The sequence below is a fragment of the Lemur catta genome, chromosome 16, assembly GCF_020740605.2.
Source record: "Lemur catta isolate mLemCat1 chromosome 16, mLemCat1.pri, whole genome shotgun sequence".
Lineage (NCBI taxonomy): Eukaryota > Metazoa > Chordata > Mammalia > Primates > Lemuridae > Lemur > Lemur catta.
The window spans coordinates 3,235,607-3,362,046 of NC_059143.1; the positions used below are offsets into that span (position 1 = coordinate 3,235,607).

A 126,440-nucleotide genomic window follows, 5' to 3' on the forward strand; every position below is an offset into this window, starting at 1 on the left:
AATTATCTTGATTGACTTTGAAATGTTGAACTGCCTTAACCAGTAATGACCGGTAACGCTGGGTGCTTTGCATGTGCCTACTGGCATTTGTGTATCTTCTTTTGAGAAGTGACTGCTCAACTCTCTTGTCCACCTTTTACTTGGGTTTTTCATCTTTGTATTGTTAATTGGTAGGAATTCCCTAAATATTCCTTTTTCAGATATATTTTCTGTAAGTATTTCCTTATTTGTAGCTTAACTATTCAATTTCTTAAGATTATAATTTGATAAACAGAACATTTCTAAATTTAATGAAATCCAATTTTCAATTTTTTTGTTTTATGGTTACTACTTTCTGTGTAATATCTAAGAAATCTTTGTCCACCCTAAGTTGCAAAGATAGTCTATTGTTGGGTTGGATGAGGTGGCTCATGGCTGTAATCCCATCACTTTGGGATGCTGAGGTGGGAGGATCACTTGAAGCCAGGAGTTGGAGACCAGCCTGGGCAATATAGCAAGACCCCCATCTCTACAAAAAATTAAAAATTTAGCCAGGCATGGTGATGCACACCTGTAGCACCAGCTACTCAGGAGGCTGAGGCAGTGAGCTCTGATCTCACTACTGTACTCCAGCCTGGGCAACAGAGCAAGATTCTGTCTCTGAAAAAAAAAGAAAAAATTAGATAGAAGCTTTCTGGTTCTGGCTCTTCTGTGGAGGTCTATGATCCCTATTGACTAATTTTTGTAGGTACTGTGAGACAGGACCAAAGCTCACTTTTTCCTCTGTGAATATCTAGTTGTTCCAGCCCACTTGTTACAAATACTTTCCTTCCCCCATCACCCACTGGATTGTCTTGACCCCTCAGTCAGTACTACTTTTCTTTTTAGAACTCTTTGTAATTATGTCTATATATTTACACAGAAGCAACCGAAGAGCATTCTGAGCTAATTTTTGAGAGACAACTAATCAATATTTTGTGTGGGTAATACACACATGTAGTTTAAATTAAAAGGTACAAAATTCAAAAGGTACAAAAGGTTACAGAAAAAATTTCAATTTCTTTTCCATCTCTGTCGATCAATCTCCAGAGCCAACTACTGAGACAAACACTGTTAGCAGTTTTCTGAACAACTTAAAAAGCCAGTTTCTACATAAGCCCATGCTGAGATTCTATTTGCGGCCTGTGAGTGTGGGAGTGTGTGTGTGTTACATGTGTGCATGTGTGTGTGTCAAAGCTATAAAGTACAGGTTAGGTATTGCAAACAGTTCCAGCACATTCTCAGGGATTCACCTGAGACATTCAAAGCAATGCCTAAGAATTTTTTACAGGGAAGAAACAGTACGCTTTCCTCTTTCTTTTTTTTTTCTTTTGTCTTTCTATTTTTGGCAATATTTGTGGACCAATCTATTGATTTCCACATACCAAATGAGTGTCAGAACTTGCAAATTTAATAGAAAAAAGTGGAGAAGTTCAGCAGACAATAATTAAGATATTTCTTTAGAAAGCAAAAATGTTGTGTGCAGTATGTCCACAGTGAATATAATCTGTAGACAACTTTTATTAGTGGGTTTTTAAATTTCTTCTCTTCTTTAAGCAATTATCATCTTTTCACGTGATCCTAGAGATTCCATCAGTTCGGACTGGCTTTAATCATAAAGTGGAAAGGTAGCAAGCGCCTGTCTCTAGGCCAACCCTGGGTGTCATATAATAATACTGAAGGAGAGAAAGCTCCGGCTGCATTAACACAATTTCTTTTTTTATGAAAGGTTCCCTTTTTCTGAATTTTGGCCACTGAATCCAGATACACCATTTAATGAACATGCTTACTAATTCATACAGTGTAACAGCTTGAAACACAAGCTTCATTTATTGCTCTAACACAAATCCCCTTGAAATGTTAAAACTTCCCCCCTTTCCAAACAAGCACTCTTTGTTCTGGCCCTGAGGCTGCAGAGTGTAAGGCCCCACACTGAACAATTTCAATGACCCCTGTGTAATCCTCTCCCTTAATTAACTACCTGAGGTTCTGAGTTGTTTCCCAGAAAAGGTGGGTTTTCCGCAAGACAAAGGAGCTGAGATTCTGAAGGCCCCTGGGCAGATGTTTTGACGCCAAGATTCCCCATCCCTCAAACCAGCCCCCAACGCACGGTAGCCCCTGTTAGTTACACCACGACCGGCCCCAAGGCACGTGGCCCGTCTTTTCAAAGCCCAGGAGCTCCGCTGCGGGGAGAGTGCTTGAGGCAGCTTCGCCCAGCAAGACGTGTGTGGAAGAAATCCTGGTCTCAGTGGGATCCTTGAGCTACGAGCAACCGGACTTGGGCTGAAACCCCCTTGCCGTTTTGACCAGCGTGCGGCCTGCCCCGCCTAGGCAGGAAGGGCCCGTCCTAGGAGCACCCGCCCCCGGCGACGCGCTTTGCTGGGCACCCTCGGCAGGCGCCTTCCTCCCGGTGGCCTCTCAGACCCCGAGGGCAGCACACTCAGCAGGCTTCCCACCCGGGCCAGCGCCGCCCGACGGCGACAGACAAGGGACATTTCCACCGGGGAGGGCAGAGGCGCCGGCGCAAGCCCCTTCCCGCCCATTCTGCGGGGACCCACGGGGCGGGGGTGGGAGGGTGGGGGGGGCGGCAAACACACAAATGGTGTCGCTGGTGGCCAGGATAGATTTTCTGGGGTGCGATTGATTACTAGATCAGAGGCGGTGATCATGTCCTCGTGTGTGTGATACCCACTTACCGGATGACTTTGCAAGAGGTGGCCAGTTCATGCTCCCGGCAGTAAGTGCGGGCCCCTGCTCTGCGGCGCCCTTGCCGGGATTGATGGGCTCTTTTCAAAAATCTTTACTAAAGTGTAGGCAAAAGGTGGCATCCAGGGACTGTTCTATTTTCCTTGATCATTTGTGAGCTTGGACATTTTCTCAGGGTAGTTTCTCACGAGCCACTCGTTCTTCCACTTTTCAGGACTATTTTTATATTCTTTGAAAAAGTAAGTTTTTAAATAAGTTTTGAAGGAAAGCCTAAACAGCAGCTATTAAATTATCATTAGTGTGATGGTAATTTAGTAGAAAAGGGGAAGGAGGGTACTGCAGAGAGGTGGGTCAGCCTCGCTCCATGGTCAGCACAGCCGAGGTTCCACGGGCAGAGAGGCTGCTTAGGTGCCACCAAACCTGCGTACCTGGGAGGAATAGGGATCTACATGGGATCTATTACAATTTTAGAGCACACATACCCTGTAGAACAGGACTGAAACAATATTTTAGTTAATTCTGTGATGGCTTGCTTAACTTATAGCTAACAGCCAGAGTCCGCTTTTGTATACAAGGCTTGCTTGCTTAATTTATAGCTAATAGCCAAAGTCCGCTTTTGTATACAAGGCCTGCTTGCTTAACTTATAGCTAACAGCCAAAGTCCGCTTTTGTATACAAGGCTTGCTTGCTTAACGCTTGGTTGCGATAAAGAGCTAAAAAAAAATATATATATATATATATATATATATATATATATATATAAAAGACCTGTACTGCCGCTGCGCGGGGTCCCTGCCCATAGAAAGAGACCACTGCGTTGGTGCTCGGGGCTTGGACCCTAGTTCGAACTAGTCAATAAACTCCTTTGCCTTTTACAGCCTCAGTGACTCTGTCATTCTGTTCCCGGGGCCGAGGGAATCTGGCTCTAACATTTTGGGGGCTCGTCCGGGATCCCAAATCCCCCGGAACAGAATCCGGATCCGAGGAGGAGTTGGAACTCTTGAAATCCGTACGGTGTAGGTGATTGGGCCCTGGAAAGAGACCGGCAGAAGACTTAGGCGGACGCGCTGGTGGGTCGCTGGTCGGGAGTGACAGGAGACATCCGTCACCCCCACGGTTGGTTTTGCTTTTTTTTTTTTTGGTTTCCAGTCAGTGGGAGGCACTCCCGAGAGGGGAGATAAGTCCGGGGCCACTCGGTAGTCAGTGGGAGGCACTCCCGAGAGGGGGATAAGTCCGGGGCCACTTGATAGAAACGGTGTTTGGAAAGGCGAAACCAGGTGGATCCCTTTGACGAGGAATCCAAACGGTAGCCGGCTAAGTTGTGTGTTGCGGGAGGCACCCCCGAGCGGGAATAAGTCCGGGGCCGCTGTTTGTCATTCTGTCTTTGTTTGTTCCCCCGTTGTCGTTACTTTGTCGTCTCGTCTGTGTTTTTCGCTTCTATGAAGCGCCTGGTCTTGGAAGGTGCAGTGTTCTGGGTGCAGCTCTTCCTCCTCTGTTCACTAGCCCTGGTGTTTGGTGTCGGTCTATACACTGTAGCACCCCAGTCTTGGAGTACTCCACAGAAGTGTGCATTTACATTCTTCTGCTGGGTCGTAGTGGGAGTCCTAGCCTGGCTCTGGATCGACCCTCCCTTCTAAGAGGTAAAGTCTGTCTGTCTGACTGAGTGAATGAAGTGTGACTGTATGAGGTTCCACGGCTACGGCTACGGAATCTGAGTGGGTCCTAACCTGCGTTTCTGTGGCGACGTCGTACGGCATAACGGTGATTCACTCCCCTAAAAAGGAGTGACCGGGCCCGGGCTCTATACGGGCACACCTTAGCCAAGACGCGCCTAAGTTCCCGCGAGGGACGCAGCCAGGCGGACACCTGAAAGAACTCCCTCCCCTGATACCCTTGTGAGCATGGGGCAGACTCAGACAACGCCTCTATCTATCCTCATTGATCATTTCAAAAATGTTAAGGAAAGGGCACACAGTCTTTCCTTGGATATAAAGAAAAATAAATTTATCACTTTGTGTGAGGCAGAGTGGCCAGCCTTCGGGGTAGGATGGCCACAGGAAGGAACATTTGATGCTGAGCTTATTGAAAAAATAAAAGGGATAGTCTTTGGTCATCACGGTCATCTGGACCAAGCCCCCTATATTATAGTCTGGCAAGACTTGGTCCAGGATCCGCCACCTTGGCTAAGGGCCCTCCTGCCAGCATCAAGGAAGAAGACACAAGCCCTAGTTACCAAAGAGATAAAGAAGAGTGGGATGCAGGATCCTCAGCCCACAGGGTCACCTGTGCTGCCAGACTCTAATCTATATCCAGATTTAATAGACCTAGAGTGGCATACACCCCCACCTTATGATCCCAGGGTGGCCCAGGGGGCCCAGGCGGCTCCTGCGGCTCCCGCGGCCCAGGGGAAGACAGGGCCTCCGACGGGGGGGCCGGCGTACGGCACTAGACAACGGACTGGACAAACTCCAGATCTTGAACCAGTGAGGGCGCTTCCCTTAAGGGCCATGGGACCCCCGGGAGGGGATGGGGAGCAGGCACATCAGTACTGGCCCTTCTCCACCAGTGATCTTTATAATTGGAAATCTCAAAATGCAAATTTCTCTGATAATCCGAGAGATCTAATTAACCTTTTAGATTCTGTCCTTTTCACTCATCAGCCCACATGGGACGACTGCCAACAGTTACTTAAGGTTCTCTTTACCACGGAGGAGAGGGAGCGAATCCAGGGGGAGGCTCGAAAGTTAGTTCCTGGAGAGGACGGCAGGCCTACTGTCAACCCTCGGGTGATCGACCAGACCTTTCCCCTTGAACGGCCGCCCTGGGACTACAATGAGGCTGAAGGTAGGGAGCGTCTCCGGGTCTACCGCCAGACTCTGATGGCCGGTCTCCGGGCGGCGGCACGGAAGCCGACCAATTTGGCTAAGGTAGGGGATGTTCGGCAGGGGCCCGAGGAGAGTCCAGCGACTTATCTAGAAAGGATTATAGAGGCTTTCAGACAGTACACTCCCATAGATCCTACTGCAGAAGAGAGCAAGGCGGCAATAATGATGGCTTTTGTTAACCAGGCAGCCCCGGACATTAGGCGTAAAGTGCAAAAAATAAAAAGGCTGAGTGAGAAAACTTTGAAAGACCTGCTGGAAGTGGCGAAAAAAGTCTATAACTATAGGGAGACGCCGGAAGAAAAGTTAGAAAGAATGAGACAGGAAGATAGGAAGTTCCAGGCGGGTGAGGCACGTAAGGCAAATAAGGAGATGGCTAAGATCCTACTTGCAGCCATGGGAAGGGGACAGTCAGGGGCAGATGGCAAAGAACGACCCTGGAGGGAAAGACTAGGCAAGGATCAGTGCGCCCACTGCAAGGAGCATGGACATTGGGCTAGAGAATGTCCCAAGAAAAAGGGGGGCCCAGGGAGGAGAGCATCGCCTAAGAGAGTCTTACTAGCAGGGCAAGGAGAAGATAATGAATAGGGAAGACCGGGTTCGGTGCCCCTCCCCGAGCCCAGGGTAACTTTGCAAGTGGAGGGGAACCCAGTTAGCTTCCTGGTGGACACAGGGGCAGAATACTCAGTGATTACCAAAACTACTAGAAAACTATCCAATAAGACTAGCTGGGTACAGGGGGCGACTGGAACTAAGCCCTACCAATGGACCACTCAACGAAAGTTAGATTTGAGCTCGGGGCAAGTGAGTCATGCTTTTATGGTCATTCCAGAATGCCCCACCCCATTATTAGGAAGGGACATACTCACAAAATTAAAGGCCCGTATCTACTTTGAAGAAGAAGGAATAATAATAACTGATAATAAAGGCAATCTTATCAGTAGCCCCCGGGTTACTCAAATCTTGACCTTGGCTCAGGCAGATGAGTACCGACTGTATCAGCCCATGAAGATCAATCAGGAAGGGGAAATGAGCTACTGGCTTCACGAGTTTCCTGAAGCCTGGGCTGAGACAGGGGGAGCAGGATGGGCAAAGCATCGGCTGCCTCTCTATATTGAACTGAAACCAGGAGCTGAACCAGCCCGGGTCAGGCAATATCCTATGCCCCAGGAGGCCAAGACTGGCATAACGCCCCACATTCGAAGGCTTCTAGATGCTGGAATCCTCCGAAAGTGCCAGTCAGCTTGGAACACTCCGTTGTTGCCAGTGAGGAAACCGGGTGGGTAAGATTATCGGCCTGTGCAGGACCTCAGGGAGGTCAACGCGCGGGTCCTAGACATCCACCCTACGGTTCCCAACCCTTATCCTTATACCCTGCTAAGCACCCTTCCCCTGACACAAACCTGGTACACTGTCCTGGATTTAAAGGACGCTTTCTTCAGTTTGGCAGTAGCCCCGCGCAGCCAGGAAATATTTGCCTTTGAATGGCAAGATAAGGAGAGGGGAATTCAGGGGCAACTGACCTGGACAAGGCTGCCTCAAGGGTTTAAGAACTCACCCACCTTGTTCAATGAGGCCCTTCATGATGATTTGGGTGAATACCGTGCCAACCACCCAAAAGTGACTTTGCTGCAGTATGTAGATGATCTGCTACTAGCTGCCCCAACCCCACAGACCTGCTTGGAGGGCACTAAGGACCTGCTTAGGGTGCTAGGTGAACAGGGATACCAGGCCAGTGCTAAAAAGGCCCAGATCTGCAAAGAAGTCACTTATCTAAGATATAAAATAAAAGGAGGTCAGCGATGGCTGACTGAGGCAATGAAACAGACTGTGTTAGGGATTCCCACCCCAACTTCATGTCAAGAAGTGCGAGAATTCCTGGGGTCAGTAGGGTACTGCCGTCTCTGGATCCCAGGTTTTGCAGAAAAAGCTCGGCCCTTATATGAAGGCTGTAAAGTGGGCCAAAAATGGGAATGGACTATGCAAATGAAAGACGCCTTCCGGGCCCTAAAAAAAGCTATGTTAGAGGCCCCGGCCTTGGCGCTCCCTGACCTCACAAAGGAGTTCCACCTGTTTATAGATGAGAGAAAGGGAATAGCCAAGGGGGTGCTTACACAGACATTAGGACCTTGGAAACGGCCAGTAGCGTACCTGTCCAAAAAGCTAGACCCGGTGGCAGCAGGGTGGCCCGCGTGCCTGCGAATCATTGCAGCTACTGCTTTGCTGGTCAAAGACGCCGACAAGCTCACCCTGGGCCAGCGTCTGCACATCACCACCCCTCACGCCATAGAGGGGATCTTGAAGCAGCCGCCGGGATGATGGATCACAAACGCGAGGCTGACTCACTACCAGGGGCTTCTGTTAGACGCCCCTCGCATCGGATTCCGGACTCCTGCCATCCTGAACCCAGCCACGCTTCTGCCAGATCCGGTGCCAACAATGCCTGAACACAGCTGCCTTGAGATCCTGGCTGAGACCCAGACGGCCCGGAGTGATCTGCGAGACCGCCCCCTCGCAAACAGCGACCTGACCTGGTTCACGGATGGGAGCAGCTTCGTCCGGGACGGACACAGGTATGCAGGGGCGGCCATAGTAGATGAGCAAGGCAGGCTTATCTGGGCCACACGCCTTCCACAGGGGACCTCGGCCCAGAAGGCTGAACTGGTTGCATTGACAGAAGCCCTTCGTCGGGCCCAGGGGAAGAGGCTGACAGTGTATACTGACAGCCGCTATGCCTTCAGGACAGTGCATATACACGGAGCCCTCTATAGGGAAAGGGGCTTCATTACAGCTGAAGGCAAGGAAATTAAGCACAAATCGGAGATACTCCAATTACTGGAAGCCATCCTGCTACCCAAGGCAGTGGCTGTAGTCCATACCCCGGGGCACCAGAGGGGGGACTCCCTTGAGACCAGGGGCAACCGGGCCGCGGACATTGAGGCAAAAAGGGCTGCAGAGGGGCCGGTACTAACCGATGTTTTGCATCTGAGCTTGCCGCCCCCTGGGATGGGAAAGATGCCCCCCCAACCGGACTATTCCAGCACGGACATAAGGTGGGCCACAAAAAAGCTACAGGCGATGCCGAACAAGGACGGCTGGTTCCAAGACGGAGGACATCGCCTGATAGTCCCTGAGGCCTTAGGGAATCACCTACTAGGGCACTTGCACCAGACAACGCATCTTGGCAAAAAAGAAGATGTTACAGCTGCTGGCCACGGCACGACTCAGATTCAAATCACAAGAGAAGACGGCAAAGGACATTGTAAAAAAACTGCCATGTCTGCCAGGTTATGCAGCCGGGGAAGGTCAGAGGGACCCATACAGGTACCAGGAAACGGGGGAGGCAACCTGGGTTGTTTTGGGAAATAGATTTTACAGAGATAAGACCAGGAAAATATGGGTACAAATACTTACTGGTCATGGTAGATACCTTCTCAGGGTGGATAAAAGCCTTTCCTACTAAAGGAGAAACTGCTTTAATAGTGGCAAAAAAAAAATATTAAAAGAAATAGTTCCCAGGTATGGGCTGCCAGAGAGCATAGGGTCTGACAATGGACCAGCCTTCACAAGTCAAGTTAAGTCAAGTTAGTCAGGGACTAGCCCGGGCACTGGGGACAGATTAGAAATTACGTTGTGCATATAATCCCCAGAGCTCAGGGCAGGTAGAAAAAATGAACAGAACCCTGAAGGAGACTTTGACTAAATTGGTCCTAGAGACTGGCGGAGACTGGGTGACCCTCCTTCCCTTCGCCCTGTTCCGAGCACGGAACACCCCCTATCATTTAGGCCTAACCCCCTTTGAGATTGTGTATGGTGCTCCTCCACCAGTAGTGCCAAAAATAACTTTTGGGGCTGCGCCTAAAGCCCCAAAAGAGGTGCTACAGGCTATACAGGCTCTACAGTGAGTCCAGGGCCAGATTTGGCCTGCGCTCCGAGCTTTTTACCAGACAACCCAAGAGGGGAAGAGAAAAGATACTGGGCACCTTTACCAGCCGGAAGACTGGATATGGGTAAAAAGGCATAATAACAAAACCCTAGAGCCCAGGTAAAAGGGACCTTTTCAGATTATTCTTGTCACCCCCACTGCCCTAAAGGTTGATGGTGTGGCAACCTGGATACACCACTCTCACGTGAGACCTGCCAGCGAGGGTGAACAAGAGCAGCAGCAAGATCAGTGGAGGGCCTCAGCAGATCCAAAAAATCCCCTGAAGACCAGACTGACTCGTGTGGCCCAGTGATAGAAGTGCCTGGAACAAAGATGCTTGTGGTGACTGTTATAGTTGTGACTCTTGTGGGAACGCTAGTGACTGATCCAAATCCCCACGTGCCTTATAACCTCACCTGGGAAATCACTAACTTGGAAACCCATGAAGTTTATAATAGGACTTCAGGGACGACCCCACTAAACACTTGGTGGCTGGACCTATATTTCAACTTAGAACAATTACCGGGCATTGATGTGGACTATAACCCTGCAAAGCACAACAGGTGGATAGAAGGAACCGCGGGGGGCGGGGCGGGGATGGTGTGGCGCCAAGATGGCGAATTTACTCAACGCCAGGCCCGGATAGAGTTAAGTAGAAATGGGTTTTTTTATATGTCCAGGATTTAGAACAGGGGAAATGAGACGCACATGCGGGGGAATTGAGTCCCTCTACTGTGCATCCTGGAGATGTGTGACCACCAATGATAGAGAGTGGAAATGGCAGGTCCAATCTCTTCTCATTGAAATGTCTTTTGTCTGGCCGTGCTCACGAACCAGGTATGCCTCTGACTGTAACTTAGTACGTGTGAGGTTTACGGAGGAAGGAAAGAAGGACAGACGGTGGGTCACGGGATTATATTGGGGATTCACCCTCTATGATCACAGCAAAGGGGGGCGAGGCACTGTAATACAAATTAAGCTGCGGGTTTCTCCCATCCAAGGCGCTGTAGGGCCCAATAGGGTGCTGACAGAAAAACAGTATACCCAGTGCCCGACAACCCAGAAACCCACCAGCACTCCACTTATACCTTCAGAGGCAACTCAGGTGGCCCCCAGAACACAGGCTCCGGTAGCAAAGAACCTTCTATGGAAAGTGCAAGAGCCACAGGACCCTTTATGGAAAATGCTGATCGCGGCATATGGGGCTTTAAATCGCTCCGACCCCAATGCTACGGCAGCTTGCTGGTTATGCTATGATATTAGACCCCCTTTCTATGAAACAGTTAGATTAACTACTCCCTTCAACTACTCAGAGGAAGAAGCCCCTGGATCTTGCATATGGGACCACAAGGGCCCCGGGCTAACACTTCAGGTAGTTGCCAAGAGTGGAATCTGTATAGGAAAGGTAACCCCCACTCATACACAGTTCTGTGCCAAAATCCACCCTTTGATAAACCGGACTATAAAGACAAAATGGATCGTTCCAGCACTCAATGGGTGGTGGCTCTGTTCTGAAGTAGGCCTGACTCCATGTCTTAGCCTGTCTGTGTTTAATGAGTCTAAGGAATTCTGTGTCCAGGTGTTAGTATTCCCTAAGGTTATTTACCATCAAGAAGATATAATATACGATGCATGGACAAAGGGCACAGGCAGAGCCAGGTTAGCTAGAAAAAGGAAAGAGCCCCTTACAGCAATAACCGTGGCTACCCTTTTTGGCCTGGGTGTAATAGGAGCAGGGACAGGCATCTCAGCCTTAGCCATGCAACATAGAGAATTTGACCATCTAAGGGCTGCCATAGATAAAAACATAACCAAAATTGAAAAATCCATCTCCCTTTTAAAAAAGTCCCTAAGCTCACTGTCTGAGGTGGTGCTGCAAAACCGGAGGGGACTGGACCTTGTATTCCTCCAACAGGGAGGGCTATGTGCGGCCCTTGGAAAAGAGTGCTGCTTTTACGCTGACCACACTGGAGTAGTTAGAGATACTATGGCTAAAGTCAGAGAGGGACTAACAAAGCGAAAGCGTGAGCGTGAACAAAGAGAAGGATGGTTTGAGTCATGGTTCAATAGCTCCCCTTGGCTAACTACTTTGCTTTCCACTATACTAGGACCCCTAATTATAATCCTGCTCATTCTCACTCTCGGGCCATGTATCCTAAATAGGCTGGTTGCCTTTGTAAAAGAACGGGTTAACACTGTACAATTAATGGTTTTGCGACAGCAGTACCAGAGCTTAGAAATGAAAGACATAAGAGGCCCATAAACCAAATACGAGCAGGAGTGCTCGTATAAACAAAGAAAAGGGGGGAAAATGTAGAACAGGACTGAAACAATATTTTAGTTAATTCTGTGATGGCTTGCTTAACTTATAGCTAACAGCCAGAGTCCGCTTTTGTATACAAGGCTTGCTTGCTTAACTTATAGCTAACAGCCAAAGTCTGCTTTTGTATACAAGGCTTGCTTGCTTAATTTATAGCTAATAGCCAAAGTCCGCTTTTGTATACAAGGCCTGCTTGCTTAACTTATAGCTAACAGCCAAAGTCCGCTTTTGTATACAAGGCTTGCTTGCTTAACGCTTGGTTGCGATAAAGAGCTAAAAAAAAAAATATATATATATATAAAAGACCTGTACTGCCGCTGCGCGGGGTCCCTGCCCATAGAAAGAGACCACTGCATTGGTGCTCGGGGCTTGGATCCTAGTTCGAACTAGTCAATAAACTCCTTTGCCTTTTACAGCCTCAGTGACTCTGTCATTCTGTTCCTGGGGCCGAGGGAATCTGGCTCTAACAACCCTACGGTCTAGCAATTCCACTTGCTGGTATCATCCCCCAGCGGAGCGCCCGTGCAGACGGGGTGCGCCCCGAGAGCGCTCGGTGCAGCCCTGTTGATGCTGCCCCACGGGAAACAGCGCCCCGGCAGCGAGAGGGCAGATGCTAGGTATGACCTGTTGCACACGTGCTGTGAAATGTTTTGCTGCAGGTAAAAAGGCAGAGGTAGATCAGTACGGACTGAGATAGGAAAAGCTACATATTGTTGAATAAACAAGCAAGCTGCAGAACATTGCATATGAGACGACTATGTAGACAAACCACATAAAATAATGCCGCATGTAATGTGTGAATATACACAAACAGGGAAAGGCAGGGAAGGATTCAGAGTAGCTGAGGACGCGGGCAGGAAAGGGGCCAGAATTGGTGACAGAGGTCCAAGAAGATTTCACCATAGCCATGTTTTAATAAAAACACTTAATAATGACACAGTATTTATGCATTACTTATAGAGTTAAAATTTTATTAAAATATTTTTAGAAGATCAGGACACTTTATTTTTTCTTTTGAGACAGAGTCTCACTCTTGCTGAGACTGAAGTGCCGTAATATCATCATAGCTCACAGCAACCTCCAACCTCCAAGTAATCCTCCTGCCTCTGCCTCCCAAGTAGCTGGGACTCCGGCCTCGCCCAGCTAATTTTTTTCTATTTTTAGTAGAGATGGGCACTCACTCTTGCTCACGCTGGTCTCAAACTCTTGACTTCAAAAGGTCCATATGCCTCAGCCTCACAGAGTGCTAGGATTACAGGCATGAGCCAAGGACACTTTTTATGAAAAGTGCAGTGCTGGTGTCTACAGACATGTTGTTGTTGACCCTGGCACACTCGTTGCAGAAAGCAGAGTTCTGCTTTGCCCTTCTGCCCAGTTGGGAAGGGCCTGGAGTCAGCCCCCAAACAGACTTCTTTGGGCACATTCTTTGGAGAGGAAAATTCAAATTGAAGTCAGCAGAAAAGAACATCACCTTTGTTCATATATTTGGAAGGAAAATAAACACCCAAGCCCAGCAATGGCAACAACCAAAACAAGTGTCAGGCACCAAAAGTGGGGACATTGGCCAGCTTATTAATAGCACAAAGCACTCACTGAAGAGTCAGCTACAGCTGCCTGTGTAGACCATACCTCCCAGCTGAGCAGGTTTCCCAGCCCAGGCACATGGGACCCCACAGAATGTTAGCAAAATGTTGGTGGGTTATATGAGTCTTTGGAGAGAGGCGCTATAGCTCAAATCAGATATTTAAGGGATCTCAAATCTCCCAAAATTAAGAACCACTGCATGCGGGTCCCATTAAATATCATAGGCATGTAATAGTGCAACACTGAGTTTTGGCCGGGCGCGGTGGCTCACGCCTGTAATCCCAGCATTCTGGGAGGCCGACGAGGGCGGATTGTTTGAGCTCAGGAGTTTGAGACCAGCCTGAGCAAGAGCGAGACCCTGTCTCTACTAAAAATAGAAAGAAATTATATGGACAACTAAAAATATGTACAGAAAAAATTAGCAGGGCATGGTGGCGCATGCCTGTAGTCCCAGCTACTCGGGAGGCTGAGGCAGGAGGATCGCTTAAGCCCAGGAGTTTGAGGTTGCTGTGAGCTAGGCTGACGCCACAGCACTCTAGCCAGGGTGACAGATACAAACAAACAAACAAAAAACTGAGTTTTTAATGTAGGTGATGCAAGAAATCATAAAAGTCTTAATTTTCCTTTCAGAATGAAAAGGCACTTTTGCTTTGAATCTGCATGAAGAGTCAATTGTCTAGACCGAGGCCCTCGCACAAGTTCCCTGACCGCAGCCTTGCTCCCACGCTCACGCCCGGGGTTCACACGTTCAGCCAGGCAACCCCAACGACAGGGGAGTTTCCAACTCCTGTTCAGGATGTACCGCCGCTACCCTCACGCAGACTAGAGGGCTTGCCCAGGCTCTCGTCCCTGTCAGGTGGCAGCTGCACTCAAGTCCAGCTGTCCGTTCACACGACGTCCCCTTCTACGGTTATTCCGTGCGTGGAACCGAGGCTTGGGATTGGAATAGCAAGACCATGTCCTGACCTCCTGCATAATCCCTGCCATCCCACTGGGGTGCACCAGCCCTGGCCATGAGGTGTGAACTGACTAAGGCCCCATCTGCAGCCCTGGCCCTTCTGACTACAAACACACCCACTAGAGTCTCACAATTTCTTTCCTAATTGCCATACCTGACCTCATCGGTTAACGGACATCGTAGTCAACCACAATCAATGCTCCTCAATTTTGTGAAAACTCACCTCAAATTTTTGCTGTTACCAACTCATGACCAAGGCATAGTTGTGTAGTAGGTTTGTAACTTTAAGGCACTAGAACCTGTTAGGTCCGGAACTGAGAGAGAGACACATGAAACCTCGTGTGTAGCAAAATGCTGTTTTATTTTGAGCATCTGGGTGCAGATGGGTAGAGGCCAAAGAGCGTCCACCCCGAGGAAGGGGAAAGCCTTGGGTGTTATAGAGGGTTTCTCTGGGGGGAGTGAGCAACACCTGCAGAGATGGAGGAGAGGGTAGCTTCGTCCCTATCAGGGGGATAAGAATGCCAGGGTCTGCAGCTGTCTGTGGTTGAAGTTAGATTTATGATCCTCGACTCTCCAGACTCCTGCAGCTTTTGTTTTACAGGCTTTATGATATTTTTCAGGCTCCCACCTGGAAAAACCCAACAGAACCTAAACCTGCACTGTTGGAATTGCAGATGCCCTGGCCACACCTCCTGGCCAAGCTCCAAATCCTGCCTTCCACGCCTGCTCTGGGGAGATGAACTTTTTCCATGTCACCCACATTCTGGAGACTTGAAAAGCCTTCCCTCATTTAGATGTGCCCATGTCCCCATGGTCCCGCTGTCCAAGAGGAAGCAGCACACATGTGCACCAGAAGACATGTACAAAAATGCTCATTGCAGCCTTACCTTATTCTTACCAGCCAAATAGCGATCAACTGTGAAATGGATAAATGAATTTGATACATTACATAACGGAATCCTACTTGACAACAAAGATGAGCAAACTAATAATATATGTAACAATATGAATAAATTTCACAGGCACCTGAGGAACAAATAAAGCCAGACACAAAAGAGAATATCCTGTAAGGTTCAATTTATGGAAGTTTAAGGATATGCCAAATGAATGACTTCTGCCAAATGACCGCAGTCAAATTGTGTTATTCCAGGGCAGGGTGGGGGGTACTGCCTAGAAGGGGCAAGAGGAGTCTGCTGGGTGTTGCAAATATTCTTTGTCTTGATCTGAGCAGTTTATACACAAAAATTCTATGAGTTGTACACAGAAGATCTGTGCATTTTACCATATGCACATTATTCTGCAATATAATTATTCTTAATTTTCTTAAAAGCCCACCATTAACAAAACCAACTGGATCCAAAAGGCAGGGAGTAGTCCCTGGGGACAGCCTCCTGGAGCACAGGGTTGGGCAGAGAAGGGCAGAGAATGGGCTGGGTTGGAAAATAATTAACATGATGCTCAGAAAGTGTTTGCTGAGTGGGGTGGCAATCATTTACATCCTAGTATGAATAAACTTACAGAATTTTTTTCCAACAGCAAGATTTTCTGGGAGGCGATATGCAATATGCTCTTTGGGAAAGAGCAGAACAAACTGAAAGGAATTCTTTGCCTTACTGACAATTCTGCTGAACATGTTTTGGTTATGTGCTCAACAGTATTTGAATTATTAATGATTTCTTTCCCCAGCTTGATTTCCTTATCAATTCCACAAGACCTAACGTTTGTTAGTGCTTGACTGTCTACGGTATATTCAAAAATATTATCTCACTTAACCCTCATTGCAACCTATTCAAGGTTGGTAAAAAATACATATCATCAGGGATTATTTATTAGAAATGAAAAAATTCAAGTTTAAAAAAGAAAAGAAAACTTTACCACAGTCACAGGACTTGAAAGTAGCAAGATCCTGGTTCAGATTCAGAGTACATTGTTTTATCCACACTGTTACAAAAAATTATGGAAATTGGCTTAAGCATCTGTGTTCTTCATGACATGTTCCCATAAGTGAATCAATTTCCACTTCAGGTACTCACTCTTGGCTAGGGGTTGAGGCTGGACTGTCCATCACTGTCTTTGTTGTCATCTGGATCACTCACACTCACACTGGAGAACTGTGCTTGGCGTTGGGCCAGGCCAGCCCTTCTCTTCCAGGATCTGAGTCCCACACACAGTATGAGACAGAGAGCCTGTTGCCTGTTACAGATGAGGATCTGAAGCTTGGACAGGTAAGTGACTTGTCTGAGGCCACCGAGCTAGATGAGGTAAACCCAGGCTAGGAACCAAGGTGTCTGTGCTCCAGAGCACGTGCTGTGTGATCATGAGCTGGGACTCAGGGAAGTGGGCAGTGTCCACCTTCAGAGGAGAAGCTGAGCCCCCTGTGGCACCCACCACCCCACAGACATCTGCCTCGGGAAGGTCACACTCTGAGATTCTTCCCTAAGAGTGTGGGTGTCAGGCGAACACACTGCCTGCAGACTTTACAGGGGACCAGGGCAACGACAAATGTTTGGTGAATCAAGTACAAAAAGCTGGGTTTCTAATCTTGGTAGTGTTAGGGTAGGAACTCGTAACTTGGGATGAGAAAGAATTCTCGACACAAAGATTAGAATAGTTTTATTTTAGTCCCCAAAGGGAGGGAAGGGTGCAGCACAAGGGAAAGGAAGGAGAATTGCCAGCAGGGAGGATAAGGGATTGGGGTTTTTATGGGGATAAAGAGAAAGGAGAAAAAAGGTGATTGCTGCCAGCTGCCAGCAGAAAATGGCTGTGAAGTGGCTGCATCTGTTTTTCCCTTTTTCTCCTCTTCTCTGTGAGGTTGGCTTACCAGAGTCCCTGGAATATGGCCTGGGAGAACCAAGAAAGCATCAGCTCCTTCTGTCTGCTCAGTTCCTTTCAAGTGCAGTAAAAACAGAACTCTTAGAGGGAAGAAGCCACGCAGGTGGGTAATCTTAAAAGAAAACGAGTTGAGCTGCAGGTGGTTAATCAAACAAGGAGCAGTTATGTCTTGTTCTTTCCCCCCAAAGGGGCAGTTATGTGCCGTGAGTGTTTTCTTTTTTGTTGTTGTTAGATAGTTTATTTTTCTCTGTGTTAGTTTATTAGCAAGGCCATCCTTTCAGTTTGCACTTTTACAGAGTAGTTGTTGAATCTGGATGGATCAAATATGTTGAATGAGAAAAGAGTTCGTTTGTGTGACAGAGATGGGAATGTGCTGGAAGGTGCCCTCCCCACGCAGGCTAGGCACATGCGCCTCCTACCTGTTTTCTTCTTGGCCCTCTGTTGGGTTTGCAGCCAGGTCCTTTGGAGCACAGGATGCCCCTTGCCCTCTTTTCCTTCCACACATGCCCTCCTAGAGCCACACACCAAGATTCCCCTCGGGGCAGGGAGGCGGCTGGCCGGCCTTCACTTCCAGCCCCAAGCTGAGTCTACTCCAGCTGTCCGCTGAGCAGGCCCCAGGCCATGGGTTTCCACGTAGTCTCCACTTCCGTGAACTCGCTCCCCCTCTCTGTTTCTCATCTCTGTTAGGGCATCTCTGTCTCTCTAGTCCCCCAAACTTAAAATATTGAGGTTGTCTCCAGCGGCTTCCCTTCTTGTCATCTCCACATCCTGGAAATGTTCCCTAGCTCCCTGCTCACCCCCTTCATGCCTTATGCCCACAGGCAGTGCCCGGGTCTTACCTTTGACACCTTTTACTTGGATCATCTACAGCCCACCTCCCCGGCCCAGCCCAGCCTCCATGCCATCCCCAGTGGTCTTCTCCAATCTACATCTGACAGGTCGCCCTCCCCATTGCTGCTCACTGCCCACTGGGAAAGCAACGCTCACTCCACCACGAAGGACTGCCCAGATTTGTCCAATGTGGCCACCTGACTGGTTCCTGCCATTCTCCTCCAGGACCGCACACCCACCCACCCAGGAATGCCCAAATGCATCCATGTCCCTTTGTGCCTTTGTTTTTCCAAAAATCAATGCAGGATAGTGTCACCAGCCCTACCCAGGACTCGCCTCACTCATTTTTCAAGCCCTGGCTCCCACATCACTTCTTGGACACTACTTTGTTCCCTTTGCACCTCATTTATTCATTTATCCATCAACAAGTGTGCACTAAATGCCTTTTGAATCAGACAGTTCGTGAGGCCCAGGAATTCATAAATAAAATGCACTCACTGCCCTGTTGGTAATTGGTTGTAAGACTCCTCTATGACCTTGACCTTCATTACTCCAAATCGGTTTAGTATACTCACACCCCAGGCACATAATAGATCAACGCAGATCCACAAATCTGAAGGGTGAGGAGCTTGACTGTAGACTGATTATTAGATGTTATTAAGGGATCATTTTCATTTTGTTAGGAGTGATAATGTCACTGTGCTTATGTATGAGAACGTCCTTGTTTTATCAGAGATGCAACTTGAAGGATTTAATGTGAAGGGGTTCAAATAAAAATATAGATAAATTACAAGGAAATATGTCAAAATGTTAACTGTGGTTGAAGCCAGGGGCTGGGTATAAGGTGTTCATTGTACTATTCTTTCTCTATATCTCTACAGTTGTATTTCTTCACAATAAAAAATTTAGAGGTGAGTTAACTTGAATTGATTGGACCCGGTTCCTTATCTATCGAATTGGGGGTGTCTCTGGAGGGGCAGCTAATGGTCTCTTAAGGCTGTGTCCTACCCTGCGGCTCTGGGGCTGGGGTGCTCCCAGCAGGCCGAGTCTGTCTGTCTCTGTGAGCCACGTCCACGAACAGGGCAGACACCACAGTGGTCACATCTTAAGCGATCAGTCGGTGCGCCAAAACCAAGTTGAGTCAGCAGAAGCGGCACAGGCTACAGCTCCTTGGAAACGCAGTTCGCAGTGGGCAGTGACTCACTTGACCATGGGCACAAGCATCCTAGCAGTCTCTATCCCAGAAACTTTGGCTCCTCACAGGGCCGAATTGCGGGACTGGTCCAGGCCTCAACGGGCTCAGGAGACTTCTGCTTCAATTCGGCAACGAAGAGCTCTGCGGAAGCCCTGACAGCTCCCCACCTCCGAGGTCTGAAACAGCCTAACTGCATCTTCTGCTACGGCCCTACGCAGGCAGGTGTGGATAGACAGTCCCCTCAGGCCCGGGTCCGTTTGCTGTTCCTTCCTTACTCTAAGAAGGTCCCTTACCTGTAGGTAAACGACTGTTCATGAAATCCAAAGGTTCCTGTACCTCAATTCTGATCGCCTTTCTCGCTGTCCCCAAGTGCTCATGTACAGTAGCGAAGGCAACTCACCAGGAAGGAGGCCGAGCGCGTGTCCCAGTGTCTGCGGCAACTTCCTCCTCTCTACGAGGAGCCACCTGGGTCGCCGCTTGCAGCAGGACACGGGGCGGGGTGGGGTCCCCAGCCCGGGGGCAACTGGCGTACACAGCCTGCGCCTCACTCGCCCGACTGGGTGGCCTGGGTGTAAAATCTACATGTCTGTCTTTCCAAAGCCAAAGCGATGCTACCAGAATTGGCGATGTCACCAATTCCCAACCCCCAGAAGTGCACAACAAACATTGGCTAACGAGTGACCACACGAGCCCCGCGGAGCTTCTGAGGTTCGAAGGTCCTCGGTCCCGCTCCCTGCTGCCAGGGGCCCGAAGGGGCGCGCCCCGCGGACTCCGGCGGCAGGAGCCTAGGACGACCGCAGGCTCCCAGAGCGCGAAGCCCGGCCTTGGGCGGCGGCCAGGCAATGGGCAAGTCCTCGCCCCTCGGTCAGGCCGCGCGGGGCGGGCAGGCTGGGGCGGGGCCGGCGGCGAAGCTTTAAGAGGCGGCACCGGCTGGAGAGGCCGCACGCCAGGCCCGCGCGGGGACCGGCGCCATGGAGACCGCCTGGGACTGCGCAGGAGCCCTCCTCAGGTGAGTGCCGCGCTCTCGGTCGCCCCGGCGTTCCCGCGCGTCCGGCGTCCCTGAGCGCCCCGAGTCCCCTGCGCCCCACAGCCCCACGCTCCCTATCCGCCTCTGGCCCCCAGCGCCCCGAGTCCCTCGCGCCCCACAGCCCCACGCTCCCTATCCGCCTCTGGCCCCCAGCGCCCCGAGTCCCCTGCGCCCCACAGCCCCACGCTCCCTATCCGCCTGTCGGCCCCCAGCGCCCCAGTCCCCCGCGCCCCACTACCCCACGCTCCCTATCCGCCTCTCGGCCCCCAGCGCCCCTCGCCGGGCCTCCGCGCCCACACCCCGTTGCCCCGCTGGTGCCCACGCCGCGGTCCAGCGCCCGCAGGCCGAGCCTCAGTCGGCCCCGCGTCTTCCCTCCTCCACCTGGCCGTAGGTGCCAGGCGTGGTGCTCCCGAGGTGCGCGGGCGTCTGTGGAACAGGTGACAGTGTTGAGTGCAGAAGTGGCCTCACCTCTTGCCGCCACTGCAGCCACAGGTGCAGTTTCAGGAACCCGGTGCAGCGCCTCCGGGTCCTGGGGAGGGAGCCAGGAGCCAGGGCGGGAGCAGGGGCCCGAGCTCAGCGCTCAGGGCGACGCGGGGAGGCGGGGCTGAGCGGGTCCGCAGCCCTGGGAGGGGACAGGGGCCTCCCGACCCCGCGCTGTCTGCCTCGCGCCCGGCCGCCTCGCCTCCAGCTCCTGCCCAAGGGTCGGCGTCACTTGTTCTCCCGCTGGGGTTCGTCTTCACATCCTGGCAGATCCAAACGCATTCTTGTGGGTGAAATCCTAAAGCCTGCCTGGCGGGAGCTCGCGTTCCCCTGAAGGTCACCAAAGTACCGCGGCGAGGATGGGGCCGCCCTGCGTCCCCGGAGACGCAGCTCTGCGGGGCGCCGGCCCCTTGGCGGACGCGGGCGGAGGGACGCGGGGCGCAGCCGCGGTTACAGAGCTGGCGGTTTGTGCCCTTCGAACCCGGCCTCCGAGGGGAGCTGCTGGAGATCCCCAAGTTTAGAAAAATAGCTGCCGGAGTGTGAAGGTGATCTTCCTCCGCGACACCGGCTTTCTCTTTAAACACAAAAAGCAGGTCGTGGCGGTGGCCGCGGGGAAGGTCAGAAACAGACTTGCTTCGTATCGTCGCCCACTCGTTTAAGCTTAAAGTCAGGTCCGTGTTTTCCTTCCTCCTTTCCCAGAGCCACGCGCCCCCAGCCGCACTCCCCGGAGGCGAAGACGGCCAACTGTGGGTGTGGGGGTCGGGGAGGACCGCCGCCGGGGGGTGGGGAGGATCGCCGCGGGGGGAGGGGGAGGGCCGCCGGGGGAAGGGGAGGACCACCGACGGGGGGGGAGGACCGCCGACTGGGTGGGGGGGAGGACCGCCGACGGGGTGGGGGGAGGACCGCCGACGGGGTGGGGGGAGGACCGCCGACGGGGTGGGGGGAGGACCGCCGACGGGGTGGGGGGAGGACCGCCGACGGGGTGGGGGGAGGACTGCCAACGGAGTGGGGGCGCCCTCGCCCTCGCCAAGTCTCTCCGACTGGGAGCGAGCGCGTGGCAGGAGACCCTCTCGCAGTTCCTCCTGGCGGAGAATGCGGGGAGTGGGGGGGGGGGCCGAGGGTTGGGGGTGCGCCCCCAACTCCCTGGCCCCTGGTGTGTCTCTGAGCAGGAACAGGCAATGGCAGGGAGCTCAGGCCGAGCCTCTCCTTGCATCTGACCCTTAGAACAGTTTACCAGAATCCGGAATGACTCTGTGTGAGGGCTCCACTAGGTCAAGTGTGAGGTCATGTGAGGCGTACAGGACCTGCTGTTGACAAATCAAAATAAAATGTCTCATCTCCTGAGACACATTCCTTTTAGCTTGGCAAGTCCCAGGAGTGAATGACTATTTGTTAGGGACAAATTGTTGTTGCAATTCTTTGAAAATCTACCTGCTTCAAGACTGAGCTGCTGTAATTCCTTGGAATGTCCCTGTTCCCAAACCAAACTGGAAGAAGACAACCTGTAATTCGTGTTAAAGGGAAAACACCTTTTCTTCCCTGCCCCTCCGTAAAACCCTGTCCAAGCTAAGGAGCCAGTGGGTTTGCAACTGTGGTCTTGCTGGGCTCCTGTCCCCTCTGAGTGTTCCTTAATTTAAACTACCAGAGATGTATGTCCTAACTCTGTCTTTATTAGTAATTAACTGCATTTTGCCAAGAAAGTAACTTCATCAATATGTACAGTTTTTAAAAATCAGATATTTGCAAGCAATTACAAAATCTTAAACCAGTCATTAGTTTGTTAATGAGCTGTAATGGCTTGAGGCCTTAGCTGTGACAAAAGCAGCCTGCAGTCTTGTAGCAAAGTGCAGACATCAAGGATGCCCACACGGTGCTGGTTGTCATAGACAAAGTCTGCTTTGTTCTGTGTCTTGTCAGTGATAACATTCATGCCAAACCCTGAAGTTGTTATAAAACTAATAAGATATTATATATACTTTGTGCAAAATGGCTGCTTTTTGTAGTTATTTAGAACATCTTTTCTTTCCTTGAACAAGGAACTCTAGATTTTGTACAGGTGCTATTTCAGTACAAATTGTATCACAGTATTATTAGTGACATTAATAAGGAATTAAGTTTTCTACAAGTAAATCTCCCAGCTTTCTGCTTCTTGACTCTAAATTCTTATTTTAATAATGTTTCAAAGTGTTCAAAGACTCTTCTCTTTGAAGGTCACGTATTGAATACCCTTTACTATGCCAAGCCTTTTGTTAGCTTGGTAAGAAAGAACCCAGCTGTGAGCCGGACAGTCCTTGTCAGGACCGGCTCATCTGCAGGCAGGTGTGTTCCCATCTGTCATGTCCAACAGGACCCTACAGGGAGCCGGGTGGCAGGAAGCCCCGCAGAGGCTGACGCTCGCTCCTGTACCTCCTGTGGTTGGGTCAGATGCCACCTGCCTCTGGCGCTGTCCCTAGGTCTCCTGGGTACTTCTCCAGGCCTGAGGAATACTTTCCAAGCCCTGTCTTATTTCTTGGAAAGACCATTCTTGACCTCCCCACTTCCCTTCATAACATTCATTGTCACTCTTGGCTTTGGTGACAGTGCTCAGTTGACTTATGTCCTACTCCTGTGTGCCCTTTCTTCCTCTCCTGTGGGTCCCTCCTTTTCTGCCTAATGATGGCACACGGAGTCCCTCAGCCACCATGGCACTCTGCACGTGCCCTGGGCTCTCTCACACAGCCTGGTACTGCTGCCACACCAGCGAGGGCACCAAAATACTTCTCTTCAACCAACACCTCATTCCTGGGCCTTTTCCCTCCATTGCCTTCAGAGTAAACGTCAGTCCATAGGGTGGCACATAAAGCTTTTCCGTGATCTGTAGGGCTTAGGCTAGTTTTATTGGAGAAAGTTCATGTCTTCTGCCAGATTGTGGCTTGCTGCTTTATTTCTCACACTTCTATAAGTTGGCGACTCTCTGCTTCCCTCCGGGAAAACACAAAGACTTCACTGTCCCCCTCGCTGCTGGGTGACGTGCCACTACACAGTTTGGGAGTATTCTATGAAGCCCAACTTCTCTTACCATCCTGATTTCTCTGAAACAACCTATTTCCTTAACTATTTCCTTATATTTTTCCCCTTTAGTGAGTTATTTCCCTTCCTGTTTCATCGAATCGTTTGTACCCACTTTCACAGGAATGAGGGAGCAACTGTTTTCCCGTGTCCTGCAGAATTCGAAGGCTTCTCAGTGGTTCTGTTTCAAGCATTGTGCTGATGGCCAGTGATAGAAACTATTCTGTCCATTCAGTGGGTCAGAAGTGGGTTGGATTAATACGTAGCCCTTTGTCCATGTAGCCCTGTTGTTGGTTTAGCTGGAGCCCAGCGAGCACCCATACAGTATTTGTTGCATAGGCTGGTGTGCGTGACATGTCACTTAACCCCTTTACATGTTGCATATAAGACAGTCTTGATTTCATAGAATTTGGCCCATCAAGTCACCTTTCCTGTTCCTTGATGACACTGGCAGGGTTTAACTTTCATGCCTTCAGGGGTGTTTCATGTGTGCCCCATCAGCCCTTCATCCAGCAGTGACCCTGCTCTTGGTTAGGAAATGTGACAGGTAAGAACAATAAATTGTATGTTCTTTTGTTTTGTGCTAGGTCACTGGGCCACTGGTGCCGTATGAAGGCGCGAGTGTGTTCATCGAATGGGAAAATATGGGGCCACGACTAACCAGGTCAAAGCTGTCCCCTTGACCAGGAGGGGCTGGACCTAATGTCTGAAAATAGCCGGACTGTGTTCTCCTGTGTCTGGTTCCAGCCCAGCCTGTCTACTCGGCAAATGGGTGGCATGCCGCCTCTGGGAAGGTGCTGTGGGAAGGCAGAAAATGCGCAAGTAGACTCTGGCCTCAGCGAGCTCAGGTTCTAGAAGCCTCATGCACGCTGCCATGACTTCCTGCTCTGGGGAGAAAAGAGGCTCTGAGGTAGTGTGCTAACATGCACGAGGGTTTGGCACCGAGCAGACCCATACCTTTCTTCCTCCCCTCCTGGCAGGAACTTCACCAGCTGGTTCAAGTTCAGATGCTGTGATGAGGTGGAGACAAAGCCATGGCCCTGAACGTGAAGTGTAATATGGCCAATCCCCTCTGCCCCTCCACCCGGGTCACCAGGGACGATAATGTGGGTGAATTCTCTCTCGCGTTGGCGCAGCAGTACAGGAACGTCTTGTTCGTGGCATTGTGTAACTGAGAGAAATCTGATGTAACTCCTTTTAATCAAGGCAAAAGTTCAGACGCTGTGTGCCGGCCCCACGGCTGCATTGGTGCACTGCCCAGCAGGCTCCGGGCTCTGATTTCCTTGGTGGGTCTCTGGCAAAGGCTCCCAGACCATTCTGATGGGTGGCCCAGGTTGGGGACCCCTGACCCAGCACGTTCCCATTGGCATTGCCTCACTGGAAACAGATCATTTAGCAACTTTGTCTACTGAAAAGGGAAAGGAGTTGAGGGTATAAACTCAAAATGCTGCTGTACTTTCAACCACAGGGAAGCTCTTCTGCCAGTGCTCTGGGTTGATGTCTATTGCTTGATATTTGAAGTTCAGAGAATGTGTAACAAAACAACCTACTCCCTTCACTTAAAAACAAAAACAAAAACTTGGCTTTGGACAGACCTGGGATTGTGTTCCATATGTTTCCCTTGTTAACTGGGTAGGCTTGAGAAACCACTCTGAGCTTCAGTTTTCTCATCTGTGAGATGGGGTAATTCTTTCCTTTTAATGGTGTAAAGATAATTTGTTAATTAATGTTAAACTAATATTGGTATTAATTTAAAGAGTTAGCACATTACTGGCCATGGCAAGTGCTCAGACGTGAGCAGTTACAAGGAACTGATGTGATGCTGGCCAGATACACTTAGATCAAATTCTTGCTGGCAATCTAGGTCTGGTTCCAGGAGCCCCACTTGTTGGCAAGGTGAGGCGCAAACACTCACTGTTATGGGGAAGCTCTTGACGCTGGCTGATCAAGCTGGTAGCATAAACTTAACCTGACAAATTTTGAGCTCCAGTTTGTTACTACACTATCAGTTTTTTATATAGCAAATTCCCTAGTAAGTCATTGGATTTTCACTCAAGTCCTTTTGTAGAGTTTCAGGTTAGACACCATGCTATTTAAAATGTGTGTGCCTAACACTAAGCTGGGTGTTAAAGGAAATATAACAAAGAAACCCTTGTCCATAAGGAAGTTCCAGTCTGGTTGGGAAAATAAAGCATAGATAAACGACAATGTGTGTGTGTGTGTAATAAAGTGCTAAATCACAGGCGACACGCAGAGTTATCCAGACAAACTCTGTCCGTGTCAGAAAGCAGTGATGTGCTCACTTTGTATCTTCTACCCGGTTGTCCTGAAAACAACGCCCTTTGTTTCATTCTCCTGAATGTGCCTGTGAGGCGTTTGTCCAGGGGTCAACCCGTATTTGAGCACCTGCAGTGGGGGGGTGGGGGGGGTACATGAGGGCACCTGGAAAGCGTCGTCACAGCGCCCAGCGCTAGGCGGGTCCTGCAGCCGCACTCAGACCTGTTCATACTGTTTGGGATCATTTCTTTATGGACCCATTCGTGAATGTGAAGAAGTCTGTGGTCCTAGGTGAAAACTCTTACACGTGGCTCAACTGGGCCACCTTCTAGTGGCAGCAGCAAGGCCGTCTGTCTCCCCTGGAGTTCTGTTTTTTATTTTTTTGCCTCTAAACATTATGCTGTAAGAATGGAGTTATTTTTAAATAACCTCCTGCTTTTTGGTTTAAAAGCATGCAGTAGTGTGTCAGAGGCAGTTTGGCGCGTCTGTAATTGCCATGAAAAGCTTCATCTGTTTCCCAGTGCGCAGCTCTGCTTACTCTTCAGTCGCTTAGCGTCTCCCTGAGGCCGACGACAGCCCGGGCTGAACCCCAGCTCTCCGGCCCGACTTCCCTCACCCGTGAATTGAGAAATCTAGGACTATATCACAGGGTTTCCTGAGAATTAAGTGAGTTAATATTTATAAAGCAACATGTGAGTTTGTTAAACATCTCTAACTTATCAGCTGTTTCTCATTTATCCCCATTTTATTACTTTTTTAGTTGCTAGGTAACTAAAATTTAATCAAGAGCTGGAGAGTTTTTTCTCAAATAATTGTCTTGATTTGGTTTTGCTACAGTTGTTTTTTTTTTCATGTTAGTGCTTTTTTTATAATGAATGTTTGAGTTAATTCTTTGGTAAATGTGGAGCTTACTCCAAGGTGTCATGTGACATTGGCCCTAAAGTTCTTTTCCTTCTCGTTATTCCAGCCACAGTTATAGTGAGTCTGTGGATCTCAATTTGTCCTCAGTTGATTTCGAAAACTTGGTTGCTACAGTGACCAATATCTGGCTTTTAAGTTAATACCTGGCTTCGTCTTTCTGTATAATACAAACATGGAACTGTATGTGCGCCTAATTCTCTGACTCTGCTTAACTACTTCGTGGCCACTAGAGATCATTCTTTTGGATTTTTTTTTATCTCTAGAACCTATCCATATTTGCAGAATATAGTTCTTACTTCTTTTTTGTGTTTGATGCCCTTACTATTCCTATCCAAACAGGTTTTCGAGGACTTTAAATGTTCTGGTAAAATAGGAATAAAGATGGTTGTGTTTTTAATTTGATGTATTACTTGTTTGTTTCTTGGAAATATATGCACATGTGTGTATATATAATTTTTAGTAACCCCCAACCACCAAGTTTCTTTCTTTTAGATGCAAATGTTAAAATTGCATTATTTCTGTGTACTTCAAACCTCTCCTTAAAGATTCTTTTTCTTTACTTTTTGCCCCCATTTTCAGGCCGCTGACATTTATGGGCTCACAGACCAAGCGAGTCCTGCTCACCCCTCTCATGCATCCAGCCCGCCCCTTCCGAGTCTCCAACCACGACAGGAGCAGCCGGCGCGGGGTGATGGCCAGCAGCCTGGAGGAGCTCCTCCGCAAGGTACATGCCTGGCACCTCTCCACCCACTCACACAGGCGCCCTGAGCTCGCCCAGGGCAGTGGTCTTGGGTAGGAAGCCCATGCAAAGGCAGAAGAGTGAAAAAAAACAGCACGTCCCAGCCTGGGCAACAGAGCGAGACCCCATCTCTAAAAAAATTGTTTTTGAAGAATTAGGGCAGACATGGTGGCTCATATCTGCAGTTCCAGCTACTTGGGAGGCTGAGGCAGAAGGATGGCTTGAGCCCAGGAGTTCAAGACCAGCCTAGGCAATAGAGCGAGACCCTATCTCTTAAAACAAAATGAAACAAAACAAAACAAATAACAAAACAAAAAAAAGCATGTCTCCAGAAGGGGTGGGTTGGGGAGAAAGATGGGGAATGACTGATGATGAGGTTTCTTTCTTCGGGAATGAAAATGCTCTAAAACTGACTGTGCTGGTGGTTGCCCAACTCTGAGAACATGCCATAAACCATTGAATTGTACGATTGACAAGGGGTAAATTGTATGACTCATCAATTATGTCTCAATAAAACTGTTTTAAACAGAGAAGAAAAAGAAAAACAGTATGTTAAACTCGTCAGACCTTCTCTTGGCCCCAGAGAGTCTGAAGGAGCCATTTCTAACTGGGCAAAGGGTAGGTATAAATGATAAAAAGGAAGCAGTATTGCATCTCTGTACCATAAAAGATTTAGGTACAGAGGCAAAACCCTCAAGAGTAGCCCCCAGTGGATAATGTAGCTTTGCTTCTTTGACAAAAGGGAATGTGGGGAAGCGCAGACTCCAGAAGTCTATTCTGGGTTATGAAGCTGGGATAGACTAGTCCTCAATCTAAACCAGTGGCCTAAGCCACCAAATAAGGAAGAACCTAGACCCGCGGAAGCGGAGCTCAGACACAGACACCTGTGGAAATGAGGAATGAGCATCCAACATGCCTTCTCCGAAGCAGGAGAGATGTTCAAACACACTACCCGAGGCTCCGGCTCTGAAATGTCATACATGCAGGATTTTTCTTTTTATCCATCTCAATAAGTAGGTAATCTTAGAAATTATAAATATTATTCAATGTAATCACTTACCTCATGTCTTTTAAGAAGACAGATACATTGAAAATCTTAACTTCCAGGCCCAGCATGGTAGCATGCACCTGTAGTCCCAGCTACTTGGAAGGCCGAGGCAGGAGGATCATTTGAGCTCAGGAGTTCAAGACCAGCCTGAGCAACAGTGAGACCCCGTCTCTACTAAAAATAGAAAAATTAGCCGGGTGTCACGGTATGTGCCTATAGTCCCAGCTACTCAGGAGGCTGAGGCAGGAGGATGGCTTGAGCCCAGGAGTTCGAGGCTGTGGTAAGCTAGGCTGATGCCACTGCACTCTAGCCGGGGCAGAGTGAGATACTGTCTCAAAACAACAACCAAAACAAGGGGAGAAAATTCCCCTTTTTCCAAAGACTGAGTCATAGACACCAATCAAGGTATATTTTTACCATTGAAATTTTATCAGAATCAACCAACACTTCTAAAAACTATAACTTAGTACATGCTGTTGGACAGCCCAGTGGAAATGTCACACTTCATTCCATTTCTCTAATGCATTGCAAACCTAGACTCTGGATGTCCTGGTCATCAGTGCTGGACTGGTCACTCTGGTACTGGAGGAAGACGGCACCGTGGTGGACACGGAAGAGTTCTTCCAGACCCTAGGAGACAACACGCATTTCATGATCTTGGAAAAAGGACAGAAGTGGACTCCGGTAAGCAAAATCATGGTCATCCAAACGGCTACTGGGTGGGCTTTTTACCTGAGAAAGCACGTGCCCTACTTCGGTGGTGCCTTGCCCACTTCCTCAACATACACTTTGCATTCTCCTGACACCTGGATCCACTACCCCCAAAGGGATTCTTACAAGTATCCAAGGAGACTTAGTATCTCTGTGAACTTGGGCTGTGTGATTGAAAGCAAATAATTCTGAGGAACAGGCTTTGGCCAGTGAGTAGGTACAGACCCTGCGAAATGCACAGAATCGACCTGGTGACTATTCACTGTCCCTATTCTTGAAAGCCAGACAAGCTGATAGAGCCAACAAGGTTAGGGAGGTGCGTGTGTGTGTGTCTGTGTGAATGCAGAGATTTGGAAAAGTAAAGAGATAGAATGAAGGGGAAGGATGAAGATAGAATGAAGTTTCTGGGGCAACAGATCATATATCTTAAAAACCTTGTTACTATAAAACAGCTAAAAACGTAAAGCACAATACCAAAACATCTTTTTACATATCTAACTGACCTTCAAGAAAGGGAGATCCTCAGAGGCCAAAATTTTTGTGGAGTCAGAATCCAGAGAGGGCAGCAAAGCCTGAGGCTGGCAGCTCGCCGGGGCCTCTGCCTGTGGGTGTCCACCGGCCTCGGTGACCAGGCTGCAGCTTTGACAGACGCCGGGAGGACAGGAGGCCCAGTCTCAGGCTGACTCGAAGAGCGGCGTCAGATTTGAGAAGTCTCCATAAAGCAGGGCATCGTGAGGGCCTCTCCCGAGAATCTGTGGCCATAAGCTGCCCTCGTGAAGCTTTGGGCCCTCCCGAGTCCAAAACACCTAAGCACAGAGTTAGTTTACAGAGATCTGGAGAGGACCCTCAGTTTACTCGCTGGATCTCTTTACTCAGTGAGTCCCTGCCCAGCCCTGTGCCCAGAGCTGATGGGGCCCGTGCAGCTAGCAGAGCAGGCACGCGTCAGCCGGGAGGGACGTGTCAACCACATGCCCGGTCAGAGCAAACGGCTGAAACAGACCCCATCCCATGGCAGGAGACGAGACACACACGCCCAGCAGTGCACTTCTGTGTAAATGCACGTGAATAGGCTGTCACACCGTCACTGAATGGACTGTTCTTCAGCGTGAAAATGCAGGAAGCACAACTACAGGCATCCGTGTGGATAAACCTCATCGACTTTGCTGAGTGAAAAGATCACAGAATAAGACATCAAACAAGTGGTCCTCAAATTTCTTGATCTCAGGACCCATTTACACTCGTCAAACTTAATAAAGACCCCAAATAGCTTTTGTTTATGTGGGTTGTGTCAATAGACTCTGTGGATATCTAGCAGAGGTTCTCAAATGGGGAGATGTCACCCCTTGGGGTACATTTTTTTGGCTGTTAGGGCTAGGCAGGGGTGGAGGCCCGAGTCGCTGGTAACCACTTCACAACGTGGACAGCCCCCCGGAAAGGTGTCCAGCCCCAATGGCAGTGGTGTCAAGGCTAAGAAACTATAAGCTATAGATATAGATATTCCCAACAGTAGAAATTAAAATTATTTAGAAGTTACTAATGAGTAGACTTTTTAAAAAAGAAATTAAAATCGATAAATTTAAAAATATGTATTATTCATTAAAAATAATAACCCAATACAGGTTAACTTAAATCACATATTTTTATGAAAAATGACTATTTTCCAAAACACAAATATTGAGTGAGGAGTGACAGTTTTTACGTTTTTGCAAATCTCTTTAATGTCTAGCTGAATTCTTGAATCTGCTTCTGTATTGAATGTGTTGTAATTGTTGCTCTGACGGAGCACGGGGAGAGTCTGGCCGGACACCTGGGAGGGGAGGAAGACGCGGAGTCTTCTCGGGTGGCCGAGCACGCTCTGCCCGGCCGCTGCCGGAGCTCACGCGTGCTGGCTGCAGGGCGGTCGGCGCAGCGCGGAGTCTGAAGAGATGTGCGACCCAGAGCCGCCTGTGCTGCGTCCAGTCCGTGGGTGTGTCCTGCACTTTGAATGGATCTTTTTCCCAGGGATGATTTGTCACACCGGGCATGGGTCGTTTAGAAACTACTGGCTCACCGAGGTAGGCAGGTCTCCCAGTGGGAAGCACCACTCCTCACGAGCACAGAAAGGGCACATGGCGTCCTACTGTTGACTGGGAACATCGTGTGCCCTCTCCATCCACTGATAGGAGACCACACTTGGAGAACCTCCATGTTAAACCATTTATAGAGAATTCAAAAATATGCAGACTTAGCAATATAGTGTCTAAGGTATGCGTGTGCTAAACACAGAGATCCCCCTGGACAGGAGCGGGGGGTGGGCTGAGGAGAGGCCCGGGGGTCTCCCGGGGCTGGGCAATGTTTGGTTTTGCTGTCTCATTGTTCCTTCATCTTACCTATATCACACATACACTCCTGCATACACGCCATAATTGTTTTCACTGGAAAAGACTCTGCAGACCAATTATAAAAAGCATAAATTTAAATAAAATCTTATAGCAGGAGAGGAGACCATGCCCTGTGGGCTGAATTAGATACATCTTCTAAGAGACAGTCTCGGGCTGTCTGCTGTGAGGTAGGTACGTGGCCTGAATGGCCCCCAGAGATGCCCACGTCCTGATCCCCAAAGGGACTGGGTGAATATAATTAAGTGAAGGCTCTTGAGATGGGGGTGTTGTCCCAGATTATCCGGGGAGGTCAGTGTAAGTCAAGAGAAGACCCTGCCCAAACTCAGATTTCGGTCCAAGCAGGCCTCAAGGGTCCTTGCGGCCTGGGGGGCAGAAGGGGGGGCAGGAGGGTGAGCGGGAGGAAGCAGAGACGGAGGGGCCGAGCCCTGCCCGCTCGCTTTGGATCCCGACGGCAGGACTGTGACGGCATCAGTACGTGTGGTTTGGAGCCACTCAGTTTCTAGTGATCTGAGGCGGCAGCGGCAGGAAGCTGATTCAGATGGGAAGGGCACTTTTTGTTTGTTTCCTTGTTTGTTTTTATAAACGAGACATCGGTTAGTATGCAGGGGCCGGAGACCGTGTCACACGTGTGTAAGTTCCCATTGCTGCGTCCAGGGCCTTGCTGAGACACCCTTGATCTGGGTCACACACTCAAGGGAGGCTCGAGGCTCCTCCAGCCCAGGGCCTGGCCGGCGAGGAGGCAGCGCCTGCAGGAAGCGGGCAGGGCGGGAACCGTCCTTCCCGGAGGTAGTGAGTGTAGAAATCCACGTGCCCACATGTTGAGGCACGCGGGGATTAGCTGTGGAAGGGTGTCTGAATTTTGATTTAAGACCTAGACTAAGGAAGACATTTAAGGAGAGCAAGATAAAAACTTTTGAAAGTCAGAAAGGAATGTGAGGCCAGGAAAAAGAAGTGTGGCAGGATTATAGGTCAAAACCCCTTTGCTTCCATAATCTTGATCTTTTAAAATCATGTTTCCTAGCTAAGGGGTAGTTGGCACCCCTCGAGAGGCGGCAGGACCCCTTGTGCCCCGGCTGGCATCCCCCCTCAGTTGCGCCCTGCGCAGTGGGCGGCAGGGAGGGCGTGGGTGTTTTGGGGGACTCTGTGCTCTGACTGCAAACGACTGAGACCCCAGCATTAACGGGCTTCACATTCACAGCTTCAACTGCTCCCACCTCCACTCAATTGTCTAAACTCAAATCCTCTGCACCACCAGGTCTGTATGGCAGAGACCCCTCAGCTCCTGAGCCCAGCATTTGTACCTTGGGGCAGCTTTGTTCTCGTTTTTTTTTTTTTAAGCTTTCTGTGGGGAAGATTCTGCTACAGTGGTTTTTGAACCTGGGGCTCCATGGAGCTCTCTGACTCCCTCCACCCAGCCAGAAAGGCCCGCCGATGTTCCAGGCGGGTGCACAGGGGGCACTGCAGACAGACAGCTGCCAGGACACAGGGGCAGCCCCACCCCTTACGTTAGCCACGTGATTCTGGCACTTTCTGCCCAGTGCCAGTGTGCTTTCTGGCACACTGCCCACTTTCTGCTTACGAAATGGAATAATGCTACCTGCATTTCCATAACCGTGATTGTGTTATGGCCATGAGAGGAGAGGCCCATGTCACCAGGGGACCACGGGTGGCCTCCAGCTGGAATGAGTGTCCACAGCATCCGTCAGGGGCACAACCATCCACTGAGCAGTGGGATCCTAAAACCCGGGCCCTGAAGCCAAATCAGACTCATCCTGAGTCACTACCCTGAAAGCAGATTAGGGAAGGGTACTTGGTTATGTATTTGGACATAATAGTAAAAGCATACTGGTCTGCTAAAAACATTCTCAAATAATTAGCAGCTTCATCGATAGCATATTTTAAGTGGATATTCAGGAGAAACTGAAGCTAGCATAAAACCAGAATTCTGAAGTTTGAATGTCATGGTTTGGAATGCTGCTAAAGTCTGTTCTTCCCTTCATTACTGTAGGGTAGTAGGTATATCCCAGCTTGCCAGCAGCCAAAGAAATTGGGGATTGCAAGGGTCACCTTTGATATATACAAGCTGAACCCCAAGGACTTCATCGGCTGCCTCAACGTGAGAGCCACGATGTACGAGATGTACTCCGTGTCCTACGACATCAAGTGCACCGGGCTCAAGGCCCTGCTGAGGTACCAACTCCAGGGGCCAACCTTGGGGTGTGGGAGCTGCACACGGGGCCAGCACAGGTGGCATGTCCCCACTTTATTCCTCTGTACTACCAGGCCCAGCTCTGGGAGCCTCCACAGGCCTGTTGCTGTTGTCATTAGGAGCATTCTAATTCACCTGGTCTTAAGCCACAGGCATAAGCTGTGTGACCTTTCACAGGTTACTTAACTTCTCTGAGCCTCGGTTTCATCATATTTAAAATAAGAAGGTTGCTTCCAAGTTCTTTATGATTGTCTAGGCTCTAAATACACCTACTCTCCTCCTCTAGTAAATTCACCGTTGATCTCTAAAGAACTAATTCTCTGTGGAGGGAGTGGGTAGGAGAGAGGCTGACCACTTATTTCACAAAACAGGAAGTCTTAAGCCAAAACAGAACTTTTTTTCCTCCAAAGACCATCAAATACTAAATGACAACAAAAACTAAATAATAAAGATAAAGAAGAACCAAATTTCTTTTAAGAACTAGAGCACCTTAATTCTGAGCAGTGACACCTCAAACTGGAGCCGTGCAGATTCTGGCCCGGTTTGCGCAGAGCAGCCACCTAAAGCTTGACAAATACTCTTCTGCATGGATCGTCCATATCACTGCTAACTTTCATCTTGCCTGCAGTGTGTCCCCCTCCCCATCGCACCAGGGCCCCGGCAGCCCAAAGGCCCAAAGGCCGGGGCCAGGCTGGCTGCACAGCGTCGCAGGAGAGAGGCCCCTTAGAAGACAGATTCTCAATGCACGCCGCAGACCTGTTTGAACAAATGCCATATGACCAAAGGAACCCTCCCTGGGTGTTCTTACTCCACAACCAGGGCCGAGCCCTTCTCTGAGTCACCAGGTGTGTGACCTGTCACAGGTTACTTAACTTCTCTGAGCCTCAGTTGCACCATATTTAAAATGAGAAGGTTGCTTCCAAGTTCTTTATGATTGTCTAGGCTCTAAATACACCTGTTTCTCCTCCTCCAGTAAATTCACCGTTGATCTCTAAAGAGCTAACTCTCTGTGGAGGGAGTGGGTAGAAGGAGAGATTGACCGCAGCAGGAAGTCTTTGGGGCAGGTGGAAGAACTTCGCAACTGCTGCCCACACAGCCCGGGCAGGGCCTGCCCGTTTCTCCCCGAGGGCGATGGTTCCTTCTCTCTGCTGTGCCGGTGAGGCCTGCGCTCTGCCGCCCTGCGCAGCAGAAGGGGAACGGCTTTGGAGACCAGCCTGCTGTCCTCGCAGAGCTCTCCCGGCCACCACCTGGGTCAGCGCGGGTGTGTGGCTTCTCCGTGACCTCAGTTTCTCAGCCAGAGCCATCAACTCCGAGTCCTAGACTCTGGGCCTCGTCATAGTGTTGAGAGCTTGACTCCCAGGAGAGCTGCTCTGTTTTGCTGAGATGGGAGAAAATAGCTTTATTCTTTGATTTTCAATGTGAAACAAGAGAGTTACAACGACTTAGAAAAGTATAATGAAAAAAGCAAACCTCACTCCAGATCCCACCTAGGCAAGATCATTCTTGACAGGAAAATGCAGTTTCTTGTTACTAATCTTATCACTGCAGCACCCGGACCTCACCTCCCCGGGCGGGGGGGGCGGGGTGCATGCGCCATGGGACAGCCTCTGCCACCGCTGAGCATCCTGCTGCCACCTTTCCAAGTGAGGGATCCTAATGCCGAAATGAAATCCTTTCACTATGGGCGGAGTAGAGAAAGAGAACTTTAGTTAAAGCTTTTTTAAATTTATTTTTTAGTCCACCGTAACACTAATGCCAGACTCAGCCTTAGAACTGAGAGGGCAGGACAGGGCAAAGTTGTCCCTCCCTGCAACTTCGGGAACACGTTGGAATAGCCCAGCTGCCTTCGATAAACTGGATCATGGGATCACGGTTCCGTTTTTGCTGAGACTTTCCTTCCCCCCGACTTCTTCGCCTGACCTGGCTGATGTCGGTAACAAGTTCCTGCCCCTACCAAGGCAGGACAGGACCCTGCACACGCTCGCAGGAGCAGGGGCTGCCCACGCAGAGCTTTCTAGGCACGGAGCAGTCAGGCCATATTGGATCATGGGAGCCAGGTGGCCCAGGGTCCCGGGGAGCTCGCAGAGACCAACTCCCACCCAGCCCCGGGGACGTGTGTGCCCTGAGAGTGGGACTCCTCGGACTGCCACGCTCCCAGGCATGAGCGCCGCTCCCTGAGCATGGGCAAGGTGGCGTATGTGCCAGGGGAGGGCACATTCCCAGGATCCCAAGCCTGACACGCCTCCATCTCCCTCTGTTGCAGGAGCCTGCTGCGGTTCCTGTCCTACACTGCCCAGGTGACGGGACAGTTTCTCATCTACATGGGCACATGCATGCTCCGAGTGCTGGGGGATGCGGAAGAGCGGCCCTCCTTTGCGTCACACACCTGGGGCTGGTTCACGTACGGAAAGGGCTGCAGGCTGCAGAGGGCTCAGCCTGCTTCTTGACCCAAATGCTCTCTGGAGTGACAGTTTTGAAGATGCTTTAATGTTCTTAACCACATGCACTTGTAGGCTGCTGGTCACCCTGCTCAGGAGTGGCCTCCAGGTGAAGGAGAGGGTTGATGGCATGAGGGGAGTCGTGGGGCGGGCGACTGGAGGGGAGGCAGTGTGGCGGGGCCTCCGCAGGCCGCGGGGTGGGAGCAGCCTGCAGATGCGCTGGATCTGTTCGGTGCCTCCCCTCCTGCATAAACCCATCCCAGGAATACTCTTCCAACGTGTGATACTTCCTTGTGTCTTTCGTCTCTCTAAAAAGCAAACAATACTTTCATATAGAAGCAAATCTCAGCCAGAAATATTCTGCTAACAGCTATAATCACTTTTAAGTCTTTATTATACTTAAAAATACTGAGCTGTCAAATGTTATTGTGTGTTTTTTAATGTGGGTCTTTCATGAGCCCAAAGGGGCTCTAAAGCTGAAGGGCCCAAAATTTTGGAGGTCTTCAGGCACACTTTCAGCCTTTTCCTTAAAAAGTAAACAAACCGACCCAAACTGCTTGAAACCCAGCTGTGATGCCTGGTACTGCGGAGCCACCCCTTCAGCCCCTGCTGCTGTCCCTGGCCAGGGTGGGTTCCTGCCTCCCACAGCCGAGCTGAGAGAAGTCTGTGGCCACGGACAAGCTGTCAGGACTCTGTCACCCCCACCTCTTGGCTCTGCTTTCCTCCAAGTTGGCTTCAGCTTTGGGGGGACCCTCCCCAGGATGCTCTGGGCTGCACCTGGTCCTTGTTGGATGCCCCCTCCCATAGTCACTGCAGCCAGGACACTCTGCCAGGGTGGGCACTCGGCTGGGCCTGGAGACAGGGAAGGATGAGCCCCGAGCACATGGCCTGGGGGAAGACGGGCCCCCAGAGGGGGGACATTGGGTGCAGCTCCCAGCATAAGGGGGACAGATGCTAGGACACAAATCTTTGCCTTTTAAGAAGTGTTGACTCGGAAGCCCTTTTCCTTCCCTAGCCACCAGCTGGGGCCAGTGAATGCACCGAAGGGGTCCTGGAACTCCAGGAGAAGAAGAAAACAACCCCCACATCCCCAGCCACGACAGCCCCTCTTCCTGGCCGTTGCTCAGACCTCTGGCCTGGACTTTCGGCTGTGACAGGTACAGCTTCCAGCCCTGGTGCGGGCCACTGACCAGCGTCTGCCGGGTCAGGACCCGCAACCCTCTGCAGGAGAGGCAAAGGGATGGAGGTGGCATTCCTCAAAACACGGCCTCTTTTTTTTTTCAACATCTCAAAAATCCAGGTGCTTTTATCATTCTCCCCTGCCCTCTGCTTCAGCCATCCTTCAGGAATGAGCACTGCCGTTGGTAAAGGGAGTGTCACAAAGATTGCTCAGAGGCATCCCGGGCTGGCCCATGATTTCAAAACCTTTGCTATATAAGGAGCTGGCCCTGGGCCCTGCCCACCCAGGGCGGGAGTGGGAGGGGCAGGGGAGCGGGCAGCTCCTGCCTCTCGCTAGCTCTGGGCTTGCGTCACTTCCCAAGGATTCTGCTGTCCTGAGAAGTGACTGCCTGGCTTCCAAAAAAGGAATTTTCACTCCAGCGCCTGATCCCGTTGACTCAGCTGCTACCCCCCCTGCATGCGGCCCTCCCCTGTCCGCCTGTCCATAGGGAGGTTGAGCAGGAGAGCGGGTCTGGCCGTGCCTCCGCTGGACCGGGATGAGCTCCGCAGGGCACACTTGGCATGTGGGTACCTCTGAGTGAGCTGCGGCCGCCTCCTCTCCTGCGCCTGTGATTTATGGGGTGACCGGGACAGAGCAGACCCTGCACAGAATCCTCAGGGGAGGTGGGGGTCTGTGGGGAGGGGGCAGCAAAGGTTGGTGTTGCTGTCATCAACGCTTCAGATGGCCTTTGGCCAGGCTTGGACCCAGGAGGAAACTGGCAGAATTAGAGCCCCCCCATCTCAGCAGGTGCAGCTGTCTCTCGTCTCTGGTTCAGATTAGGCGACATGCATTCCAAACGTGACCCTTTTGTGTTCTAATCTTGGTTTCTCTGCATCCTGCCTTTAGCTGGATAGCTCTAGCTCCGACATGTGTGAGTCCCCACGTGGGAAAGGGAGCATACATGATGGCCTGGCCCCACCATAGCGCTTGTTCCAGCTTCAGCCAGTGCAGACTCTGGGGTTTGGATGCCACCATAGCTAAGCCATCAGCGGAGTCCACTGGGGTGGCGGTGTCCCTTCCAGGGGCTGGGTGTCCTCAATGGGGCCATGCTCATGAATTATAATTCAGAAAAGAGGAAGTGGTTCTCACAAGCCCGGGGTCCATGCTCCCGCCAGTGCTGTGTGCACCTTGATGTCATTCCTGTGCCCTCTCTCTCCAGTGCACAAACCCAGGTAGCCCCATGTGGGCTCCCACACACACATAAGTGTCCCAGTGTCCCCACCACATGATCAGTGGACCAGATTCAAGGAGCAGGGGACAGCGTGCAGGCCTGGCATGAACTGAAGACGTTAGAATGAAAGATTCTAGGCCGGGCGTGGTGGCTCACGCCTGTAATCCCAGCACTTTGGGAGCCCGAGGCAGGAGGATCACTTGAGGCCAGAAGTTCAAAACTAGTCTGGGCAATATAGAGAGATCCTGTCTCTACAAAAAATAGAAAAATTAGGCCGGGCACAGTGGCTCATGCCTGTAATCCTAGCACTCCGGGAGGCCAAGGTGGGAGGATCGTTTGAGCTCAGGAGTTGGAGACCAGCTTGAGCAAGAGCAAGACCTCGTCTCTACTAAAAGAAAAATAGAAAGAAATTAGCTGGAAAATTAAAAATATATAGAAAAAATTAGCCAGGCATGGTGGCACATGCCTGTAGTCTCAGCTACTCGGGAGGCTGAGGCAGGAGGATCACTTGAGCCCAGGACTTTGAGGTTGCTGTGAGCTAGGCTGACACCTCGGCACTCTAGCCTGGGCAACAGAGTGAGGCTCTGTCTCAAAAAGAAAAAAAAAAAAATTAGCTGGACGTGGTGGTGCACACCTGTAGCCTCAGCTACTTGGGAAGCTAAGGTGGGAGGATCCCTTGAGCCCGGGAGTTTGAGGTTGCAGTGAGCTGTGATGTTGCCACCACACTCCTCTCCTGCCTGGGTGATAAAGTGAGACTCTGTGTCAAAAAAAAAAAAAAAAAAATCTAAAAGCTGTCACCTCATGGCAGAGACACATTCTGGCTGCAGTCACCCTGCTGTGAATAGACTTCCCTGCCCAAGACTCTTTCCTCATCTGTAAAACCAGGACCTAACCAAAGTGGTCTTGGAATTCCATGTCCAGACAGATTTTCTTGGAACAGATTTTTAAATGTAAACATGGTAACTTTTGCCAGCTGACCAGTTTGTGCTTCTCCTGCCACCCGTAGAAGGTGTCTGCTGCCCAGGGGGCCCACCCCCGACTCAGCAACATGGCATCAGCCAGGATTCTGAACCTGGGATCCTCCCTCCTCAAAGGAAAAGTCCTCCCTTCTCCTCTCCTGGGGCCATACCGTATGCTCTTCCTCCCGCGTGGAGAAGCAAGGTGGGAGCATCTGCTGCTGACGGCCGGGTGCCGGGGACGCAGGGCTGCGGACTGGCGGCTTCCCCGGTGCCCCAGACCTGTGAGGACACGGCCTTTCTTCAGGGGGTGGGCCTTGCAAGCTCTGGGCACAGGGAGGAGCCTCCACCATGGGGTGCTGTTCCACGCAAGGGTCTCCTGTCTCCTGATCCACTCCTCTGTTACAAATAAATTGTACGGAAGGACAACTTGGGGCAGCATCCCCTCCTTTCTGCCACCTCCTTTGGGACTCCTATTCTTTGCTACAGTTATCTTTGGAACTGCCCTCGGATGAATAATTGCAAGCACTCGGTGCACCTTGGCCAGCTCTTTCTTTGGTCACACCTGAGAAGGCATAGCCCCAGGGACTCCTTCATGGCCACCTGCCTGCCCCCCAGCTCTGGCATCCAGGCCACTCAGCCCACAGACCCAGCGGGCCAGGACGGTGGCTCTTTCTTCCCCAAGATTTTGTTGTATTGTAGCCAAAAAAAAAAAAAAAAAAAAAAACCACAACACTTTAAATAAGTATAGCTTTTAAAACCTGTCAGCGCACTGGCTTTTATTCCGAGCCTCCATCCACTGAGTGGTCTTTCTCTCTGCACGCCCCGGGGGTTCACACCAGATGATCTGGGGGCTTGGGTGCCAAGGCATTGGGTGACATGCTCCAACCACTGGGATGGTGTGCCACCCAGGCCTCCCCTGAGACGACCTCTGGCTGTGACCCGCAGCTGCCAGTCTGTGGAGGTCTCTGCTGCTCAGAGCCAGGCCATTCTGCCCCTCCACGGCCAGGCCAGAGCGTTATGATATACTAATAATAAGAAATATACATTTGGCCTCTGCCTCCAGTTCCGGACACAAAGCTCCCAAGAGTGTTGCGATTTCCCGAGCGATGGCAGCAGCTGACCCAGGACTCCTAAATCCCGTGGGATCTCCTGGGTGGTGGGGGCGTCTGTTGTTGTAATGAGGATACTCGTGCGGGGTTCCTGGCTGGGCTCAGGCCGGGGGAGGCTGCCCTGTGATCAGAGAGTTGGGACTTTCAGCCTCACCCCAACCTCTAGGCAGAGGAGAGGGGCTGAGGGTGGGCCAGTGGTTTAACCAACCATGCCAGGGTAACGAAGCCTCCACAGACATCCCGGAGCTGCCACACGGCTGAACTCAGGGCGGCTGCTGGAGGTGGCGGGCCCTGGGAGGGCGTGGAAGCTCCAGGACGCTTCCCCCACACGTGAGCCACGTGCCTCTTCTTTGGCATCCTTTGTGATACCCTGCATAGCCAACGGCTAAGTGTAAGCAAAGTGTTTCCCCGAGTTCCGTGAGCCCCTCCAGCAAATTAGTCAAACTGGGGGACACCCGCCACAACCCGGGACTGAGCCCTCACCCCCACCCCTGGGGTCTGATGCCATCTCCAAAGAGGCAGTGTCAGAATTGACTTGGATTAGAGGAGACCTGGCTGTCTGTGGGGAGAAGTCCCCACACATATTGGTGACCAGAGGTGAAGTTTTCTGCACTGAGAACAGAGAGAAAAAACTGCAGTTTTCCCACAGCCACCCCCCAGCTACTACGGTGGTGCTGCTTGTGGTAGTTAATTCTGTTTTTTTCTTTTTTGGGGACAGAGTCTCACTCTGTCGCCCAGGCTAGAGTGCTGTGGCATCCTCATAACTCACTGCAACCTCAAACTGCTGGGCTCAAGTGATTCTCCCGCCTCAGGCTCCTGAGTAGCTGGGACTACAGGTGCATGCCACCAGCTAACTTTTTCTATTTTTTTAAATAGAGGTGTGGTCTCTCTTGCTCTTGCTCAGGCTGGTCTCAAACTCCTGAGCTCAAGCGATCCTCTTGCCTTGGTCTCCAAGAGTGCTAGGATTGATTACAGGTGTGAGCCACCGTGCCCGGCCCTTCCCTTAGTTTTATGAGAGAGAAAATGTTCAGTTATTAAAGATGATGGATTAATTCCATAAATTATAAAAGTGATTGAACATGTAAAATAAACTGAGCAGAAGACACTGTAGAAATGGAGGTATGTGAGATACCATTTGGATATAAACAATGAAATTTCAATTCCAGGAGAAAACTTTTTTCTATTGATTATATCTAATCAATTACATTAAAATGCATTTGTGATTTGATAAAAGAAATGAAAATATAATAAAGTTTTAAATTATTTCAAGTTTAAACTTTGCCAATTGATGTATATGAAGTTCCATGGCTTATAAATGAACAAAAATTAATTAGATGAAGACAAGTAATTATAGTATTCCAATAAACTGTTTTCATGGCTGATTAATAAAAGCGATATTGAGGGCTGTACATGGTGGCTTATGCCTGTAATTCCAACACTTTCGGAGGCTGAGGTGGGAGGATCGCTCGAGTCCAGGAGTTCAAGGTTACCGTGAGCTCTGATCATGCCACTATACTCCAGCCTGGGTGACAGAGCCAGGACCCTTTCTCTAAAAATAAAACAAAAAGCCCACCAGAGACATTGAATAAAATCTCAGGCAGTATTATAAAGTCTAGAAGTCTTTTGAGTGGAATTGCTGTTAGTTTTGTAGAACTAATGATGGCATGATCAATATCAGAGCAGCTCTCCATGCAAATCACCTAATGCCTATCAACGTAGTTGGCAAGTCAGCAGGAGAGTTGGGAGCGTTTCCCTCGTCAGAAATCTGACTCAGACAGCAGCATCATTTAACCAGAAGTCATACAGAAGCTCACACCAACATTTCCTAAAAATAGAAAAAAAGATTGGAAATTATTAAAATTATCTGATAGCTATAACATATCATTTGATTAGCAATTTTATAATATATAGTTTTATTTAGCTAGAAATAAAAAGAAATAATTTTGTATTTTTTATTGAGTGATTGTTATATTAGTCATTTCCTGTACTAGTTCTTGAAATTTTTAAAATATCAACTGTGTTCTCTGGACATAGATATTTTCTGAAGATTCATACAATGTCTAGGTTCCAGTTCTTGTTCTGCTATTTTGCTAGCTGTGTGACCATGGGGGAGTGACTTAGTATCTCTGAGGTTTAATTTCCTTATCTGTAAAATGGGTATAATGTTATTTTTCCATTCCACCCACAGTGGTATAAAGATCAAATAAGATAATAGATGTTAAAACAGGCTGAAAGTTTTAATACAAACACAAAAAGCAAGGTTTTATTAAATAATGGTATTATAAATACACATGTACTTCCCAATAGCTGTGAAAAATAACAAAAACGGACAATATCTAAAGTAGGTCACAACCATGAGAAAAATCTTTAATAAAAGCCAACACTCAGATTAGGTCATCACATGTGAGGAACAGCCTCCTCTCTGCTGCTCTTTCAGCAGCCGCCTCCCTGGAGCTCCTGGGGTGCACTGGGCTCTTCCTCCCTCCAGGGGCGCTGGGGGCAGGGTGCTTCCCTGCCCAGGATGTTGGGCTTGGAGTATCAGCAGACACCACCTGAGCCTTCCCTGTGCATGCTCTGGCCAGGACTCGGGGACTCGTGGTCACGACAAGAGTACGCCCCGGCAGCCGCTGCCCCCTCAGCCAGGGCCCCAAAGTGGGACATGGGAACAGGTAGACCCTGACCTCTGCCTGGAGCCACGCCCAATGACCTACAGTCCCAAACACAGCTACCAGCCCAGCAGCAGCCCCAGGAGCAAGAAAATAAATGCTTGTCCAAGTCGTTCCAAGTTATTACGTTTTGGGGTAGGTTGTTGTGCAGGGTCGTTCAGCAGTCACAGTCCTCAGATCCCTGGGTCCCCCACTTATTCTAGGTGCCTTGTCTGTAAGTCCCCGCGGACCTGTGCAGAGTGGCATGCCTCGCTTCTTCCTGCACAGCGTCCCTTCCTGTTGTTGAGGTGAGGAGAGCACATCCTCCCCTGGGGAGCAGCGGGTCCCCTATTCCAGTGTCTGGGTGAGACTGCCCGTGTGCCACGTGACCCAGGCTGACCCAGCAACATCCGTGCCCCCTGCCGCACAAGGGCCCAGGAGCACGGAACCAGCACACGGTGGGGAGCCAGAGACCACCTGAACCCTGCTGTAGCTCTCAGCGGGCTCTTCCGCTGGATCTAGAAACCGAGGGGACGGCAGGCAGAGGAACGAGAGGAAAGCACACACGTCTTATCAGTTGTACACGTATTTCACTCTTCACAAGACAGTGAAGTCCCAAGAAGCGGCCAAAGCCAGATGCTTTTATACTTTTTAGACGACGCATGATAAATTTGAAGGGAAATGACAGGACAAAGAAAACCTGGCTGGGGCAGCACATTTTCTAGGGGAGTCACTGGGAGATGTACGGGGTGTGGCGCAGGCGGAAGTGGGGTCACCGCGTTAAGTGTGTTTATTCAGGTCCATTGAGCCCCCGGTTCCCAGTCTCTGGGCTGTTTTCTCCCCCTGGTGTGGGGACGGCGCCCCTCCCAGAGGAGTCTCCACGGCTTGCCGCATGCAGGAAGGGACAGGTCAGCTCGCCCTTTCTGAAACTACGGTTTCTGCAGTGTTTTCTACTCGAAATGATCAGCCCACCGACCCGGCGTATCTGGGGATGGCACGTCCTTCCCTCCTTCCACACAGACCGCAACCCAGCAGAAGCACGGAGGAGAGGCTCGGGGAGGCGGGTCCCCTCGCAGCAGCCCGTTGCTGCCCACTTCGGGCAGGGTCCCAGGCGGGAGGGGCCATCGCTGTGGCTGTTCAGGCAGAACAGGCTTCAGCGCGGGGGCTGGCACTCTCGAGCTGTCAGAAGGGCTGCAGCCAGGGGCTGCCAATGGACACGACCCACTCCTGCACCGACTGCTCCCCCACACGCACTGTGGGGTCTGAGGTGGCACCGCTGTCCCCAGCACTCTGTGGCCCTGCGTGGCGTCAGGAGGCGAGAGGGAGAGTTCTGCTTCCAAGACCAGCCCAAGTGCATCAGACTGGCAAACGGTCGTTTGCAACCGGAACCCTGGGCTTAATTTCCAACCTCTCCTTCTAGAAGAAGAGCAATTTTAGGGCCCCAAAAGAGAGTGTCTGACCCCTGTTGGTTGAGGCAGATTTAAAATAACTCCCTTAAATTTTTAAGTATTTGAAGATAATTGTGTTTGATTTTCATAATAAAATAAATGTTAAGATCAACATTATTATAATCATTCTACATGTGAGGGAGCCTAGGAGCCTGGAATTTAAGTGCCTAACAAGTCTACCTGGGTCACTAATAGAGCTAAGGCCGAACCCAGGGTTCCTTGGCTGTCTGCCTCTGGCCCCGAGATCTGGCAGGTGTTGTTCAATAGGTCCTGGGATCCTGGATGCAGCCGGGCATCTAGGAGGGATCCACAGATGAAGTAACTTTTTTTTTTTTTTTAAGAGACAGGATCTCACTTTGTCACCCTGGCTGGAGTGCAGTGACATGATCATAGCTCACAGTAGCCTCCAACCCCTGGGCTCAAGCAATCCTCCTGCCTCGGCTTCTGGAGTAGCTGGGACTACAGGCACGCGCCGCTGTCCTGGCCTTAACCACCCTTCAATTTTCACACTAATGAGAAAGGAAGGGGTAAGAGAAATTCAACAGATTATCTTCAAAATGTCTGACCTATTTATTTTCCCATTTCTTCCTCAAAAGGGCAAATGAAAACATTTACTATAAATCGGACACAAACACACCCTTTCTTCTCTTTTCTTCTTATAAGAAACAGCCTCATTGTTAAGATCTGTTTAAGAAAAGGCTTCTACGTGAAGTTGGGTGATGGATACACAGGGTTTCATTATTCTAGTCTCTAATCTGTGTATGTTTAGGATTTTCTATAAAGAAAAGGGAATTTTTATGCATTGATTTTTTTTTTTTTAATGCTTCCTCCCTCCCAGGCAACTGTGAAGGAAGCAAGTGCCCGGCGACCACAGCTCTGGAGCCTGCACTGCCGCCCCGGGGTGCTCGGGCCGCCAAGGCCTCTGGTGGAAGGGCCTCCCGGCCCGCGCCAGGCACAGTCACAGGGACTGCAGGGCTGCACCACGAGGCACGGCTCAGGCTTTCCTTGGAGGCATTTGCCCTGCAGAGCGTCCACGCTGTGTCCCGTGACACCCGGAGGAACCGGTAGCAGTGTTGGGCCCACACCCTGTGCTCCCCGCCCAGTCCTGCACCCAGAACTCAGCACATCGGTGAGGTGCAGAAAGAAGCACGGTCCCCGCACAGCCCCAAGGGACAATACGGAGAAGACATTCTTACTCTCATGTCATCGTGCCACATTTCCGGCATCCCTGGAACAGCTGTTGAAAGCAGGGTGGGTCTCCCTCAGCTGTCCAGGCGTCACCCACCTGCTGTGGCATTCCTCTGGCCTGTTGCTGCCTGCCAGGCTTGGCCTAGGTGGCAGATGGTCACATAAAAATAGTCAGCGAGCCCTTGAGGTGCCACTGCTCCAGCTGTTCTGTTGAGCAGAAGCCAGAAGGGGGTGGCTCTGGCAGGGCCTGGGGGAGGGGGAGTGGAGGAAATCTCATCCAACAAAGACAGCGTGGTGACCCCAGCCCTCCCGGGCAGAATTCCCCTCCCTGGACTGAGCATGGGACAAGGGGAGTCCTCCTGTTTGACCCATTTCTGACCAGCCCTACTGTGGCCTCAGCATCCTGCTCCCGGGGACGGACACACCCTGGCGCTCCAGGGCCCTGTTTCGTGTTCAGGAGGCTGGGGTCCACATGTGTGGCTCAGGTCGGGCTGCTGGGTCTCCTCATCTGGAGGAATGTGAAGGATGCCTGCCTCCAAGAGGACAGTCCTGAGCCTCGGGACTACACAGGGTGCCTGGGCACTGCAGTCACTTTGTCTCCCCCTTGGCTCACGGAGTGGGCCATAGAGCGTATCCTCGGGAGTTAGTCACAGACCCCACTTGGCAGGGAATGTTAAAGAAGTGAGGGGTGAGAGGTGTTGGGGCTGGGGGGAGAGATGTTTTCTAAATCACTGGCCGCCGAGAGCCCAGGGAGCCGCCCCTGGAATTCCTGAGAGCAACTGGGACCGCCGGGACTGAGCTAAGCTCTCCAAATAGAGACAGTAAGAATCTCACATGACTTTGTCTAACAGTTTGCGGGTTTCAAGGCATTTTTACATACATGAGCCCAGCTGCTTTCCCAGCAAGCCTGTTAGGCAGAGAAAGTGCCCACCACGGAAAGGCCACCGGACCCAGCCACCCACCTCCCCGCCACCCGCCTCCCTGCCAAGCAGCTCTCAGGACGAGACTAGACACTTAACTCGGTCCTAGCCAGACCAGCTGGCGCTGAGTAGGAGCAGGCAAATACCTGGCCGGTCATGATCAGTTGTTAGCCACTCTGACTCTATTTTAAAATGCTGTCTAAATTTATTTTAACTCTGAGCAAAGCCTAGAGGAAACCGCTTTGTTTAGGTAGGCATTGTTAAATGTTTCTTGTTCCCGTCAGAATAGAGCGGGTCCTCCTCTCAGGATAGGAAAGCCCTTCTGCCTTCTCCATTCACGATCATCACGAAGCGCATTTGCATGCGAAGTGATGCGCTCGGTATCGTGGACACACGCGGGAAGGCTACTCTCGAACCTGAAGGACCTTATAAGCAGTGCACCGGGACTACGAATCTAGGGCTCACGACGTGAAACTCAGGGCGCTCTGGGGCAAGGTGCCCGTCGGCAGGGTGGTCGGTCCAGACACAGGGGGAACGAGGAGAGGTCGCTCTGACGCGGCTGTAGGACAGTGTCTTGCCAACTGGAGCCTGGGCCAGACGTAGCATGTCAGCTCATGCTAGCCTGCGGGTGGGGTGATGCAGGCTAATTTGATTTAATCCAGTGCACAGGGGAAAGTATTAATACCTAAAAAACGAATGTTCCATTTGTGCTTTTAATTAAGTGCAGCACAGCTAAATAGCTTTGCTGGGACCTGTTCATTATGTGACAGTTGAGGTGTTGAGAGCAAGGGCTCAAAAAAGACAGACAGGTTCAAAATATCCAGGGATGTCCCAGGTCAAGAGCCAGGAGGAGGCAAGGGAAGTGGCCAGAGCGTCTCTTACAGAGGCGTTGCGAAGTCCCTGAGGTGGATGGACACGTTCTCAGGGCACAGGCAGGGGACAAGGTGGCAGTCGGGGCCCAGGGCGTGGGTGGCGGACGTGGAGAAGTGGGCCCACCGTGGGGGGAGACTCCGGGTCCTGGGAGGCTCACAGGGAGCACCAAGGGGGGTCCAAATCCCAGGGAAACAAAGTTCTCTGGAACCAAAAGTCAAGATTCGGAGCAAGGTCAAATTAAATGAAATCTATTTCATGAATGCTGTCGCAAAACAAAGAGGAAGATGACTAATCAACGGGCGCAAATTCTGGCTTCAAGGTTGTGTCACCAAACAGGTTCCTCCAGCAGGGCCCGGAGGCTGGGGGGCGCCGGGAGGGCCTGCGTCCAGGACCTGTGCCCAGCTCACCCCCAGCTCGCCCGGGCCTCTCCCTGCAGGCTGGAGTCTGGTCCCAGGCGGGGCCTCCCAGCCCAACGGAAGATGCGGCAGCAGAGCCGTGGCCTGAGCGCCCTGCTGTCCTGGGGCGTAGGGTCTGCAGGTAGGAACAGGTTGCGTTGCAATTCTCCTTCCCAGGTGTCTCCCACAACCTGATCTCCCACCCATGGGCAGCCCCTGCTTCCCTCCCAGCGCTGGCTTTCTCAGCATTGACACGAAAAATGTCCCAACTCATGTGACAGTAAGAATGACGGCAATCACTATTTGTACCTGGAACAAATTAATAAATTATTATACTAATATATGTAATAATATATGATATTACATATGAATTATATATTGTATTATAAATTTTTATACTAATTTTTATTTGCTTCAAGTGTTACTAAAGATTCATAAGGATTATAGCCATTATGTAGCATGGTGTTGTAGTAACCACTCAATATTTGTGCAAGAAAAGAGTGAATAAATCAATGAATCATCATTAAACACTCAAAATAGTATATCCTACCACAGAACCAGGACACGGCCCTGACCTTGGAGCATCTTGCTAGGAAGGCTTTTGAACTCCAGGCCCTGCCTGTGAGCCCATCAGCAGGGCAGAGGGCAGAGGGCAGAGGCAGAAGGCAGAAGGCAGGAGAGAGACAAGCACGCGCTGCCCCCACAGAGGGCCTGAGTCCTCTGTGGTTCTCAGTCCCCTGCAGGCTTGTGTTCTGCCCCCTCTGTGTCTGTTTCTTCCCCTTTCTCCTCCTCCACCCTCTCTTTTCTCTTCTTTAACTAAAATATAGAGCAGAACATTTATTTTATGGTTTTTTACATCGACTCGGTATATGCTTGAGTGTAAATAAAAGGTGATTGCTGTGATTCTATCACAACAAATCCCACAAAACAACTACCTTTCAAATCAAATAATCACTTAGATCAATTTATATTCTACTTAATATAACCTTAATTTTTTGTAGCCCAATGGCCCTCAATAAAACAACTTCAGGACTGAGAGGTACAGGTGTGTGGTACACAGTGGGCCAGGCGTGTTGGGTGCCCGCTTGTATGCCAGATGTCAGAAAGAAAAGATTGTCACACACGTGGCACAAAACCTGCTGGACAGTGCTGAAGCTGCAGTTCGAGCCCCGTCTCCCCCCGGCGGAGCAGCTGGAGTTAAACGCGCTCCCCTGACCGCAGAGCTGCACGATGCGCCCATCCCAGCTACCCACCGAGTAGCAAGAGAGTTGCGTGCTCTGACACCTGAGGAGAGGACACCGCAGAAGTCACATTGAAGGGGGCAGAGAACACTCTGCAAATGAGACTGTCAGGGACAGTCCCCGTAAGTAGGGCGTGAGCAGTGTGGCCGGCAGAGCACGGAGTTGTATTTGTTCTCGGTTTCTGTCGCCAGGGCAGTTTAACAGGCCAGGATCCCAGGCAGTGCTGGCATGTGCCCAGCTTCTCCTTCCACTCTCGTCTTCCTCCGTGACATCCCAGGTCTCCGGGGGCCACCCGCACTCCCCTTTTCCCTCCCCTTGATCAGGGCAGGCCTGATGCCCCCATTCACGCAGACCACACCCTTCCCCAAGTGCCCAGTGGAGGCCTTTGCCTCCCTCGCTGGGATTCCAGGCACGGCCTGGATGGGAGGATCCGAGGTCTCCTTCTAGGCTTTGCTGAGCTCCCTCCTACACCCAGACTGCCGCCTGCTTTCTGGGAAGAGGACTGTCAACACGTGTCTAAATCCTTTTGACCATACAATTCGACTCAGTAATTCCACTCTAGGACCCAATCCTCAGTCCTAAACTCAAAAACTATTTCATGCACAAAGATGATTGTTGAAGCATTATAGTAATAGCAGTAAGAGTACAAAATTAGAAACAATCCAAATGTCCAAACATAAGGGGATAATTAAAACACACTACAAAATTATGCCATTAAAATGGTTTCTATGAAGCACTATATTAATATGACATTATATTTACAAAGTAAACTGTTTTAAAGCATATATGCAACATGAATTCAATTACGTTTAAGAAAACTAGTTGTAGAATAAAAGACTGGCAGGGAATGTAGCAAAATATTAATTAATTAATGGGTGTTTTGAGGGTTAGATTTTGTCTTTTGTTGCTTTCCAGTCTTTTCCAATTGTTGTAAAGCTCAACTATTCCTCCTCACCTTCCCTTTTAAAAATTGTGGTGGCACACTCCTGTAATCCTGCACTTTGGGAGGCTGCGGTGGGAGGATCACTTCAGATCAGGAGTTCAAGATCAGCCTGAACAAGAGTGAGCCCCCGTCTCTACCAAAAATAGAAAAAATGAGCTGGGTGTGGTAGCATGTGCCTGTAGTCCCAGCTACTTGGGAGGCTGAGGCAGGTGGATTGCTTGAGCTCAGGAGTTTGAGGTTGCTGTGAGCTAGGCTGATGACACGGCACTCTAGCCCAGGCAACAGAGCAAGACTCTGTCTCAGAAAAAAAAAAAAAAAAAAAAGAGGAAAGAAAGAGAAAGAAAGAAAAGTGGTTAAGATGGTAAATTTTATGTTGTATGTTTTTTACCACAATCTTTTTTTTTTAGAGACAGGGTCTCACTATATTACCCAGGCTGGAGTGCAGACGCGTGATCATAGCTCACTACAGCCTCAAACTCCTGGGCTCAGGCAATCCTCTTGCCACAGCCTCCCCAAGTACCTGGGACTACACGTGCACACCACCACACTCAACTAATTTTTCTTATTTTTTGTAGAGATGGTGTCTCATAATGTTGCCCAGGCTGGTCTTGAACTCCTGGCCTCAAGCAATCCTCGTGCCTCATCTTAATCATTTTTAAGTGTAGAGTTCAGTAGTGTTAAGTATATTCACCTTGTTGTACAACAGATGTCAGAATTTTTCACCTTGGAAAACATTTATCAAACCGCAGGGGGTGGTTCAGTCTAGGTCCAGCTACTCACTGCACACAGAGCCAGTTTTTGCAGCGATGAGGGCTGCCAGGGAAGAAAGGGATTTTTAATAGGAAAGATGTCTGTCAGGAGAGCAGAGAATCGGTCTCAAGCCCCTCTCCCCGACTGGCGTAGGTATGGGCTCTGTAAGGAGGGACAGTGGCACTGGGGCAGGTGCTGGGTACGAGTCTTGGCGTCAGGAAGTCTGCCCAGGGGCCTCCAGAGTCTCAGCTCCGTGTCGTGCAGAAAGTCCACCATTTCTGGGAAACAGCTCAGCAGGGTCAAGCAGGCAGCCGGAAGTGTCAGGTTCTGGCCGTCATGCCCTGCTGGCCTGCGGGCCTGAGACGCGGGAGGGGGAGGACGGGGAAAAGCAGACAGGGGTCGCTGCACTTGTTCATAGAGCCAGTTACAAACTCACCAACAATAAAAACATTATTTTTAAAAATATAAACCCTAAGTCTAGTCCTGACAGTTGCACAGCTGCAGATGGTTAAAAAATCCTGGCGTGCAGGCAGCTCCCCTTGCCTTCCCTTCCCTCGGCCCGGTCCCCCGACTGGGAGATTCCGGGCGGTTCCCTCTGGACTCCTCCCTGTGTGGGCCTCGGCCTCACCCCAAACTTCTCTCCTCTCCTCCACGCTCCTGCTTCAGCCCCCAGACCCGCGCCCCTTGTGAGTGTGCGGGAGATAAGGGGCCGGGGAAGTGGAGGCGGGGTGTTCCACGAGCGTGCTGGGTGGCCGGGAGGTGCTGAGGAAGCCCCGGGCAGCTGGGCTCCTCACATCCGTGTAATTCAGCCTCCTGGAATTGCCAAGGAAGACGCTGAGGCTCAGAGTCACACCGAGAGTTGGGATTCATCTGGGACTAACCCAGAGTTCTGCCAGCTCACTCCCAGCCCTTCCTACTTGCTTGCTGAAGACGGGAGAGGTAGCTCTGGCTTGGTAAAAGCCACTTGCTCAGTTAGGCAGGACACATGCTGCCCCAGACACCTAATTGCTATCCAAAGTGCCAACAATCCCCTTGTCATCAGGTAGGTGTCAGGTCACGTGTGCTATAAATTTGATTTGTAACGCTCAACTCTTACATGAATACTTATTCTTCATTGTGTACTTCATGGATGGATATATGCTCATGGCTTGCTTAGAAAGAGATGAATGGGGGGGTAGGGAGATGTTGGGCAAAAGATACAAAACCTCAGGAGACAGGAACAGCAAGCTCAAGAGGTCTGTTGTATAACTTGGCGACTGTAGCTAATAACAATGTATTGTGTTCTTGAAGATTGCTGAGGGTAGATTTTAAGTGTTCTCACCACAAAAAATAGTGAGGTAATGTATATATGAATTAGCTCGATTTAGCCATTCCACGATGTATACCTTTCTAGAAACAACCTGCTGTACACAATGAATATGCAATTTTCATTTGTCAATTAAAAATATATAAACGCTTTTAAAAAGACAAAGTAAAATAAATTCCTTGATATCAAATCTTTTAAGATAGAATTGGTAAGTAAAGTATAAATTAACCAAAAACATAGATAAAAGAGACAAACTGGGACAATTGGCCTGTAGCGTTTGGGAGGGCAGTTAGTTTTATCAACTGGTTTCGTTTGATTTAAACTGGGACAGGTGTTGATTAGTCACAGGACACCAGAGTTGGGGAGTTTAAGGAGCATCTGGTCTCGTCTGCTGGCCAAGGAGGAAACCAGCTTTACCTAAACCCGGAACCCCGGATGTGGGGCCCAACCCCGCCTCCCATGTAGAGCAGAACCACCGCCCGGACTTCCCCTATCGCTGTAGGGACTTAGCAATTCCATAAAAACACAAATATTTTCTGTCTGGACTCTTGCTCTCTTGCCTAGGAAAAATATATAAACAGGCTCTTTACCTTAATCATTTGCAACCCCACACAAAACCAGCCGCAGGGGAGCGCGGGTAGGCCCCGTCGGGGACCGTTCCCCTGCGGACGTCGCGTGCGCTCCAGCCCCGACGCGCTCCCCGAGGCTCGGCTCCCCGTCGCCTTGCGGGGGCACCTCCCCGCCGCCCGGCCCGCGCCGCCTGCACGCTCAGTTCTGGCGGTGAGCTGAGTGAGGGCTGCAGCGCGGCCGCACGCGCTGGGCAAGCAATGACAGGGGCATCCGAGCCCTAGAACGAAGAGGGAGTCTCACCTGCCTCCCTCTTGTCACTTCAGCAGAGACGTCCAGCCTGTGGGAGCCCTTCCCGGCCCAGGCCTCCCTCCCCGCCACGGTCCCGAAGCCGAGTGGTACTGTGCCCGCTCATCCCTTCTCCGTCCACGGTGAAGGGAGGAAGCCCAGCACCATCCTCTTGGTGACAGTTTTTCATCCCCAGAACCTGGAGACTTGTTGCCCCTCTGTCTCTGTGCTCCACTCGCTGGGCTGAGTCATCACTCTTCATCCCTCCCCAACACTTTCTTTAAGAAATCCTCAAACCTATACGAAGTTGAAAAAATAATACAATAATAAAATGAACAACTCTACCCTTCACCCAGATTCACCTATAATTAATGTTTCTGCCACATTTGCATCTCTGTGTCAGTGTCAAAGGATGTTCCTGCCTCAGCCTCCCAAGTAGCTGAGATGACAGGCCTACGCCACCACACCCAGCTAATTATAGAGACTGAGTCTCGCTGTGCTCAGGCTGGTGTGAAACTCCTCCCCTCAAGCGATCCTTTCACCTCAGCCTCCCAAGTGCTAGGGTTACAGGCAGGAGCCACCTCGCCCCACCAAAAATATATATTTTTTTAAGTGTGTCTGTACTGACATGTACAGACTTTCTTTGGCCTTATTCCCTAAACAATACAGTATAACAGCTATTTACATATCATTTACATTGTGTTAGGTATTATTAGGTTGGTGCAAAAGTAATTGTGGTTTTAGCATTGTTGCAATTTGCTGTTTGATACTGGAATACATTCTTAAATAAATATGGTTACATTATATATCATTTTAATGCACATTTCTCACTTTATTTTTTTTGCTAATGACTTATTACTTGCTGTTTATTTTATATTTATTTTAGAGTATGTAAATGATGTTAGACAAAAAGCAAAGCAAAGGAGGCAAAACCCTTGTAGATGAGGAGCACAGTGGCCAGCCATGGGAAGTTGACAACGACCAATTGAGAGCAATTATCAAAGCTGATCCTCTTACAGCTACATGAGAAGTTGTGAAAGAACTCAATGTCAACCATTCTATGGTTGTTCAGCATTTGTAGCAAATTGGAAAGGTGAAGAAGTGGGTGCCTCTTGAATTGACTGAAAATCAAAAAAATTGTCATTTTGAAGTGTCATCTTCTCTTATTGTACACAACAACAACGAGCTATTTCTTGATCAGATTGTGATGTGCCACAAAAAGCAGATTTTTTCTGACAACTGGCGACAACCAGCTCCGTGGTTGACCGAGAAGAAGCTCCAACGCACTCCCCAAAGCCAAACTTGCACCAAAAAAGGTCATGGGCACTGTTTGGTGGTCTGCTGCCAGTCTGATCCACTACAGTTTTCTGAATCCTGGTGGAACCCTTACATCCGAGAACTATGCTTGGCAAATTGATGAGATGCACTGAAAACTGCAACGCCTGCATCCGGCATTAGCCTACAGAAAGGGCCCAACTAATTCTTCTCCACGACAACACCTGACTGGTCGCACAACCAATGCTTCAAAAGTTGAGCAAATTGGGCTACGAAGTTTTGCCTCATCCGCCATTCACCTGACCTCTCGCCAACTGACTACCACTTCTTTAAGCATCTTGACAATTTTTTACAGGGAAAACACTTCCACAACCAGCAGGATGCAGAATTATGCTTTCCAAGAGTTCATGGAATCAAGCATGGATTTTTGTGCTACAGGAATAAACAAACTTATTTCTCATTGGCAAAAATGTGTTGATTGTAATTGTTCCTATTTTGATTAATAAAGATGTGCTTGAGCCTAGTTATAATGATTTAAAATTCACGGTCCAAAACCGCAGTTACTTTTGCACCAAAATGTACAGATGATTTAAAGTATACAGGAGGACGTGTGTGTAGGTTATAAGCAAATATTATGCCATTTTATATCAGGGACTTGAGCATCTGGATTTTGGTATCCAAGAGAGGTGCTGGAACAAATCCGCCACAGACACTGAGGGACAACTGGCACCTCCATGTCCCCCATCCTCCACACGTCCACCGTTCTCTTCCCGAAATCTCTCCCATGCTTTGCATAGATCCCATCTCAGCCGCAATGTCCCCATCTGTTCAAGCATGGTGTCCATCCTTTCCACTAGATCCTCAACATGTTAGTCACAGTTGTTTTACAGTCCTCACTGGATAGTTCCAACATCTGGGCCAAGCCTGGGTCTGGTTCTACTGATTGCTTCATCTCTTAACAATTGGTTGAGTTTTTTCTTGCCTTTTCCAATAACTTTTGTAGAGAAGAACAGTAAAGACCAGGGTAGATGATACTGATGCCTGTAAATGGGAGTGCCTCTCATCCTGGTGGGACTTTAGCGTGACAGTCAGAGTTAACTAGGGCAGTGGCAGAGCTGGTCCTGGGTTTGGTCGTTGCTGCAGCTACCTTCAGGGCACAAATTCCTCCAGCTGTGACCTTGTGCTTCCTGTGGACTGTGGGCTGTCAGATGGCTGTTGTTTTCCTCTAAGAGCTTCACTGATATATAATTCACCGTCCACATAACTCACCCATTTAAAGTGTTCAATTCAATGGTTTTTAGTATATCACAGATTTGTACATCCATCACCACAATCAATTTGAGAACATTTCCATCACCTGAGAAGAAACCTCACTCCCCTTAGCCATCACCTGCAGCCCTCCCCATCCTCCGCAGACCCCGACAACCACTAGTCTACTTTCTGTCCTCTCCAGACATTCCAGAGAAATGGATTTATACAACACGTGGCCTTTTGTGCCTGGCTTCCCTCATTGGCACACTGTCTGCAAGGCTCATCCTACCATAGCCTGCATCAGGGCTTCCTTGCGCTCTATGGCAGAATAACATTCCACTGCATGGGTGCCTGCCAAGGGTTTCCTCCTGTCCCTGCTCCATCCTCAGCCTTCCTGTCCCTGCACGGCTGTGCCACAGAGGGGGTCTTTCTCCATGTTCTTGCTTGGTATTCGCTGGTAGCCTCATGCTGGGGGTTGCGGGGCATCAGATTCTCCTGGTCCTGTCCCATTCACGGTCAAGCTGAGCCTGGGCCAGGGGCTTTCCCAGCCTCCTGGCTCCTCCCTCCCAGGGCAGTCATCCTGGTACCTGTGGGGAGTGGCCTGGCCCTGCCCCTGCCACGAGCGCAGGTGTCCCCGAGGCAGGGACCCTCACCTGCACGCCTGCCCCAGGAGGGGGTGCTCTGGTTCCCACCTGGCCCTGGTGTCTCTCACCATCACCCGGTGGAGGCCCCGGGAAAGGAGCTGCAGGGAGCTCGGGCTCCCCTGTGGCTGGGGCTTCCAGATGCGCTGTCAGATGAGTCCAGAGACATCGCTCACAGAACTTGCTAACATTTTAGCCACTGTTCCTATCGCTTTCATAGAGCTGTCTCTCCACAACCTCATGCGTTGCCCAAAGTGGAGCAGGTCTGTGTCTCCCTCTCCTGGAAGGCGCTGTCCCTCTTGGGAGCTCAGTGGAAACTCCATGCCCAGCCCTGTCCACGGCACTCGGGGACACCCGTTCCAGGCAGGTCCAGCTCCACCATCTTTATATACGTAGAGCCAGAACAATTCGTGGTGTGCTGCAGACACCTGATGGATGTGTGCTGCATGAAAGAGAGTTCATAAACCAGTGGTTTTTAAGGATGCACGACAAAATTTCCCGGGAGCGAGCACCACTCACATCTCCACGCGACACCTGGCGCATCTCCCCAAGCCCCAGCCCTTGCTCAGCAGCACAGCCCCTTCCACTCGGCCAGGCCCCTGTGCCCAGCTCCCCAGCGGGCCCCGCACGGAGTGCGCCTGTGAGGGAGGCGAGTGTAGGCCTCCCCCGGGCCCCGACCTGGAACTCCCCGCTGCTGCAGCAGGCCTTGCCACCAGCTTGCACACCCCAGTGTTTCAGGGAGGGTGCCTGCTGGACATGCACGGCCAGATGTCCACTGTTCACACAGGGCCCCAGGGCAGAGCAGGGCTGCAGGGCAAAGATAAGAGGGTCAGGTCCGGAGCTGGGGCCGCCTCTCCAATTCGTCCCTCTCAGCAGAAAACTCTAAGTTCAAACCAGTCTCCCAGATTTGCTGTAGAAGTACTTATTTGTCAAAGCAAGAAAATAGAGTATAATATAAATATTACATAGTAACTTTAAATGCACTTATATGCTGTGTGGGCCTCCATCTGTACACGTACCTGGGGCCCTGCAGATTTGGGCAGGGACTGCCCAAAGTCCCCTCCTGTCTTTTTGGTGGCTGGACAGACCGCAGAGCCGCAAAGCCGCTGGTTCCCAGCAGGCCCCAGCAAGGCCAGCTAGTCTGACTGGCACACCTCAGCAGGCGACCTGCGATCACACTACAGATGAGCATCAGAAGGGCACGAGGCAAGTCACTGTCCGGTCATAGAGCGTGTGAGCCCAGAGCCAGGCACACCCGGCAGTCTGGCCCAGGGCAGCAGCTCTCAGGCCTGAGCTTTGCTGTTCCCTAGGGCGCTGGGCGCTGTGCCGCCAGCCCTGTCCCAGAGCTCCCAGGCTCTGCCGCACACGCACTCCTCTCATATCCACTTGGCCGTGAGCATGGTACTCTGGTTGGTCAAATTTTTTTTAGATACTCTACATGAAATATTACTTTCCAAAAGAATTAGAACCCAAGAAAGTGCTCCTAAGCACAGTCCCCATTCCCAGGTCTGCAGGCTACCTTTCTGAACTCTGGTGCCTCCGTTTGTAACCAGGACCCCTCAGGCAGGGCGACCCAAGAGTATAAAGGGTCACGATTCCATTCATGCACCATTGACAATGGCCAGGGTGCCCACTAGCCAGATTAGTAGGACCTTGGATCGCTTTTCAGGAGAACTTCCAGAGAGTAGGTTTGGACAATGCGGCATTGGAGGCACCGGATAGCAGAAGAGCTTAAGCCAAGCTTAACTGAGAGCTGACGCCAGCTTGCCTGGCTTGCCGCGCGGGCTGGAGCCTGCTTACTCCAGCCAGACGACAGAGCCGCAAGCTTGGTACAGGCCTTGGAGTCCAGGCAGCAACACCCGGGGCCCTCCCACGGCACCGCCCGCTCTGCACTCCTGTCCTGCATCTGCCTCTCCTGCAGGCTGCAGGCGAGTGTCCACTTCTTTCTGAAGAAACCCCATCCTCTATCCACCAAGAGTAAAATCACATAAAAACACAATGGTCTGGCCGGGTGCGGTGGCTCACGCCTGTAATCCTAGCCCTCTGGGAGGCCGAGGCGGGTGGATCACTTGAGGTCAGGAGTTCCAGACCAGCCTGAGCAAGACCCCGTCTCTACTAAAAAAAAAAAATAGAAAGAAATTATCTGGCCAACTAAAAATATATATAGAAAAAAAAATTAGCCGGGCATGGTGGCGCATGCCTGTAGTCCCAGCTACTCGGGAGGCTGAGGCAGTAGGATCGCTTAAGCCCAGGAGTTTGAGGTTGCGGTGAGCTAGGCTGACGCCACGGCACTCACTCTAGCCCGGGCAACAGAGTGAGACTCTGTCTCAAAAAACAAACAAACAACAACAACAACAGCAAAAAACCACAATGGTCTCATGTCACTCATTTGTGAAAATCTGGGGTTTTAGTTGAAAATAATGCCACTTATGGCCATCACCAGCCCATTTCAAGAGCTTGATTGGCCCCTCTGTATCCCCTCCTGCCGGGCTTCTCCCAGCACTTGGAGAGGATGGAACCCTCACACCTCCCGCCTCGCCTCGGTGCAGCACAGGTGTTTGTAAACACTGGTACTCAATCCTGGGGGGTAAGTCCAGAGTCCTTTCTACAGACATGGGGCTGCACCTGGAACAGAAGCCGCATTCTGAGGAGTAAGAGCTTGATGAACAGGAGAGGGCAAGACCAGGGGCTGGGAGATAGAGAGCAAGCACGTGGGAGGGCGTGGGGACCGAGGCTTGCCCTGAGCACCAAGGCCGTGGCCTGAGCAGAGCTCCATTGCCACCTTAGACCCAGGCAAGGGGCCCAGGTGAGCTCGAGGTGGGGAGTAGGGGGTATTTGAAAGTCAGGGATGGAGGCTGGAGGCCAGGCCCCCCTCTGCCATGCCCCGAAGCAATCGACAAGGAGCCTGAGCATCCTAAACTGGAACTTGGTTTTCAGATACCAAGGTGTATTTTTTTTTTTTTTGAGACAGAGTCTCACTCTGTCACCTGGGCTAGAGTGCCGTGGCATCAGCCTAGCTCACAGCAACCTCAAACTCCTGGGCTCAAGCGATCCTCCTGCCTCAGCCTCCCGAATAGCTGGGACTACAGGTATGCGCCACCATGCCTGGCTAATTTTTTCTATATATATTTTTAGTTGTCCAGATAATTTCTTTCTATTTTTAGTAGAGATGGGGTCTCGCTCTTGCTCAGGCTGCTCTCGAACTGCTGGCCTCGAGCAATCCGCCCGCCTTGGCCTCCCAGAGGGCTAGGATTACAGGCGTGAGCCACTGCGCCCAGCCAAGGTATATTTTTTGAGGTAGGAGGATAGAATGTGTCCTCTATGGCTTCGTGTAAACTTCACTTGTAACTTATATATGCAGACACATGGTCTTACTGACTTCCCTGTGTGTGTCCTCACTCCGGCCCCTCAATCTTAGGGGTGGGCCTCAGAGCTCCAGTGGAAGCCTCTCACCACACTTGCCAGCAAGGGGATGGTCTTGCTCTGAGCCTCAGTTTTCTTGTCTGCAAGAATCCCCATCTTGGAGGGTTGCTCTGATGATTTGGTAAGTTCTGTACGAAAGCATCTGGCATCCAGCCCTCCCCATCCTCTCTGGTTTCAGTGCGGATGGTAGGCTCAGGTGCTGGCCACAAGGGAGTGGCCTTCAGAAACCCCAGTAGGTCAGCTTGTCCCTTGTTGAAGCCAGGTGACGAGTTCCTGAAGCCACATGAACACCTACTTTCTGGCTTGATCAGACACCTTGACTCAAATCCTAGCTCAAGGTCTAGCATTGAAAAGGTGGCAATTTCAGCAAACCATTGATGCTCCTAATGTACACACTTTCCTTTAAGCTGCTTGGTGTCTGGATTTCCTGGGCAGTGAGAGAGCAAAGCTGCAGGAAGGGCTCTGCCAGGGACACACAGGTGCCCCTCACCAGTTGCCCGCACTAAACCCAGCCCGGGACAGACAGGTGAAGGTAGCATTTACTTGGAGTCAATAATTACACTGAGCAGTGGAAACACACAGCCTAAATAAGGGTGGTGAACACTCAGGAGAGGGTGTCTGGGTGATCACAGTCCCAAAGTCTGGAAACGGAGAGCAGGGGCTGGGCTGTGGCCTCCTCACCTGCTTCCCTGGGCATGTCTCTCTGTGGAGAGGTGTGGGGACCCACAGCAGGCAGAGGAGCACTGGGTGGAGGGGTGGGTGGGGCATAAGGGCTAAAAAAAAAATCCCTAAGTTTGGAAACATTTGCAAAACTCCAGAAGAAAAATGTTTTAATGTTCCCTGCCCGCTTCGAAACACACACACACACATTAGGACTTTCCCAAAGTTTTCATACAGCTAAAAAGAAACTGCTGGTGCCGGTTACAGAACATAGTTGCTTCCTCATCTGGGGGCACTTCCAGTGGCCTGGAGCGGTGCAGGAGGATGTCTCCACGTGCTCAGCTGAGGATGCTTCTTCAGCTGCAGGTGCCAGACAGTCGCAGGACTCCAGAGCCTGGGAGGCTCTCCCTGGCCCCCTAGGGTAACCCTTCCATCTTACAGATGAGCCCAGAGAATTTAAGGGAGTTAGCCCAGAGCTCACTGAATACAGAACCAGAATTAAAACCCAAGTCACCCTGACTCGCCATCAGTGGTCATTCCTTTCTGCCACACAAATTGGCCTGGAAGAGGGACTCTTGCTCCCCAAGGACACAATCCATGCCCAGAAAAAACCTTAACTTTCTCCTGTCGTGTATTAGGTATTTGCCCCAGGAGCCTGCGAGTGACAGGTGACTCAGAGAGCCCTAGGTGTACGGGAGGAGAGAGGGGGACAGTGAGCAGCCCCTGTGGCAGTGGAGGCCCAGAGTTAGGACTGGCCCACCGGAGGGGCTGACGGGCTCGGCTCCCAGAAGGGGGTGTCCAATACACGTCAGGGAGGGAGGGCTGGGGTTCAGAGCGGGGTCAAGGCTAGCGAGGGACCTGGGAGCCATCTCAGAGAAATACGGACTCCTGCTTTGCGCAGCAGAATTGTGTCCAGCCCCGGGAGGGCACGGTGCATTCCGCAGGAGATCCTGCGTGTCTTTCGGTGGCCCCGACTGACGAGAGAGAAGACAGGCCCGCAGCCCCGCCTCGCGGAGAGCCAGCGCGGAGAGCACCGCACCCACCCAGACAAAGACCGTCCGCGCCGGCCCCCGCCCCGCACCCCGCGCGGAGTGAGGACCGAGGGGCCGGCGGAGCCCAGCCCTGCGCCGCCCCCGGGGCCCAAGCCCTTCCCGCGCTGTCTCGGACCGGCGGCCGCGTGGCCCACTGCGCGGGGTTGCACGCTGTCGGAGCCACCCCGCAGCCACCAGAGCTCAGCCCCGTCGGGCTGGACGGCGCCTGCATCTCCGGACCCGGGGGATGGGGGGCGAGGACCTCAGGACGCGGGCCTGGGCTTAAGTCGCCCGGGGTCGGAGACACCCCGGAGCGCTCCAACGCCGACCCAAGCCCGCTGGGCCGGCCCTGCGGCCCCGACTCTGGGGCCGGGGCTCGAGCGTCCCTCGGCTGGGGCAGCGACAGGGGCGGCCAAGTGGGGGGCGGGGGAGCGTGTCCTCCCCGCGCCTCCCACCTGCAGTCCCCGCCGTCCCGCCCCGCCCCCGCTCCTTTCCCGGCTGTCCCGGGGTAGGGTCCCCGGCGGCGCGGTCCTCTCTCCCTCCGGCGGGCGGCGGGGGCGGCGCCGGCGGGCGGGGCGCGGCGGGGCGCGGCCGGCAGCCATTGGCCGGCGCGGGGGCGGCGCGGGGCGGAGGCGGCCGGGTCCAGTGCCCCGGAGCGCCGCGGGCCCGCAGTCGCCGCCGCCGTCCCGAGAGCCAGTGCCCGAGCGCAGAGCCGCGCGCGCCATGAGGGAGATCGTGCACATCCAGGCGGGCCAGTGCGGGAACCAGATCGGCACCAAGGTGGGCGGCGCGGGCCTGGGCTTCCCGCGGGTGGGCGGCGCGGGCCCGGGCTCTGCCCGCACCACCTCCGCCGGGGCGCGCACCCGCTGGGCGCCCCGCGGACCTCGGGGCCCAGGCCGGCCCCGCGCGGGCCCGGGGAGGGCGCGCCCGGGACCCGCCGCCCTCGTTCCCCACCCCCACGCCCACCGGGAGCAGCCGCGGGCGGCTCGGGCGCTCCTGGAATTCGGCCCCGCCCGGCCGGCCGGGGGAACGCGTGGGGGGCCCCCCGGGCTCGGGTTCTCACCTTCTGTCCCCCTCCTCGCTTGCCCAAGTTTTGGGAAGTGATCAGCGACGAACATGGCATCGACCCTGCCGGAGGCTACGTGGGTGACTCGGCGCTGCAACTGGAGAGAATCAACGTCTACTACAATGAGTCATCCTGTGAGTAGCGCGGCCGCCCCCGCCCGTCCAGGTCGCGACCCGCGTGGGCGCCCGGCGCCGCCTCCCCCACCCCGCCGGGCCGGCCACTCCCTCGCGCCCCGGGCGGGAAGGCCGCGGCCAGTTTGTTCAAACAGCTGGATCGGGCGGGTCCGAGCGCTGGAACAAGACCGCTCGTGCCTGAGGTTCGATCAGCTTCCTGGGTCGGTCCTGACCCAGGACCATGCTTAAGAATGGGGCGAAACACTGAATAGAATAAATTAGAGTGTTTCTCAGGAGTCCTTGAGAAAAACAAAGATTTTTTTCAGTTAAAATATATCTGTTATTGGGGATTCTTGGCTAAAAATGTGAAAAAACATTCTCTTAAATGACTTTCTAGTCCTTCCCAGACCTCCAAAAAGACCCTACACTCACTAAAAGCTGAAACTACAGACAATTCTGCTTAACTAGTGGAGGAGTTTACTAAAAATTCCCAGCCGTGGTTTATTCAAGTCTGGGGATAACATGGCTCCTGTCCGGGGTATCTGCATATATTGTGACCACATGTGCACATTACTTCAGCGGTTTTTATTATGACAGTGCTGCATGCCCTTCACACAACAACAAGAAACTAACACTGAAAGTACACCCGGCAAATGGCAGGTGCTACCCTGGCACAGGCACGGGACCTGTGTCCGCAGAGAGACTCTCCTTAGTCACTTGTTGGAGTCATTTCCTACTTGTCCACACAAGAGCTGGGAAGAGCAGAATTCATGAATCACTGTGTTTTATTCGTTTAAGCAGCAATGACAAAAGGTCTGCAACGCTAGGCCATAGAAGATGAAATATATGGATGGCACTGAGGAAAATTTCAGTATGCATTGCACTTCCTGTTAACCCCTCTGCCCGGCTTGGTTACATCCTTTCTCGGATCTGAGTGTGTGCATAGCAGGACAGGAGTTGCAGAGCAGTTCCTGTCTGGAATCGTGTGAACCCCATCCTCATCGGGAACAATTTCCTGCCCAACTGTAATGGAAGTGCTTACAAGTGGAAATGCCACACAGGAGCACTCTTGCTCATAAATAAAGGAGCAGCTCTGGGGAAATAGAACCAGTGGGACAGCAGCTGTACCCAGGTTCAGACTGCAGCTTGGGCCTATGTGCATGTGTGCGTGGGGGAGGTGTCAAAAGCAGAGAATGTCATGGCAACCTGGCAATTTGCTATAACAAATAGTTTATTTCCATGGAGCTAAAAAAGTAAAACTTCCCAACAGGAAAGAGGTGTCAGGGTGAATGGGAAAATACAGCAGGCAGGAAGTCAGGAGCCCTGACTTCTCATAGCGCCGCTTCCTGGAAACTCCTCTGTCCTCATGCCCAGCTGCTTCCTTGTCCCAGAGTTAAGTTTCTGTGATTCTGAGAAAGTCATGGTCCCCCCTCTGAAAAGACCCCAATTCATCCATTCCAGGCAGCTCTAGCTGGTGGGACTTGCTAGAGGCAAGTTGATTACTCTAGAAACTTGACATTTACTCTTGTTTGTGGGCTTTTTTCTCCTCCAGCTCAGAAATACGTGCCCAGGGCTGCCCTGGTGGACCTGGAGCCCGGCACCATGGACAGTGTGCGGTCCGGGCCTTTCGGACAGCTCTTCCGGCCTGACAATTTCATCTTCGGTAGGTTCCAGCTTTCCTATTTCTTCTTTAAAAAGAAAATCAAATGAGTTTATGTATAAGATTAGAAACATCATATAGCATGGAAAACTTTTGAATGGAAATCAGCAGTCCCCAGCCTGTGCCTCCACCGCAGCTGGGCCCATCACAGGAAGTGGTTTTTTTAAGTCTTGACTTTTTCTTCAGGGAAGTAACCTCCACATCTGTACATGAGATTCTTATACTAACAGTTCTTGATTGAAAAACAAACACAAGAAACAATTGTAGACATTAACTTCTTTCTCCCTCTCATTATGAAGTTATTTCACCATTTGTTTTGGTTCCTACATTGGTCATTTTTTAACTTCAATGTGTTTATACCTATATATTTTTTAAATTTATTTTTAGAGACAGGGTCTCACTCTGTTGCCCAGGCTGGAGTGCAGTGGCACTATCATAGTTTACTGCAGTCTTGAACTTCCTGGGCTCAAGTGATCCTCCTGCCTCAGCCTCCCAAGCAGGTGGGACTACAGCCATGCACAACCATGCCCGGCTATACCTGTATTTCTTTTTCTGTCATCTATGGACAGTTGCACTGTCTTCTTTATAAAGGCCAGCACCATCTGAGTTTTGTTTTATCAGATTTGGGTAAATCCTTTTTTCTTCCCTACCTCCACCTAAAAAGTAATGGTGGAACCTATCTATCTGCAGACTCCTAAAGAAAATCATAAAATTAGGTGATGTGGTATTATTAGTGTTACCAGGTAGAGCTTCCAGTCTGTGTCAGATTGGATGTTTCTCATTTCTCATCTGAAATGTGAGATACCACATTTCAATTTTACATTATTTTTCAAAAATTACCACTTAACTATTGAGTAAGAAAGAGGGAAAAATTATTACTTATCAACAGAAATGCCTCAATCAGTCAACAAACATGTTTCCAGCACCCATGAAAGGTAGAGTGTCTTTCAAGGAAATGTGAAAATTATCAGGCTGATTGCTGGCTGACAAAAGCAATAGGAATCAAATACATCATCACACATCTACATTCCAACCCCTTCCTCAAAAGTCACCAAGTAGAGATAGTTTAATTGAGGATAATAGACAATCCTGTTATTTAAACCATTCCAGGGAAAAAATGATGGAAAATTTTCCAACATTTCCTATGAGCTTAGGTAGCTTCTACTAGAACATACAAGTGAAAGCTTACTTAAAATATAGATGCATAAATAGAAAATAAAATATAAATATATAAATTTATATGTTTAAAATATACTTATATATTATAAATATATTTATATGTATTATATAAATATATAAGTGAAAGATATAAAATATATAAGTGAAAGCTTACTTAAAATATAGATGCATAAATCTAAAATAAAATATAAATATAGAAAATATAAAATAAATAAAATAAAATATTTAGAACATCAAATGTAGTTGTGTTTTTTAAATATAGCACATTATGACCAGGTAAAACTGAGAGGCACATAATGTAATGGTTAAGAGTCTGGCTGTGCTGCCACACTCCTTGGGTTTGAGTCCTGGCCCTTCCACTCACTGTGTGACCCTGCTTGGACTTGCTATTTAACTTATTTGTGATTTAATTTCCTCATCTATAAGTAGGACTGTCTACCTCTTGGTGAGATGTAAGGGTTATACAAATAAGTATTTGGAATATCTAATATACAATAAGTGCTTGGCAAATATTAGCACCATCCTGGGGAATGCAAGGATGGTTTGACATTAAGAAGTATGCTAACTGAGTAAGGCAGACAACATTCTAATAAATGCCAAAAAACAAAATTTGTAAAATTTGGTATGTATCCCTGATTTCTGGAGGACAAAAACAGTTCCATGTAAGCAGGAAATAGAAAGAAACTTCTTTTATTTACAGATTAGCTACCAGAAACCCATAGCAACATCATATGCTTGGTGAAACATTAGAATTATTCCCCAAAAAATTAGGTACAAGAAAAAAATGTCTATTGTCTCTACTGTTATTTCATGTTCTGAAGGCTTTAGCCAGTGCACAAACACCAGAGAAAGCAAAGAGATACAAATCATGTGAAGGAACAACAAGATTGTTGTTAATAGAGGGAATGAGGCCGGGCGCGGTGGCTCACGCCTGTAATCCTAGCCCTCTGGGAGGCCGAGGCGGGTGGATCGCTCAAGGTCAGGAGTTCGAGACCAGCCTGAGTGAGACCCCATCTCTACTAAAAATAGAAAGAAATTATCTGGCCAACTAAAAATATATATAGAAAAAAAAATGAGCCAGGCATGGTGGTGCGTGCCTGTAGTCCCTGCTACACGGGAGGCTGAGGCAGTAGGATCGCTTGAGCCCAGGAGTTTGAGGTTGCTGTGAGCTAGGCTAACGCCACGGCACTCACTCTAGCCCGGGCAACAAAGTGAGACTCTGTCTCAAAAAAAAAAAAAAAATAGAGGGAATGAGGCCGGGCGCGGTGGCTCACGCCTGTAATCCTAGCACTCTGGGAGGCCGAAGCAGGAAGATTGCTTGAGCTCAGGAGTTCAAGACCAGCCTGAGCAAGAGTGAGACCCCATCTCTACTAAAAATAGAAAGAAATTAGCCAAACAACTAAAAATAGAACAAATTAGCAGGGCATGGTGGTGCGTGCCTGTAGTCCCAGCTACCCGGGAGACTGAGGCAGGAGGATTGCTTGAGCCCAGGAGTTTGAGGTTGCTGTGAGCTAGGCTGACGACACGGCACTCTAGCCCAGGCAAGAGAGTAAGACTCTGTCTCAAAAAAAAAAAATAGAGGGAATGATTGTCTTGGAGTTTCCAGATAGGGTATCACCTGAAAAATGATAGTGCTTATAGGATTTCAGTAAGGCAGCCAGACACAGATTAAAATATTCAGAAATTAATAGTTTTGCTATAGGGTGACCAATCATTCTAATTTGCCTGGAACTAGGGGGAGCATTCCCCAGGATATTGGACTTGGAGTGCTAAAACTGGCAAAGTCCCAGGCAAACTAGGACAAATGAATCACCCTAAAAGCAATAATCAATTATAAAGTATATTGGGAAAAATATCCTATTCCCACTAGGAATACAAGCTATAAATACTTAGGGACAAAATTTACTAGTGACTAGGGGTGGGAAGCAGTTAATATTTTTCTCCCACCACATTGGCCAGTATTTAATAAACTGCTAAGAGCTAGTATTGGTGAAGGTGTTTGGGAAAATAAAAGTTTTATATACATTGTTTGGAGAACAATTTAGTAGATTGAGCAAATCACGAATTTTGACCAAGAGTTTTGGTTCAAGGAGTCCGTCCTGCAGAAATGCATGCACACAGAAATTGCAGCTTGGCCTCCAAAAGAGCCACACTCATTTGCATGCCCTCCACGAGGTCCTGACCACCAGATGGTATCAGTCTTTTTCAATTCAGAGGGACTGTGCTTCAGCACCTTGTGATAAAGACTTGACTTGGATAACGTGAATGTTTTGTATCCTGAGGAGAGAAGAGGATGACCCCTGCTTTGTACAGATCAGCACTGAATAGCTCACTTACTGAGTGGATGTAGACTCTCAGCAGCCTCAGCGTCTTCCTGGGCATTGGCACGTAGCCGGCAGCAGTTACCTTCTCCCAGCGCCTTCAGCTTTACGGCCTATGAAATGCAGGCCCCCAAGCATCTTGGGGTCACAGACCTCTGTAACTCTGTTTCCCCCACCTGCCTGTAGAATGCTGCTCAGGCTCTTCCCTGCAGGGTTCAGTGGGTTTCTGGTGAGACTCTGAGAGGCTAGCTAAGGTTTCCTGAATCTGAATTATAGTTGACTGAGTCTACCTTAGTCTCAGTAAACTTTACCAAAGTTAATATATTTCAAATTAATACATTTTTTTAAAGTATACTTCTTTTTTGATAGGCAATATGTACACACGGTGCACAGTTCAAAGGGCTGTCCAGTAACAAGGTCATTGCCCTCCTCACTCCCCTGGTTCCTTCCCAGGAGGCCACGTGCCGTTTGCCAGTTTTGTGGGTGTCCTTCCTGAGACGTGTGTACATTACAAACAGATTTGTGAATTTTTATATGTAAAAAAGATTTTAAAATTTTCTTTATGTAAAAACATACCTTTCCTCCTTCGAAGAAGGGTATGAAACAACATATATTAATAGTAAGACAGGCATACATGTGGCAGTTTAAAACACAAAGTCAGCTGTGAGTGTTAACTCTGTTGTGGCTGAGAATTGATTTTAACTCTGTCTGGGTTTCTGGCAACTAAACCCAAAAAAGGAAGCACAGCAGGTGACATGGTTGTCATTGTCTCACTAATAGGGAATATGTTGTTCTTTTAAAAAGGGAGATCCCGGCTGGGCATGGTGGCTCTCGCCTGTAATCCTAGCACTCTGGGAGGCCGAGGCGGGAGGATCCTTTGAGCTCATGAGTTTGAGACCAGCCTGAGCAAGAGCAAGACCCCGTCTCTACTAAAAAAATAGAAAGAAATTAGCTGGACAACTAAAAATATATATAGAAAAAATTAGCCCAGCATGGTGGCACATGCCTGTAGTCCCAGCTACTCAGGAGGCTGAGGCAGGAGGATCGCTTGAGCCCAGGAGTTTGAGGTTGCTGTGAGCTAGGCTGACGCCACGGCACTCTAGCCTGGGCAACAGAGTGAGACTCTGTCTCAAAAAAAAAAAAAGGGGGTGGGCGGAGATCCCCCTCCATTTTAAATGTATTGTGTTTATTTTTAATTTTTACTTTGCTTTTTTTCAGCAAAAACTGATATGACCACATTATTAAGAAATTAAAAACTAGAGGTAAAAAAGTGATTCGATAATGCTCTTGTTACTGTAACCGTTGTCAGCACTGAGGTATAGTTTCACCTTTGCTTCTTCGGCTGATTTTCATTAGTTGTAATTGCTATATCATTTTGTATCTTTTTTCCACTGAACCATATCATAAGCCATATTCCGTGTTAATATGTAGTTTCTAAAATCTATAACTTTTAATAATTATATAATGTATAATTAATTTAACTTTATAAGGGCCAGTAATCACGAAGTAGTTTCTTTCCAGTTTTTTCTCTTATAAAGATTATTGTAATGAATTTATGTGAACTAAGGTTTCTGACTCTGATTTCATAAGAGTCTCAAAAGTAAAATTCCTGGGTCAAAGAGTGAGCAGACTTACGCCCTTTATACTTGTTTTGCCGTAGCCCTTGCAGTCGGATTACTGCCTCTAGCAGTGCAGTTTTTGCGATGCTTTTGCCTGGAATTAAGCTTTTAAAGAAATGTAGCAACTGAATGCTTCTTCTATGACAGATTAGGTGCTTAAGCACTGCTTTACAGGAAATGTAAAAACAATTCTGAATTTGGCCATTCTGTGTATAAATTGTCAGTGTAAAAAGAGAAACTGCACACACATAACCCAGCACTCACACATACAGAAACTTGAAGACCCCACTTGGTAAACACTGTTCCCCCAGGAAAGGGGGGTTAGCTGAAACACACACACACACACACCCCTTATTACTTTTTGAAAGAAAATAGGGAAAAATTATTCAATTCTACATTGTTTAAGATGTTCAAACTCAAACTTGTTACATTAGGCTTCATGTAACATGGGGATGTCTTACTTCTTAAAATGGGTGGTAAGTATGTTGATAATTCATTATTTTTCATATCCTTTTGCATACCTTAAATTTGTCATAAGAAAAATGGCAGGTGTCTTACAGGTGTGGTCACGGAAGGGCCATGACACTGCCTCCAGCGTTCGTGGGGAAGCTTTACAGGAGGCTGTGGCTGTGCCGCCTGGCTTAGCGTCCACTGTGTCCTCGGCCTGGCCAGAGCTCAGGGCCTCACCCAGCCCGGATAGGTGCACAGAGGCAGCCTCTCTCAACAGCTGAGGCTGCTGGCACAAAGCAGCCACAGCTCTGAGCGGCTGGGACCCTGGCAGGGTTTCAGAGAGAATCAAAGCCATGAACTGGTCTTTATGAAATTCGATCATCACAAATTATTGAAGTTGTGAGAAGCTAGTTTCTCATAGCAGCAGCTTCAGCAATTGTGGAAGTTTTCTTTGGTTTAATTTATTTGAACTGAAAATTGGGAGAGGGTAAGGTCTTTCTAGCTATCCATAAATGGGATCAAAAAGATTGAGAGCAAATTAGGTCGGACCTGTGCTGCCCATTTAGTGATCTAATTGTCCCTGTAAGCCTTCAAAAATGTTAGAAATGACATTTGGCACTTAAGCTGTCTCCAGAATTGCCTCTTGCATCTTTGCTTGTCAGACATGCATCTCTCTCTATATATATATTTTTGGAGACAAGGTCTCACTCTGTTTCCCAGGCTGGTCTCAAACTCCTGGCCTCAAGCCATTCTCCTGCCTCGGTCTCCCAAAGTGCTGGGATTACAGGTGTGAGCTACTGTGCCTGGCCCATCCCTATTTTTGATTCAGAATATTTTAAATTTTTAACAGGTTGTACTTACGTGAAATATATTTAATTGCAATTTTAACAAATTGACACTTTTTAGTTAAGAATTTTGCATCGTTTAAATGAATATGCTTATTTTGTTATGGAGAATGGAGAAGTATCCAGAATGTATAAACATACTGCATTGTTTGGCTACACAGTTGCAGTAAAGGAGGCAGAACTGTCTATGGAGTGCGGTCGCACCTGTTAGATTGTTAGAGAGTTTTTTTTTTTTTGAGACAGAGTCTCGCTTTGTTGCCCGGGCTAGAGTGAGTGCCATGGTGTCAGCCTAGCTCACAGCAACCTCAGACTCCTGGGCTCAAGCGATCCTACTGCCTCAGCCTCCCGAGTAGCTGGGACTACAGGCATGCGCCACCATGCCCGGCTCATTTTTTTCTATATAGATTTTTAGCTGTCCAAATCATTTCTTTCTATTTTTAGTAGACACGAGGTCTCGCTCTTGCTCAGGCTGGTCCCGAACTCCTGGCCTCGAGCGATCCTCCCGCCTCGGCTTCCCAGAGTGCTAGGATTACAGGCGTGAGCCACCGTGCCCGGCCTGTTGGAGAGTTTTGTGGGGAAAAAATGAAGCGCCAGGAAGGTCAACTTTCTTTAAAGCTCTTTCTGTATTTGTAACTTTTTCTTCCAGATTCGGGGCTAAAGAGGAGGCAGGGAGCACTTAGAGCCTTAACACTTACCCCCTCACCTAGTGGTGCTGAAGGGAAGCCAGAGAGGGCCTCTGAGGACGCCCTGGGGGCTGCTGCAGCCTGCAGCCTGCTGGCCGAAACGTTGCAGCCTCATGTTAACAATCTGGAGTCACTGATTAATGTCACAACGTATCATTGTAGATGTTCAACTCATGACACCCAAATATTTAACTGGGAACATTTGTTGCTATGAGACAGCAGCAAAATATTTTCAGAAGTCACCAGCTTCCTACTTTTGTCAAGAGCAGAGCAAACCTCGCAGCTAATCATGCTGTGAGAGCTGCGGGAGCCGCGTAGTCAAGTCGGCGTCTCTGCACCCTCGCAGCTCACACTGGTTGGGGTTCTGTGTCTGCCTAAAGCCACCTACTAGTTTCAGTTGGTTTCTGCTGCGTTCATGAAACAGTTCCTGGCCTCTGGACAGCAGCACTCGTGGTCTTTCCTTTTGTAAAGGGCAATAGTTATACATTGAGCTCTGAGGACAAGGAGAGCCCCCAGTACGAGACTAGCCCTGAGTTTGTTTTTTTTTTTTTTTTTTTTTTGAGACAGAGTCTCACTCTGTGGCTAGGGCTAGAGTGCCGTGGCGTCAGCCTAGCTCACAGCAACCTCAAACTCCTGGGCTCAAGCCATCCTCCTGCCTCAGCCTCCCGAGTAGCTGGGACTACAGGCATGCGCCACCATGCCCGGCTAATTTTTTCTATATATATATTTTTTAGCTGTCCAAATCATTTCTTTCTACTTTTAGTAGAGACGGGGTCTCACTCTTGCTCAGGCTGGTCTCAAACTCCTGACCTCGAGCGATCCTCCTGCCTCGGCCTCCCAGAGTGCTAGGATCACAGGCGTGAGCCACCGCGCCAGGCCTCCTGAGTTTGTTCTTCCCAATGCCTTTGTTGTAGTCTGGCCAGGCTGCTGCCTCCTGGATTGGGGGGGGCGGGGTGGGCAGAAGTGGGTGGGGGCTTAGAAGGGGCAATGACCATCTTCAAATCTAAGAGAAGGTGGACAGGCATATTTCACTGTGTGGCACCCACAGCTGGGCAGGAAGAAAGAAACTCTGTCTCATGAGAGATGACAGTCACGTCCTAGGCAATGTGTAGGGCTTATGAAAAACAGAACAAGGAAACGGCCACCTGAGAGGGCCGACGTGGCCAGTGCCCACGAGGTGTGCTGCAAGTGTGGAGCAGATGTGTGCCCAGCTCGGGGGCCTGCCATGCCCATGGCCTTGGTGCCTCGGACAAACCACATGGGACAAAGACAACAGGAGTGTCCGAGCTCACTTGTAACCCGGGCTAAGACGGAGCCGTGGGGAGCCCGAGGCTGCAGACACGGGCAGGCCCGCCGCGGTCAGCGTCAGATGGCTAGTTCTGCTCTCTGGAAACTTCAGTATTTAATATTTCAGTGTGTTTAATGTTTTCAAAGTTAAACTGCTTGCACATGCTTTTTGCAAACAATACACAAATATCGTGTATGGTATTGTGTATACAGTATAGGAAGGGAAACCGTCACCTGCTACTGACGGCCCCTGAGATTTTCTTCTCTAAGGGTGGAGATGGCGCGGTGCGTCCTGCTGGTTTTCTGTGTGCGCGGGCACGTATAGCGCTGGTGGTGTTTTTGGGAACTGAGATCGTGCTACACATGTTTTGCAGCTTTTTGAAAAGTTCATTATCCTAGACATCCTCCAAGACAGTCGCTGTAATTCCCTTGTGTGCCATATTTAATAATTCCCACTTACTAATGACATTTTAAAGAATTTCCTTAAAGGCATGTTTTCATATTTTAATTTTCCCTTGATTATCATAAAGTATGTCTTGGTTAAAATTTTATAAGCAATATATAATGTTGAAACTGAATTCCCCTGTGACTCCATCCTTCAGAGACAACCTGTTCTTAACTGCATTTTGAAATGTGTTAATAAAGTTAAAATTGTTTGCATTTTGTTAGCTGGCTAGGTAAAGCATTTCCATGGTACAAGAGTCAAAAGGGACAAAGGGCACAAGGGACAAATTTATCTCCTTCCCACCCGTGGGTGCTCACCTCCAGGCCTTCCCAGAGGGCACCACAGTGGGCCTCTCAGATGCGTTCTGTGCACAGCGGCAGACGCACGGACGGTAGCCCACCACGTCCACCATGTAGTGCGCTGGGGTTTTTTCCTCCCCTCAGCAGTGTAGTTTGAAAATCTTCCCACATCAGAACCAGCTTGCCTGGTGTCGCTGATGGCTGCTAGCACTCCTTCGCCCCAGGTGCCACTGTGGATTTAATCAGCCTTCTGTTAACAGATATTTGGGTTGTTTTGTTTTTTCTTTACTATTACAAACTGCCCCTCAGTAAACGTTTATATTTATGTCATTTTGCACATAAGTGAGTCTACTTAGAAAAACGTATGGAAGTATAATTGCTGGGACAGGACTGTGGGAGAGATTGCCCAGGCGTTCTCCCTAGAGACTCCTGCTCTCGGTACCTGCGGCAGCTCTGGTGTGTGGGGACCCCAAACCCTCACCAGCGCAGGTCCTGAGCTTCCCCATCTCTGCTGGTTTCATATGGGGAAAATAGAATCTCCTTGTTTTAATTTGCATTTCTCTCATGAGGAAGGCTGAGCATTATTTAAAATATTTAGGTATTTTGAATTTCCTGTGAACTATTTGTATCCTTTGCCCATTTTTCTAATGGCTGCTGTTTTCCTGATTGATTTGTAGCACTTTGCACATGTAAGAGACCACGCCCTGTATGTGATGCGAGTTGCCGATAGTTCAATACATTTTAAACTTAATGAAGAATCACAGGATTTGGGTTGTTTTTCTTGCTTTACAGACTTCCAGTGGACACACCCTGTGTTCAGCACGGATGAATGTTCACCCCAAGTGTAGGGCCGTTGTGGGGCGGAGCCTGCCGTGCAGCAGGGGACGGCGCTGCCAGCGGACTCAGGGGCAGCAGGCCCCGCCCCAGGACACGGGAGCCTTCAGCTACTAGTCAGACCCTAAGGGGACCAGGCAGCTCACTTACCTGATGGAACACGTGGCGGCTGTCAGAGGCAGTTTTGGTGGCTTCACTGCTTCATAGCTCAGTCCCTACCAGGGGTGTGCGAAGCGCAGGGATGGACCCGCCAGGCTGGGGCAGAGAAGCTGCTTTGCGGGTGGTGGTCGTGAATTGCTGCCGCCAGCCGTGTATATACTGAAGTCAGGTTGCTCACATTTTTGAAGTGGGGAGAGGTCTGTATAATGCAATGCAAGTTTTTATAATTTGAATAAGCTAAATCTGCCACCTAAAATTTAATGAAAATATATTTAAAACATTTCATTAAAAATTAAATAAATGGACAACGTTGTATTAGAATTAATATTTTAATTTTCCCAACTCATTCTAAGTATGTTAGGAATAAACAAATTGGTTTAAAGTGAAAGAATGAGAGTGCATTTAGTTAAGTCTTTTTATTTTTTATTTTCTTGAGATAAGGTCTTGCTCTCTCACGCAGGCTGGACTACAGTGGCACCGTCACAATCACAGCTCCCTGTAACCTCCACCTCCTGGGCTCAGTTGATCCTCTGGCCTCGGCCTCCTGAGTAGCTGGGACTATGGGCATACGCCACCATGCCTGGCTAATTTTTAAATTTTTTATAGAGACGGGGTCTTGTTTCTCATTATGTTGCTCAGGCTGGTCTCAAACTCCTGGGCTGGAGTGATCCTCCTGCCTCAGCCTCCCAAAGTGCTGGCAGTCAGTCTTGGTAAATAAAGCCTTTTTGGTGTACTTCCAGCAACGAGAAAAGAATGACTGATGTAAAATGAAGTGACATATTTTGCAAGTCAGTTTGTTTCCAATTTGGCTTTTCACAAAATTGAGTTGTTAGCTGACAGATGATTAAAAATATTTTTTTGATGATTACTACTTGATTTTTGGCATATAACTCTGAAGATCAAAGAACTGAATGACATTGTAGAAACTAATTCATTCTATGTACAAATATATGTAGACAACATTTCTCAGTAGACAGGTAAAAATGAAAAAGAGGAATAGAATTGACGCCAAGGCATGTCCTGTTCTGGCAGTATTGAATACTCACCCTTGGATAAATGAACTCATTGAAAAAATACATAACATTTTTTAACACCTTGTAATTGTAGGAGTTTAAAAACAATGATAAGAGTTTTGTCTTTAAAACCAATTTATACTGTTTCCAGAAATTAAATTTCTATTATATGCAACTGTTTGAATTTATGAAGAAAATTAGATGTCAGCTTAAAAATGAATGTTCACAGCAACAATGTGTGAAGGCCTTTGCATTACAGGAATTTTGCAGTGTCCAGAAAAGCAAAAACTAAAGTAAGCCCCGCCCACTCCTCTTGCCCCATTGTTTTAAAGTGCATCTATCTGTTCATTCACAGACCTGTATAATTGTTACAGCTTGGAAACAGTGCTTTCTCTAGTGATAGATCTTCAATTTTGTAATGAAACAACTGAAAAACAGGATTTTAAATTTAAGAGCCAATCTTTCAGATTAAAATTTTCTTCTGTAATGTAAGGTATGAATAAGCCTGGCAAAAATGCACCATTGCGCAGAAAGACATTAACTAGAAGGTCTCTCTCTAGTTACCTAAACTCTGAATAAAATACAGAAATCTTTCAGGCGTGTTAAGCTCCTTTCTAAAGCTCAACTGGAAAGAACTTCCGGGCAGGAATCAGTTTCTGTGCTGAGTATTTAATTACAGGAGCAGAATAAATAGCTGGTTCTCGGAACATTCTGCAACAGTAATTCTGGGTGATACATGAGGGGCTCCACTGACATGAAAAAGTATGATTCCTGAAAAGAAAATACTTGTAAACATGGTACAAAATTCAGAAAGCTCCAAGGAGTGGGGAAGGTAACTTATTTTTTAATGTATACCTTTTGTCCCCTTTGAATTTTACCATGCACACGAATTTACCTATTTAAGGGTAAGAATAGAACGGCCAGGTCAAAATGTATATACATCTTTAAAACTGGTAGGTGTTTGACTTGTCTAAAGAAGTTGTTCTAATCCATCTGCCACAGCAACGTTGGGGGTGCCTGTTTCCCTGGCCCCCCTGAGTTTGGCCAATGCTGCATTATCTAATGGTTTCAAACACGCCTTTTCCACCTGTAAGTATTGACAGTCGTGAGCAGTTCTTCCTGCACGGCCCTATTTAAACTGCGCGGGACTCTTGCTCTGTTGCAGGCCAGACGGGCGCAGGGAACAACTGGGCGAAGGGCCACTACACGGAGGGCGCGGAGCTGGTGGACGCGGTCCTGGACGTGGTGCGGAAGGAGTGCGAGCACTGCGACTGCCTGCAGGGCTTCCAGCTGACGCACTCGCTGGGCGGCGGCACGGGGTCCGGCATGGGCACCCTGCTCATCAGCAAGATCCGCGAGGAGTACCCCGACCGCATCATGAACACCTTCAGCGTCATGCCCTCGCCCAAGGTGTCGGACACGGTGGTGGAGCCCTACAACGCCACCCTGTCCGTGCACCAGCTGGTGGAGAACACGGACGAGACCTACTGCATCGACAACGAGGCGCTCTACGACATCTGCTTCCGCACCCTGAAGCTGACCACGCCCACCTACGGCGACCTCAACCACCTGGTGTCGGCCACCATGAGCGGGGTCACCACCTCGCTGCGCTTCCCGGGCCAGCTCAACGCCGACCTGCGCAAGCTGGCCGTGAACATGGTGCCCTTCCCGCGCCTGCACTTCTTCATGCCGGGCTTCGCGCCGCTGACCAGCCGCGGCAGCCAGCAGTACCGCGCGCTCACTGTGCCCGAGCTCACGCAGCAGATGTTCGACGCCAGGAACATGATGGCCGCCTGCGACCCGCGCCACGGCCGCTACCTGACCGTGGCCACCGTCTTCCGCGGCCCCATGTCCATGAAGGAGGTGGACGAGCAGATGCTGGCCATCCAGAACAAGAACAGCAGCTACTTCGTGGAGTGGATCCCCAACAACGTCAAGGTGGCCGTGTGCGACATCCCGCCGCGCGGCCTGAAGATGGCGGCCACCTTCATCGGCAACAGCACGGCCATCCAGGAGCTGTTCAAGCGCATCTCGGAGCAGTTCTCGGCCATGTTCCGGCGCAAGGCCTTCCTGCACTGGTTCACGGGCGAGGGCATGGACGAGATGGAGTTCACCGAGGCCGAGAGCAACATGAACGACCTGGTGTCCGAGTACCAGCAGTACCAGGACGCCACCGTCAACGACGGGGAGGAGGCTTTTGAGGATGACGAGGAGGAGATCAACGAATAGAGGAGCTTCGCTAGCTCAGACGCTGAAGTGCACATGTTCTTTCTCTAACCCTGGTGCATCTTCCCCTGATGGCCTCTGAATGGTGCACTGGTCCACAGGCGTGGGTCTAGGCCCCTCGCAAATGCAACGCAGTGGTATTAACAGTCATCTGGAATAAAGACAATACTTTAAAATAGTAGGAGTTCTAACCCATCAGAAGATCAGACTACACAGATTCTCTACTAGAGGACTTGAAAGAAATAACTAAGGGGCCATGCAAGGCTAAAGAAATCAGCCTCACCTTGCATTACGTGTTCAGTCACGTCTGAGAATTAGCAGGGAAGTTAGTCTTTTTCATCCTTTGTGATGGAACCTGAAGCTGTGCAGTGTTGCCTTATTTGAATATGCAATATGGAACTTTGAAACAATCAATTCATAATAAAATACTAAACTTGTCCCTTTGTCTCTTCCACCATGTGCTTATTTGACAGATAAGTTACTCTGCATAGTTACAGTGGCTGCTCTGGTCACTGGTCTCTCCCTGGGCTGAACAGCCCGCTCGCCTGCCCGCCCCCCATTGCTAAAGGAACAGAGGAAAGGGCTCTTCTTGAACTGGAGGCTTTAAGGAGGGCAGCCAAGATCTACCAGAGCTTGAAAGTAGCGAAAACACTAATGAAAGCCCTTCTTCCCCGTTTGCAGCCACCATTGAGTCCTTCCACAGAATCTTTCATCTGGCCGAGTCAGGCCCTGGGCTGGGGGCACCCAGCCTTCTTGCCAGAGGAGCCACAGGACATGCAGTTCAGCCTTTCTGGCAAAGCCAGGGGTGCCGGCAGTGGAGGGTGGAAAGGCCTTTTCTGTTGTAAGCCACCACTTGGTTTCTACAGGCCACAGCTTCTGCGGAAGGTCTTTCAAAGTCAAACTCTGCAGGGCACGACTAGGTTAGCTTTGCTAGTAATTGGTGTAAACGCTGCTGTTCACCAGTACTTCTGGTTTACTTCTGTGAACATGTGACTTTGCTCCAGCCCCAAGAACAAGTGTGGCATGTCACCTCCAGGTGGTAGTGTTGCATGCTAGTGCCCACCTCCTGCTCTGCTTCCCTCGAGGGCAGCCCCCAGATCTTCCACATCCTGAGTAACCGTGCTGAGCAGGGCCCCTCTGACCTGTGTAGGACGGGGACCAAGAGACCAGCGACCTTTGTTGTCTGGAGCTACTGAGGGTTAGGGTTACCCACAGCGCGACCAACTGGCCATGCTCTGCGACCCCCAGCCTTACATTCCGTAACTATTTATTTTATATAAAGCCTCAGCCTTCAGCAGATGCAAAATTCACCACTAAACACAGTGCCTTGAGGTGAACACAGATGTCATTTTGCAGAAATCTATTTTGTGAGACTAGAGTAAAAATAAATCTGTCCAGCTCACCATCCTCATCTACCCTGGAAATAAGCTTGGTTTGACTTTGGAGGAGAGAACAGGCTCTACCTGGCCCCTCCTTGTACAGACCGGCCACCTGGGCAGGGCTGAGGGGCTGAGACCACACTGGCGCAGTCTAAAGCTTACCTCATGAGCAACAGGGGAGGTGGGTGCCATCTGTCCCGCGGGCAGCTTGTCACTTACCCTGTTGAATCAAGCCTGCCCTGTGGTGGCCCCTCCCTCAGCCCCAGGGGGCCTCACACCCAAGGCCACCAGGACGCAGGCCGGGGCACCTCCTGCCACGGTGAGCGAGCGAGGGCTAGAGAGCATCTCCTACCGCCTGCTGCCTGTGGGAAAAGGCCGCTAAAAACCCTACGACTGGGTCTTGCAGTCTGGAACCAAATGTTCACGGAGCTGCCTCCTGCAAGCGTCCTGTGAGGAAAGGAGGTGGTCAGTGTGTCACTCTGGGTCACTGGGCACAAGGGAGATGTGGGTGGAGGGTGGAACTGAGGCGGTGCCCGTCCATCCTCCTGCAACGTGCCATCTGTGGAGTCCCAACAGCTGCTTCTGTGGCTGCCCTGGCGCGGGCAGGTGCCTCGGGCCTGCGGAAGGGTGGCCACGGGATAGGGGCGTGCGGCTCAGGCGCCTCCAGGGATGCCACCAGATTCTGTCTTAAATCTGCAGTCACCGATCCCATAACATCAACAATCCCATAACATCAACAATACACAAGGCAAGCTGGAATAACATTAGAGGAGGCTGCTCAAAAAGTAAATATTCAAAAATGCAAAAATGCCTGGTACTTCCATGTCCAAATGTAATAACTGTTGAAGACTCAGCAAATCTCTTAAGGATGTTGATTTGGTTTGCCACATTGCAGGCTCTGGCTTTTCTGGAACCACATGCACAGTAACTCCTTTCTCACAGAGAATGGGACAGTTTACCACTCAGACCACTCCTGAGACCTCGCAGGAGGTCCAGAGCCCAGGGGAGTCCCTAGCTTAGAACCACTGTCCCTTCTTTGAGATCCAGGTGATGCAGCACAGCCTGCCAGGCCCACTAGGTTATGCATTGACTTCTAGAGCCAGGAGGTGTGACCAACATCTGGTCCCAACCGGCCTCATGAGGACCTGAACTGATGTGGTCACCATGGAATCTCCTGATGACTCTCAGGACCAACATACTTTCTGTCCACAGCTCAGCACGTCACCGCAGGACATACAAACCTATGCCAACCCTCCGTGGGAGCCGACGAGAACCTGTAAGAGTGAGACTTGAAGGAGTCCACTCTATAAAGTAAGAACACTTCATTTCTTACCATTATGTTTTCTAAAAGTACCTGCAACATAAAGTGACTCTTTGTGTGTTCAGGAAAAAAAAGCACAGTGTTTACATTTTATTTTTCATGTAAAGAAGCCATATTTACATAATACATTCATATTTTTAAATGTTACAGCTCTCTGTAGAAAATCATTCCATTAAGACAGCAACAAGTGATCTGATTCAAATTTTAAAATATTAAGTCAAATTAAAATATTCTTATCAAGACTCCAAGACTCCAATTTAATTTCACAGTCCATTTGCAGGGGGAAACTGAAGACAAACAGTAGTACGGACTGGGTGACGAAAAGAGAAAAATACCTTCCCCCACGCTGTCGAGCACCCACTCTCCCTGAACTATCCTGGCACACGCCCGGCCAGGCCTCGGGATGGTGCCACAGGGCCCAGCCTCAGTGATGCTGGGCTCGACTGTTCCAGCTGCCATCTGGGAGCCCGGTGAGGCTGTGGGACAGTGCAAGTCTCCCTCGAAGCCCTCAAAGTCCCTGGTCATCCCTCTGTGACTTCTGATGCTGAGCGTCAAGGACTCCTTTCCCCATCACTTCAGCTGGGTCAGTACTTGGCTACAATCTACTTGGCAGCGCTCTCACTCTTCTGAAAGCCAGGAAATATGTGCAAGCCGAACCCACAGAGGATAGACTAAAACAGCCTCCCTCCTTGCATCTAGCTGGCGACTTTCTCCCCTGGGGGCTCCTCTTTCTCCTTTTCCCGCTCTTTGTTCCAGTCCTTAAGGCCTTCAGGAAGCGAGGTGTCCTCGTCCAAGCTGCCCGTACCTTCCACAAATTCTTCATAAGTAGATTTTTCTGCAAATGGTCTGGGGCCCAAAAGTTCGACCATATCATTCTTATCTAACACTTCTTTTTCTAATAATAGAAGAGCGACCTGAAATAAAAACAATTGCCATTAAATACTGTTACTTAGCAAAGTCTATTCAAAGGTAATAGTGTTCTCATTTATAGGTGACCCCATTCCAAAAAAAGGACTTAAGATCAATGAAAAAGATGTCTCAGACGTAAGGTCACATAGTTTTGGAGTAAGATGTGCAAATTACTGGAAACAACAAATGGCCACCAGTAAGGGAGTGCCTAGACACATGCCTTATGTCTACGCATCGAAAGCTCACTCGCCTGCATAAGCTCTCTGTTTAACAGACATCTCGGAGATACATATTTCAATGAAAAAAGCCAAGATGCACAATATGTATGACATGTTATATTTGCTTGTAAGAGGTGGGAAGAATATATCTTTTTATGTTCTGTTAAAGCAAAATGAGCAGGAGGCCATCAGCCTGGGGTTATTTCTGTACCTAGAAACCTTACACAAGCAAACTGGCACTTAACTTAGAGTCATCCCTTATTAACTAATTAATTTTAAGCCAAGCTTCAGCCAGTCACAGACAGCAAACTAGCCTATCAGTAATATAACTTGAGACCTTCCATGGGACCATATTCGAGTCAGGCAAATGCCTAGCAGTAGCCAAGCAAGTAACTATGTGTTGCATACTGTCAGCTATGGACCACACACACAACAGTGGTCCCATAAGATTATAATACCGTTTTTTAATTTTTTTTTTTTTAGATAGGGTTTCACTCTGTTGCCCAGGCTGGAGTGCAGTGGTGTCATCATAACTCACTGAAGCCTCCAACTCCTGGGCTCAAGTGATCCTCCTGCCTCAGCCTCGTGAGTAGCTGGGACTACAGGCATGCGCCACCCACATGGCTAATTTTTTACAAAACCTTTTTGTAGAGACAGGGCCTTGCTATTGCCCAAGCTGGTCTCGAATTTCTGGCCTCAAGCCATCCTCCCTCCTCGGCCTCCCAGAGTGCTAGGATTACAGGCGTGAGCCACCGCACCCAGCATAATACCGTATTTTTACTGCACCTGTTCTATGGTGAGATACCACTGCGTTACAACCGCCAATAGCACTCAGCTCAGTAACACGCCACACGGGCCTGCGGCCTAGGAACAGGCCAACACAGCCTGGCCGTGCGGGGCGCTGCCCCGTCTAGGTCTGTGCAAGCACCCTCTGCTGCCAGTGCGATGACGGCATCATCGAACACCAAACTTCTCGGGACAGATCCCCACAACAAGCCCCGCACGACCGCGGTTTCTTCACTCCGCCCGTGCTCGGCCCATAAAGCTGCTCCTGCGGCCGCTGCCTGAGGCACGAGTCTTTGTTCAAATAAACTCTGTTAAAATTTATTTTGTCTCAAGTTTCTCTTTTAACAGTGCTTATATATACATAAAGAAATTCTTGAAGGATACAAAATAAATTAATAAAAGTGGGGGCAGACTGGAGGAAAAGGTAGAAATAGGGTGGCCGGTAAATTTAAACAGTTAGTTGAAAACAACTAAAGACAAACAAGGGCAGAGACACAGAAGGAAGCCAGGAAGGTCAACGTCGAAACATGTGCCTTGAAGTGCCAGTCCTGTGCCGTGGCTGACCCTCAGATTCGGCCCCAGACATGCTCAGACGCTACAGAAAAAGGGACATGTGCCGAGTTGTGTATATGGGGGTGAGTGATGGCAGCAGGACGGAGGGAGCATGTCTGTGAGACCCTCTGACCAGCGTAAAGAAATGAAGCATTTAAGTTACAAACTAATCTCATAAAATGGACTTAGTTCCTTAGCTAACTCCTTACTTAGATATAGAATAATGAAACAATTTTCTTCTGTCTTTTCAATGTTTACAAATTTTTATGGAGTATTTCACACAGGTACAGAAGTAGGAAGAATGGATAACCAACCCCGCGTAACCACTACAGCGATCACCTTAGAGCCATTTTTGTCTCAACTCCCTAGATTATTTAAGAAAATCTCAGATGTCATATCACTTTGTCCATACATATTTTTGTCTACATCTCTAAGAGACAAGGATTCTTTAAGAAACCAGAACACTATAATGCTGAACGATTTTTAAATAGACTGCATGTATAAGATGTGGGAAAATAAAAGCTTCAGGATCCCCTCTTAGCCCATCTTTAATTCTCAATTTGCATGCACACACACACACACACACACGTGTAACACAGTAGTGGGTGACCACTTAAATTTCAGTTATATCTTATTTAACTCAATATATCAAAAGTATTATCAGTATGACGTGATGATATAAGACATTACTGAAATTCCTTTTTTCATACTAAATCTCCAAACACCAGTGTGTATGTTGCACAGCATTTCTCCACACAGACTGGACTCCATGTGCTCAGCAGCCACGTGGCTGCCGGGGAGCACAGCACAGCCTCAGGGGGTTAAGGGCAAGGGCTCTACGGACAGGACATCTGGGTCCTCCCAGCTCTGCCAGTTAACCAACTGTATGACCTTAAGCAAAGCTACTTAATCTCTGTATGTAATGGTTTCTTCATCTGAAACTGTTTTAATAGGATAATAACTTAGCTACTTCATGAGGTCGAAGGGTTTTAAAGTCAGTAAACCTCAGGCAGTGCCCGGTACACCTAAGGTGTTAGGTGATGCTGACCGGTTACCCTTATCCTGAAGCTGGGCCCTAGACATCCGCTTGTCCAAATCCTCGTTCCACAGCACAGTAAGCACAGGCCCAGACTTTAGAAGGTCCTGGTTTCAGAAGCAAAGGCTCCATCCAGCACCTCCTGGTTGGGAAAGATTCCCTGTCTCCTGGCTGGCTCTACATTCCTCTTAACATGTTTCGTTTTCTCTGATGGACCATAAAGTACTTCAGAACGCTGTACAGTGTTTCAAGATCCCCAGCATACTAACCCGATTTTCCTTTCAACAAACACTTCATTGCACACCGTCGGTACACGAACTGTGAATACGGAAGGGTGTACTCCAGTTATCTGGCTTCAACCTCCTAGACCTGCTGGACGTCTGTCCCGAGCACCCCTGACTCTCCAACAGTGTGACATCGCTGGGCAGCGGAGACGCCTTGGAGCTATGCGAGGGCTTTCTTCTCTTTTGTTCTCTGTATTTAATCATTAAGTCCTAGGTTTTCCAGATCTTCTTTCCCTTCTTATTTCCTCAGCCACCCCCAGAAGGCACCATCTGAGGCACGTTGCAAAGCGCCCGCTCAGGCCTCTGCACTGGTCTGGTCTAGCCTTCCCACCCCAGTCGTGCCATGCTGGTGCCACGCTCTTTTGAAATCATGAACTTTTAATCATTTCTGCTCAAGATTTTTTAAGGACTCCTACAAAACGAAGGGGCTGGGTTAGATCCTTTTTAAGGTCACTCCTATTTCTAAAGCTATGCACCTCAACCTTCTCCCCCGCCCTGGACGGCCCCGGGGCTCCACCGCGTGCGACACGAGCAGGCCCAGGCCGCCTCCAACCGCCTCTCCACGTGTCCGTCCCCGCCGCGCTCCTCTCCCCTCCTGCTCACTGCGACCCGACTTCCGCACGTCTTCCATGACGCCTTCCCAGACCACTCTGGCCACGCGACCTGGCCTTCCTCAGAGCCTCCTGCATGGACACCCGAGCACTCTCCAGTTTCACTCATGCTTCAGTCAACTGATGGCACGGATTCTTCTGGAATCACCTGGCACAGGGCTTATAGTCGGTTTCTCTGAAGACTTGCTGATTGAACAGTGTATCTAAGAATATGCTTTTGCGTATCTCAATCCCTTATAAAAGGCTTTTTGTGTTTTTCTCATTAGAGTGTGGAATGTTCAAAGATCAAAATTTTCTAATTTTGATTACATGGATTCTGATTAAGTAGGAGGTTACTGGATGCAAGAAATCCAGTGAGTTCAGAAAGGGTCCCTTCCTTTTGTAGGTGCTATCAAATGAGGTACAACGACGAAACACAAAGCATGTTTATTCATGGAAGTTCACAATCAAGCCAAAGGTAATTTTCATGTACCAATTTCCTGTCAGTTTGGCTAATTCTTTTATCTGCCCTTTCATCTTTCACTATCAATTTATTCCTATTTATTCTGGAGGTGAAAAACAATGGTAAATTCCAACCAGGCAAGTGTGCTTCCTATTTAGGAGGACTGGTAAGTACCTGGAAGGAGGTGCTAATTTAACCGCTCACTCTGCAGTTACTAACAGACTTCATTACTCGCTCACCCGTGTCCCTAACTGAGAGCCACAGGAACTGGGGCACGTCCATTCTTGCTCTCCACCATATTCCCACTCCCTCACGGAGACAGAGCAGACAGTGAGACACCAGACTGAAGGAAGCGAAGGCTTAGCCAGAGGGAGGGGATTCTGAACTCTATACACCAAGCCAAACAGTTAATTTATCACTTAACTCTTTGCAAAACTGTAGAGAATTATTCCTACAATTGGCACCTACCTTCTCCACATCAGCTTTCTTTTCTGTGAGCAGAGCTACTGTTCTTTTATAAGCATCATTAATAAGTATCCGTACTTCGTCATCTATTAGTCTCGCGGTGGCTTCACTGTAAGGTTTCTCCAGTACCATGTCCCCCTGGCGTGGGAGGTCAAAGGAGATTTGCCCAACCTTTTCATTCATGCCAAACTGAACAATCTGAAAAACACATGATTAGCGGTGGTTACATACGATTACTCTCTGCGTGGTGGCCTGCATGAGCTAAGTGCACGAGGGCGCGCTGTGCAGGTGCTGGGAGCAATGGCACCCACCACGTGCTTTAAACCCCTGCACTAGAACAGAGCCAGAAGCCACAGAAAACATCTACAACAAAACTAAGTAACCCACAGGTAGGGACAAATTCCCACGGCTCTAAGAACTGTGTGATGTTACCATCTGTGTGAGGGAGAGCACAGGAGAGGCAAGCAGCACCTGCGGAGGTAAGAAGCCCGCACTGCCAACAGGTTCTTCCTGGAAAGAGCGGCGTGCTGAGCTGAGAGCCGGGGAACTGGAAGAGGCATCTGCATTTTCCTGTTCAGAGTCCATGGGGCCCAGGGGACAGTATGAAGAGGATGACCCAGCTGGGACTCTATGAGCCCCCCAAACTAACCAGCACATTAGGAAGCTGCTTCTGCAAGTAAAACCCAAATTGACTAGAAAAGAAAAGGTCCCAAACAGAGCCAGGAGAGCCCAGAAGGGAGGAAACCACATTTTCTAATATTTCATGAAGACAGAAAAGGGAATTCTGAAAGAAATAAGCAGAATCACATCCCACAATAAGAAAAGTGAGATTAAAAGACATGTCCAGGCCGGGTGCGGTGGCTCACGCCTGTAATCCTAGCACTCTGGGAGGCCGAGACGGGTGGATTGCTCGAGGTCAGGAGTTCGAGACCAGCCTGAGCAAGAGCGAGACCCCGTCTCTACTAAAGATAGAAAGAAATTATATGGCCAACTAAAAATCTATATAGAAAAAATTAGCCGGGCATAGTGGCGCATGCCTGTAGTCCCAGCTACTTGGGAGGCTGAGGCAGGAGGATTGCTTGAGCCCAGGAGTCTGAGGTTGCTGTGAGCTAGGCTGACACCATGGCACTCATTCTAGCCTGGGCAACAAAGAGAGACTCTGTCTCAAAAAAAAAAAAAAAAAAAAAAAAAAAGACATGTCCATGTAACAAGTAAGAAAACTGCAATCTACTATTTCAAAAAAGGCTAAAAGAAATCAGGAAAATGACAGATAACATGAAAGATCTACATAAATCAGAATTAGAAAAACTCGAAGTATTAGAAATAAATTACACACAAAAGTAAAATTATTTTTAAAATGAAGATTAAACTACAAAGAAACAAGAGCAAATAATGTCGCCTGGATTAGAGTGCAGTGGCACAATCATAGCTCACAGCAACCTCAAACTCCTGGGCTCAAGCCATCCTCCTGCGTCAGCCTCCCGAGTAGCTGGGACTACAGGTGTGCACCGCCATTCCCAGCTAATTTTTCTACTTTTTTGTAGAGATGAGGTCTCACTTTTGCTCAGGCTGGTCTTGAACTCCTGGCCTCAAGCGATTCTCCCGCCTTGGGGTCCCAAAGCGCTAGGATTACAGGCACGAGCCACTGTGCCCAGCTAAAAAGGATTTAAGAAAGTACCACAGAAGACAGGCAGAGCTGACATGTGAATAACAGAAGTTCCCAAAGAAAGTCATTTATATCAAGTTCAGAAACACCAAACTACTGTTTGGTGATGTAGGCAGCAGGGATAAAACTTACAGAAAACAAGGCCATGACCATCACTGAAGTCAAGAGCATGGCTGCTGCCAGTAGGAAGGGACAGACTGTGACAAAGCCTGGGCAGGGCCCCACTGTGGGTCACACAGGTTTACAATTAAACCTTAAATTCCACATATGTGCTTTACATACTCTTAGGAAATAAACTTTAAATACTGTACTATAAAACAGGGTTTCTTTTCATAAGTTTTGACTGCTTCAAAACGGATTTAAGAAATAAGCCTTGCCTAGGCCTGGCGCAGTGGCTCACACCTGTAATCCTAGCACTCTGGGAGGCCGAGGTGGGCGGATCATTTGAGCTCAGGAGTTCGAGACCAGCCTGAGCAAAAGCAAGACCCCATCTCTACCAAAAATAGAAAGAAATTAGCCAAACAACTAAAATATACACAAAAAAAATTAGCCGGGCATGGTGGTGCATGCCTGTAGTCCCAGCTACTCGGGAGGCTGAGGCAGAAGGATCACCTGAGCCCAGGAGTTTGAGGTTGCTGTGAGCTATGATGACGCCACAGCACTCTAGCCCGGGGAACAGAGTGAGACTCTGCCAAAAAAAAAAAAAAGAAAGAAACCTTGCCTAAAACAGTCAAACACAACAGTACTGTTTCAGAGCCAATCATGAATGTCAATTTCTCATGCGAATGTGGAAAGAATGAGGAAGAAATGATTTCAGGTTCTTACCTGGGCATACGCACTCTGAGTTACTTTTCTCAAGTCATCCTGAGCACCGGTGGTAATTCTTCCAAAGAAGATTTCTTCGGAGACTCGCCCGCCTAAAGTCATGCACATCCTGTCCAAGAGCTGCTCTTTGGTGTACAGGTACTGTTCTTTCGGTAAATATTGAGCATAACCTAATCCTTTGCCACGTGGGATGATGGATACCTGGTAAATAGAAAACATACAAAATGCTAAAGACCCTTCTAATAAATGAAGACTTAATCAAAACACCTATCTATAGACAGATGAACTCATTGATTAAAAACAAGCACAATGGCTGGGCAATCCATCAATTACATCCAGCAGTAGCAACTATTTAAGAGGGATATTTTCTTTTCTCTTAGGATAACTTCACCTTAGACTTCTAGAAGCATCTGTCTTTTTGTAAACCTCAATTGAGAGTATTCAGTCTTGACAAAAGGACCCCTGGTGAGCGACTGGACAGATGCCAGACGAGGCCACACCCTCATGTGTGGCTGAAGGGTAGGGCAGACCAGCATGCTCAGCACCTTCACTTTCATTCTCAGCTTCTTTTTCCAATTAAGTAAATTCCTTTAATTTTTTTTAAAAAATCGACTTTATTGAGGGATGATTTATATATGGCAAAATGCACCCATTTTAAGTGTCAAGTTCAATGAGTTTTGACAAACATAATCTCAAACCACAATAAAGATACAAAATATCCTTGTCATGCCCAGAAAGTTTCTTCGCACCAACAGATATGCTTTCTATCCCTACAGATTAGTTTACAGTTTCCAGAATTGCACATAAATGGAATCATACAGTAGCTACTTTACTGTCTGCAGTTTTCTTCTCTGTTTTTGAGATTCATCCATACTGCTGTGCAGCCTCCAATTCCTGGCCTCAAGCGATCCTCCCCCACCTTGGCCTCCCAAAGTGCTGCGATTACATGTCTTCAGTTTATTGATATTATAAATAAAACAGTAACAGCCTTTGTGTGGACATGTGTTAGTTTCTCTTGGGTAAGTACCTAAGAATGAGTTTGTTTGGTCACACGGAAGTGTTTGCTTATTAGCTTTATAAGAAACTGCCAAACTGTCTTCTAAAATGGTTGTATAATTTCACATTCCCATCAGCAGTATGTGAGTGTTCAAACTGCTCCACATCCTCACTTAAAATTTAAGTGAGGATGAACTTAACACTTAAGACTATTTCATTTTAATCATTCCAATATGGTGTTTGTCCTATATACGTATTGCAAATATTTTCAGATCGTGTGGCTTGCCTTTTCATTTTCTTAACTGTCTTTCAAAAGCACAAAGTTTTAAATTTTGATGAAATCCCATTTATTAACTTTTTCTTTCATGATTCATGTTCGTTATGTCTCAAGAAATTTCTGTGAGGCTGGGCATGGTGGCTCACACCTGTAATTCCAGCACTGTGGGAGGCTGAGGCAGGAGGATCACTTGAGGCCAGGAGTTAGACACCAGCCTGGGCAACACAGTGAGACACTGTCACTACAAAAAATTTAAAAATTAGTTGGGCATGGTGGCATGGGTCTGTAGTTCCAGCTACTCAGGAGGTTGAGGTGAGAGGATCGCTTAAGCCCAGGAATTAGAGGCTACAGTGAGCTATGACTGTGCCACTGCATTCCAGCCTGGGCAACAGTGCAAGACCATGTCTCGAATAAAAAAAAAGGACAGGCCATAAGGATTTGCACCTGTATTTTCTTCTAGAAGTTTTATAGTTTTAGCTTTTATGATCTATTTCAAATTAATTTTTTGCATGTAAGGGTTAACAGTCACTTTTTTTCATATGAATACTGAATTGCCAGAACCATGTGTTAAGACAATCCTCTCCCTTTGAATTACCTTGGTATCTCTGTTGAAAATCAATTACCCAAATTGCATGAGTCTCTTTCTGGACTCTGTTCCCTCCCACTGACCTACCTGCCAGTCCTGTCTCCAGCACCACAGTCTCATCACTGCAGCCGTGTACAATGTCTTAATATTGGGCAGAGTAACCCCTTCTATGTAACTGTTTGGCTGTTCTTGTTTATCTGTATTTCCATGTAAACTGTAGATTCAGCTTCTCAATTTCTACAATAATGTTCTGCCATGATTATAAGAGATTGCACTGAAACTATCAATTTGGGGAGAACTGGATGTAACATTCCATGAACACAGTCTATCTCTATGTTTATTTAAGTCTCATTTATTTCAACATACAGCGCCTACAAATATTTTCTTAAATTTATCCCTCCATATTTCATGTCTTTCGATGCTACTGAAAGTAAAATTAAATTTTTAAAATTTCATTTTCCAATTGTTCATTGCTAATAACCGAAATACAACTGGTCTTTGTATACTGGCCTTGAATTTTACAATCTTGCTAACTTCACTTATTAGTTCCAGTGGCTTCTTTGCAGATTCTTTAGGGTGTCTTATGTATGCTCTAACATTATCTTCTCTGTGGCTGCCTTGCCCCAGGGGATTCCCCTCAATTCCCGGCTGTCCTCTGACATTGCAAGGCAGTTAAGCAGCTGCCTTCTGTCGTCCCTGCGGCAATGGCCTGGGGAATCAATGAGTTGCAAAAACAGCAAATGTAAAAACGTCACTTGGTTCACCTGTGTCTTTCAGAGATTGATTTCTCTTTGGTCTCTGTGTACAATTTCACCAGGCTCTTTGGGGCTGCCCCTGTGCATGTGCAGTTTATCGGTCAGCCAGGGATTTGGCCAGTTTCTACCCAGATTTGGGTCTCACCCCTCTGTAGTTTTCTTGCTTCTGGGATTTTCCTCCTAAATTCCTAGTATTCTTCAAATTCTGAACTATCTCCTCTGCCACCTCAAGATGGCAAGACCAACGTCTTCCACCACTATAGTGCGGAGGTTACAGAAAATCCTCAGGCAAGAAAGCCACGAACTCCCAGTTTCAACCCATTGCAGCTACTGCTTTGAAAAAGTAAACTCTCCTCCAGCTTTGGTCTGCCTTTGGACACCTTTTGGTCCCATTAAGTAACTTTCTGTCCAAATTTTATAATTTATCTGTAGGAGGGTTTGTGTAATCACTTCATTCAACTGTCATTACCCAAAGTTTTTGCTAAATTCCTTTAAAGGCCTTTTATATTTCTCCTTTGTGGGAGTGCAACTTCTTCCCAAGTAACTGCTCACATAAAGACTTGGCTTGCCGACTGTCTCACACAACTGTTTCACCTTTAAGAGTGGGTCTGCATGTTCCAGATACCAGCCGGCAACTGCATGACCTGCTTCATGGTACGCCACAGTCTTCTTCTCCTCGGGCTGCAGAACCTGAGTTTTTTTCTCTAAGCCTACCGAAACAATAACAAAAAACCCAGACCACTGTTTTAGTGACACTGACATTAAAAGACAGTTATACAGTGCTATATAAGGCCTTATCTGAAATGTGATTTAAAGACTGAGCTACCTATGACAATTGAGAAATTCCCAATCAAGGTCAGAATAAAAGCAAAAGGTCTAGTTCAAAATATACCCAAATACAGTGAAAATGCACTCACTCCCCCTACTCCCTCTTTTATCCTAACTCTCTTGCTCTTTTAAGCCATATCCTGTTTTGGGAAACAAATAGAAATGTAAAATAAAACTCAGCATTTAGGTCAATTTAAAACATAAAAAATACACAGAAAACAAAGAACTCTGGAAAAGTCTTCATTGCTTAGTCTAGGTATTCAGAATTATCAAAAACTGGGTAGATAACTATGCCTGCCGTGAGAGGCCAACCGTTGTCTGTTCCTGACGGAAGGCAGACCAGAGTCAGAGGAAGCACTGGGCTAAGGCTCTGCAAATGCCTCCTCCGAGCTGAAAGACCAGTGCCGGACACCCACACACTGACCACCGACCCGAGGGCTCATACCATCAGCCAGAGCAGCAGCAGAAAATTGACTCAAGAGGGTATAAACCCTGGAGACCTAGGGGCCAGAAGACCCCATGCTGGAGCCCACCTGTCAACTGCAGAGCTGAAGGACCTCCAGTCTGAGCATGAGTCTTCTCTGGCCTGGATAAAGGTGGGCTCCGCCCCTCATTTCATACCTCTACACTGTAGAAACTGACTGCACCTGTGTGCTAACACAAACCATCCCACCGTGACAGCAGTAGCTTTGCTGTGGTCCAGGTAATTCATCTGAGAGAATTTCTCAACTGATAACATATTAGGCAAACTGGAAGACTGGAAAAAAACTACGTTCCCAAAGACACAACCCAAGACAAGCACATGCCATGGAGCTGCCAGGTCAGCAGTGAGAAAGGGGAGTGAACAAGACGAACACCTCTGGCTCACCTGAAAAAACAAAGAACTTTCCCCAGTTTATCCCGGAATCTGTCAATTTCTCAGGACGCTAGCTCATCACAAACAACTGCTGGCAGCTCAGCGGCTGTCTACCTCAGGCAGCCCCAGTGTGCCGGCTGCCCGACCTCTTTCCCTCTCACTGACTGCTTCTCCCTGGCCTAAAAGAGGCACAAACACACAGTTTTTACCTGTCTCTTCAGTGAATTATTTTAATTCCATCTATAACTCTATCGTCTTAGGGAGGGTTTTTTCCCCCAACATGAAATTTATAGAGTAAGTGGTCTATTCATTCACTCATTCAGGAATTAGCTGTTCACTTGGTACCTAACCCAGGCAACACACAATGCTATACTGGCCCCTGCAGCCTCACTGGAAGGTCCATTGATCTGGCTTTGTGCTCTCCACTTAGCTCAAATTGTCGTGTCAAAAGCCACTCCCAACAACCTCACTAGCAAACCCAGTGGTCCTCTTTCTTCAAAGCCCTCCTCACTTGCCCTGCTGACGGCCCCTTATCGCCTCCTGGCTCCTCCAACCTGCTTGGTCCCCTTTATTGGTACCCCTTCCTTGCCGTACTGGCTGACACACCTTTAGTGCCTGCGGCGTGGAGCTTTGGTGGCTTTGCTGACTCATTTTTCTCCTCTCAGCTATAAAATGTGGGCACCGGGCAATGTTTCCTATGCGGATCTCCCCCCTTCCTCCCCAGGGGGAACCTGCTCCCTGAGCATCCTCACCCACCCGTACCACTGCACCCAGCACACCCTGGGACCACCAGCCCTGTACCGGAGTTCCACGTGGACATCCTGCCCTGGCTCAAATTCAGCCCATCTCATTCTCTGCCCAACCTGCTGGCCCTAGGGGCGCCCCATTCTCCCCATGGCCTTTGAGTCTGTGCTCACTCTGCCCACTGGGACTCCCCATGCTACGCCCGCTAGCTTACGCTGATGACCACGGGTTCTCTGCCTCCAGATGCATCCCTCTTCTTCAAAGCTAGATTCATTTTCCTAAAATACCACCGATCATTGTCACTCAGTGGCTCAGGAAAAACCCACCTTAGTTCAGTAACAGTCACGGGACAAAATTTAAGAAGCCCTTGAGCTTAACATTCAAGGTTTTCCAAAATCTAGATTTAACTTTTTTGAACTTTACCTTACTTGCCCTAGAAACGTGCATCTGACCAGTTTATGTTCCCACCCTAAACTCGGGGTGTAACACCATCACCGTCAAACTCTCTTCTGGTTCAGGCCATGCTCACAGCATACTCGCTTTTCTGCTGAGCTAGTGTATGTCCTCCTCTGCTGTGGAGCTCTGCCTGCCAGTGCTTTTTCCCTCCTTTGAATGCCCAAGTACTTGAATTGCTAGTTGGTTTCAGAGGAATTAGATCATAAACTCTACAGGATGCAAGGAAAACATGATGTGTGCATCCGCACTGACTGAGAATAAGCACTTCCTGGCTGAACGGCTGTTATAGTTATTTTATACCTATTACCTATATCTAGCAAAGAACACATTTAATTCATGTGACCAGATTTTTGGAAACAGGAAGGTTGTGAACTTTTATAAAATCTTGACTGGTATAATTCAGAGGCGAAGTCACTGCCTCTGCCCATGCAAGTGAAACACACTTAAGCAGCCATCTCAGACCCACGAACACCTCCAACCACCAGGCAGACAGCAGGTGAAGGGGTCCGTGACACCAAGAGAGCACAGGGCATGACCCAAACGGGCATGGTGGGCAGATACACTTTCTTTGCTTCTAGATTTTGCCAAAACAGAAAAATCCCTGGCCTCAGATTCATTTTATCAGCCTTTTGACTTGAGTTACATTCAGTTGCCTTACCACCAATCACTCGCTCAATTGCTTGTTCAAAGTGTTTCTGATTTATGGAATCTGACAGGTGCCTCGCAGCAATCAAAGCAGCTTCATTACAGACATTAGCAACATCAGCTCCTGCAAAATGAACATCCAGAACAGCTGACCCATCAAAATATGTTCAAACTGATTAGTCACACGTTATAGAAGACCAAATCCATAGTCAATTTTTCAATCAGCAGTAATTGGATAAGGGGTTTATGTAAATGTAACTCAGTTTGATTCATAATAACCCTAAACCACTGTCACACTTGGTACTAGCCTGGTACAATTCTGACCCTCTGAACAGAGATGAAAGTATTGGCAGTAAATGGATAATTACAGACAACTATTTACCTTAATGGACAATATGGCTCATATAACAGCAAACTAAGACAGCATTTAAAAATGCCCATTAACTAGCTTAGCTCCACCATCTCTGTTGTGAAAATGGCTTCTGTGGCTATTGGGAGATATGTTGACACATAATGTTAAACCTAAGCATTAAAACCACCTATCACATGTTCTGTTGAGAAGTACTCTTAAAAAAAAAAAAAAAAATCACGTAGCAACTTAGCACACGCAATAAAACAACTAATTTTTTATATAGTTTATAAGCTTGCCAAATGCTTTTTAGATCCATTAAGACTCTTTAACTTTTCAGATTAAGTATACGGAACACAAATAAGCTATAGCACAAGCACACTATATGCACTCAATAAACAAATATTAAAACATTATAAATTTCAAAGTCCAAAGACAAGAAACAAGTAAAAAGATTGGACTCCTGGGATATTTAAGATGACCATCTTCTGACCATACTGACCATACCATTGTATAACCTTCTCATACTTCTCAACTGTTCCTTTTTATTTCATTTTGAGTTTATAAGGAGGGAGATAGGGACTGAGAAAGAAAGGATCATATTTTACATTAAAAATACTCATGACTGGGCATAGTGGCTCATGCCAGTAATTCCAGTACTTCGGGAGACCCCATCTCTAAAAAGCAAAAAATATATATATTTTTAATTAGCTGGGCATGGTGGCACACATCTATAGTCCCGCCTGCTCAGGAGGCTGAGGTGGGAGGATCACTTGAGCCCAGGAGTTCAAGGCTGCAGTGAGCTATGATCGCACTCCAGCCTAGGCAACTGAGGGGAACCCCGTCTCTTAAAAAAAAAAAAAAAGAAAAAAGACAATAACCGTGTTGGTGAGGATATGGAGAAACACAACACTGCTGGTGGGAATGTAAAATGGTGCAGGTACTTTGGAAAACAGAATGGCATTTCCTCAAAAGTTACACATAGAGTTACTGTATGATGCAGCAATGCCACTCCTAGGTATATAACCAAGAGAAATAAAAACATATGTCCATACAGAAATCTGCACACCAACATTCATGGCATTATTCCTAATAGCCAAAAGATGGAAACAACCCAAATATCCATCAACTGATGAATGGATAAATAAGATGCAGAATATCCAAAAAACAGAATATGACCTGGCCATAAAAAGAGGTGAAGTTCTGATGTCTGCTATGATATGCATCAACCCTGAAAACATTCTGCTAAGTGAACATAAGCCAGGCACAAAACACCACATGTTATGCAATTCCATTGACATAAAACATCCAGAGTAGGAAACCTATAGAGATAGAAAGTAGATTAGGGGTTGTCTTGGGCTGGGAATAGAGAGAGTGGCTGCTAATGGATTCTTTGGGGTGATATTTTAAAATTAGATCACAGTGGATGGTGCACAACTCCGTAATATACTAAAAATCACTGAGCTGTATACTTTACACAGGTGATTTTTAAGGTATCTTGATTTTATCACAATAGAACTTTAAAAAAAAAAAACACTTGGGAATAGCCCTACAATATTTATAGATAAAACAATATGCTGTCAGGAACTTGTCACAAAACACTCCAGAGGCAGAGGGAAGCGGGTGGGGTATAAATAAGGTCAGCTATGAATTAGTAGTTGTTCTTGAAACTAGGTGAGGGGTGCAGATGGGTTCACCACACTATTTCCTTAAATTTTGTGTATGTCTGAATTTCCCATGATAAAAAAGTACAAAACACATACTTAGGAAGCCCTCAAGAAAGAGAGTAACAAAGTGAACTGGTACCCGATAACTGTCAGTGATTTAACAGTACTTATAAATAGCACGGTGGAATTTTCCACTTACCTGAAAATCCTGGAGTTAAGGATGCCAGTTTTCTTGCCAGTTTCTCCTTCTCCAGGCTGCTGTCCAGTTTTAGTGGTCGGAGGTGAACTTTGAAAATAGAGGCTCTTCCTTTTATGTCTGGTGGTCCTTTAGAAATTATTTTTAGGGGAAAAAAATTATAGTGAAACAGTCGCACCTATAGCCATGAGATCTGGGCTGAACCCAGTGAACATCACCTCACCGATAAAGATCTGCCTGTCAAAGCGCCCCGGCCTCAGCAGCGCGGGGTCCAGGATATCCGGTCTGTTGGTGCCTGCCAAAATGACGACGTTCGTCGTGGTGTTAAAACCTGAAAAGATAGTAACAGAAATACGGCCATTATTAAATGACATGAGGCAGAAGGCAGCAGTGCACCTGAACACTAGAAATATACTTCTACACTGAACATGTTTTTCTATTCATTATCCAGTGGTTTTGAAGACACACACTTGAATTATTTTTCTTACTATTCATCTTGTCCTCAACAATCATACATTAAACTTCTAAGAATCAATTTCCTGAAGACAAATAACCAAAGATTTTAACTTATTTAAGTAGAAATTTAGAAGATGTCAATTTTAAAAATGTTTAAAATCAGATTGATTGCAAATGACGTGTCCACCTCCCTGGGCACAGGAAATGAACCACCTCTCTGAAAGCAGGTATTGACCTCCAGCCCCACCTCTTCTCCAGACTCAAGACTGCTCAGTTTTAACAGCCACTTCTCAATGTCAACACCGTGGCCCCAGACCCTTCACCCTCAGACCCTGGCACGGAAAGGGCTCAGGGGCTGATTTCCCCCAAACGTGGCACTCCAATTTGGACGCAGTACTCCGAGTGTGGGCTACCATCACAGAATGGGGAGGAGCTCTCCCTTCTCGTTTCACACTATGCCTAGCTTCATCGTCTAAGCCAGTCCAACACTTAGCACCATATTGTGCCTTTGTGCACATACAACCGTCCATCCTCCAGCAGGAAGGACATGCCACATCCTGAGAACTGGCTTTCCTAAACGAAAAGAAAGCTGACGGGCCGGGCGCGGTGGCTCACGCCTGTAATCCTAGCCCTCTGGGAGGCCAAGGCGGGTGGATCGCTGGAGGTCAGGAGTTCTTGAGACCAGCCTGAGCGAGACCCCGTCTCTACTAAAAAAAAATAGAAAGAAATTACCTGGCCAACTAAAAATATATATAGAAAAAAATTAGCCAGGCATGGTGGCGCATGCCTGTAGTCCCAGCTACTTGGGAGGCTGAGGCAGTAGGATCGCTTAAGCACAGGAGTTTGAGGTTGCTGTGAGCTAGGATGACGCCACAGCACTCACTCTAGCCTGGGCAACAAAGTGAGACTCTGTCTCAAAAAAAAAAAAAAGAAAGCTGATGAACACCGGAAGACTGCTACTCTCTTAGTAAAAAAGTATTTGCAATTTGCTAAATTCACACTTGGTTAGGCTTAGGTCTTCCTTATGCTTCGTAGATACTGATGACTTAGACACTGAGACTACGATTCTTTTGTGAATCCAAATTTTCCCTCATTCAGTATCAGGTACAAACACCATCTCAACACCAATATTAAGTTATGGCAGGCTATCAGGCAAGAATATTTTGCTATTATTTGTATTGGTATAAACAGCCTTTAAAAAGGGCTGTTTCTTTTAGAAAAATTCTTTTTTTTGGGGGGGGACTAAATATTAGAATAAGGATTCTCGTTTTGGAGATATGAAGGACAATCGGGAAGTGCAGTTTAAATCCAAAGACTTGACTATTCACCATCCATCTCCACAAGCAGCTGGTTAAGGGTGTTCTCCTGCTCACTCTGCCCTCCAAAGTTGCCTCTTCCCCTCTTCCTCCCCACCGCGTCTATCTCATCGATGAAGAGGATGCAAGGGGCATTCTTCCGAGCGAGGGCAAATAAGTCTCGGACCTTGATGAAAACAGAAAAACAAGAGTCACCTGACGAGTATTATTTATCCTCCAAATAAAAAACAAACCCCAAGTTTCCCGTCCCATAGGAAGACCACCCTTTTGTGCTGCACACTGCACAGTACATATTTAAAGAGTAACACGTGGCAAAGCAGTGGCAAATGACAAGTAGCACGGTGGGTAACTGATTTAAGGTAAGTACATGTTCTTCTAAAATCTCATAGACTAATGTATACGTAATAAACACTGATGATATCTGCTATTTGTGTAACATTCACAAACTAACATTACACATTTGCCCTATAAAAAGACAACACAGTAGAGCTGTAAACTCTGTGTTCAGCTGAGAAATTCAGATGTCTCAGGGTTCACATTTCATGCCTCAGACAATTAATGAGTAGAAGCGACACTTAGACCCACTGTGAAGGCAAGGAAAACCTAAGCCCATCCCACTCACTGCCAAAGCGGGTGACGTGCCTCTTTACTTCACTTGTCAGGAGTCCAAGTCTCCCCACCATTCTTTCCCACCTGGATTTCTGGATTTCCATTCCTACACTGCTCTGAACACATCCCCTAAAATAACTCATGTCCCTCTACAGCCTCCCCTTGGAACTCCAGATCTGTGATTAGCAGACCCCACCCCCTCCAGCTTGTCCCTGAGGGCATCCTTCCTGCCCTGCCTGAGCTGGAGTGTGGCTGTCCCTGCAAAGCCCTCAAGTAGAAGGAGTTTGTGTCTTCCCCTCCAGGCCAGCGGGCGCTGGGCTCCGCCTTACATTCCACTACTGCTGCCAAAATAATTCTGCTGGAAAAAACCCTGCTTGGTGAGGCTCACACCCTGTGGCAGGCACTCTGCCCCACCTCGCCGTGGTCCTCCACAGGCCTGATGCCCCACCAGGCACGATTTTCTCAGTGGTTTCCACATCCATGTAGTTCTTGGTCTCTCAGGGCCCTGACCACCTCTTCAATCCCCTTTTGCTCCATTCTGATAACGCCATCATTACCAAGGTGCCCTCTACACAACCAGCTTCAAGTCATCCACTTTCTGACTACCCCCTCCTGTGATCTGGCCAGCCTCAGACACATTCAAGCATCTCACAGCCCGTTTTCAATTCCCACTCTTCCATGTTAGAGTCTGTGGTCCACCATTATCAATGCTCAACTCCCCCTTGTTCCCTTATTTTTCTATGACACAGCCTCCCAAAACCCAGAGGAATCCACATACTCCAACACTACAGTTCATCTTACCTAAGATGCCATCAACGGTAAGATCCAGCATTACTATACTTGCCACTAAGAAAGAAATGCAACACTACTGGCTGAGGACTCAGTGCTTTCTTATTGATTCTAAGTTGCATCCTGATGTCTGCAAGAGTAACTGTGAGAGCACTTTGCATTTCTACAGCATTTTAAAAAAAAACATTTTAGACACTGGTATATGCGAGTAAAAACTGTTTCTTTAAATTTTGTTGCTGTTGAGACAGAGTCTCACTCTGTCCCCGTGGGTAGAATGCAGTGGGGTCATCATAGCTCTCTGCAACCTCCAACTACTGGGCTCAAGTGATCCTCCTGCCTCAGCCTCACGTAGCTGAGACAACAGGCACAAGCCACAATGCCTGGCTGATTTTTTTCTTTTTGATAAAGACGGGGTCTCACTCTTGCTCAGGCTGGTTTCGAACTCCTGAGCTCAAGCAATCCTCCTGCTTTGGCCTCCTAAAGTGCTAGGATTACAGTCATGAGCCACCGCACTCGGCCCTCTTTAAAATTTAAACCACACTCATATATCCTGATTTCAAAATTTACTACAAAGCAACAGTAATCAAGACAGTGTGGTACTGGCATAAGGACAGACATGCAGATCAACAGGACGGAACTGAGAGTCCAGAAATAATCCCACGTATCTATCTATGTCGAGAGTGCCAAAACCATTAAATGGGGACAGAATAGTCTTTTCAACAAATGGTGCTGGGAAAACTAAATACTCACATGCAAGAATGACGATGGACTGTTATCTCATATAATATAAAAAAATTGAACTCAAAATGAATCATAGACCTAAATGTAAGAGCTAAAACTATAAAACTCTTAGAAGAAAACACAGGAGTAAACCTTGAATTTGGCAATGGGTTCTTAGATATGACAACAAAAGCACAAGCACCAAAAGAAAATATAAATAAACAAGACTCCATCAAAATTTAAACCTTGTGCTTCACTGTCAAGAAAATGAAAAGACAACCCACAGAATGGGAGAAAATATTTACAAATCGTATCTCCGATTAAGAGTTAGTATCCAGGATATATAAATATGTCGCGTTGTAAGAGTTAAGGACAAACAACCCAATTTAAAAATGGACAAAGGATCTGAACAGACATCTCTCCAAGATACACAAACAGTCAATAAGCACATAAGAGATGCTCAACATCACTAGCCATCAGAGAGATGCAAATCAACCATAATGAGACACCACTCCACATGCACTAGGATGGCTAGAATCAAAAAGACAGACAATAACAAGAGTTGGTGAGGAAGTGGAAAAAGCAGAACCCTCACACACTGCTGGTGGAAATGTAAAATGGTGCAGCTAACTTTGGAAAACAGTCTGATGGTTCCTCAAAAAGTTAACCATAGAGCTACCATTTAACTTGAAAACGTTGCACTAAGTGAAAGAAGCCAGGCATAAAAGACCACATAGTATAATTTCATTTATATAAAATGTCTGGAATAGGAAAATCTACAGACAGAAAGCAGATTAGTGTTTGCTTAGGGCTGGGAGTGAGGCAAGAGCAATAGGGGGTGGTAATTAAATGGTACGAAGTTTCTTCTCGAGAGGATGGAAATGTTGTAAAATTGATTGTGCTGAGGGCTGCACCAATCTGTGAATACATGAAAAGCTAATGAACTGTACACTTTAAGGGGGTGAATTGCATGGTATGTGAATTACATCTCAAAGCTGCTATGAAAGAAAAGTCCGCAAATGAAAGCCACTTTTTGAAATATATTAAAAGTTAGAATTATATTAGGTAACAGACTACAATCCTGGTTGGGACAGGGAAGAGGGTGAAGTCACAGGCCTTGCTAGAGGCTTAGCCCTGGCAGAGTGCTCAAGGCAGTGGCTGGTGAGAGGGCACTCCAGGGGACAGGAAATCTGTACCATCAGAACATAACAAGACTTACTCTAGCTGGACCCACACCAACAAACATCTCCAAAAACTCAGATCCACTGACAGTAATGAAGGGAACACTGGCTTCTCCGGCTGTGGCCTTAGCTAGCAGTGTCTTCCCAGTGCCTGGAGGACCAGTGAGAATGGCACCCTTCAGATATAAAAAAGAGAAATTACATTTAATGAGAATTTCAGAAAGGTAAATTGCATATCCACAAATAATTCCAAGGTAGAACACTGTCTCTAAATCTTATTGACATACATTAAATATTTTTTAAACATCTGAACTATGTAAAACATTTTTATATTAGTGAGAAGGATTATCAGGGACAATCTTGTTTCAAAAAATTTGGTAAGAATGTGAAATCTTAAATACTTCCCTTATTTTATAAGATTTTAGTATTTTTTTTACTTCTTTTTTTATTTTTAGAGCTTCTTTCTTTTCTTTTTTTTTTCTTTAAACCCTCTATAAAACCCAAAGATTTTAGTATTGTTTTTTAGACCTTTAATATAATAGTATATAAAGGGTAACTTAGACTAGAAATATACTAACAAACCCGACTTCCTATTTACATGATTCTTTTACTCTTTACAAATAAAATTGATTTTTGAACCCAAATAAACCCAACCAACAACTTCTACTTTCTTATACAGGTCAGTACATTATTAGCATGGATGAACATGCAACTTAAAACCTAACTCTATGAATTCACGTTTATGTTTATTTTCCATTGACTACTTACAAATGGTGTCCTCTTTTTTATAAGCAGACATACTACCATAAACCGTATTTCCAAATACTATGTGTGGGAGGTAAACAGTATAGTTAAAAGGCATTTTTTCCAGACTTCGTAATAAAGCCTGAATTTATTTTTTCCATTTTGCTTATTTTTTTCCTTAAAAGTTTCACAAATGAAGTAGAAATCTATGACCAATCTCCTCATTTTTTAACTAAAAAGAAAAAAATGTAGGTGTTTTTACTGTTCTGTGTCCAGCCCTGGGGGTCCCCAGCCCAGTAAGGCACGAGTGTGTTTGCTGAAAGGAGGGAAGGCGATCTGAGTGCTGTCTCCTCCCCTCCAATGTGTCCTGTGCCATGAACCTCAGTGCCAGGCACAGGAGATGGTCCACACACATCTGTGGAGCAAGGGAATGTGGGTGACAACAGAGTACAACATGTCAGGGAGCTAAGGGGACTACAGTTGCTGCGAGATGGAGCAACGAAACCAGACTGGAGGGAGAAGGCAGGCAAATCAACGAAGGCTTCCAAGAGGCCATAACACAAATATTTTCAGGAATATACATACTACACTCAAGAAGACACATTCATATAGAAAAACTGAGCCAAAACTAGACCCTTGAGTGAGGTGGTGACTAGAGTGGTAAGGAGGAGGGAGAGAAAAACAGCTACTTATAATAAGTAATCAAACTTCATAAAATTACAACTTCAGAGATCAATAAATACTTCGATTGGGTCAATCTTCTGAAAGTTCATTTTACCTTTGGGATTTTTGCTCCTAGGTCTTGATACTGCTTTGGGTTTTTCAAGAAATTCACAAATTCCATTATCTCCAGCTTGGCCTCCTCGCAGCCAGCCACATCTTTGAACTTCACATCTATCTCATCCTTTAAGACCTTGGCAGTGGTTTCTCCAACACTGAAGAGTCCACCCATCCCTCGGCCGGATCGACCAATGCCAGCAGGCCCTCTCCTTACGGTGTACAGTAGAAAGGCAATGATGAGCACTGTGGGCAACATGCTCAGTAGAAATGAACTGGAGGGGCGACACACAACATTAATGATTTAAGACTGTTAACCTTTGGCTTTTTTAATGTGTTGCAAGATAAATTTTTTGATAACTACTTCAGATATAATTGCAAACATTTTCAATTTTTTTTTTTTTTTGAGACAGAGTCTCGCTCTGTCGCCCGGCTAGAGTGAGTGAGTGCCATGGCGTTAGCCTAGCTCACAGCAACCTCAAACTCCTGGGCTTAAGCGATCCTCCTGCCTCAGCCTCCCGAGTAGCTGGGACTACAGGCATGTGCCACCATGCCTGGCTAATTTTTTCTATATATATTTTTAGTTGGCCAGATAATTTCTTTCTATTTTTAATAGAGACGGGGTCTCGCTCTTGCTCAGGCTGGTCTCGAACTCCTGACCTCGAGCGATCCACCCGCCTCAGCCTCCCAGAGTGCTAGGATTACAGGTGTGAGCCACCGTGCCCGGCCCATTTTCAATTTTTTAAAAATCTGAATATTCTTTTATCTGAGGCATAAAGACAATTTTAGTGTGTTAATATCACTGAAGTAGAATCACAAAAGACCAAAGAAAACCCTGTTCTCAACATGTATGTGGCCTACTGATACTTCATTTCAATCTCAATAACTGTGATTTACTATCATCATCTGAGTTTCAAAAAAATTTCTTTCAAATTACTCACTTAAAAATTTTAACATGATCCTAGTGTTAGTCTAGGTAGAAATTTCTGTTCTCTTATTGAAATGCAACCTATTTTGAAGAAATGTCTTCCAAATATGAAATCTTTGCTAATTTAACAGCATGTCAATCTCAAATGTAATATGTATATACTGTTTAAAACTCTTGCCAGATGGTGCACAGGCCACTCTATGCGACCTGTACAGTTTCGACAGACACCCCCAGGGGACTGGTTTGCCCTCCACCATTGTGCCTGCTTTGGAGAGAACTGCTCAGGGATGATTTAAAGCCTTTTGTCTGTTTGTCTTAATAAAGTTTATTTCAACATCACTATGCGTACAAATACTTGTACTGGTTAATATAATGCAATTTAGTTTAACTTACCTTAAGAAATCTGGATAAAAACTTTGTACATGGTTTATATCAAAACTGAAAAAAAAACTGGGATTTGCTTTCTAATTTTTCATCTTTTACAAATTTTTTAATGCTGCTACAGCAGGCAGTGAGAACCATAAACAATTCACCTTTTGTTTATTTTTGGAGGAAAAAAAAAACATGCACTGACTATAAATGTTTTAAGATTGGTACAGTAAAACTTTTTATAATATTTCAGTACCAGCCTATCAAGTTAAGTAATTATCTTTCAGCTTCAGGGGCTGAGGGGATATATCCCAGGTGAAAACCTTACAACGGCCACGTAGACTAACACACTGCAGACAGATTGCAGGTTTACGTAACCATTAGCTGTCTCAAGTAATCACTAAACCTGAGTAACACATTAGCTAACAGTTGTTTTGCTCTTCTTACATATACAGAAAACCAATATTTATTTCTAGTTTCACTCTAGAACTAGTTAGTAACTCTATAGCAAGGTATACCTTCTGCATTTATTGCAAATGAGGGTGACTGTCAAGGGTTCTACTGAAGTTCATGGATGAGCATTCGAAGGCAATACAATTCCCAAATAAGCTCAAAGACAACTGACTCCTGAAATATAGTAAATGGTGCATCCACCCAGACTTTTAAGTGGCATTATTAAAGTGACCTTATTAAAGACAACCCATAAGAAGAAGCAGCTCTGAGGAGAGAGGAAGAATTACTTAAAAACTCTGTGAAACATAAACATGAATGACAGTTCAAAGTGGAAAGCCACTCTGTTACAAAGAGGTTCTTTATGCTAAAGTCCTACAAAAAGACAACATGTTTGACATTAATACCCCAAACTGCTTAATCAAATAAATATAAACAATCAGAAAATGAATCAGTCATGTGCAAAATCTAGGAAGTTACTAATAGTTTTTAAAAATCTGGCAAAATTGAAAAAGGCCTGTTTGAGACTATAATATGTAACCCTGCCACCTGGTAACAGAACAGTCAACCATTATGAATCACATACAGCACAGAAAAGTCTTCAAATAATTGTTTTTAAAACTGCTTCTTACCCATCACTTTCAGCAATGTAGACAACAGGCACCCTGTTTTCCCCTTCTATGCCCAATTCTTGTTGTAAAGTTTCCAGATTCCGCTCAAAGGTGTCTACACTGCCAATATTAAACCAGACGTATTGCTATAAAAACAGAAAAACAAATATCCTAAGAATGAAGTGGAAATAAAAGGTTTAATTCACTAAAGGGTTTGACTTTTGAAGAATTCTTCAGAAATACTGAAAATTTACAAATCCAAAAAACAATAATTCAAGACTGGTTTTAATAATGCAGTGATAAAATTTCACTCAGTGAAAACACTTGGCAATCCTCGGCAAATAAGCATTTCTTTAGCAATATTCCTCAGTGGATCTAAAATTATAAACTCAAAGAACAGAATGAAAAACCTATTTGAAAAGATAATCCTTCTTATAAATAAATATGCCTTTTTTCCTCTTCTCCATTTCCCAGGTATTTCTCAGCTGCCAATTCCCAAACTAAAAACTAATGTGATACAGTAACAACAGCTAAAGTTTACTAAGCATTTACTAAGTGCCAGGCATGTCCTAAGCCCTGTATATACATGAACCCATTCGATCTTGAGGACCATCGTATGGCAGGTACTACCACCAGGAACAATGTTCGGAATCTGAACAACTGCACTGCCTTTTCATTCACTGGAGCCGGGCAGTTCCTGAGGACCCTAGGGAGGGACACCTGAGGGCTATTTCACCAACCGACCAGTAGAGAAGGACCGCACACTGCACTAGCAAGCCCCGACTCTCACTGTCCCCATCTTACAGGTGAGAACACTTGCCCACAGTTACACACAGAGTAAGAGGCTGGGTGTGAACACACACAGTGTGGCTCCAGGGCCAGCGTGCTGCTCACCATGGTGTCACACCACCTCTCTCTGCACAACCACGAAGACACCAACAGTAACAGCTCAAAGTTATGGAGTTTTACTAGTTATAAGACCCCGTTCCAAGCACTTACCAGGTATGAGCCCCATTTTATACCACAAAAAGACTCTGTTTCTCCTTTAACCTGCAATCATCTTTAGAAAGTTTCATTTTTTTTATCAAAACAATAAGTCTGCAACATAAAACTCATAAGAGAGCAACATGTCATCCCCTACTCCTCCCACCAGCCAGTGTTAGTGAGGAACATCACTCTGCTATTTCTCTCCACATGTCTAAAAATAAAAGATGAAGAATAAGTTTTATATTATATAACAATGTAATAGCTCTTGGTAAATTGTTCAGTGACAAAGATACAAAATTCATGTGGTTGAATGAGCCAATGATAGATTAACCACACATAACTGAACACTCCCTAACTCTGTGCAGCTATCAACCGGGCAAGACGCTAAAGGCCTGGCTCACAGCGCACGTTCAGTGTGGACCGAGGACCAAGCACAGGTACCACCCAGCAGCGTGTTAGAAATGTGGACTCTCAGGACACAGTCTAGATAAGAGCCTGTGGGGGCAGGAGGGTGTCCCAGGACTCAAGTTTTAACAGCTCTCCAGGTAACTTTATGCACATTCAAGTCTGAAAACCACCACTGACTTACCCTATCTCACTTAAGCACTAAGCCCTAAAAAAACACTACCATCATTCCCATTTTAAATGTGAAGAAACTGAGGGTTAGAGAAGTTAAGCCATTCATAGGAAGAGTAGAACTGACTGGAAGCTAACGCCTGTACAGCACACAGTACAACAATTAATATTGCCATTTGGGATGTGTTAGTGACAAAAAAAATATATATATATACATACATACATATATATATATATATATATATATATATATATATAAATTGCCACTCTGTAAGCAGTAGGGCACTGAAAATCTTCTGTTTCTGAAAGCCCAAAATAAAAAGCTGTCAGGTAATAAGCGTTCTCTGTAGAAAACTAAGGAAACATCCACATAAGAAAAGGCATCCATAACCCAGAGATAAACACTATTAGCATTTTAGTGCATAGCCTTCAAGATTTTATAATATCCCCTTTATACTCTTGAAATACATGCATAATTTCCAAAAGAAATCAATATAAACTGTAAAGAAGAAATAAAAAGAAAATAACTTATATACAATGGTATGAATTTCAATACATAAATGCTTGTGCATGCCAATACTAGAAAACAGGGTCCCCTCCAAAGTCAACATTGCCCTCTAGGACAGCACTGTCCACCCCACCCCCCAGGACCACTGCTCACCCTGGACACAGACAACTCAGGAATGAGGCTCCCCAGTTCATCAGGTGCCTACTGCAGGACACTGATTTATTTCGAATTTTTTGCTATTTATAAACAATGTTTTGGAGGACATCCTCAGACAGGCATCTTTACATGCATCCTTAATTATTTCCCTGGGCTATATTTCTAGAAGCAAAATTACTGGGTGGTGTGTACTTTCAAAACTGCTGGTATATACACTGCCAAACTGTCCTCTTGTGAGGGAGTGCCAACTTAATTCCCAGGACTAAAAGTCTGAGGGGAAAAAAGGATGGTTATTAATGGACATTTCATCCTAAAGTAAAAAGAATGGGGGAAAACCAAGAAAATTAAAATAACTTTCCTAAATGCGACTGAAATACCAGAGCTACATGACTTCACAGATATTCTTATACTTACTGATATGTTATTAAACAGAGACATATGGTCACCTTCACTTTGTCCCATCCAGGCAAGATGGCTAGGAAATGGTTAAACGAAATTACCCTAAGGGGGCTGGGATGCAGCCTGGTAGAGAGGTCTGGACCCCAGGAGGGGGAACATACGAGGGATGGGGCAGTGAGCGACGCAGTGGGAGGGAAGGGGAGGACGGGGCAGAGGCTGTCCCACGGGAAGAGCTGGGCACTACCCCGCAGCCTCAGCTCGCCACCTCTCCCTCTCCCCACGATGTCCTCAATGCAGTCAACTGGGCCTGGGGGCCCTGGAAGTACAAATTGGTTGGACAGGAAATACAAATTATTTTTAAAATAGGAAAACAAATGGAAATTAAAATAATATCCTATCAAAGGGTTGGGGGAGAAATGATAGGATACTTCTTGAACTGACTTGAAAAAAACAAGCAATTCAGATTTTAACATTTTTTTTCCTGTTTCTCAGTCTTGAAAAATCATAGACTATTCTGGAATACTGACAACTAGGATTTCACATGCTGTCTCCTAAATGTATAGACAGAAAACACTGACCCAATCCCCACATCACTAATACATACACAACACTCACATCTTCCTCTCGATTAGTGAATATTACACCTGCTGTACTGCCCAAACCTGACGTATCCAGTGTATTTATCTACTGCAACGTGAGGGCTGTTTTCTTTTCAGCTTTAAATCTGAAAAATCAACTTACAACTAATTTACATCAATTAATAAAATTATTTACCCCATCAACAGGAGTTTTTCCTGGTGTAAAAGTCACTCGAACAAAACGCTTGTTGACAACTTCCAGTCTGTCTACCTAGAATTTTAAAAAGTTAAACATTCAAACAAAAATTTACAGAAATTACTTTAGATATTATTTTAAGCTCATTTAAAATGCATATATTTCAGACACATGAAAAAAATAAAGAATCAGACAAGGACACCCCATGTTCCCATAGGCATGCCCTCTCCCACACCCTCTCATTTAGGGGCTGAACCACCTATAACATATTCTTATATTAATACTTGTACTACACACATATGTAACCCTGCAGGACATATACATTCACTTTTGGCTGTTTTTAGACTTTAAAAATGGTCTTGTTTTGTATATATTCTTCTACAACTTTCTTCTTCCTCCAACAACGTTACCTTTGTGGGGTTTACCCAAACTGACACCTCAGGGCTGCAGCCTGTTCCATGTCATGAATGCACCCATGTTACTTATCCATTCTCCTGTTAATAGTTAGGCTGTTACAAATTTTTCACTGTCACAAAAACACTATTATGAACATTCCTATATATACCTTCTTGGACACATCTTCACAAATTTCTCCAGGACACGTACCTACCGACAGACATGCTGAGCTGGGCTGCAGGGTGCGCACAGCTCCAGCTGCACTGGACCCTGCCAATCACTCTCCAAAATGGCCGCCCAAGTCACACTCTCAGCAGCAAAATATTCCTGTCGTTCTCTATCCTCAGCAACACTTGGTACCATAAGACTTTTTAATTTTTGTCACTCTGAGTGGTTACATTTGTTTTTTGCTTTAAACTAATTATATAAGATTCTTAACAGCCCTCTTAAACACCTGATCCCAAGGACTGTAACTGATTCGGAAGCATCTTTTGAGATATGCTCATTTCCTGCCGCCTGCTTTGTCACAACTCTGGGAGGTATGAATGACAAACTAAAAGTAAGTGTTCTTACTTGCTGTAAGAAAGGGAGTAACTGTTCTTAAAGGCAGTCTCTGGGAAGAAAGACTAGAAGTGCTCTACCCCCCCCCATAAAACTGCTGGGGAGACAGTAGACTGATTCCAAAGAGCCAGTCGGTCAGGAGATGGAGCCATGGAGAGCCCTCCTCAAGCACCAGTCCCCACACTTGGAAGGACTGCTGCAGTCCCTCCACATGGACGAGAGTTACTTCTGAGCGAGCACGTTCCCTCCCACACTGGAGAAGTACTCATACAGTAGCCTTGCTTTCATGAGATAAATGTTTGTCTCAAAAAATCTGAGTAGATAAGAGGATTCAAGGAAGATGGTGGCGTAAGGAAGCACCAGGAATGTGTCTCCCCACCTACACGACCACTGTATAGGCAGAATCTGTCTGATGTCACTATTTTGGAACTCTGGAGTCTACTAAAGGCTTGCAACCTCCAGGGGAAAGCTTGCATGGTAAATTGTGGTTAACTTAGGTCAATTTCAGCTCTGAGCACAAGAGCAGCTACCTAGCCATCTGAGTAGGTAATAACCATTTCTTATATCCTGATCCTCCTGTACAATCTTTAGAAATACTCTAGATTCTTTATACCAGCTCAGTAAATATTAATATTTTATCTTTATCTATTTCATTGATGAAAAGCCAAGTATTGAGAGGTTAAGGAATTTCCCCAAGGTTACACAGCAGGCCTAATCCTGGTTCTCTCACTATCACTATATTTCAGCAACTCTAAGATGCACATTTTTCATATTTTAACATTTCAGAAATTGGGATCCATTTTACAACTGATGACACGTCCTAGTTACACTGGCAACTTATTTTTCTTAGCAATATATAAAACATGTGTCTCACAATCAGCATCTGAAATCCGCTGAGATATGGTCTTACCGGGCCAAGGTCCAGCAGGCAGTGACAAAGGCTGCTCAGCATGCAGCCTGGCGTCAGAGCCCCACTGCCTACCAGCCCCTCCCCTAGAGCCCGGCCACTCTTATTTTATACAATTCTGATTAGCTGCCAAGCCCACAGGAGATTAAAAGCAGTAAAGACATAAAAACAGCTGAGAGAAGCTGGGATCACAGCTGGAAGTACTGGTTCCAAAACCAGGTTCTGGAACAAAGTGAAATAAAACGATTTGGGGGTAGATTTGGTGATACTGGGTCGAAACAGGTTTACTGGCTGCAGTACTTTCCAGCATTAGAAAAATCTGATGTAAAAATAATAACTACAATGGACAAGTCAGGCTAATTTGCTATCACTTTTTTGGTCTAATGTACCAAATTTCACCTTTTGAACCACAATAGCCACCAATCCCATAAAATACTTACTACTCCTTTAGAAAGATAGTTATTGACAAAGTCCTTCCAAGTAATTTCTCTCCCAGAGCTCTTGAACAGGAAGTAAAACATGATTCCTCCCCAAAACAGAGCAGTCCAGAGAAAGTACATCCTGAAATCCTTGTCGTCCCATGGAATGTCACCCTGAGCAGAGAGGGAGACATTTCTGTGAAGAATGAAATCCCACAATTGGTAGTATCTTCTCAATACTACCAACGCCTCCCAACTCTTCCCAGGGCCACCGTCGTAACGTTGAATTAACACAGTGTGGAATCAAACCTTCTGGAACCTGGACCACCAGTGAGCATCATCTTTCTTGCCACCTCGTTTTCCACCACCTCCTCCTCCTGAAGAGCGTGGGGTAGCAGCTGGTTTCGATTCTGTTCATAAACAAAGAGCACACACAACAGCATTGCAGGGTTTTATATCTCTCAGCAGTGTTTTCATTGATACAGTTTACTAAAAGATTTATCGCAGAATACATTATGGCAACTGACCAGTTACTAAATAAAACACTAGGAGAAAGAATACTAATACAAAGTGTTAATATCTGAGGAGGTTTGCAAGTGCTCAACTTGCATCGTCTCATGAAATATGCACAACACAGCCCGATTACCCGAGAAGTATACTGCTATTACACCCATTTTACAGAGGCAGAAAGTGTAGCTTAAATAACTTGTTGCAGTGTCAGGGGACAGTAAATAAGAGATAGAGCGGGTTGGGATGTGAACTTCTCAGTCACCACTCAGAGTTAAAAAGTAAGTGCTCCTGGCCGGGTGCGGTGGCTCACGCCTGTAATCCTAGCCCTCTGGGAGGCTGAGGCGGGTGGATTGCTTGAGGTCAGGAGTTCGAGACCAGCCTGAGCGAGACTCTGTCTCTACTAAAAATAGAAATAAATTATCTGGACAACTAAAAATATACATAGAAAAAATTAGCCGGGTATGGTGGCACATGCCTGTAGTCCCAGCTACTCGGGAGGCTGAGGCAGTAGGATCGCTTAAGCCCAGGAGTTTGAGGTTGCTGTGAGCTAGGCTGACGCCACGGCACTCACTCTAGTCCGGGCAACAAAGTGAGAATCTGTCTCAAAAAAAAAAAAAGTAAGTGCTCCCTCCCCAATCCCAACAAGTAGACATTGTTAACTTTCGTCTGTAGGAAAAGTGAAAATTTTGATAATGGCTAAAAAAAAAAAAAAAAAAAAAAACCACATAAAACTAGTTCGCAAGAATCTGAAATTAGTCACTATTACAGGTTGAACTGTGTCCACTCAAAATTCAAATGTTGAAGTCCTAACTCTCAGTACCTCAAGATGTGGCCTTATTTGGAAACAGGGTCTTTGTGGCGGTATCAAGTCAAGATGAAGGCATTAGGGTAAGCCCTAATTCAGCATAACTGGTCCCTTATAAAAATGGAAAATTTGGGCACAGGCATATACAGAGGGAAGATGACATGAAGAGATGTGGGGAGAAGACAACCATCTACAAGCCTGGAATGGATTCTTCCCTCCGGGCCCTCAGAAGGTACCAACCTGATGTCCCCCTGATTTTGGCTCTCTAGCCTCCAGAACCATGAACATACATCTCTGCTGGGTAAGCCACTCAGCCTGCGATACTCTGTAACGGCAGCCCTAGCGAACTGAGCAGTCATGACCATTTTCCTTTCTTTTGCCACTTCTCTATCTAAGTCCTACAACTACCATTCCAACTTCTTCAGCTACTATGAAGCGACCTCTCTTTCATAGTAGGACGTGAGGCTACAGACACCTGGTCATCCCCTGTGGCTACAAGACACTGTAGCTTCATGACATGCTCACCACACCGTGCTGCATACAAGGAGTTTCTGCACCACTGTCAAGTGAAGCAGAAAGTGTGAGACGGACAAGGTGTGCACAAGCCTCCCCGCCGCCGCCCGCCCCCCCCCCCCCCCGCCCGACTGAGGCCCAGGCCAGGGAAACACACCGTAAGCGCACTGCTGAGGTATCTGGCGATTTCCCAAACCACACAGGGACAAAGTAACACATACACAGAAGATATAAAGTGGACCTATTATTATTAATCCGCCCCAAACCAAGACTGGAAGATTACCGAGCATGCCCTGGGAAAACTCTGCAGATGCTACCTATGTCACCCACGCCCCCGTCTAGAGGCTCAGGGCCATAACCAGCCCACCCCAGTGCTTCTCCCCCCATGCCCCTGGCCTGGCTCTCACTCCTTTGCATTCTCTGAGCACGTATCTGTCTCTCCAACTATTAATATGACAAGTTCATTTAAAAACAAGGGCTGAATTGTATTTTGCCTTACATTTCCCTAAAAAGAAAGGATGCTGGTTGAATGCCAACACACGCCAGGCACTGTGCTAAATGTTACTGCCCTCACGAAATGGGGGACAGGTGGCTCAGAGCCTACACAGCCCCCTAGCTGCCCAGCTCTAAGAAACCTTCTCTGAATCCCTAAGATGAGGAAGGACCTGAGGAACCATTTAAAAAACACTGCACTAACCATAGTATGTGTCAAATAAATTACATGTGTTAGGTTTTTAGGATTTTTCTCACTAAACTATGTGTCAGATATCTACCAAATATGCTTAGTTTGATCAGTTAATTATCTCTAAGAGGAACTTAAATCACTCCAGTTTGAAAAATGACAAGAAAATATGAACAGAAAATTAAGAAGAAATGAAACATAAGGTTTGAGAATTTTACTACAAACTTACAACCTACAGTTTCAGAACTGACTTACAATAACTCTTTCTTCAGTGAAACTATCACCTTTATATATTAGGGGAAAACAATAAATTCAAACATAATATTTTTTAAAAGTACCTTTTTTGTCTCCCATAACTTCTTTAGAGTCACTAGCTTTTTTTCCATTTTTTCCATTGGGAAAGTATTTTTCAAATCCTATTAGAAAAGGAAAAATATACAAAACAAAGTGTTATATTTGAAGATGACATATTTTCATCACTGTAATCACACACTGGAGGTAGGGGAATAGGCTAAAGGAGGAGACAGAAGTTAAGGGTCAACTTGAAACTAAACCTATGCACCTGCTGCATAAACACCTGCTGATGACATGTCTCCTCAACAATGCAGAACTTCAGTCACACCTAAGCACTTACCTTTTGGAGGTCGAGAACACAATCTCTGATAAGCAGCAATTACATCTGTCAAAAGAGAATCTCTCCTGGCTGTTGCTTGAGTTGTTGCGTATCGATAAAGCTGTAAAATGACATAAAAATAAAAGCATGAAGTTTGTATCAAGATAAAAAATTTAAGTTTCATTTCCTAATCATAAAGTGGATGAACTGTTTCTCCCTTGCGCAGGTGGTTATAAACTAGCACAGAACAACTCCCTTTCAGTGCGCGCTGGGGTTATCTGGCAATATGTCACTCCATCCTAGCAACAAAACCAGGAGAAACACACTGTGATCTAGAAGACAAGAATACTTCAAAATCAGACATAAGTTTAAATTGCAACCCAATTATAATTACCTAACAACACAATCACTTTGGCAATGTTTACTTAATTTGCAGCATTCAAAAGACAAACTCTGACACAGAAAATGTGCTGCTTCATGCTGACTCATTTGCAAAGTCTATCATACTACAAGATATTTACCTGAAATTACAGCTCTGTGCTGCTTATAAACATAATACTAATTTTATCTTAGTTCAACGATAAGAAAGTTGGCCGGGCACGGTGGCTCACGCCTGTAATCCTAGCACTCTGGGAGGCTGAGGTGGGAGGATCGCTTGAGGTCAGGAGTTTGAGACCAGCCTGAGCAAGAGCGAGACCCTGTCTCTACTAGAAATAGAAAAAATTAGCCAGGAAACTAAAAATAGAAAAAAAAATTAGTTGGGCGTGGTGGCAAGCACCTGTAGTCCCAGCTACTTGGGAGGCTGAGAAAGGAGGATCGCCTGAGCCCAGGAGTCTCAGGTTGCTGTGAGCTGTGATGATGGCACTCTAGCCCGGGCAACAGTGCAAGACTCTGTCTCAAAAAAAAAAAAAAAAAAGATAAGAAAGTTATTATGGCCCACCATCACCCATAATCCTTGTACTACCAATATGTGATAAAGATATTTGATATACTGTCACCCTGGTGAGAATCATGGTTCTACAAGTCCCATTACAAATTCTCTGCTTTATATAACATATATTGCTTAAAAGTTGTTTGTAAACATAGCCTAGGTAAATTGAAATGTAATATAAATAAACCAAAGAAGCTTCCTATTAAATTTTTAGCTGCATAATTAAAAACAATCAACGTCAAGGGACATGAGGGGATATATCCAAATCTGGCAGTGAAAAAGTTCAAGTAATTCTATCCTTTTGCAAAGTGAAAATTCACCACCATTGTTGGGGAGGTTTAAATACAAATGGGAATGTTTAAAGTGAAGTTAATCTGTATTAGCATCGATCATCATTTGCCTCCTTTATGGGCCGATGAGAAAAATCAAACATCACGAAACCAAACAGAACTACTTCACACCCACCAGGGTGGCTATAATCAAAAAGACGACAAATGTTGCTGAGGATGTAGAGAAACTAGAGCCCTTGCACACTGCTGGTAAGAATGTAAAATGGTGCAGCCACTTTGGAAGGCAGTTTAGCAGATTCTCAAAATGTTAAATGTAGAGTTACCATCTGATCCAGCAAGTCCACTTCTACCTGCGAAAACTGAAAACGCTGGCCACACAAAAATTTGTACACAAATGTTCACAGCAACACTATTCATAACAGCCAAAAAGTGGGAACCCAGATGTCCACCAACTACTGATGAATGGATAAATAAAATGTGGTGTATCCATATAATGGAATACTATTCACTCATAAAAGGAAATAAAGAGCTGATGCATGGATGAAACTTGAAAACATTATGCTAAGTGAAAGAAGCCAGACACGAAAGGCCACATATAATTCCACTTACAGTTGACCCTAGAACAACTCGAGGGTTAGGAACAAAATTGAAAATCCTAGTATAACCTTTGATTCCCCCAAAACTTAACTACTAATGGTTTACTGTTGACCAGAAATAACAGAAATCATCCACTGACACGTATCTTGTATGTTATATACTACATTCTTATATGCTGTATAATATACTGTATTATGCTGTATTCTTATAATAAAGTAAGCTAGAGAAAAGAAAATGCTAAGAAAATCATAAGGAAAAAACGATACATTTATAGTACTATACTGCATTTTAGATACTATAAGTTTACCGTTGTCTGTTTACAAGATGAATTGTCTCTCTGAAATGCTGGACACCCACAGCTGCAGACCTTAATCTACAATACATACCAAGCAATTCAACATTTCTTATAATATCATAACTTTTCTCTGCTTCTTGGTAGCACTTCCAGCATCACTAGTGGCACTTCATATGGGTCCCATGGTATAATTCAAGGTCTATATTATTGCAATAAATGAAATGAAAAATACCCAAGAGCCACTAGAGATCCCTTTTTACTGTGATATGCAATTTACAGGAGGGACAAAATGCTCACTCAGAGATGACTAGGTAACATAGTCTTCTAAGCGGATACTGGCCACTGCAACAGAAACATGAGGTGGCTACAAAATTATTACAGTAATACAATATGAACTGCAGTTAATTTATGCAGTTATTTCATGCTACATCTTTATGTTTATTTACATTTCTCTCAACTGCAAATGGCACCATGTATGGTCCGTGTATAAGTTTTGAGAAATGTTAACTTTTTATAATAGATTTATGTATATTTTATGATAGTAAATGATAAAATAGACTAGCATGTACATATATTTTATGCATTCACGACATACCTTTTTCTTAATTTTTTCAATGGTTCTAGACTATGAGGTTTATCTGCAAGTTTTTTCAAATTATGGCAAATTTCCAAAAAATGTGCCAACATATTTAGTAAAAAAAATCCACGTACAAGTGAACCTGTGCATTTCACACCCATGTTGTTCAAGGGTCAACTGTACATGGAATGTCCAAAATAGGCAAATCCATGCAGACAGTAGATGAGTGTTGCCCGGGGCTGGGAGGACAGTTACGGACAAATGGGGAGTGACTGCAATGGTTACAGGCCACCTTTTTAGAGATGAAAATGTTCTGGAATTAGGGATGGTGGTGATGGTTGCACAACTTTGTGAATATGTTAAAAACCACTGAATTGTACACTTTAAAGTGATGAATCTTATGATATGTGACTAAAAATGTCAAAAAGAAGAGCTGATTTAATTTTAAATACACAATTCTGCACAGCAAAACAGGACAGAAACACTGACACACACTGTTTTGGCTGACCACAATGCTGATTAGAGAGAATTTGGAGCTTATGTTGTTATAACCTCCCCCACCACTGGAACACTTGACCTATAAAATAACTACTGGATAATGGATAAAAAATGTATCATAAGAGAAGAGTTTTTTCCAATACCAAATCCATTAAGGGTATATACAGATTAAGATGAAATGTTATTTCAAGCTAGACAAGTCAACAAATCACATTCATGCATTGAGCACCTATTCCAGGCCAGATGCTGCCAAGCAGTGGGGCATTCAAAGGGGAATCAGAACCTGTTTCCACCCGTGAGAAAGAAACTCAGAAGCGTAAGGATGAAAGTCATGGAAACAAATCAGTTACAATATGGTATAACAAGTGCAAGAGTTAAAACCTATATAGTATAGGGAACAGGGGTAGCACAGAGGTAATATCACCATGCCTTAGTCCATTTTGTACTGCTATAACAGAATACCTGAGGCTGGGTAATTTATAAAGAAAAGAGGTTTATTTAGCTCACAGTTCTGTAGGCTGGGAAGGACAAGAAACATGGCACCAGGCTTGGTGCTAGGCCAATACATGGTGAGGAAGGACAAAGAAGAATTGGACACATGGGAAGAGAGAGGACCAAACAGGAGGAGGAACCTCCCTCCATAATCACCCACTGCCACCAGAACTGATCCAGAGCAAGAACTCACTACCCTAGCATTGCACCAAGTCAACATGCATTTTGGTGAGGACAAACCCAAACCACATCCAAATCAGAGCAAAATCTAAGCAAGTCTTTATATCACCATAAAGTTTAGTACAGAATTGGGCACACTGTATGCACTCCATAAATGTTCGCTAAGAAGCTCTCTTTAGGCTCTATTTTCAAAGTGTATTTACATGGAATACGCCAGTAATAATCTTTGTGGCTGCATTTACCAGTGAGGTTGTTTTCTATAAAGAAATCATCAACGAAACTTTTTCTCCTGTGCTTATTATTACCCAAGCCCTGGATGTCTGTCATTCAAAGAATAAATAAGAGATACCAATTTACAAAATTTAAGTTTAGAGCGCCTCATTTTAGAGAATTAGCTTTTATGTTTGACAGTATGAGCACTTTTCAGTTGCTTTATCACCAGTCTTATCCTGGGCATAAGACCTGAGAACTGATATCTCAGCACAGGAAAATCTCTTCCCCACGAACCTCACTGTGAGAACAATACTTCTGTCTACTTCTGTCTCTGGTCTTTGTTTTTGTTTTGTTTTGTTTTGTTTTTGAGACAGAGTCTCACTCTGTTGCCCAGCCTAGAGTGCCGTGTCCTCAGCCTCGCTCACAGCAACCTCAAACTCCTGGGCTCAAGCAATCGTCCTGCCTCAGCCTCCCAAGTAGCTGGGACTACAGGCATGCGCCACCATGCCCTGCTAATTTTTTCTATATATATTTTTAGTTGTCTATATAATTGCTTTCTATTTTTAGTAGAGATGGGGTCTCGCTTTTGCTCAGGCTGGTGTTGAACTCCTGAGCTCAAACCATCCACCTGCCTCAGCCTCCCAGAGTGCTAGGATTACAGGTGTGAGCCACCGTGCCCAGCCTGTCTCTGGTCTCTGATAGTAGCATGAACCTAAAGGAAAATCTGTTCCATCAGACTCCCCCACAAGCAGCACAGTAGTGCCCAGGGGTCTCCAGCTAGATCTTCAGAGCAGAACCAGGGAGTATGTCACAGACCACCCCCTCCCCAGTCATTCAGTTATAGCTGTCAGTGCAGAGGACCTCCTTATATCTCAGCAACTGCGATTTACAGGGACAATAGTGCCACTGGAAAGGAAGGCCTTTTATTAATACATGACATTCCTGACACAAAAATTGCAATCTCATTAAGGCAGATCCCTACCTGCTCATTATATGCCCGAGTCAAATATCCAGCAGTGGCAAAAGGGATCAGGGCTAGGTTAAGACAGGAAAAGAATGCAACACAAAAAAGTAAAAAAGTACAGAGTAGGAAAGAGATGACAGTAGCTAAGCAATTAATGCAAGACTGGCAAGGGAGCTGCAGAGAGCAAATATCATGAACACAGGTACTATTATTTCCCCCTTTTAAGTTTAGAGACAGAGCCAACTTCCTCAAGGGCATCCCGCTAGTAAGAGGCCAAGCCTGTGACTGACCCCAGGGCCTCAACCACCAAGCTATATCTTCTAGGTAAAGTAATCCAAGGCTGAACTCTAAAGAACTAACAGAAAGTACCTGTGTCACTGAAATAGCTGATACCCACTAATCGATACACAAACCTTTACTTGAGACAGATCACTGCCATGGTTTTGTCAACACACTATCATCAGTTCAGAACATGTACTAGATCCCGTGTGTATCCCTAAATGGAGTTGGTTACTACCAACAGAGAAATAGCCTCCTACTGAAGACAGGTCCTGTTATGCAACAGAAACACCGTCCTTACTCTGAAAAGGTGACATTTTTATAATAACAGTTAAAATTTATTGGTATCTGGCCGGGCGCGGTGGCTCATGCCTGTAATCCTAGCACTCTGGGAGGCCAAGGCAGGAGGATCGCTCAAGGTCAGGAGTTTGAAACCAGCCTGAGCAAGAGCGAGACTCCATCTCCACTAAAAACACAGAAAGAAATTAGCTGGACAACTAAAAATATATATCAAAAAAAATTAGCCAGGCATGGTATCGCATGCCTGTAGTCTCACCTACTTGGGAGACTGAGGCAGGAGGATTGCTTGAGCCCAGGAGTTGGAGGATGCTGTGAGCTAGCCTGACGCCACGGCACTCTAGCCAGGGTGACAGAGCCGGACTCTGTCTCAATAAAAAAAAAAAAAAAAAAAAGCCAGCAATGGCCCCATTCAACAGATGGGAAAACGGAGCCTGACTCCAAAATGCGAACTTTCGACATCGCGCTTGTACTACGGACTCTTAGACACTAGCACACCACCTTTTCCAACATCACGACAGCGGGCAAAGTGAGGGCAACCAAAGCCGCGAAGTGACCTTCGAAGGCTCGTCGCTCTACGCAGCACAAAGATCCGACTCTCCCGGAGATGCGTGTTCTCAGATATCGAATGGGAAACGCAGGGCCAGGAACGCACAAGCGCGCCCCGGGCGCCCACGGACGAAGGCGCAGGAAGGCCGGCGACCCGGCCCGGCCCGCGGCGCACGCGGCCCGCAGTCAAGTGCCGGGGGCGCCCGGGGGCCGGTGACCTTGACGCCCGCTCTCCCCGGCCGGAAGCGAGCCCGAGGGACGGGGCGCGGGGCGCGGGCACCGGGACTCACCGTCCGGAGGCGGAGCCGCTCGCTGGGGCCCACGCCGCCGCCAGGAGCGAGGAGCGGCGGGAGGCCGCGAGACCAGCAGCCGCCCCGGCCCCACAGCAGCAGGCAGCGGTGCGCCATGGCCGCCGGCTCGGCCCGCTCGGTCCGGGGCGCTGCGCAGGCGCGGCTGGTGCCGCGGCCGGGCGGCGAGGGCGGCTTCGGGAAGCAGGTTCGGTTCCGGGGAGAGCGGCCGCGCAGCAGCACAGCGGGCCCGCCTCACCGGCGAGCCCACGCTCTCCACGCGCGCGTCCTCTGCGCCCCGCCCCGGCGTGCTGACGTCGGCGTCACCTCTCGCAGGCCGGCCGCGAACTCAGCCCGGGCTGGAGGCGGGGCCCAGGGGGAGGAGCGCAGAGGGCGAGGGGGCGCGGCTGGAGGCGGGGCCGAGGGAGAAGCGCGGGGGTGGGCGAGGCTGGGGGGGGGGGGGTGAGGCCGGGGTGATTCGTGGGGGCGGGGCTAGAGGCGGGGCCTTAGGGGCGAAGCTTGAGGGGCGGGGCCGGAAGGGTCGGAGGCGCGAGGAGGAAGCAGCCACGCTGCTGAGGTCGCAGACTAAAGACCCTTCCGTCGCAGGCTGGAAGCTGTCTTTGGTATTTTTAGCATTAACTCTTTGAGTCACTCGTCAAATATTTAATTCCGCGCCTGCTCAGTAATTGGCGTCGTGCTGGGCTCTGGAGGTACCAAAACGCACGTCGCGAACCTCTAGCAGGACAACGCGAAGAATCACGAGCCCGTGAGCTAAACGCGGTGACAGGACGTGTTGGGAGTGTGCCATCCAGCTTGGGCTCCTCAGGAGCCGTTTCAGAGAGAAATGATTCTCAAAGGATACATTGAGTCCTCCAGGTAGTGGAAACTTCAGATTGTTTCGTGTGTCGTGACTGCGGAGGAGAAACACAGAGAGGACTTTGGGACGAAGTTTTTAATCCCTATATTCTACCAGCTCTGCCAGTAATATGTATGATATAGATAGTATCCGATGTTATGGGTGGGAGAAGAATAGGGAAGGCAGGAGATGAGGCAGAAGGATGGGAGAAAAGATGACGTCAGAAATTTACTCATGCATATATATACACACACAACAAAAAACTGTAAGAACACACGTTAAAATGTTAGTGGAATATCTCACCTATCAAAATGGAAAAAATCCAAAATTTTGACAACTCACTCTGCTGGCCAGGCATTCTCAGAAGTAACTGGCAAGTATGCAAAATGGTGCAAGCCCATGAAAGGAAATTTGGCAATGCCTACCTAAATAACAAAGGCAGGTACTCTCTGTTTGTTTGTGTTTGTGTTTGTTTTAGAGACAGGGTCTCACTCTGTTGCCCAAGCTGGAGTGCAGTGGCACTATCATATGATCATAGCTCACTGCAACCATCAACTCCTGGGCTCAAGGGATCCTCCCACCTCAGCCTTGTGAGTAGCTAGGAGTACAGCAACAGGCATGTGCCACCATACCCAACTAGTTTTAAAAGTTTTTGTGCAGAGACAGGGTCTTGCTATTTTGCCCAGGCTGGTCTCAAACTCCTGATCTTAAGCAATCCTGCCTCAGCCTCCCAAAGCACTGGGATTGCAGGAGGGCATGTACCCTTTAACCCAGATATCTCATTTGTGGAAATGTGTCTTGATGACAAAACCTGCATGTTTATAAAATGCTGTGAGTACAAGGTTAACAACTGAAGCATTTAAAAAAAATTACTGGGCAACATGTTATTCCATAAATTAGAATAAATGTTCCCTGTTTTGCAGCATCATTTGTGGTAACAATTACTGAAAATTACCCAAATGTCCACCTACAAGACCTGGTTAAAACTGTGAAGAATTCACACCATGTAATAATATGCAGCAATAGTTTTCAAATGAGAGAAACTTCTGCTCCCAGACAAGATGGAATAATAGGATGTGAAATAACTAGGTAAAAAAGACAAAATATATGAAATACGATTCTGAAGACACTGAACATTAGGCAACAAAGGACTGTAATCCCTGAGAGACAGGAGGCAAATAAGATGAGCCCTGTCAGTACCCAGATCACTGCAAAAGACAGTTTCCAAGCCATGGTGCATAGAGAAGGAACCCAGGAAGGGACCAATAGTCTCCTTGAGTTGAAGAGATGAAGCCAGGAGTCTGCATAGACCCATTTTGAGGAGAAATATCAAGCAATCAAAAGTGACCCAAAAGTGACACAGGTGACAGAATTAGCAGATAAGGACACTTTAAAGGGTTATTATAACTATTTTATGTATGTGCAAGAAACAAGAGAAAATATTGTATATATTAAGGAGAGACATGGAACACAGGAAAATATTTAAGAACTCAATTGAACATCTAGAGATGAAAATTACAATGTCTAAAATGAAAAAGACATTGAGTGATATTAAAGGCAGATTATATTGAAGGTAAAAAGATTGTTGAACTTGAAGACATAGCAATGGACACTATCCAATATAAAACATAGTAAAAAGGACTGAAAAATGAAAATTAACAGAGCATCAGTAAGCTGTGTTATTTCTGACATACATGTAATTGGAGTTCCCAAAGGAGAGGACAGAGAGAGAGGGACAGAAAAAATATTTAAAGAAATAATGGCTGGAAGTTTTTAAAATTTGATGAAAACTATAAACCTACAGATCCAAGCAGCGTAATGAACCACAGGCACAAGAAACACAAAGAAAGCCATAGAAATGGCCAGGCTTGGTGGCTTATGCCTGTAATCCTAGCACTCTGGGAGGCTGAGGCAGGAGGATTGCTTGAGGTGAGGAGTTTGAGATCACCCTAAGCAACAAGACCCCATCTCTACCAAAAATACAAAAAAATTAGCCAGGCATGGTGGTGCACATCTGTAGTCACAGCTACTCGGGAGGCTGAAGCAGGAGAATGGCTTGAGCCCAGGAGCTTGAGGTTGCAGTGAGCTGTAATGATGCCACTGCTCTCTAGCTCAGGCAACAGAGCAAGACTCTGTCTCTAAGAAAAAAAAAGCTATAGAAAGGCACAATATAACCAAATTATTAATACTTAATACCAGTGTTGTTTAAAAAATATTAAAAGCAACCAGAGAAGGATGACATAGGGACAGAGGAACAAAGATGAGTGTGATAGCTTGTGGCAAACAAGAAAGACCAGAAGACAGTGGAACAATATCTTTGAATTATTAAAAAAAACTGTCAACTTAGAATTCTTTATCCAGTGAAAATATCTTTAAGAAACAAAGGCAAAACAGGGCTCTTGAAGACATACAAAAGCTGAAAGAATTTATCACCAGCAGATCCCCCTAAAGAAATAATAAAAAAGAAGTCCTTCAAGCAGAGGGAAAAGTGATGCCAGATGGAAAGCTGGATCTACACAAAAGAATGGAAACTACTGAGGAAAGTAACCAAAGTGTAAATAAAGAGAATTTTTTCCTTATTATTTAAATCTTTAAAAACATACTCTGTGAAAGCAAAAATAACAATAATGCATTGTAGATTGTATGACATACATAAAAGTAAAATGTATGACAACAAAAGCAGAAAGGTCAGGAGGGGAAAAAAAAGTATGGTGTTCTAAGATTCTTACACTATATGTGGAGAGGTATAATATCACGATATTGTACTGTGATGAGTTAAAGATGTATACCAAAAGCCTGAAGTAACCACTAAAATGGCACAGGAAAGAGTTGTCGCTAAAAAGTCAACAGAGGAGATAGAATGGAATAATGAAAGAATACTCAATTAATCCAAAAGAAGGAAAAAAAGGAGGTAAAAAGAGATTTAGACAAACAACAGATTTAGACAAATAGAAAACAAATAACAAGGTGATAGATTTAAAACCATAGCAGTAATTACATTAAATGCAAATTGTCCATACATCACACTTAAAAAGGCAGAGATTTTCAGAATAGCTAAAAAAGCAAAACCCAACTATTTGCTGCATACAGAAATCCACTTTAAATATAAAGACAAACAGTCTAAAAGTAAAAGAAAAAAGATAACCATGCCTCATACTAACCAAAAGAAAACTGAGTAGACAAAGTAGATTTCAGAGCAAAGAAGTTTCAGACAAAATCAACTTATGAGAAAAGAATATTACCAGGGATGAAAAAAATAATTTTGTATGATAAAGGGGTCAATTCATCAATAAGACATAACAGTCCTAAACAGCTTCGTTCCTATTAGCAGAACTTTAAAATACATGGAGTAAAGACTGAAAGAACTGCAACTACTATTATATTTGGAGATTTCAAATCCTTCTTTTGATAATTGACGAAACAACTAGACAGAAAATCAGTAAATATACAGAAGACTTAAACGCAATTAACCACCTAAATCTAATTGGCATTTATAGAAAACTACTTACAACAATGGCAGAAATACACATTATTTCCAAGTTCACGTGGGGCATTTATCAAGATAACCATATTATGGACCATAAACATATTAAGAGGAATCAAGTCATATGAAGTATGTTTTCTAACCACAATGGAATTAAATTAGAAATCAATATCAGAAATATATCAAGAAAATCCACAAATAAAAATACTTGGAAACTTAATAACATACTTTTAAAGAACCTATGTATCAAAGAAGAAATCAAAAGAGAAGCTAGAAAGTATTTTAAATTAAATGAAAATTAAACTACATCAAAATTTGTGAGATAAAGTTAAAACAGTAGTTAGATGGAGGTTTTTTTGCATGAAATGCTTATATTAGAAAAGAAGAGAGTTCTCAGATCAGTGACCTCAGCTTCTACCTTAAGAAACTATTAATAGATAAAGAAAATGAAATAAAACCAAAGAAGAAGAAAACGAACAAGATCAGAGTGAAAAATCAATGTTAAAAACTAGAAAAGAGAGAAAACGAATGAAACCAAAGTGTGGCTCTTTGAGAAGATCAATAGAATGATCAGGAAAAAAAGAAATGATACAAATTGCCTATATTTCAAGACTGAAAGAAGACCAGGCATGGTGGCTCACACCTGTAATCCTAGCACTTTGGGAGGCTGAGGTGAGAGGGTAGCTTGAGGTCAGGAGTTTGTGACCAGTCTCAGCAAGAGCAAGATCCTGTCTCTACAAAAAATGGAAAAATTAGTCAGGCATAGTGATGCACGCCTGCAGTCCTAGCTACTTGGGAGGCTGCAGTAGGAGGATCACTTGAGCCCAGGAGTTTGATGCAGTGAGCTATGATGATGCCACTTCCCTTTACCATGAAAGAAGTGGACATGACTTCAGATTCTACATATATTAAAATGATAATAATAGAATATTATGTGCAACTTGATGCCAATAAATTTGACAACTTAAATGAACTGGACAAATTCCTTATAAGATACAAGTACCAAAGCTCACT

General features: G+C 47.2%; 3 protein-coding genes and 1 long non-coding RNA gene across 8 annotated transcripts; 2 read left to right on the forward strand and 2 right to left on the reverse strand.

Annotated features, from left to right (window-relative positions):
• Positions 1–20,161: 20,161 nt before the first annotated feature.
• CIDEA (cell death inducing DFFA like effector a) lies at positions 20,162–36,804 on the forward strand. 2 transcript variants are annotated; one of them, XM_045527799.1, is made up of 5 exons: positions 20,162–20,260; positions 27,584–27,728; positions 29,329–29,475; positions 33,892–34,073; positions 36,356–36,804. In XM_045527799.1, the coding sequence occupies exons 1-5, from the start codon at positions 20,223–20,225 to the stop codon at positions 36,537–36,539; spliced, it is 696 nt and encodes a 231-aa protein (XP_045383755.1). In that variant the 5' UTR covers positions 20,162–20,222; the 3' UTR covers positions 36,540–36,804. The 2 variants fall into 2 exon arrangements, with proteins under 2 accessions (XP_045383755.1, XP_045383756.1); XM_045527800.1 differs by lacking the exon at positions 20,162–20,260 and adding an exon at positions 21,285–21,375.
• A 3,805-nt stretch (positions 36,805–40,609) lies between these two features.
• Positions 40,610–63,005, reverse strand: LOC123621833. 2 transcript variants are annotated; one of them, XR_006729279.1, is made up of 4 exons: positions 62,897–63,005; positions 42,689–42,813; positions 41,197–41,358; positions 40,610–41,109 (listed from the first exon to the last, which is right to left on the reverse strand). It is a non-coding gene; the product is annotated as an uncharacterized LOC123621833 (long non-coding RNA). The 2 variants fall into 2 exon arrangements; XR_006729278.1 differs by having other exon boundaries at positions 40,610–41,358.
• On the forward strand, positions 62,395–78,471 carry TUBB6 (tubulin beta 6 class V). Its single transcript, XM_045527782.1, has 4 exons — positions 62,395–62,613; positions 62,925–63,033; positions 64,565–64,675; positions 76,972–78,471. The coding sequence occupies exons 1-4, from the start codon at positions 62,557–62,559 to the stop codon at positions 78,033–78,035; spliced, it is 1,341 nt and encodes a 446-aa protein (XP_045383738.1). The 5' UTR covers positions 62,395–62,556; the 3' UTR covers positions 78,036–78,471.
• A 2,336-nt stretch (positions 78,472–80,807) lies between these two features.
• On the reverse strand, positions 80,808–121,370 carry AFG3L2 (AFG3 like matrix AAA peptidase subunit 2). 3 transcript variants are annotated; one of them, XM_045527779.1, is made up of 17 exons: positions 121,090–121,370; positions 114,659–114,758; positions 114,363–114,440; positions 111,824–111,924; positions 111,536–111,688; positions 109,232–109,306; positions 105,853–105,977; positions 103,475–103,748; positions 101,991–102,128; positions 98,666–98,819; positions 97,105–97,212; positions 96,885–97,010; positions 94,683–94,793; positions 91,735–91,850; positions 88,527–88,727; positions 86,039–86,233; positions 80,808–81,646 (listed from the first exon to the last, which is right to left on the reverse strand). In XM_045527779.1, exons 1-17 carry the CDS (start codon positions 121,204–121,206, stop codon positions 81,428–81,430), a joined length of 2,391 nt encoding a protein of 796 aa, XP_045383735.1. In that variant the 5' UTR covers positions 121,207–121,370; the 3' UTR covers positions 80,808–81,427. The 3 variants fall into 3 exon arrangements, with proteins under 3 accessions (XP_045383735.1, XP_045383736.1, XP_045383737.1); XM_045527780.1 differs by lacking the exon at positions 121,090–121,370 and adding an exon at positions 120,752–120,778; XM_045527781.1 differs by lacking the exon at positions 121,090–121,370 and having other exon boundaries at positions 111,824–111,926; positions 114,364–114,440; positions 114,659–114,749.
• Positions 121,371–126,440: the final 5,070 nt, after the last annotated feature.

Coding starts and splice junctions, on each gene's coding strand:
- CIDEA (XM_045527799.1), top strand. CDS start 20,223: ATGGAGACCGCCTGGGACTGCGCAGGAGCCCTCCTCAG. Junction 29,476..33,891: donor AAGGACAGAAGTGGACTCCG/GTAAGCAAAATC, acceptor TCATTACTGTAG/GGTAGTAGGTATATCCCAGC. Junction 34,074..36,355: donor GGGCTCAAGGCCCTGCTGAG/GTACCAACTCCA, acceptor CCTCTGTTGCAG/GAGCCTGCTGCGGTTCCTGT.
- TUBB6 (XM_045527782.1), top strand. CDS start 62,557: ATGAGGGAGATCGTGCACATCCAGGCGGGCCAGTGCGGGAACCAGATC. Junction 62,614..62,924: donor GGAACCAGATCGGCACCAAG/GTGGGCGGCGCG, acceptor CGCTTGCCCAAG/TTTTGGGAAGTGATCAGCGA. Junction 63,034..64,564: donor CTACTACAATGAGTCATCCT/GTGAGTAGCGCG, acceptor TTTCTCCTCCAG/CTCAGAAATACGTGCCCAGG.
- AFG3L2 (XM_045527779.1), bottom strand. CDS start 121,206: ATGGCGCACCGCTGCCTGCTGCTGTGGGGCCGGGGCGGCTGCTGGTCT. Junction 102,129..103,474: donor TAGGAGCAAAAATCCCAAAG/GTAAAATGAACT, acceptor TTATATCTGAAG/GGTGCCATTCTCACTGGTCC. Junction 91,851..94,682: donor AATTGAGCGAGTGATTGGTG/GTAAGGCAACTG, acceptor TTGTTTCGGTAG/GCTTAGAGAAAAAAACTCAG.